The 144179-nt window shown below is 38.4% G+C and overlaps 4 protein-coding genes across 13 annotated transcripts; 1 reads left to right on the top strand and 3 right to left on the bottom strand.

The window, feature by feature from the left end:
• Positions 1-26490: 26490 nt before the first annotated feature.
• Positions 26491-68834, bottom strand: LOC132103239 (MAP7 domain-containing protein 1-like). 6 transcript variants are annotated; one of them, XM_059508182.1, is made up of 20 exons: positions 68712-68834; positions 68402-68583; positions 52591-52791; positions 43066-43134; positions 42214-42234; positions 40933-41096; positions 40550-40661; positions 39475-39579; positions 36768-36890; positions 36404-36543; positions 35979-36100; positions 35156-35394; positions 34721-35003; positions 33686-33866; positions 30977-31081; positions 29772-29822; positions 29598-29658; positions 28375-28426; positions 28002-28225; positions 26491-26659 (listed from the first exon to the last, which is right to left on the bottom strand). In XM_059508182.1, exons 2-20 carry the CDS (start codon positions 68460-68462, stop codon positions 26649-26651), a joined length of 2325 nt encoding a protein of 774 aa, XP_059364165.1. In that variant the 5' UTR covers positions 68463-68583; positions 68712-68834; the 3' UTR covers positions 26491-26648. The 6 variants fall into 6 exon arrangements, 5 of the variants coding, with proteins under 5 accessions (XP_059364165.1, XP_059364164.1, XP_059364166.1 ...); XM_059508181.1 differs by having other exon boundaries at positions 68402-68812; XM_059508183.1 differs by lacking the exon at positions 42214-42234 and having other exon boundaries at positions 68402-68810.
• Positions 68835-77031: 8197 nt separating this feature from the next.
• On the bottom strand, positions 77032-97197 carry LOC132103237 (mitogen-activated protein kinase kinase kinase 5-like). The gene is made up of 28 exons (XM_059508180.1): positions 96671-97197; positions 96442-96581; positions 95747-95934; positions 95477-95645; positions 94370-94476; positions 94098-94268; positions 90388-90500; positions 89819-89978; positions 89019-89169; positions 88761-88865; positions 88478-88527; positions 86706-86801; positions 86177-86267; positions 85332-85465; positions 84589-84716; positions 82311-82447; positions 82101-82206; positions 81855-82012; positions 81284-81479; positions 80470-80632; positions 80190-80358; positions 79868-80050; positions 79551-79656; positions 79196-79436; positions 78290-78408; positions 77746-77834; positions 77521-77597; positions 77032-77267 (listed from the first exon to the last, which is right to left on the bottom strand). Exons 1-28 carry the CDS (start codon positions 96999-97001, stop codon positions 77171-77173), a joined length of 3975 nt encoding a protein of 1324 aa, XP_059364163.1. The 5' UTR covers positions 97002-97197; the 3' UTR covers positions 77032-77170.
• A 5109-nt stretch (positions 97198-102306) lies between these two features.
• Positions 102307-114863, top strand: LOC132103236 (polycomb protein SCMH1-like). 4 transcript variants are annotated; one of them, XM_059508178.1, is made up of 16 exons: positions 102307-102414; positions 103786-103832; positions 104675-104752; positions 105646-105716; positions 105832-106066; positions 106421-106509; positions 106702-106948; positions 108952-109196; positions 110404-110574; positions 110667-110793; positions 110894-111094; positions 111502-111669; positions 111768-111899; positions 112013-112153; positions 112613-112755; positions 113729-114863. In XM_059508178.1, the coding sequence occupies exons 2-16, from the start codon at positions 103808-103810 to the stop codon at positions 113849-113851; spliced, it is 2196 nt and encodes a 731-aa protein (XP_059364161.1). In that variant the 5' UTR covers positions 102307-102414; positions 103786-103807; the 3' UTR covers positions 113852-114863. The 4 variants fall into 4 exon arrangements, with proteins under 4 accessions (XP_059364161.1, XP_059364159.1, XP_059364160.1 ...); XM_059508176.1 differs by having other exon boundaries at positions 104672-104752; XM_059508177.1 differs by lacking the exon at positions 102307-102414 and adding an exon at positions 103108-103204 and having other exon boundaries at positions 104672-104752.
• A 6100-nt stretch (positions 114864-120963) lies between these two features.
• On the bottom strand, positions 120964-123440 carry LOC132103235 (cbp/p300-interacting transactivator 3-like). 2 transcript variants are annotated; one of them, XM_059508175.1, is made up of 3 exons: positions 123256-123440; positions 121595-122375; positions 120964-121507 (listed from the first exon to the last, which is right to left on the bottom strand). In XM_059508175.1, exon 2 carries the CDS (start codon positions 122364-122366, stop codon positions 121623-121625), a length of 744 nt encoding a protein of 247 aa, XP_059364158.1. In that variant the 5' UTR covers positions 122367-122375; positions 123256-123440; the 3' UTR covers positions 120964-121507; positions 121595-121622. The 2 variants fall into 2 exon arrangements, with proteins under 2 accessions (XP_059364158.1, XP_059364157.1); XM_059508174.1 differs by having other exon boundaries at positions 120964-122375; positions 123256-123439.
• Between the last annotated feature and the right edge of the window lie 20739 nt (positions 123441-144179).

Below are 144179 nucleotides of genomic sequence, written 5' to 3'. Positions count from 1 at the left end.
TACGCGTAAGGTACGAGAGAGCATGACTGATGATAGTGTCCTGATCCAGTCATGACAACGCTATTCTCAGCCTGCGCTCCAGCTGAGCAATCAACTTTATTTTTTTAAAATAATTGATATATTTTATATTCAAACTAAAAACATGATGTGATTAACACTCAAGTCGTTCAAGTCATCATGTCTCAAGTCAAGTCAAGTCCCGAGTCTTTAACTTGCAAGTCCGAGTCAAGTCTCAAGTATTTTATTTTTTGTCAAGTCAAGTCACAAGTCATAAAAATAGCGACTCGAGTCGACTCGAGTCCAAGTCACCAAGTCACAAGTCCCCATGTCTGATTAATACCTTGTTTTTCCTGTTATTCAGACCATGTAGACTCCATCCTACTGTTCCTAGGTATACATTCCATATATGCACTCTTACATTGCTACTGTGGCTTCATTATGCTGTAGTAGATGTTAACCGCTTACAGCATGAAGCTGTTAAATTTTGCAAATTTCTGTTGGGGAAAGTTCTAATATATACTGACTAGTCAAATAGCATTTGTCTCAAAATATGTTTTTGGATCTAAGCTACTACTAAGCAAAAAAAGACAGCTTCAAGGGATCACAATGTACAAAGCAATTGCTGTACCAACAAGACAAACTACAAAGCCTCTAAGGGACATAGTAATGGAAAACATATATGAAATGGGTGGGGAAAATAAATCCTTTAATGCATTAATTAAAGTGAATAATGCATTATATTGAAATTTTATGAAGAAATGCAGAAGTTATCCAAGCAAACACAAAGTTTCTTAGGACAACGCAAAACTTCAGTGATGGAATATATTGCTTTTCTGGGGAATGCAAACTTTTTTTAGAGAGAGAACCCAAAAGCTATTGGATCATTCAATGTCAAATCAACCAAAATTACAAAACTTCCCTGTTTTTTTTTTTTTGAAGAAACACAAACATAAATAGTTATGCAAGTCAAAATATTAAATGTGATTAATATATTTACTTAGTAATTCACTATTTTGTAGAGGGGGTCAAAATGACACCTGACATTTGGAGGCAGGGGGTAAAAACTACTTTAGAAAGATGGCAGCATAATTATGTTACTTTTACGCAGAGATTGGTAGCACAACTAGTAAAATCTTTTGACTTCAGCAAGCTTCATATGCCACTGGTGACAGTTCAGAAATGTAACTGAAGAAGTAGGCTATTAAAGATATCTTAATGCTATTTTAGAATTTGTGTCTTAACAAACTTTTAATTTAAGGCCGGCCCTATTTGGTTCAGTTCTTGCACTACGGTGATCTCAATGTGGCTCTGAGAGTAAACTGTTAAATTGTACACATTTTCAGTGGTCAAAAATCAAATGTGGGTGTCATGATCCAGTCTTTGAACTGCCGTTAATTCACCACACAGACTTTTACACTACACAGTACTCCCTGGACTACATTTCCCATGCTCCATTGCACCAATCACATTCACCTGATAACAATCACACCATGCACCTGAGACAAATTATACACACACACACACACACACACACACACAGCACAATCAATCAGGCACGCTTTATAAGCATTGGACTTACTTTCACACACTGCCGAGTATTGTTCTGCACATATCACTTCCCTAGTGATAGCTGCGATATGTAAGCCTTTCTGTGTTAGTTACTAGTTTTCATAGTCTTGTTTCAGTTCCTTGTTTTCATGGTCTTGTCTCTGTTTCTAGTTTTCATAGTTTAGTCTTTTTCTTGCCTTGCCTTGTTTTGACCCTTTTGATCTGGATACTGGATTACCCCTCTTGCTTAGCTCTCTGGATATTGTTCACTCAAAGACCCACGCTTGCCCTAGGAATATTTTTTGTCTTGCCTTCTATATACCTGTTTGCCAGTGTTTGACCCATGTCTGTTACAACAACATCTCTGTGTAATAAAAGCTCGCACATGGATCTGCACGTCTTATGACTCGTCAGCCCTGTTACAGAATACTCGGCCACATGAGGATCCAGCAGCTTTTTGGAGGAACATTGGCCAGGTATGGACATGGCAAAAATTTAGTTAGCCCTTAGACAAGGTCCACGATCACTGGAGAACTATATTCGTTATAGCTGCACGAGCACAAAATGGCGGTAACAACTGAGCCAGATTGCAAAATGGCAGCCACAGCTGATCTTCCAGAGTCAAGTCAAGTCAATGTTGCTCTTCCAGAGTCGAGTCACTGTTGCTCTTCCCGAGTCGAGTCACTGTTGCTCTTCCCGAGTCGAGTCACTGTTGCTCTTCCCGAGTCGAGTCACTGTTGCTCTTCCCGAGTCTAGTCGAGTCACTGTTGCTCTTCCCGAGTCTAGTCGAGTCACTGTTGCTCTTCCCGAGTCGAGTCGAGTCACTGTTGCTCTTCCCGAGTCGAGTCGAGTCACTGTTGCTCTTCCCGAGTCGAGTCGAGTCGAGTCACTGTTGCTCTTCCCGAGTCGAGTCGAGTCACTGTTGCTCTTACAGAGTCGAGTCGATTCACTGTTGCTCTTCCAGAGTCGAGTCACCTCTCGGCTGAACTTCCAGAGTCGAGTCACCTCTCGGCTGAACTTCCAGAGTCGAGTCACCTCTCGGCTGAACTTCCAGATTCAAGTCACGTCTCGGCTGAACTTCCAGATTCAAGTCACGTCTCGACTGAACTTCCAGAGTCAAGTCACGTCTCGGCTGAACTTCCAGAGTCAAGTCACGTCTTGTCTCTTGCACCCAGAGCCTGGAGATCAGCATTTCAGTAACCCAGACTGGCATCCAGCATGGAGGATCCACCACTGCTGTCAGTAAGAGCAGCTGGTATCCCTAAACCAGCACGTTCAACACCTCCTGTTCAGGAACTAATTACCAGTCTGATGTGCTTCCCATAATGTGGATCACTTTGTTGCTTTTGCACTGCATACACCCCTACTGAAACACTAGAGGTGGTAGCGTCAACTCTGATTTCTCCAGAGATGGCAGCTAATGCTGCAGAACCTTCCGAGGTAGTGGCACTTGCTGCTGTGTCCCCAAAGGCAATGACGTACACTGCAGTTTCTCCAGAGATGGCAGCACATGCTGCTGAACCTTCCGAGGTGGTGGCACTCACTTTCACTCTGTAATGATATAATCTTCATAATCCTCGGGAAGAAGGAGGCGGGAACCGGCGGACAATCCAATAACATTTTAATAATACAAAATAAACACAAAACAGCGCACCAGCCCCTCACGGACGACTGTTGCGCTCAAATAAAAACCAAAACACAACTAAAAGCCCAGGCCTGGTCCTCTCTCGTCCTTCACTGTCGTCGCTCCAGTTTTATATCCTTCCATCTCCTACGTGGGACACGAGACCGGCGGTGGGCCGCAGGTGCCACTGATTTGCCCAATCATTGCCGGCCTCACTCCTTGTTCCCACGTCCCTCGGCCCCGCCCCACTCGCCACATACCCCCATCGCCCCTCGCAGGCCGGGGGGTACCCACGAGACTGCGCTCTACCCCCCCCCCTCCCTCCGGGGGGGACCGCTCACGGGGACCTGCGGGAACCTGGGGGTAGGACAGACGAGGCGAGAGAAAAGGAGATGGAAGGAGGAACGACAGAGACGAGAGAGAAAAAAGAAAAAAAAAATTCCAGTTCCCAGACGCACTGCTGCTCGCCCCTCCACCGGCTGGGCGATCTCCTCCGCGGTGCCTGGTGGTGGCACTGGATGGCCCTCGGCGGATGGCACGACACTCCTCCGGTTTTGGGCAGCCGGCAGGAGTCCCCCGTTCCCTGCTCCTCCCCGTTCAGGCGGACGGCAGCAGGCTCCGGCTCTCTGGCTAACGGCGCCGACTCCTCCGCTCCCTCACGGACGGCAGCCGCCCCTCCAGATAGCGGGCGGTCGGCAGCGAGCTCGCCTGTCCCCGGCAACTCGCTCCAGCCCACCGCCTTGAGCGTCCATGGCGGCATCCTCCTCGCCAGCTCTGTGGCACCGCGGATTCCCCACAGTGGCGAGGGATCTTCAGCAGCGCGTCCCTCCTTCTCCCGGGTTTCGGCACCACTGTAATGATATAAAACTTCCTATTCATCCGGAAGAAGGAGGCGGGAACCGGCGGACAATCCATTTTCAATCCAATAACATTTTAATAATACAAAATAAACACAAAACAGCGCACCAGCCCCTCACGGACGATTGGTGCGCTCAAATAAAAACCAAAACACAACTAAAAACCCAGGCCTGGTCCTCTCTCGTCCTTCACTGTCGTCGCTCCAGTTTTATATCCTTCCATCTCCTACGTGGGACTCGAGACTGGCGGTGGGCCGCAGGTGCCACTGATTTGCCCAATCATTGCCGGCCTCAATCCTTGTTCCCACGTCCCTCTGCCCCGCCCCACTCGCCACACACTCCTTGCGTGGTGGTGGCACCAGGCAACTCACTTTCAACTTGTTATGTCACAGTCGAAGGAACTATTAATGAACTCCCCTGTTTTCTATGGGTACCGCTGTAGAACTTCCAGAGGTGGCAGCATCTGCTGCGAACCGCCATAGGTGTCAGTGTTATCAACCTGTGAACTCTCTGCCTGTCACGGCTCTGGAGGCCATCTGCGAAGTCTCTTCCTTTCCTGTCACGGCTATAGAGGCCATTTATGAACTCTCTGTGTTCCCTGCCTTTATCCATAAGACCATGATTGCACTGCCTGTGTTGTCTATCTCCACGTCCTCTAGGCCCTAGTTTCTGCCATGGGTCCCGGCCCATCTGCTCCACCCTGGTGGGCTTCTGTCCCATCTGTTCCACCCTGGTGGGTTCCTGCTCTGCCATGGAAGTCTTCTGCTCCGCCCTGGTGGACTCCAGTTCCATCTGCTCCGCCCTGGTGGGCTTCTGTCCCGTCTGCTCCGCCCTGGAGGGCTTCGGTCCCGTCTGCTCCGCCCTGGTGGGCTTCTGTCCCATCTGCTCCGCCCTGGTGGGCTTCTGTCCTGTCTGCTCGGCTGTGGTGGTCCTCTGCTCTGCCCTGGTGGGCTCCAATTCTGCCTGCCCTGGTTGACTCCAGTTCCATCGGCTCCTCCCTAGTGGGATCCAGTTCCATCTGCTCCGACCTGGTGGGCTCCGGTTCCCCCTGTTTTGCCATGGTGGATTCATGTTCCATCGGCTCTGGCCTGGTGGACCCCTGTTCTGTCAGCTCCACCCTGGCTTGCTGCTCTGCCTTGGTCTCGGCCAATCCACTTCCACATGGACCTGGCCCTCCGTCCCTCCCCCTGTTCCTCCTCCACTCCAACACCCTCCTAGATTGTTTAAGAGTGTCTGGAAACACAGGACAATCAATCAGACACTCTTTATAAACATTGGACTTCCTTTCACACACTGCCGAGTATTGTAAAATCCCTCCCCTAGTGATAGCTGCGATACGTAAGCCTTTTCATGTTAGTTTTTAGTTTTTATAGTCTTGTTTCAGTTCTTTGTTTTCATAGTCTTGTCTCTGTTTCTAGTTTTCATAGTTTAGTCTTTGCCTTGCCTTGTTTTGACCCTTTTGCTCTGGATACTGGATTATCCCTCTTGCTTTGCCGTCTGGATATTGTTCGCTCAAAGACCCACGCTTGCCCTAGGAATATTATTTGTCTTGCACTCTATATACCTGTTTGCCAGTGTTTGACCCATGTCTGTTATGACCACATCTCTGTGTATTAAAAGCTTGCACATGAATCCGCACGTCTCATGACTCGTCAGCCCCTTTTTTTTTTAAGTGGAATGTCTGAATAACAAATAATGACATGTGTCTTGTTTCCCTCTATCAAAACAATTACATACCTGTCTGAGAGCCATACATTTTATTTTTCCAATGTTTGCACGCCTTTAACTCAAAGTATTAAAGATATAGGATATTAATAGGATTTTTGGATCTGGCTCTTAAGAATCTTCATTTTCAAAGCCCTGTTCAGTTTAATCTCAGATATATGGAGATTTCAATAAGGCTCCATGTCCAAAGAGATATGAAAGTAACACTGGTTTTAAGTACACAAGCAGTTTGATAAAAAGTGTTAGATAATAGTAAATATCATATGCAGGGCACCTTTCTCCAGTGTGCATAATACTGTGGTCCATTTTGGTACTTTATTGTTAGTCATGGACCAAAAGCTTAAGTCTGAAGGCTAGAACTCAGTATTTTCCATACCAGTGATATTGGCTTCAACTGGCCAAAGGTGCATGGAACAAGGTGGGGTTAAGAGCACAAGGTGTTTCTTCAAATCCCCATTCCTGAAGCAGAAAAACATGGCATGGCTCGTTCATTTCTGTACAGCAACAACTGTAAGAAGGAAAGAATCTGTATCTGTAATTTGATTAAAAATAAAAATATTTGAATTAAACTTAATTAACTGACCTTGCATATCACCTCCTCTTTAAATATGTCCTGTTTTTTTATATATATATTTTATTCACCTTCCCTTAAACACCAAAACTCAGTGATCTCATTTTCTACCCTTTGAAAATGGTGCCAGGGCAAACTATTGGTTTGAATGGATCCACTGTTCTGCTTCTGTCTCCGTTTCATCCATTCCAGATTTTCTCTTCCGGCTATTTGGTGCCTTCCATTGTTAAGCAAATGGGGTGCTAGCATTGTGTCTCTGCACATCTCGTCTTACATACATGTATCACAACCATTCACACCGGTCAGCCCCCTGCAAGCACATACATTTGTCAAACATAAACATGCAACATATTTGACAGCTCTGATTTCAAATACATTCTCCTAATTTCCATTTGACACTTGGTACCCGCTAACAGTGGGCAAGTGGGTAGAGGAAGATGGCTGTCCCAAAAATATGGAACGAAAAGCTTCCAGCTTTCCAAAGCAGCTGGGCAGACAAGTGACTCCACTGTCAAATCATGAGGCTCTTTCCAATAAAACATTGCTAAACCCTGTATGAAAGGTTTAACACTGTGTTTCCCCATAGTGTATTTACACCCTTTTTCCATTTCCTTTCTAAATGCTAACCTTTGATTTGAGCCTCTTCATATGGCAAAATTTCATATCATTCTTCCAGTATGTAAAGTATCAATGTCATTGTCCTTTAGTCAACTAATCCTTCAGTACACAAAAGAACCTGATATGGAAATTAGTGCACACTCGAATTAAAGCAAAGAAAAATGCCCTTTTGCAAAGATGGCACAGTTGCCAAACTCACGTTGATGGATAATCAGTGAACCATATTACCTAATCCTGAAGGATCCTCCAGCAGAAAACTCCCCACTGTACTGTGGGTCATAAATTATGTTTAAAGCCGTTTGTTCTTTGCTCTTTAGATCATATTAGTCATGCACAGGAATACAATGGTTTCCGTTAGCCCCCTAAATCACAATCTTGCAATGTATTTATGTGGATTTGGTTTCAGACTGTGCATATATAATTTAAATGGTCTGGTATGGTAAGCAAATTTAGTTTTGTTTTTTGATGGTGAGTCATATGAGCAAAACTATATTGTAAATATCTGCAGCAGTGACTATCTGTAATCCAGAATTGATGGGTATATCACTTTATTTGAGCAGACTGATTCAGTTCAGATATCCTCAAACTTGCAGTATCTTTCTGGATATGGGACAGGCTCACTTCTGGATTGAATGATGTACAAACTGCAGAAAAACCCTTTGCACACCATCATCTACATGTCAACTACTACTTTTACAGTACTCTGTGCCAGAAGCAGCTATTTATTGTTCTGTGAATTCTTGAACAGAAGTGGCTTAGAAACAAGCAACCTGGTTTAGAAATGTAAAAGATAAATGCAACACATTTGTTTACCAATATATTATTAATTTTTAAACATTATTAAACATTTGTATTAAAAATATATTTTTTTTCATTGTCAGCAGCAATTCCTCGTTAACTAAGAAAACATAATAAATCCTTTAATTAATCCTTAAAAATCATTTCAGTGTACAAATTTAATACTTATGAAATAGTTTTTATTAAAAGCACAGTAGAAAATTTCACTGTATACTCACAAATTTTGTTTAAAATTTTAACAAAGAAACAAATTCTCTAGAAACGCAGTACAGTAAAATATACTACAAATAAATAAAGAAATTAAATTACAAATACATAAAGTTCCTTTGTTTCTGTTTGAATGCCTTTGAATAAAATGCCACTCTCAGGTTCGACTTTGCTGGCATATCAACATTTCAGTGAAAAAGAGCTTTCTATGAATGCTGATCCATCATGTACATCTCTGACCATAATGTGTTCTGTTTACATTAACATTTGTCTAAACCATCACAATTTTGTATAGCGGTCTGGCATTCTTAAAATATGTTTTGATTACAATTATCAATTTAATGCATCTTTGATAAATAAAGGTATCAATTTATTTTATAAACATAAGTATTTGATCACAAGCATTTGAACAGTACTGTATGTTTCTCAAAAAAGCACCTGGAATGAAGCCGCAATAATTCCGCAATAACTCTAAACCTTCCTAGAGGCAAGAAACCATACATACAGGCAACAAGATGTTGGAGGGAATATGAGAACCAAGGACACTGCGTATGTTAAGTACTAGATCTGGAATAGTTGGCATCTCAATTATAAATGAAGGTTTCTCTCATCATGCCAAAGGATAATGTGGTTAGGTCAGCCTAGCAGCACTTGAAAGAAATCTGACTCATTGCTAATCTCCTTGTTGCCACGGTGGGTGTCCAGAAGAGAGTTTATTTTAATAAGATGTGGCATGCCAGTGCACTGAGTAAGGAAGAACAGAAAAGCACTCTGGGTTATATAGGAGATACATGCACAAAGCTATCTGCTATGTTTCCCCATATCAAGCATATAATCTTCTGCAAACCTTAATGACATAGGCAAAGTTTCTTTATTTCTATTTGGATGTATGTCAACTTATAGTGTTTAATAAGGTTTAACTGTGCTGGCAGATCAACATTTCCATAAAGAACTTACAAGAGGCTTCCCAAGAAGGGATGAATTTATTTAACATTACATATTTGTTCAGAGAATTACAGAATGTTTTGAACCTCACTGTCATTCAACCATCAGAAGAAGAAAAAAAATAGGGAAACAAAAAAGCACATAAAATTAAAATGAGCGTGGCAGCCAGACTGGTATGACTAAAACTAATTTAATTAAATAAATTATATATATATATATATATATATATATATGCGCTGACTGCAAGAAGAAGTTAAAAACACAAACTGTTCTAGGTCTAGGTAAGGGTTATACAGCATTGCCACTAGGGATGCACCGATACAAAAATTTTGGTCGAAACCGATAACCGATAATTCTTTATATTTTTGCAAGCTAATAACCCATACATTGGCTGATAAATCTAAATTCTAAATCCAAATTATTATATAATTTTTGAGAGCCATATTCTAAACAATTCAACATAAATCAGACACATGAAGTGATGTGTGGCCAAGTATTTATACTCAGAAATTGTGCTCCGCATTTAACCCATCCAAGTGCACACACACATTTGGAGCAGTGGGCAGCCATATTGCTGTTGCACCCGGGGAGCAGTTGGGGGTTCAAGGCCTTGCTCAAGGGTTTCATCTCACTCGTGGTACTGAGGGTGGAAGACAGCACTGGTTATTCTCTTACGGACCTGAGACTGGAGGCTGCAACCTTCGGGTTACAAGTCCGACTCTCTAACCATTAGGCCACAACTGCCCCCTGTACAGTATATGCATGTATATATACAGCAGCCTATTTGAACAAGTGTAAGTTCTAAAATTAATGCATTCCAAATGGGATATATCGCCCTCTAAAGGGCACTTCGAAGTGAAAACAATCATGGCCACCATATTGAAGAGTTGTTCCAAACTGATGTGCTCAAACTGGCCACTTCAAAGGGCCCTTCGAAATGAAGGATTTCAAAGGGTACAACCGATGGACACTTTGGCTCCCCATGATCCTCTGCACAAAGGAGTTTGGCGTCACAGAGTTCGAATTCACTTATAAATGTATGTATAGTATTTTTTCTCTACTACTGTACTATTTATATGAGTTAGATTTGGTACATTATTATGGTCAAAATGGCACTGTACTTCAACAAAAATACTTTACAGCTACCATCATCAATCCATCAGTGGCAGATCTAGAAAATTTTGCATGGGGGGGCAAAGGGGTGGCAAGAGGTCTTGGCAGGGTGGCAAGGGTACATGGAATCCCTATATATGAATTGCTTTAAAAAAAAACACAAAAACACTTTTAAACTACAGTAGTTATTGTTTAATCATGCCCTTACACCCTACAACGTTTTTTAATTCACAACACACACACCAGTTATGTTTAGACTACTTAATTCTATTGTATTTGTTATTTCCCCAGTTGTAACCTGGTTTCATTGCTGTGATATCTGAGAGGAATTGGATTTAATAGGACTGCTTAGGCTTAGCTAATCAAATGATCGATCTCCTAACTGGCACTGTATTGTGTGTTGTAACGTAACAGCCCAAACTAAAATTGGGTATTGTTATTTAAAGTAATTAATTAATTATTAAAGCGATTTAAGGGAATAAAGAAAAAGAAAGGCTTGTTGTATTAGTGAAATAATTGTAACTATTTGCAACTAATATTTTATTTTTAATTTACATAAATGAATCAAGGAAATTATAGCATATTTTCAATTCAAAAAGGCACAATTTAATAAATAAATAAAAAAAGTTTAACTTTTCTATTGTAAAACAGTCAAATATTAAATTATCTACTTACATTTTACCAGGCATTTGTTAACTTATTTAATAATTTTGACATTGATGAGCTAGACCGCTGAACTTTTAGTCTTCCTAACAACAAACAGAGCGTTGCGTAATGTAGTGCATCAGAGCAGCATCAATAATAATATCAAGTGAATCTCTTATCTGCATCTTAAGTTTATTGCCAATAATAATGACAGGTTTGCGAACGTGAACTCTGTGAGCTCGCGCAAAACACATCTTCAGCACAGCGACTCATTTAAACGCCTCTGATTGGCCGATGTGATCAACAGACATGTCTGTGATTGGCTACAATGCTCAACGTTGCAAAAGCACGTCAAAAGTACCTTTAATGCAAAAGGAAAAATATAAATAAAAATGTAATATGCACTGTTCATGATTAGTTAATCACGGTCGCTGTAATCTTATTCACATTTGTTTTTCTGATGAATTGTTTTGCTCTGTGAGAAAGACAATTTAACAAAATATTCGGGGCTTTACTAAAAACTTTCGGGGCTTAAGCCCCATTAGCCCAGCCCTAGCGCTGCCCCTCAATATTTTATATTTTTTATTAAGCTGTTCTTGTCTTTACTAAAATCAAAATCAGGCTAATCAAAGAGAAGAGTGCTCTTACAAATCACGAGGGAGCGATTTGACCGCTGATTTTGCCTAACGTAATAGACTCGCTGTTTTTGCTGATGCTGAATCGTCTTTAGCATACAATACATTCATTACAAATGTAACTTTAAGTTAAACGTGTGTTTAAACTACACCTGGGGAAACTCACTTCACCTTCAGAGGATCTGTCCGTGGCAGCTCAGTTGCAGGGCCACCGCACCGAAGCAGACTCGCTGTGTGTATGAGCCAGACTGAGCGAACGCCGCTCTGCACGTTTGAATCAGGGACGTAACTAAGTATTTGAGGGGCAGGGGGGAAGGGCGAATAATACATTTAAAATCAAAAGTTAAATTGTTCACTTTTGGTAAATGTATTGGACATAGTGGTGGGTTGTTTTTGTAAGTACAGTTTTTGGATCATTAAAGTTACATTACATACAGAAATACGTAAAAGACGATTGGGGTCAACCAGTGTACAAAATGTGCGACAAAGGCACCACCTTGATCGTTTCTTTAAGGTGACGCAGAAGTGCGTTCCAAAAAAAAACTTTTTTGACCCCTACACCCTTCATCCCTTCAAAGCTCTCACTCTCATTTTGAAGGGTAAACCCTTTGATGGGATTATGGCATAGGGATGAGCCCATTCTGAATGGAACGCAGGGCTAGTTTTCCTTAGTTGTCTGATTAGTTATCCTGTTCACCTGTTGCCTCCTTAATTAACTCATCAGTTAACTGTGTATCTAAACCCTTAGGCCCTTTCCACACGGACACGGGTATTTTTATAACCGTGACTTTTTTTACGCGGTTCGGTCTTTCGTCCACACGAAAACGCAGTTTCAGGGCACCGAAACCGAACATTTTTGAAAACTACGGCCAGGGTGAGCATTTTCAGAAACGCCGGTTGCAGTGTTGTCGTGTGGACAGTATAACCGGGGTTTTTGCCTTGCGACGTCAGAGTGTGTGCCGTTATCCGCTGTGTTTGACGTCAGATTGTGCTCTGCTGACTGCTTCTGATTGGCCAAGGTGACTTTACAATTTGGGTTATATCGCCGCCTGCTGGTGTGGCATGCCCTTGACAGCGCTTGATAGCATGTTTTGGCGTTTTCATGTGGACGGGATTTTTTTTTAAACGCAGGAGGAAAAACTCCAGTTATAAAAATACCCGTGTCCGTGTGGACTAGGCCTTAGTTCTCCTTTTGTCTCTGTCCGTTCTTGTTGATTGTCATCTTTTTGCAAGTGTTTGGTAATGTTTCTTCGATTTTGCTATTAAAGTCTATTTCCTGTTTATTCTTCTTTGTCATGCGCTTTACTGTACTCCCATTATTATGAGATTAGTTATATATTTATACATAAACATAATATTACAACTTATATATGTACAAAATGACGTAAATCCACAAGTGAACTCAAACTAAATTATGTGCTAAACAGAATGTGTAACTTCTGTTGTGGATGCACTCTTCCTGTAACAATGCGCTAAAACACGACAACTAAAATCAAAGAATGCATAACATTTTATTAGAACAGTGTTCTCTTTATAATGTTATATATAAATGACAGTCCCAATCATAATTATAGTAATAATGTTGTTCGCTGCTGTTTGAGTATATTAAATTAGAAATTATTATTAGATTTTATAGTTTTATGTTTAAAAAGTTGAAAAGTAAAGGTTCCCCAACTCTAGAAGCACAGTCATTTACTGTAGTTTCTGTCATATATTAAATAACATCTGGAATATTTTGACGACTAGTTGTATATGCAATAGATTATTTAACATTTACTATGGCTGATCAGTGTCACTCATCAAACTAATACATTAAGGACAGTACAGAATGGAAAGTACAGAAGTATTTACAGTGCAAATGGCAGGAAAAAAAAACATTTGGATCGGCTATATAGTTTTGTTACTTTTTTGTCATTACAGTGCTCATGGCTTTCTTTGTCATAAGCAAAACTTTTAGGTATATGAAGGCCAACAGAGACTTTATATAAGCCCTAATGTCCACAGATGTGCAAATGAAATCAAGGATATTGTCGTCTGAGTATGTACAAAATGTGTAATAAATATCAACATCCGTAGATCTATTCATCATGCACACAAGGTCTAAATCATCTTTTACATGTCAGAGGGAATCTAGGACAGATTTTGAATGGCTATGGTACGGAATATTAAAATTTGCAGTATGCATGACTGATGGAACAAGATTGGTTAGACAGCTGCTCAAATTTATTGGTTTAATGGTTTTATCTACTTTAATCGTTGGTTTATGGAAAAACAAATAGAAGAATAAAGGGAAAGGTATGAGTAAATCTAGCAACAGCCATACGAAGGGTATTGCAGCATACACTGGAGTTTAATAAATGAGAAAACTGTATCAGGCCTTATGTCTATATACAGGTACAGTGTTGTGCCTGTAGTTTGGTAGGTGATCCACACAAACACCCTGAACCTTTTAACACACTGCCCACAGTTCCTAAGTGTCTGTTCTCAAGTGTCTCTCGTGTGCACACATGCACATATACTTACACGGAAGTTTAACCCCTGACCGACTAGCCTCATGAAAGCTTTGCTTCATTCCTTTGATGACAGTTTTTCTTTTGAGCCATTCATTTATACAGTTTAAAATAGTGCTGTGGCACTCGTTTTATTATGAATATATTAAGCTATTAAAAATTATAATAATTTAAAACGTAATTAAAATGTCTGGGTGATGTAATTGTTTGAATTAAAAAATATATATATATATAAAAAAAAAATATATACAACTATATTATATAAATATACTACAAGTATACTATATAAATAAATACATATTCTATAACTAAAATACTACTGTATATCATAACTGTAAATATACAAGTGTAAACACCTTTGTTGTTATTTATATATACAGTACTGTGCAAATGTCTTAGGCCACTATTATGTTCACTAACAAAAAATAAATAAAATTTTGTAAGTTAATTATTTATATATTTTGCTGTAGTGTATCAGCAGTAAATATCGGTTTACATTTCCAAACATTATTTTTGCCATTAAATGTTTGCCAGTGAGATTTTTGTTTGCACATGGAGTCTGACAGCAGCCAGTGCTCCACACAGTGATCTAATCATCATCAATCTGTCTGGAATAACATGAAGAAACAGAACAAACTGAGACAGACTCAATCCAGTAGAGCTGTGGCAATGTCTCCAAAATGCTTCAAGAAACCTGCAAAGCTACAGTATATTGTGAAAAGTTTTAGGCACTTGTGTAAAAATGCTGTAAAGTGAGGATGCCATCAAAAATAATGCCATAAATAGATTTTTATTAATTAACTTTTATTAATTTTATTAAATCAATTCAACATTTGGTGTGACCACATAAATAAAAAAAAGCTTTTGTCCTAGATGCACTTGTTTTTCATGTAGCTTTGCAGGTAGGTTTCTTGAAGTGTCATGGAGACATTGCCACAGTTCTTCTGAATTTAGTCTGTCTCAGTTTGTTCTGTTTCTTCATGTTCAAACACCACGTTCTGTTTTGGACCTCCTGGACCCCCCAACACAGTGGCCTTTTATTGTGGCCAGCCTAAGGCACACCTGTGCAATAATCATGCTGTCTAATCAGCAACTTGATATGCCACACCTGTGAGGTGGATGGATTATCTCGACAAAGGAGAAGTGCTTACTAACACAGATTTAGACAGATTTGTGAATAATATTTGAAATAGGCATTTTGTGTACATAGAAAAAGTCTTCGATCTTTGAGTTCAGCTCATGGAAAATGGGGGCAATTTTCAGTGTGTGTGTATATATATATATATATATATATATATATATATATATATATAATCAATATAGCCCTGGTAAGCATAATATCTCTTTATTACACTATTTTATAAAAAGACAAAAGCCAATAAATAAAATTTGATTTGAAATATGAGTCACACAAAATGTCTTTCATGAAAAGGGCCCAATGACTTACGAAAATAAGAATGTGACTTCCAAAGGCAGAATAGGTTTGGAGAAAGCCTAAAGGAAAGCCACATTGGTGTTGATCAAAGGTGCGTGATCACACAGCCAACCAATGCCCAAATGCATGAAGAAAACAAGAGTACAGCTTATCCAGCTGCTGCCCATTTACCTCCAGCTGCTCAGTGACTACAGATTTTCCCACCCCCCATACCTGTGGCCTCCTACTATAATGGCACTTTAGCCAAACAACTTAAAGATCATGTAAATTGGAGTGAGAATACCAGAAAGTCCAAAGCTGAAGTGAAAGAGCCATCTCTCATTGGAAGAACTGCAAAACAGGCCTGTTTGGTATAAGCACCCATCACTCAAATGCCAATAACAATTTCCATTGGGCTTATTTTGAGCACCAACCATACTGCAACCTCATGTCAATATGCCATCGTACGATAACAGCTGTGAGAATGGGACTTACTGCCTGTGATATAAGACAGCTGAGAGTGAGAGTGAGTAGGGCTGGGGACAGCAGTTTGTTTGAAGTCCTTTGATGGTGTAGAATCTCATAGTGTGGAGCAATGGATGTTAACTCACCACAGAGCTTGACTGCTCGATAACCCTTATACTTCATGAAGATGGGCGGTATGGATTGCATGTTTGCCTCTCAGCAACATTTATTAGATGTTTAAGGTTAGTTCAACACTAATTTTCCCAACAAACAGCAACAAACACCAATTTCAATTGTTACTGGGTTTTCTGTATCACTGAAACTTTGTATCACTCCGAGTTTCTGTTCCAAATAGAATGTTTCAGTCTGTATTAGTGGTGAGAATTTTTCAGTGAATCTTTGTGCATGCAGGTTACATCATTTTGCCAATTAGGTGGTGACAGTTGTCTTTATGAGTGAGTCATTGGAAACATTAACACAAGAAAATCATTCATTCTGAAACAAAACTAGTGACAAGAAAAAGCATACTGGCATACTACTTTATCATATAAAAGCCACACACTCAAAAGTACCTACTTCTTCTCAAAAAGAGTACATACTTTACAGCATATTATAAGTATGTGCATAGTATAAGCCATGTTGGCAGATGAACCCAGAATATAAATGCAAAGCGCAAAGTTTAATATTAAATGTTTTCCTATAGAGAACCATTATGAAGAAAAAACTTCATATTCCGGGCTCATTTGCTTGCCTGTGTAAAGCATACATCATCAATAAGGTGAGTACTAAATTTAATATTTTAATATTACTGTTTTAAAGGCACTTTAAGTGTTTTCACATTAAATGTTCTTAGTGACTGAAATACTTGATTTTTATGGATTTCTAATTAATTGCTGATTGGATTGCTTTTTTTCTACCTTTATTTTATCTGTTAGGCTACTGCCACTTATGTGTATATAACAGTGATGCGCGGGTTGATCCAAAATGAGCGGGTGCCTGCGGTCCCGCGGTTATGAGTTATTCAAAAATATTTTTAATGATATTCGGGTCGCGGTCGGTCGAAATACATAGACCTACACTTTATTACGCACGAGCTCAGTCTGCACGTAGAGATTGAGGCAGCAAAGAAGACTGCATGGGGAGCAACGTCGCTGTTTTTGGTAAAACGTACTCGGTTACTAACGTAACCTCGGTTCTCTCTAGAAGAGGGAACGAGTACTGTGTCTTAGCTAAGACGCTACGGGAAACGTCTCTTTTCACGATACACTGAAGCAAAAAATGATCCTTAATTTTGAATTATTGTAAAGCGCATTTGCAGCAGCACACAGCCATAGGCTGCTTCGTGCCCTCCATGCCACTTCCCGCCGAAACGGGTGTGGCCTAGCCCTATAAAGGGAGCTCGAAAAGGCTGACTCACCTGATTAATTTCATCGCCGAAGCGAACCAGAGTGAATCGTACGCACGGCAGAGAACGCAGTACTCGTTCCCTCTTCTAGAGAGAACCGAGGTTACGTTAGTAAACGAGTACGTTCTCTTACGAGAGTTCTCTCGTACTGCGTCTTAGCTAAGACGCTACGGGAACCCAATGTAAAGCGCCGTGCGTGCAGGGATCACACACCAATAAACCTGGAAGCGACGCCCAGGATTTACAGTGCACAATCACCAGAGGGACTCACAGAGAGTCCTAGAACAGGAGGGGGGGGGGGGGGGACCCTCCGTCCCATATCTAGCAGCGTCCGTAGACGCGGCAATATGACATCACATAATCAAGGCAAGGCCTGACCAATGTGGTAATGTGGGTCTTACGCAATACTGCCCATATAACAGTCGGCAGCGCATAGCGCTTGCGATCTCAGAGTTCCAATCAGGACCCTGATTCAACTATACCGACAGCAGCTTTGCTTGCAGGGCGGGAACCTCCAGGTTATAGAACCTGATAAATGTAGACGGCGAGGCCCATCCTGCCGCCATACATATATCCTGTAAGGAGATCCCACTAGACCACGCCCACGACGAGGCGACGCCTCTTGTGGGGTGTGCTCTTACGCCCAGTGGGCACTGAAGGCCCCTGGAAGCGTAAGCTAACGCTATAGCATCAACTATCCATCTGGATAGGCTCTGTCTCGAAACAGCCATTCCCTTGGAACGTCCACTGAACGAGGCAAACAGCTGCTCAGTCTGTCTGAAGACAGCGGAGCGAGACACATAAGCTCTTAAAGCCCTAATGGGGCAAAGAAGACTCGAGTCTCCATCCTCTCCTGACACAGACAGGGCAGACAGGGAAATAACCCGAAACGGCGTGTTGAGGGATTTCGGCACATAACCGTGCCTAGGTTTGAGTATTACCCTTGAGTCATTAGGCCCAAACTCCAAGCACGTCGGGCTCACCGAGAGCGCGTGCAGGTCACCCACACGCTTCACTGAAGCGAGAGCCAACAAGAACACTGTCTTGAATGACAGATATTTGAGGCTAATCGTTTGGATAGGCTCGAAAGGGGAACCTTTCATGGCCTCCAAAACCGTCGAGAGGTCCCATACAGAGACTGACGGAGGTCTGGGAGGATTCAGCCTCCTAGCTCCTCTAAGGAAGCGGATGACCAAATCGTTCCTTCTTATTGACTGACCGAGCGTTGTCTCAGAAAACGCTGCGATAACCGCCACGTAAACTTTGAGCGTGGAGGGGACTCTGCCCTTATCCAACAGCTCCTGTAGGAAGGAGAGAACCTCCGTCACCTCACAACTAAGGGGTGAACTTCCCCGAGCTGTGCACCAGCTGGAGAATACTGACCACTTCGAGGCATATAGCCGTCGAGTCGACGGAGCTCTAGCCTGAGTGATAGTATTTAGCACTCCCACTGAGAGATCAGCGGGTAACCGTTGAGCGCCCACACATGGAGGGACCACAACACCGGTTGAGGGTGCCAAATCGAGCCCCTGGCCTGCGAGAGGAGGTCCCTCCTCAACGGCACTGGCAACGGGGCAGTGCCTGCTAACTGCATCAAATCTGGAAACCATGGTTGGTTCTTCCAAAGTGGTGCTACAAGCAGTACTGAGCATCTTGTTTCCCTCACCCGTTCTATCACCTGCGAAAGGAGGGAGACTGGGGGAAAAGCATAGAGCGGGAAGCGCAGCCACCTTTGTGACAGCGCGCTTTCGTTCTTGGAAAAGAACGCGGGGCAGTGAGCGTTTTCGTGGGACGCGAAGAGGTCCACTTCTGCCCTGCCAAATCTCTCCCACAGCAGCTGGACTGTCTGTGGGTGTAGAGACCATTCGCCCGTGGGAATGTTGTTTCTGGACAGTCTGTCTGGACCCAGATTCTGTAGCCCAGGCACATGAACTGCTCTCAGCGAGCGCAAGTTGCGCTGAGCCCAAACCAGGAGGCGTTCCGCCAACCTGTACAGGTTTCGGGACCTGAGACCGCCCTGGCAATTTATGTAGGACACCACAGACATATTGTCCGAACGGACTAAGACGTGGTGGCCCTTGATTCGGGGACAAAAGCGCGTCAGCGCGTTCTCTACTGCCAGCATTTCCAGACAGTTGATATGTTGGAGCTTTTCCCGTTCTGACCACAGGCCAAAGAACGGTCTGCCCTCGAGCAGCACTCCCCATCCCGAAGTGGAGGCGTCCGTCGACACCATTTTCACTTTCGAGGAAGTCCCCAGGCTTACACCTGATTGGTACCAGTCGTTCACTGTCCAGGGTTTCAAGGCTGTAACACAGCTCTGATTGACCTTGAGACGCAACTGACCGGATATCCACGCTCTGCGCGGTACTCGCGCTTTCAGCCAGAACTGCAAGGGGCGCATGCGGAGCAGGCCCAACTGAAGAACTGGTGATGAGACCATGAGACCTAGCATCTTCTGAAATTCTCTGAGCGAGAAGGTCGCGCCGCATCGGAGAGAGCTCGCTGCGCACTGAATGCCCAACGCGCGCTGTGGCGACAGCCGTGCCGTCATGGAGCGTGAGTCCAGAGCTATACCCAAGAACAGTATCGCCTGACTGTGGTTCAGCGAACTCTTCGTCCAGTTGACACTGAGACCAAGTTTCTCGAGGTGATCGAGTAAAATGGCCCTGTGTTCCACGAGCTCTGATCGTGATTGAGCCAGAATCAGCCAGTCGTCCAAATAGTTCAGCACTCGCATGCCTCTGAGTCTGAGAGGAGCGAGCACTTCGTAAATGTACGAGGAGCCATGGACAAGCCGAACGGCAGGACTGTATACTGGTATGTCTGGCCCTCAAGGGCGAATCTCAAGTATCGCCTGTGACGTGACGCTATCTGTATTTGAAAATACGTGTCCTTCAGATCTATCGACATGAACCAGTCTCCTGTGGAATATGCGCGAGGAGTCTCCTGGTTGTAAGCATTTTCAAACTGCGTTTCGCCAATGCTTTGTTCAGCTGTCTTAGATCCAGTATGGGTCTGAAACCCCCGTCTTTCTTGGGCACTAGAAAGTATCTGCTGTACAGCCCCCCTTCGCTTTGAGCTTGAGATACAGGCTCCACAGCCCCTTTGCTCAACAGTTTTGATATTTCGGCTCGAAGTAGGTGTGCTACTTCTGTTTTGACCGTAGTTTCGACGCGCGCTAAAAAGCGCGGAGGGCGTCGAAAAAACTGTAGCGAGTAGCCTCTCTTTATAATGTCTAGCACCCAATCCGAAACCCCTGGAAGCGCTGACCATGCGTCTGCATGAATGGCTAAGGGTTGGATGCGAAGCGCGCTCTGTTGGCTGGGCAACGGCAGCGCTTCGATGTGCTGTAACATGGGCGTTATGCCTGTGACATTTGAGGCGGGGAGCGCGCTGATCACAGCGGGCAGATCGCTCGTCCTCGACCCCTCCACGGTGCTTAACCGAGTGAGGGAGGGCTGAGCGGGTCCCGTGGGACTCGTGCTGTCTGTGAGTAATTGTGGGCTGTAAGCATGCACATTTACTGCTTTTGACTCGCTGTCTGTCTGGGCAGAACGAACGTGCACGGGTTTCGTTTTTACAGAAACCAAATGACGTGTGTGACATAGTGTTTGTGGGCACTGAGGAGTGGGCACGTTTACTATGTAGTGCGTGCGATCGACCTGAGTCGCTTTTATGGGCGCGAGCCCTGTGTGAAGGGCTGTGCTTATATGTGGAGATGGGCACTGAGCAGTGGGCATCGTCACTACATTTATAGCACCATCGGCCGTGGCGGGGACACCAGAAATTACACCTTTTTCGGGAAATATCTGGGTAGCCGTGATAACGGTTTTTGTGTGCAGGCAAGCGGGCAACTGTACAGGCTTGCGCATTGCATAACTCGTCCCATGGCCTGTGCAGCGGATGTAGTAGCGCGAAGAGAGAGATCCAAAGCACTCCTCAAATCCGCGAGACAGATAGCCTCAGGTCCCATCTCGTCCAGCTTACGGAGGAGATCACCCTGGAATATCTGCAGCGTGGCCATGGTGTGTAGTGCAGACGCAGCCTGCCCAGCAGCAGAAAAGATCCGCGCGAGCAGAGATGACGTCATGCGGCAGGCTTTAGATGGCAACACCGCTTTCGTCCACCGTCCAGCAAAGGGCGGGCAAAGGTGCGTCGCTATCGCCTGTTCCACCGGCGGAAGTGACTGGTAGTTTCTGTTTTTAGCATCATCCAGTGTAGAGAATGCTAGTGAGACAGACGAACGAGTTCGCGCTGAATATGGAGCGTTCCAAACCTTTGCCACCTCTTCGGGAAGCTCAGGAATAAATGGGGTGGGCTTTGAGTTCGGAGAAGTACGCTCATCCGAAAGGAAACTACCATCCAGCCGGGAACGAGAGGGGGGCGCTGGTGCAGACCACTTGAGGCTGAGGCTCGTCACGGTCAGCGTGAGCACTCGCATCAGCTCCTTCTCGATGTCAGCTCGTCTGCTGGGCTTCTGAAGCTAGCAGAGAGCACGTGTCCTCTTCCCCTGACGCGGCCCTGAGATCGACTTCCTCGGAAGACGCGGTGGCAGACAGCGGGCGCTGACCATCGGGAAGCAATGCAGGGGAGGCCGGTGAAGCAGGGCGAACCGGCGAGCTCGGTTGAGCTGGAGGCGGTTCCGTAATCCGCTGGAAGCGGCGCTTTTTACGGTGCCGCAGAGCAGCGGAGAATGCAGGCTCAGAGAAAAAAGCCAAGCGAGTCCTCAGAGTCACCATTGGCAACAGCTCGCAGTGAGGGCATCCGCCGTCAGCGAGCGCGAGCGCTGCATGATCTTCACCCAGGCAGGAGACACAGATGACGTGACGGTCTCCCTCGCTGAGTGGGGCTCTGCACGAGCCGCAAGAAGGCATTTTTAAAAAGACGCAGCTCTTACGAGTGTGTGTCGCAGGGTGAACACACACAGGATAAAAAGGAATTGAAAAGGATATGGGCGCCGGAGAGCGCAGCAGGAACGGCAGTGGAGGGCGGCGTTGGCCAGCAGCTTCAGGAATGGCTCGTCCCGCTGAGATGCTTATCAGACGACGCGTTGCTTCTTCTCGTGATCAACGATGCGTGAGCTTCGCTGAAGAGATGAAAAATCAGGTGAGTCAGCCTTTTCGAGCTCCCTTTATAGGGCTAGGCCACACCCGTTTCGGCGGGAAGTGGCATGGAGAGCAGAGCAGAGCAGCCAATGAGCGAGCGAGCCGTCTCGCCTATGGCTGTGTGCTGCTGCAAATGCGCTTTACAATAATTCAAAATTAAGGATAATTTTTTGCTTCAGTGTATCGTGAAAAGAGACTTTTCCCGTAGCGTCTTAGCTAAGACGCAGTACGAGAGAACTCTCATAAGAGAACATGATTTTGACGACTTCATTAAGTTTTGTTTTATAGAAAACTCTTTTTGAAAGATTTTCGTTTTGTATAAATTGTATCTTAATTTTGGTCAATGTTTTATCAATCAGTTGCCCGTATTTAATAAATAAGAAGCAAATATATAACCTAGCAGACAATGTAAGGCGCCGGCAGGATCACTTGCATTGCATGTGAACTATACTCAGCGTGTGCCTCACAGATTTGAGAAATATAGGCTATATATTACAGAAAGCTTGAAATGTCTTCTTTTAAACGAAAATATTCAAACCAAAATAAACGGGCTACTCTGATGATGTAGGCTAATCCATATGAAATGTGCATTTCTCTCTGGCGTTCATGGCGAGTCTGCATCGTCAACTTCATCTTTGCAGCAACACAGAAAACACCAGTTTATAACTAAACAATAAAATGACTCCTTGCATATTTTCGAACCAGCAGGCCATTCTGGGTTGAGTGAGACCCCACGGAATGAGCGAGCGGATCGGGATATTCAGAAATGCGCTCTCTGCTCACGAGCTCTGATCGGAACAAACCCGAACCTCGCTGTCTGCTGACCTTGTAGAGAAACATACAAATAGACATAGCCAGACTAGACTATTTTAGTACAAATTATGAGCTTATTGACGATTTTTTATAATTCTTGACAAAATTATAATATATTAATATTTTTTTTTTTTTTTGCCTAGTTAGTTTTGCCTGGCCCAATGACGCTACGGTGAGCATTTACTGCTTTTTAAAAATGCGGGTCGGGTATGCCTACAATATTTTATTTTTATTTTTTTGCGGTCCGAGTTGCGGGCGGGTTAGTTGAAAATGTCGGTTGGGTGCGGGTTATTAATACATTGACCCGCGCATCACTTGTATATAATGCTCTGTCCGTGTCTTTCTGTCTATGCACTGAAGTCACTCAAAAATGTCATTGTTCTCCAAGTACATATATGTCTTTTATGTCTTGTTATTCTCATTGTATGTCTGAGCCTCGTCAGAAGCATTTCAATGCCCAGTTTTGCCCAGTGTTAACTATGCAAATGACAAATAAATGCCTCTTGATTCTTAATGGACAGAAATCTTTGTTTTTCTCTTTTTAAGGGTTATTTAAATATTTTTAGATAAGAACAGATAGAAAATGTACTGGCTTGTGTGCAGTTCTATCGATATTTTACCCGCCAGGTTTCGAGCCTGTCATGTAGGCCTAACTGAAAATTAAGAATTGGTACTACATGTCTGATCACTGATTCATTCAGGAATAATTCAAATGAATGAGTCAAATCCTTCATTACAGTTAGATTGAAAAACATTGATTCATTTAGGTATGCTATTCTTGATAACTGCTTTCACAATGTTTTTTTTTTTCAGTTGGTAGAGCAAAAGTAAACAATCTTGCTGGCAGTGTTGTGTAAAATGTAAGTTAAAGAAATTTTCAATCTCACTAAACAATAAACAAAGTAGACTATAGGCTATATTACATTTTCTGAAGAAAATTTAACTGAAAATGTTTCTTTACTGAAGAATATATCAGTTGTGCCTTAGTCTTGTTCAATTTGCTTTATGCTTGTTAGTTATATTAAGTTATTTGCTTTGTTATCAGAGGAACTCCAGAAAGGCCCTGAAGAGGTAACACGCTGTAAATCAACATATCAAAAACTTTATGATGTGTTTCCCCATCTCACACCCAAGCTATTCCAGGACTGCCTTCTTGTTTCCATCACATCTACGTCAATCGTATACCTTCCACTGGTCCCCATTCTTTATTAAATTAATTCATCAACTTGGTATTCCCTCAAAGCTGAAACTCACTATCAACTGACACTGGCCTAAAAATAGCTTCTCTTATTTTCCAAAGGCAGGAAAGCACAAGCGGTACACGCAACTGGAGCAATCCCTACAGCAACAGTACAATGTTGAAACAAACCTGTCATTTGTGGGACCATCTAAACTTACAAGGAACACTAGGCCAGAAAATATAGCGAATCCCATACTTCACATTCTTCTTTGAAACAGAGGCAGCAAAGAAAAATAAATTTTGGCAACCTGTCGGAATGTCTTTGGGTGAGAGAAACCTGATCTGTGGGTCCATATATATGTGTTGATTTGCTGCCCTCTGCTGTGAATGAATATGACAGATGTGTCATAATGGACACAAATAAACCATAACCTCTGACAAACTGTGCTACAAAGGTCAGTTAAACTGTTAACAGAAGTCTCACCTTACAGATGTGAAACAGGAGAAATAATAGTAGGGGCTACTGAACCATCTTGGAACTTATTAGATTTACCCAAAAGGATATGCATTACCTCTATAATCACAAATCATCGCTATTTCAGTCAGATTTAAGAAAGAGTTTTTCCCCCATTAAATTTAAATTGCACTGGACATTGACTGTTTGCATAAATGTAGAAACAAATAAATAAATAAATAAATATTATATCACGCAGTGCATGAAAATAGTCCCCAGTGTAGCTGCTGAGATGCTGGGAACTATTTTCAGGGACTACGTAATATCACTGCACCTGCTGCGGCCATGTTACGGCAGCACAGTTGCTTGATTATTACGCCGGGATCGAAGGATAGTTCCTAAACATATTGGTCTAGAAAATCGCAACTTTTCATTTTCCACTGGTCTTAATACACGATATAACTACAGAAGAGTCAAGTCTTAAATAGGAAAAATATTGAAACTCCTTGGTCATTTTTGAATGCGATGCTACTGGTCTAATAGGATTCAATTATGTATGCTAAGCTATGCTAAAAGTGGTATCGCCAGAACCCAGAGATCAGCTGAATGGATTTGAAAACGGTAAAACTCAATTTATTAATTCTGGGGGAGTTGGAGAATGAGACTATTTAAAAAAAAAGGTGGAGTGTTCCTTTAAAGAGCGCCAGGATTTAAGGCAACAGATTACAGAATGGCAGCGCATGCTTATAATAAACAAAATGATATTGGGAGTTGGTGTGGATTCCAATATAGTTATATTGTTCTTGGTGTTACCCGGCCTTTTCAATCTTACATTATTTTGCCCATTTTATCTAACTTTAAGGACTGAATGAAATTAAAGGGAAATTTTCAGAACATAAATTTTCCCTTTAACGACATTGACACGCACCATATATTTATAAGACAGAAAAAAAGCCTTCAATATTCCTCATAATTTCTTTTTTTTTTTTTTACAAGTAATTACTCCAAAATTAATTATTACCAAAATGAATAAGGGCATAAGTAATATACACTCAGTTTCAGCTCGTCAGAATGGACCATGACAGTAAACACTACACAAAATTATTATGCCAATAACCATGGTCACTAGTTTGCACGCTTGGTCTAACAAAGTTCCAGAGTAGCTATAAATTGCCATTATAAACTTTAAATTATGAAATGTAATTATGTATTTGTATTTTAATATATTAAATATTACGGTAAGGCTCTAACATAAAACATGTCAGTTAGTGATAACAGATTCTTACAATGATAAAGCCAAGCCATCTTTAAATTTCCAATTTAAAACAAACTTTGGTATTGCAGTTACATGTGCATCTGGCTGTTGATATTTGGATATTACTGTACACATCTTTTATGCAAGTAAGCACTCGGGCAGTTGTCCATGTTTACATCTGTATGCATTAATCTGGTGCAACTCTGGCATTAAAATTGACTATGAGACAATATTAAAAACATCTCTAGCATTAAAAAACTCAGTTCAGACGGCAGTCCCTATAATTCTGTTTTATTCACATACAGTCTCCTCCCATGGTCAAATTTACATTATTCACATACAACTGTACCCAGTAGTTATAATTCTCTTCTTAACTTAAATAACTAAACATTAAAAACTAAAACACCCAAAGCACTTCTGCGTTCGACCCATAATAGCATGAATAACGACAAGGATTACTGTTTGTCACAAGCCTTTTTTAAACAAACAAACAAAAAACCTAACATTGTACTGTGGTGATCAGGAGGAGGCATGAATTGGTCTGCCATAAAGTGTGTGAGGTCAGGGTCTTGATGAATGGTGATTGTTGTGTAGATAAGAGAGGCTCTGATGGTGGGGTTGCTCTGTACAGTCTAAACAGGAGACAGTTTTTGGGTTTGGCACAGGTCTCTTGCATGCTGTGCTTCTTTCCACTGGGTTCCTCAGGCAGACGGTGTTGAAGGACTCAGATTCAAGGCTTCATTTAACAGTTTATGACCTCAGAGGACCTCTGGAGGAAGAATATGGAGATTAGAAATGTAACTGTTTAATGCATTACAAAATGTAATTAATTAATTAGATTTCTCAAAATTAGGACACACTGCTTAGATCCTCAAAGCTGATGATTATTTCAGCCTCTTACGCCATGAGCATCACGTTTTTAAGATTTCAACTGTCCTTTTTAAAAGGTTTTTTTTTAATGCTTAACAAGCACTTATGTCAAGATCACCTGGATTCACTAGTAGATATATACACTACTGTTCAAAAGCTTGAGGTCAGAAGATTTAAAAAATATATATTTTATTCAAGAAGAATGCATTTAATTAATCAAAAGTGATCATGTGAAGACTGGAGTAATGGCTGCTGACTATCACAGGAATAAATTACATTTCAAATATACTCAAATAGAAAACTGTTATTTTAAACTGTTGTTATATTTCACAATATTACTGGTTAATACTGCATTTTTAATCAAATACATTTAACCTTGGTGATCATATAAGAGTTTTTTTTTTACATTTTTAAATCTTACTAACCCCAAACCTTTTTAATGTTTCATGATCAGTAACTCATGCCCATTCCTATTTTAGCTGGTTTAAGTAGGTCATTAGTTTATCAAACTGGTATGGACCCATTTAAATTGGATTAGCATATTTGAAACAACCTGTTTGTTGTTGGTTTTTCCAGCAAAGTGAACAAAAAATTAGCACTTTTGTGCTGAGAAAAGTCACATGATACATCCGTGATTATTCTAAACTTGACATGAGATGGGACTCGTGCTCCACATATAGAAACGCAAGATCCTGAATACTACTTTGGATTAAAAATGTACAGCTCAGTTTACGGGGGCTGGCACAGTATGAGGTAAACCCCCTTGTGTTTTCTTTACAGATTATTAATGACTGGAGGGCTGTCTGCGGGAGGACAGGTGGAGGTACGTGCTGAGGGGAGCGAGACCAAGTAATGCTGACCAGGCCGTGGGGTGAAGAGCTAAGCCAAGAGCTCCTGTTTCCAGTCTTGGGTGCCAGTGAGGCCAGATCAGGTCTCCCTGACACCATTTCACGAATCCGTCTAAGTGCCAGGCTCTTCAACCCATTACCCCAGCTTCACGCACCCACAGGGCAACTTAAGGCCACTATGACACCCGCACCTGAGACAACATTAACCCTCCAAGTGCAAAAAAAGTTGACAATGGCTCTTTCCCTCCAAAAGAAACATTCATTGTTAACATACAGCAAGAACTGTTCAAATGTAATGGATTTGTCTCTGCAAATCGCCTCCAAATGATCACTGTTCCCACTGCAGTCTGAGAAGAGACCGACACTGAAACAGACACTTCTATAGATGCTCACCTGCCACATGCTGAGGCTTAATGGGGCCTGTTTTCTTAAGGAATGATTCTCCACTCTCAAAGGCCATGATTGGCTCGTCAGGTCTGTCAGTCTCTGATTTCTCCCTTCCGTTGTTGTGAGTGGACAGCTGAATGATCTCTCCGAAGTGAGAACCCTCCCCTTTTGCTGGCAGGCCATTCTCGTGTTTGGAAGGCTGAACGCCATTCACCACAAGAACAGACAGACTGCAGGAGACAATTGATGGTTTAAGTGTGCATTAAACTACTACAAATATAATCTATGCAAAAAAATCTAAAGATTGCAAAACAATTAGCGAATAAAGCAGCATTTCCATCCCATGTGTTCAAGAAAACAAAAGTGCCACATGACTTACCTTTCGTTCACACCATCTTGTTTCAATGCCGTGCTTGGCTGGTAGTCAGCAGCTGCTTGGACAAAGACAGAATGTCATGCTAATAGATTATTAAAATTGCAATCTTGTTTGTTTTAGAATTCCTTTGCCAAATCAATGTTCCTTTCCCAGATGGTTGTACAATTGACAGAATAAACATTTCAGCAGTTAATCTGGAATCGTTTCCCAGATTCCAAGAGCTCCTTGCATTTACAATAGCAAGTATAAATATATTTATTTATTTTTTTTTTTCAGAAAAAGATGCATTAAATTGTTTAAAAGTGACAGTAAACAAATGTATATTACAAAATAAAATAAAATTTATATTTAAAACCAATGCTGTCATTTAAAAATGTATCAGAGTTTCTACAAAAATATTAAGCAATAAGAAATCCTGAAATCAGCATATTAGAATGATTTCTGAAGGATCATGTGAAGACTGGTGGCAAAGCTGAATTTTCAGCAGCCATTACTCCAAAGGAATAAATTACATTTTCAAATATATTAAAAAAACAACAACAGATTTTTAAATTGTAATATTTCACAATGTAAATAATATTAATAATAATAGTTTTTAATGTATTTTTGAAAAACTACAAATTTGAACAATACTGTATATGTAATTCTAGTGGCTAATCAGAATAATACTATAGCCGATGGATGAAAACAATTTATAGCTACTGAGTGTCAAAGCCCTACGTAAATAGACTGATGGATTCATCATGCTGCTGTGCCAGTTTTTATACTCTATTACAAAAAGCACTTGTTTTTGCAACAGGGATTCGACATGACGCAAATAACAAGCCGTTAGAGTGTATACACAGTTTTGCACGCTATTCCCTCTCTGGCTGACTACACAGAGCAACAAATCCATGTCCCAACCATGAGGAAATATTACAGAAACAAGCTTAATCTTAAAAAAGGGGGGTTTAGAAAAAGAGGCGTGGATGTGGGAACTTTTATTTATGCTTTTCCTAACAAGGGAAAATGCCCAACAAAATAAAAAGGTACATGTACAATGACAGAGCCAGGGAAAACATTATGTGGTATTGACGTAAATGGGCTGTTGCTGATCCAAACAGATCTAAATAGAAGGTTCAAACAGACCTGAACAGTGCACTGAATGCCAAATTGAACTAAATTAGTGATATGAACACAACTTATACTACCATTCTTAAGCATTCATATTTTTAAACCAACGTCACCTTTATTCATCTCAGAATCTGAAGCTTTTCCATTGACTTGAGATGAAGATTTTGTATCTTTCTGCATGAAGAAAAAAATAAAACAATTAGATTGTGAGCTCGTGAACCACAAGGGGAAACTTGAGCCTTGCTAATGCCGCAGTGAGGCTATTTTAAATGAGAACGCCACTGTACCTTGTCTCCTGCATCTGTTTTGCGTGTCCTTTTCATGATTTCCTCCAGACGCTAAAAACATAACAGAAGAGACAAAAGAAAAGCATGGAAAATGTTTCAAGAGTTTCACAATCAAATTTAAACCTGGAAGTAAACTAAGTTTTAGAACTTTGAAACATTTAAAACATGATGACGTAAAATGAAGAAATATTTTGCAAACATTGTGACATTGTTATTTACACTAGATATTCTTCGGATCATTCCCAAATCATGCCGAAGGACATGGTCTTCAGGTTTCACACTGACTTGTGGAGCTCATTTAGGTGAGAAGAGAACCCTTTCATACAAATTTTTCAGTTAAACTATTCACTCATGTTTATGAGAATGTAATTAGCAATGAAAAATTAAATATTAAGTTAGAAAAATGCAAGTGGTCTCAGATTTATTTTATTTTATTCTATTCTCAATTCCAATTGTGCCGTTTACAGACAGATATGTTTCTGGTCCCCTGTATCTATTTTTGTACATATCTGTAATGAAAAATGATCTATTAAATGAGAGGAAAAAAATAAGCATTTTTACAAGTGATTTATTTATATTTTCATTTAAATTAATTTAGATTCTACATTTCTCCAAATTCCAAAATATGATTTGTACTGTTTATCAGTATATATTTTGTGTCCTTTATATATCTTTCAAAGTTTCAAAATCTGAAACTGCAGCTTAAAGCAGTCCATAAGACAGCGGTAGGTGTTTATGGCCAACACAATGTTCAGAATTTGAATAAACACTACAGTGTGTCAAGCTCTGAGGACATTGTGTCTTCCAAAAAAAATCTCACCACAAGGTGAGGACAGTTGGGTCAAAACTCTCACACAGCCGTGAATAAACTGACTGGTGGGTAACACCACTGGGAAGGCCACTGACAAGGCCATCTTCCATTAAACAGGCTCACAGAACGGGATCACGGGGTGTATGTGAAGGCATACGACTTCACTATTAACCTACATAGGCACCTTGAAAATTTATTTTATTTTGCTCTACCACATCCTGTACCTGAAAGCTACTGTGGGCACGTGTGACTAGTTAGGAGAGGAAATGAAAGGAGTTTACAGTTTGAGCAGATATGCAAACAATTCCCTGTAATATGGGTTTTAAAGCAGCATGATGATTTCAAAATGACCTTATAAAGAAAAATATAAATGTGAGGTGGAAACCCTTCTGACCTTTTTTCTCTCCAGCCTTTCCTGTTCCTCCTTCTGGAAGTGTTTCTCTCTCTCCAGTCGCTGTTTCTCAGCCTCCTCTCGGGCCTTTGCTTCAGCCTCCTCTTTCTACAGATATGATGATCACATGATCAGATTCACACTGAACATAGCTTTCTGTGCAGCCATTTATTCATCTCCAGCTGATGACCTTTTATAGTGGTTGATTTTCTTTTTAAATAATTTTAATTAAATACCATTTACTTTAGCTGATGAAACATTAACATTTACTAGAAAATGTTATGATAGCTACAGAAATTGCCATGACTTACTTAAGCTACTTAAAGGGATAGTTCATATAAAAAGGAAAAATCTGTCATCATTTACTCGCCCTCATCTCATTCCAAACCTGTATGAGTTGCTTTCTTATGTTTAACATAAAAGAAGATATTTTGAAGATTGCTGGTAATCAAACACTTGGTGGTTGCCATTATAGGGTGTTTAAATGATGACAGATTTTTCATTTTTGGGAGAACAATCCCTTTAAGATCTATTTAAATACTGTTTTGAACACCAGGTGGTGGTAAAACCTCAAAAATGGCACAGTTAAACCATTTCCTAGAATTAAAGGGTTAGTTCGCCCAATTTGCTAATTTATGTTATTAATAACTCATAAGACCTCCGTTTGTTTTTGGAACACAGTTTAAGATATTTTAGATTTAGTCCGAGAGCTCTCAGTCCCTCCATTGAAACTGTGTGTACGGTATACTGTTCATGTCCAGAAAGGTAAGAAAAACATCATCAAAGTAGTCCATGTGACATCAGAGGGTCAGTTAGAATTTTTTGAAGCATCGAAAATACATTTTGGTCCAAAAATAGCAAAAACTACGACTTTATTCAGCATTGTCTTCTCTTCCGTGTCTGTTGTGAGAGAGTTCAAAACAAAGCAGTCTGGATATCTGATTCATGAACGAATCATTCGATGTAACCGGATCTTTTTGAAACAGTTCACCAAATCGAACTGAATCGTTTTAAACGGTCCACGTCTCCAATATGCATTAATCCGCAAATGACTTAAGCTGTTAGCTTTTTTAATGTGGCTGACACTCCCTCTGAGTTCAAACAAACCAATATCCCGGAGTAATTCATGTACTCAAACAGTATACTGACTGAACTGCTGTGAAGAGAGAACTGAAGATGAACACCGAGCTGAGCCAGATTCAACTTCACGAGTCAAGAACCGTTTCTGTCAGACGTGTCCGATTCGAGAACCGAGGAGCTGATGATACTGAGCATGTGTGATACAGCGTGAAGCAAACCGACACACAGAGCGTCTGAACCGAACTGATTCTTTTGGTGATTAATTCTGAACTGATTCTGTGCTAATGTTATGAGCGCGGGTAAACCGAAGGCTTGAATCAAGGGCAGTCATCGCAAATGACGCCATTACGTCGAGCGCAAAAGAACCGGTGAACCGTTTTCTTCAACCGGTTTATTGAATCGAACTGTCAGAAAGACCTACTGGTGATCCGAAAACCGATGCAACCGGTTCTTGACTCGTGAACGAGTCATTATCTGGCTCGGCTCGGTGTTCATCTCTCTCTTCACAGCAGTTCAGTCAGTGTACTGTTTGAGTAAATGAATTACTCCGGGATATTGGTTTGTTTTAACTCAGAGGGAGTGTCAGCCATATTAAAAAAGTTAACAGCTTAAGTCTTTTGCAGATTAATGCGTATTGTTTAAAACGATTCAGTTCGATTTGGTGAACTGTTTCAAAAAGATCCGGTTACATCGAATGGTTCGTTTGCGAACCGGATATGACAAACTGCTTTGTTTTGAACTGTCTTACAACAGACACGGAAGAGAAGACAATGCTGAATAAAGTCGTAGTTTTTGCTATTTTTGGACCAAAATGTATTTTCGATGCTTCAAAAAATTCGAACTGACCCTGTAGTCCATGTCACATGGACTACTTTGATGATGTTTTTCTTACCTTTCTGGACATGGACAGTATACCGTACACACGGTTTCAATGGAGGGACTGAGAGCTCTCGGACTAAATCTATCTTAAACTCTGTTCCGAAGATTAATGGAGGTCTTACTGGTTTGGAACGACATGAGGGTGAGTTATTAATGACATAATTTTCATTTTTGGGTGAACTATCCCTTTAAGAACGGCTTTGTAAGAACTTGACAAAATTTTTTTGTTGTCATCATGCTATAAAATTGTGGTTACAAGTGCATACTCATATTTTACAGCATTTAACAGAAAACGTAGGTCATATAATAAAGATCAAACCTTAAAAAAACAACAACAACTAAAGACCAGTGATGTTACTGCTAACTAAAACTATAACTATTAAAAAATCATTTTTGGCAATTGAAATAAAGCTGAACATTTTTAAATATAAATATTAAATTAAAAATATAAAATTAAAAATATAAAAAAATACAAATACAAGCTAGGCCAGATATGAACCCATGTCTCCCATATGAGCACCACGGTTCAAAATGTCTTGACCATGTGCACAAAGTACCAGTATATATATATATATAAATATATATATATATATATATATATATATATATATATATATATATATATATATATATATATATATATATATATATATATATATAATGTGACTGTCAGTATATGTATTTTTACAGCTTTTATTTGACAGAGTGAAGTGTGTTACTTAGGAATGAGGGAAATGTGGTTGCATTTCTGACCTGTTTCTGAAGGCGTTCATTCTCTTCTTTTTCGATTTTAGCTCTTTCCTGTGCCTCCTTCTCCTCCTGCAGGCGTTGAGACTCCTCTCTTAACTTCTCCTGCTCTGCCATGAGCCGTGCCTCCTCCTCCCTGCGCCTCCTCTCTTCCACCTCCTGTGCTAGCCTCTCCTCGTGCTGAAGCCTGTGTGATGGAAGACAGTCAGTCATTGTACATATGTAAGATAAAAAAAAGCTTCTTCAGGAGGCATTAAACATTGAACTCTGTGAATTATTGAAACAAAATGGCATGGGAATGCATGTGGACTTTGGTGTCTCTTGCAAAATTGATCATTTTGCTGTGGCTGGTAACATGACATGAAACTTTAAACTGCACATATGGTCTAAGCATTGCACAGTGACAAATGCAAAGTGGATGGGGATTGTGAATCGGTGAATCTTTTCAGCCGTGACCAAAATATCCGCACCTGTAGTTACCAGAAGCACTGGAGCATAAACAGTGTGGAACTCTCATTACACAGTTGCCAAAGTCCATTATGGCTCATAAATGTGCTAAACTCATAAACTGTCACTGAGAACACCAGACGTCAACAGCTCCATACTGCCAAGGCTATTCCTGGAGCTCACCACACATGGCCTGATGGAGCAGGACATGTTTAAAAGCATACCAGAACTTGTTAACAGAGGTTGAGTTTGTCTTTGACATTAGGGATACAAAGGGTCAAAAGTTTAAAAAGTGGACATTTTATAGAGATTAAATTGTTATTCTGCCTCTTTATTAGACAGGTGTAGTGGAGAATGATAGATAGTTATTGTGGAGATAATGGAATGGAATCAGTGCATGTTGCAGGCTGGACTCAAACCTATTTTTCCCATGTGAGCACCAGTTGCAGTACAACTGCTGCAGTACAGAGTTTGCTTTAAGGAATGGGCAGACCATTTCAAATTATCAATATATATAATCAAATAATTACATAAAATTAAAAAATAAAATATATTGAAATAAAATAAAACCAATTAAATTCTAAAACAGCTAACCTTTCTCTCTCCTGCTGTTCTTTACGCTCTTGCTCTTCCTTCTCTCTGTGTTCACGGGCCTGTCGTCTCTTCTCAGCCAGGATGCGGGAGGCTTCCTCTGGGTTATTGGTGCCAGCCATGGGTTTGCCTGGAGAAGGAGCTGGAGAAGCCACCTGTGAGAGAGCAGGGACAACAGGGGACTCCACTGGGACAGAGGGTGCAGAAACGGACAACTCTGGTGCATTACCAACAGCGGGGGTGTCCAGAACAGATGACACAACAACCGAGGGGACGGGAGACGAGGCTAGAGAAAACACAGAGAAACGAAACGGGAAAAAAATTAGGACTGGAGAGACGAACAAAGTGTGAAATGACAAACTAGCATGTTTAAATGGGAAAAACTTCTGTTAAAAGACAGTCCTGTGGCAACACCACAATCATCATCACCACACTCACTCTTTGGTTCTTCAGGAGTAGCAGGCCTGCGGGTCTCTCTGACCCTCTCTGTGGCTACTGGCGAGGCGGTGCGGGTCTCCATGCGGGCAGGGGTCTTGGCCCTCTTGGGTCTGGCTTTAGGAGTGCTTGGGCTCACTCGTGCTGAGGGAGGATTTGGAGATACTGCAGGACTGGTGGGGGATGCACAGCCTTTGGGTGTCACAGGAGACGCTGATCTCAGTTTGGACACTGGACTCGGACTGGAAACATGAAGAGAAGCTCAATGTAATGGCTGAGCTGGAAAAATGTTTAATACAACACGTTCACTGCATGGCAAAAACATGAGCTCATATGTGGCCTGATATTTAATAATGTCCTAGAAATACACATAACAGATAAAATCATCTTTAAAACTAAAGCTATAATGTACATCTATTTAGCATACCTTGAAACTAAACTAAACTAGACTTCTGTCTACTACTAAAAGGAGAAATGTTTATTCAGAGAGAGCATTACATAAGACAGCTTTGGTCTAACAGATTTAGAAGATGCTTAGAGCAAAAAGGTCCAACGCAAATCTCCTGTATTTTCCTCTTGCACAAAAAAGGCAGTGCTTCCAGAATATGAGCATGTATAACTGTTAGTGATCGGAAAATTCACATAAATGTCTACATATAGTATAATATAATTTAAATATAGTATAAATGAGCATATATATATATATATATATATATATATATATATACATATATATATATATATATTCCCTTTCTATTCTAATATGATCCTTAAATTTTTTCAATTGCTTTATTTGTTATTGTTTTATTGCTAATCGTCATCTTACCTGGACTCCGTTCTAGTTTTCATTGATGGCATGGACTGTCTCTTCTTCAGCACCTTCTCTTTGATGATGGTACTCTTCTCCTTTTCATTCTCTCTCTCCTTTTCCTTCTTATCCTTCCTCATCTTTTGAGAAAAGATGGGACAAGCCTTGTTACCTCTATATTTTTATGTCTCATTATAATTTGTACAATTGAAAGTCTACCTGACAATGGACGATATTTCATTCACAGCGTCTGCTGTTTGTTTGGTTTTTAAAAATGAATTACTGTATTAATTGGCAGTTTAATAATATTAATTATAACATTAATAAGGCAACATTAACATGTTGCAGAATAAAGATGTACTTATAAATATCTAATAGATATCATAGCAAAATATAACAGGTGGGATGGATGGAAAATGAGAAAGGAGTCTTAAATAACTCACAGGTGTGGAGTCTCGTCTGCGCTGGGTGATATCGGGTGTGCTGGTGGTGACCCTCCAGCGCTCAGAGCAGCGTTGATGTGGCCGATTAACACACGCTGAGAGAGGGCTGACAGACGCCGAGCGCGGACACAACGGAGACTCTGCATGAAAGAAAACACATTCAACTCCCAATTTGCAGCATATAGAACAGAAAAAGGTCATGCTGTTATTCATGTCTTGCACAGGCCCAAAAAACTGAAGAATACTGCAAATTAGTGTTTAAAAAGTCTTTGCAAAAATGCTAAAGTTCTTCCTGAGCTACTTTAAATAATGCTAATAACAAATCTAGTTTTCTAGGGTAGTATGATTGTATCCTGTCACTCACGGCCATCTCTGGTGTTGTTTAGCACACTGGCAGCACTGCGACTGCGAGCCAAGAAGGAGAGAGTGGGCGTCATCAGCCTGTCCACAATGCTGCTCTCCCATGGACTCAGCTGCATGCTACGAGCTGCAAGAAAATACTAAAATTAGTTCCCATTAAAATATATAAGCAACAATACCTTTCCTAACTGAATACAATACACGCAATAGTGGAATTCCTTTTTTTTATAATGCTAAAAACATGGCAATGACAAACAGCTGTGCTTGTATCCATCGCTGTCAACATGGATGATGGTGAGTCCGCATGAGGATTTCACAATACTGCCACATGTTTAAAAAGCCAGTATAGGTGATCAATGAACAGGAAATAAACTTTAGTGAGAATTAACTCAAGTATGAAACGCACTGAAGTAAGAATTCATCCAAAAATAAGAATTCTGCAGTTTATTCACCCTAATGCTCCATCAAACCAGTGCAATATGGACTTTTTTAGTGGTGTTTCACTATTAACTGTGCAAAGAGTCATTAATGTATCAAATTGTGTGTTACGCAAAATACAGGTCTTTTAATTGTAAACTTAGATTTTATTTTAATATGTTCTTAAAATGTTTTAACTACACAAAAATGAGAAATGTTACCTTGACAACTAGCTGAAAAAAAAGTTGTTTCTCAATAAATAAATAAATAAATAAATACATATACAGTACAGACCAAAAGTTTGGACACACCTTCTCCTTCAAAGAGTTTTCTTTATTTTCAAGACTATGAAAATTGTAGAGTCACACTGAAGGCATCAAGGGCTATTTGACCAAGAAGGAGAGTGATGGGTGCTGCACCAGATGACCTGGCCTCCACAGTCACCGGACCTGAACCCAATCGAGATGGTTTAGGGGTGAGCTGGACCGCAGACAGAAGGCAAAACGGCCAACAAGTGCTAAGCATCTCTCGGGGAACTCCTTCAAGACTGTTGGAAGACCATTTCAGGTGACTACCTCTTGAAGCTCATCAAGAGAATGCCAAGAGTGTGCCAAGCAGTAATCAAAGCAAAAGGTGGCTACTTTGAAGAACCTAGAATATGACATATTTTCAGTTGTTTCACACTTTTTTGATATGTATATAATTCCATATATAATTCCACGTGTTAATTCATAGTTTTGATGCCTTCAGTGTGAATCTACAATTTTCATAGTCATGAAAATAAAGAAAACTCTTTGAATGAGAAGGTGTGTCCAAACTTTTGGTCTGTACTGTATATATATATATATAATTATTATTTTTATTATCACTATTTATTTATTTTTTAGTTATTTACAATAACCCTAATTCTAAACTTATGTGATTCCCAAAGGTAAAGAAAAAGAGAAAACAAGAAAGAGCCACAGGTAAATGCATGGTAAGATGCAACAATTGGGGGGTAAAGAGGCATTTTAGAAAGAGAAAGAGAGATCGAGAGACATATTGCCCGTAGCTGAACATTCATCAGCACTCTGCAGTAAAGTCTCCACTCAAGGAAAAGGCTTGATTAGCTGTGAACTCTCCTTTCTGCTCTGCTCCATCTATTGTTTTAGGAAGCACTCACAAATAGAGTGTGTCCTACTTACAATTGAGTTTGGTGACCTCAGTACATCCAAGAAAAGAAGCACCAGACATTTTTGGGTGGAAAATAAAATCAACTAGACCTCAATTCTAGCCTTTCTGAGTGGAACATAGATCCATCAACAAATTTCTATTTTTGAATATGCCAGCAGATTCAGCACATTCAGACTCCACAAACAATGTTCAGACGTTCAGCTAAAAAAAAAAACAAACAAACATCAAAGCTAGTGACAAAAACTCCAAAAAGTAACTTCAAATAAATGTAGCAAGCACACTTTAAACATTTCACAAAAAGGTCTTACAATAAGCATCAATTTGTTAACATTAGTTAATGCATTAGAGAAAATGAATTTTTATCACACTAATTCATGTCCTTTAATGTTAATTTATACAGTTTGACATTAAATTAAAATATTGAATCAAATGCAATTAAAATCTTATCAAATTAAATTAAACCTAGATTGATAAAATTATGTAAAATTAAGTTCATGATATCTTATGCTTTAACTAGCATTAACAAATCGTACTGTAAGCTGTTAACCAATAAAAAGATACATATATTGGTCAAATTGATAAGTATTTGCACACTTGTATGTTGGATTAAAAATATTGTTCTAAGAAATGTTCTAGCATCAATTTCTGATATTTCATTTTTTTTTTATTCTCTAAAATTCAGACTTTTTAAGTGTGGCTTAAGTGTCCAAATACTTTCTGGGGCCACTGTATCATCATGCATCATATGCATACAGTATGTGAAGGTATGGAGAAGTATTCAAGTATTCAGCTTTAGAGACGGTTACATCAAGAAAAAGGAATAAGCAACAGAAAAAGCCACCACCAAAGATAAACAAACAAAAAAGAGCACCACTAAGAACAGTTGATGGTGAAAGATGATGACGATTTCAAAAAAGTCTAATCAATCAATCAAACTGAAGCTGCTGACGAGGAGACGGTTTGGAAGGAGGGAATGATTGAATGATCATGAAACACGAGCAGGTGATTGGTCTCAAGGGAGAAATCAAAGGTGGGGGAGTAAAATGAAAACTTGTAATTATGTGAAGGGAGGAGCCTGTGAAGATGTGGAGGCGGGGCTAGATCCAGAGGAGTGTCCTTACTTCTGCTAGGGGACGTCCAGAGAGTGGCAGAGGATTTGGATAGTCGTTTGTTTATGACTGAATCCACATGTTTGGGCAGATTGACTGCTGATATTGAGCATCTACCTGTAAAATCCAGAGAACACCACATACATGTACACAATGCTGAGGGGACCAAGGCGGAACGACGGGAAGCAGTCAAACCTCAAACAGAAACTAAGTAAATATATGGGTCAAAATATACCTTAAAACTACTGTTTGAGCAGCTAAAGATAGTTATCTATGTCCATTGGTATGTTTGCAGTATCTCAATATTAACTCAACTGCTTTTTTTATTGAGTTGCGCTGCTTAAAGTTCATTATAGCAGAGTCTACAGTCTTTATAATGGGGTCACTGCCTCCACTTCTCCTCTCAGGGCACCAACAGAGACTGCAATGACTGTGCACAACTTTTTGGAGAGGAAAAACTAAATTAAGTCAGTTAGAAAATAAGATCCTTGCATTGGTTAGCCTATAAATTGACAGAAATTATTAAATTATTGACAGAAAATGAAAATAAGGCATACGCGCACCTTCTGTGTGTTTAGTGAGATTCACAAATCTCAGTGAAGCTACTGCTATGACAGGATACTGCAGTAAAAATGGAAAAGCGTTTGCAGATCTCAGTTAGTATTTGCATTTGCCTAGTTGCACGCTAAAGTCCCTATGATCTCCAGAAGCAAAGTAATTGATCTCTTGTTAATTTTCACATTAGTAAAGAGCATTAAGCCTGCATTGAGCAGAAGGTTGTGAGGCTGTTTTATGCAAGACATAACAAACCATCTCATGAGGAAAGTCAGGGAAATGTATACATTTATAGTTTTGTTAATTGTGTATTCTTAAACAATTTATAGAAATATAATGTGCAAAAATGACACAAAGAGAGAGAATTATTTGAAATGCATCAGTCTCAGCAAATTCATCAAACATCGCAATCACCTCCAATCCAGCTTATTCCTAACACCGATGACGAAGGCAGTTAATATGCAAAGGAACCAGAAGCAACACCTACAGGTACAGTTTTTGTTTTTATGTAGGTGCATTTTATGTAACTCACTCTGGCTTTTGCTGGAGTTGCCGCTCAAGCCTCCGGCCCAGGACCATCTCTGCTGCCGAATCTCTGCCCAAGTCTTCTTACCAGACTTATGGATGGCAGCCTCATACCGCTCCTGAACAATTCACATTTGAATATAATGAGCACTGGGAATAACAGAGACGACTGTATTGATCTTTCAAAGAGATAATCTAAGAGCTCTGGTACAATGTGGTCCACTTTCACTGAAAAACAACTCATCATCTAGCATTACTCAGAGAGCTGAAAGGGAAAACAATGCTTGGCAAGTTGACAGAAACCTCACGGACTCTGATCGTCAGGGTGTGTAAAATTAGAGGAACAGGTTGTGTCATGTGGGTTTGCACTGACCCCCTCTACTCTCTCACCTTGTTCTTCTCAAGTTTCTGTCTCTGTCTCTCCTCCAGCTCTGTGCGCCGTCTCTCTGCTTTCAGCCGCTGCTCCTCCAGCTTTCTCCTCCGTTCCTCCAGCTGCTGTTCCCGCAGTTGCCGTGCCCGTTCCTCCTTCTCCAGCCACTGAGACTTTTTAGCAGCTACATTAGAGAGAGGAAGAGTTTGAGCCCTATCAAAACCCGGCCAGCTTCATGACCTTTAGTCATCAGTGTCTGAATAGAATTCACACACCAATCATTCAAATTTGGACACATTCCCAATTCCTAATGCATGATCATTTATTAGATATTCGATCACGTTTTTGACTATCAATAAGAGTGAAGCCCCATTAGGTCCATTTTACCATGCTCCACTCTGCACAAAATATAGGAACCGTCTAGAAAGAAAATGAAAACATTATTTTAAAATAGTGATGGCCTAAGAGTGCCCCGGTGACGCTCTTCATCAAACTTCCAGAATCCTGCTGGCAGATAGATGAGTTGGAAGACATCCCACGGTCTCAGAGAGTATACTACATGTCCTACTATAAGCATTTGACTCACTCAGAGCAGCCCACACAAATATTAAATATTAATGTGGAGGTCCATGGTAATGGCAGAAGAGATTTTATTGACTACAGTCTGAATTGTTAGGTGTAAATGACAAACTTCACACTCATGTGGCCGGAATGTAACATGATGTGTGAATATAATCATGATAAACATCAATCACGATTTATTCTCAGTTCAGTCACGTCAAGACAGCAGCAGATGTTATTTCTGGGCCTAAATGAATCCTGCAGTTTGTAATTATGGGAAACTTGTAAAAACCTGCTATGAAAACAAGGTTTCTGAAAAACACACCAATGTGAAGGGAGGTTTAGAGGTCAAAAGGTCAAAAAAGACCATAAAATGCCACCTTTGACCAGTTATGTAGAATTGGCTCAGTGGTAGAGCATTGCATTATCAGCGCAAAAGGTTGTGGGTTCGATTCCCAGGGAACATGTTTGGTAAAAAAATTTAGCCTGAATGCACTTTAATTCGCTTAGGATAAAAGCGTCTGCTAAATGCATAAATTAAATAAATTTTCCAGCAGGGGAATGTGATATTGGCTGGCTGCTTTTGACTCAAAATTAAGGCACACAAAAACCTGTCACTAATTATGATTATCAGACTCGATGGAAATGGAAAGCAGCTCTACAAGAGGATAAGCATTTGATAGAGAAAGGGATGAAGCGCATCAGTCACCAACACCACCAGAGACCGGGGAGTGGCTTACCTTGAGTCTGGCCACGCTGTTCTGGGGAGGGAAGGTGAGAAAGAAGACAAAAACATTGTGTCAATCATGCAAAGCAGAGCAGCACAGCAGTCTCAGCCATGACAAGCACAGTGACATGACGGACAAGCAAAACATTGAGCATGTGAGATATTCATTCTCTGTAGAAGACAAAAAATCTCACAGGGCTGGTTTAGTAAAGACACAGAAGCAGTTATTTCAGTCAAAACTGTTAAAACTAGGGGAAAAGTTTATAATATTACTCATTAGGAGCCTAGAAAACAGTAAAAAGAGATTGTATGCAACCAGGCCAGAGGTCATTTTAATAGTGTTTCTGTATTTGAATACATTTTAAAATATAAATTAGTTTTAATATAATAATATAAAATTATTATTGTATATAAATATAAAAAAGAAATGCAAATAATATACCGTAAATACATTTAGAATATACAGTAAATACTTTAATATATAAACATTTAGTATTTTAATATTGTTATATAAATATCCATACATCCATTTTCAAAACTGCTTTTACTTAAAAACTGCTTGTAGTAAAAGCAAGTTAATTACAAAAATTTAAAAATTAAAAACAAGTAGGCAAAAATGTAAACTGCATGCACATGCTTGTTAGACTGAAAAATGTGACATGTCAAATGTCACAATGACAGATTTTACACCTCTTAACCAATTAAAATATATAAAAGCCATCGAATTTCTGCATGTATTTCTTTACAGCCTTCCTGTGCTTTTGCACAAGCTTCAGGACTTCGAGCATGAATGACGTGAAGTGTTTTTTGTCCAAACACATCTAGACCCCAGACAGTAGAGGGTGCTGTCTCACTGTTGTCTTACCGAGATATTTGGCCCTCTCCTCCCTCCTCTCCTTTGCCTGTTTCTGCCGCTCATCTGATTTGATTCCATCTGAGAAAAGATACAGAATCAAATGTTTAGTTTTGGTGAAACATTCAGAAATTGCCGCACTGTTGCTTTGTGGGATTGTGAGATTGTCTTTCTACCCACTAAAGCTCTCCTGGATGGAGATAGAGAGAGATAGAGACAGTCAGACAGCGGGGTGCGAGGACTGAGAGAGATTATTGTGTGGCACAGGCCGCGTTCACATCTGCAGCAGTAGAAAGCACTGGAAGCTGGCAGCAGCAGAGACTGGCAGCATTCACACACTCAGACTGTCAGCAGAAAACACTGAGGACTCACAATAAAGATACAATCAATTCAACACCACACAATTAACATTTATTAATGTAAACCTTTACCTGGACTGAAAGACAGACTACTAGTTAGGTAATTACCGTATTTTTCGGACTATAAGTCGCACCTGAGTATAAGTCGCATCAGTCCAAAAATATGTCATGATGATGAAAAAACATATATAAGTCGCACTGGACTATAAGTCGCATTTATTTAGAACAAAGAACCAAGAGAAAACATTACCGTCTCCATCCGCGAGAGGGCGCTCTATGCTTTCAGTGTATGCTACAGGAGCACTGAGCAGCACAGAGCGCCCTCTGGCGGTTGTAGACGGTAATGTTTTCTCTTGGTGCATTTCTTTTGGTTCATGTCAATTTAATTTTGATAAATAAGTCGCGCCTGACTATAAGTCACAGGTCCAGCCAAACTATGAAAAGAAGCGTGACTTATAGTCCAGAAAATACGATAGTTTTACTGTATAATTAGTCGAGCTTGCTCAAATGCTTTAACACCTTAGCAACCACTTTGTAATGCCCTAGTAACAACTTAAAACATAACAGCATCCTGCTAGTATTCTAGTGTGTATATATAATAATAATAATAATAATAGTAATAATAATAATAATGTCTTAAATTCACCAAGGCTGCATTTCTTTGATCAAAAATTATTTATATTCCTGTTTTCTATTTTAATATATTTAAAAACGTAATTAATTCATTCATTTTCAGCAGCCATTACTCCGGTTCCTTCAAAATTCATCATGATCCTTCAGAATTCATCATTTGTGTATATATGCATTACTTTATTATTAATATATGATATATTGAGGTTGAACAACATTGATCCATGACAAATATTCAAGGCAATTAGAGTTATATTTTAATGAACCAGTATTTAATCAAATATGTTAATCACTCGCTAAATTATGTCATCATAAATTCACCATAACAATTTATTAAGCAGCAGTGCCCAACAATATTTGCCATTTGTCACACAGTGGCTTCACTGGTATTTGTCCATACACGTTCCTATCCCTGTGCACCTGATTTGTTCCACAACACATTAAAACACCTCTCACAGCACGTGTAATGCAGAACACCACTAAGAAACCTGTTTTATACTAATTACACATTCAAACAAGTTCACTCAGAGTTCAGCACTTTCAACTGCACCCCAATGAATTAGTCCCAAGAAGTCTTTGAGTTGGCGTCTCACAATCCACAAAGTCTAGTACAACTTTTATCTGATGACTCGGACTCATTAATAATGATCATAAGACTCCAGCAGTGTTCCTCTTCATAACCTGTGCTCCACTTTGAACAATATTTATAGAGCACAGGAAGCTGAAGCGCAGAGTCTTGTGGGCCCTGACAAGCGGCCCATGCTTCCATTGATGAGTCACTGGCCAGAGACAGAAAAAGCAGCAGACTGACCCAGAAAGGGCTTCCCTACGGTCTGAGGCAGCAGAGAGATTGCATAAACACTGACCTTACCATCTCCAGAAGTGCTTAAAAACCCAATCTGCTGGATTTTCCATGGCTGGAAAAGCATTTAACACCAGATATATCCATTTGAAATGACATAAAATCAATATCAAAAGCAAAGTACAAACAACAATTCCAAAGGTGTTTTCCTCTCTCAGTAAAACCACTGAAGCAAAATTACAACATTCTTTCTGCTCTCTTCAAATGGTGATGAAGCCTAATGGTTACGGATCCTACCATCATACCCTAGAGTAAGAAATAGATATGTAAATAAATACTATGCAAATTCTGAAAGGCAAGTGGCACTCATCACAAAGTGTTTTAGAATTTGCAAATATGTCAGTGATGAAAATGATATAATAAACACAAAAAGAGAACATAACATTTTTATTAAAAGTATATGTATATATATGTATATGTATATGTGTATGTATATATATATATATATATATATATATATAATATATATATATATATATATATATATACACAGAACAGACCAAAAGTTTGGACACACCTTCTCATTCAAAGTGTTTTCTTTATTTTCATGACTATGAAAATTGTAGAGTCACACTGAAGGCATCAAAACTATGAATTAACACATGTGGAATTATATATGGAATTATATACATAACAAAAAAGTGTGAAACAACTGAAAATGTCATATTCTAGGTTCTTCAAAGTAGCCACCTTTTGCTTTGATTACTGCTTTGCACACTCTTGGCATTCTCTTGATGAGCTTCAAGAGGTAGTCACCTGAAATGGTTTTCACTTCACAGGTGTGCCCTGTCAGGTTTAATAAGTGTGATTTCTTGCCTTATAAATGGGGTTGGGACCATCAGTTGTGTTGTGCAGAAGTCAGGTGGATACACAGCTGATAGTCCAACTGAATAGACTGTTAGAATTTGTATTATGGCAAGAAAAAAGCAGCTAAGTACAGGAAAACAAGTGGCCATCATTACTTTAAGAAATTAAGTTCAGTCAGTCTGAAAAATTGGGAAAACGTTGAAAGTGTCCCCAAGTGCAGTCACAAAAACCATCAAGCGCTACAAAGAAACTGGCTCACATGCGGACCGCTCCAGGAAAGGAAGACCAAGAGTCACCTCTGCTCCGGAGGACAAGTTCATCCGAGTCACCAGCCTCAGAAATCGCAGGTTAACAGCAGCTCAGATTAGAGACCAGGTCAATGGCACACGGAGTTCTAGCAGCAGACACTTCTCTAGAACAACTGTTAAGAGGAGACTGTGTGAATCAGGCCTTCATGGTAGAATGTCTGCTAGGAAACCACTGCTAAAGAAAGGCAACAAGCAGAAGAGACTTGTTTGGGCTAAAGAACACAAGGAATGGACACTAGACCAGTGGAAATCTGTGCTTTGGTCTGATGAGTCCAAATTTGAGATCTTTGGTTCCAACCACCGTGTCTTTGTGCGATGCAGAAAAGGTGAACGGATGGACTCTACATGCCTGGTTCCCACCGTGAAGCATGGAGGAGGAGGTGTGATGGTGTGGGGGTGCTTTGCTGGTGACACTGTTGGGGATTTCTTCAAAATTGAAGGCATACTGAACCAGCATGGCTACCACAGCATCTTGCAGCGGCATGCTATTCCATCCGGTTTGCGTTTAGTTGGACCATCATTTATTTTTCAACAGGACAATGACCCCAAACACACCTCCAGGCTGTGTAAGGGCTATTTGACCAAGAAGGAGAGTGATGGGGTGCTGCGCCAGATGACCTGGCCTCCACAGTCACCGGACCTGAACCCAATCGAGATGGTTTGGGGTGAGCTGGACCGCAGACAGAAGGCAAAAGGGCCAACAAGTGCTAAGCATCTCTCGGGGAACTCCTTCAAGACTGTTGGAAGACCATTTTAGGTGACTACCTCTTGAAGCTCATCAAGAGAATGCCAAGAGTGTGCAAAGCAGTAATCAAAGCAAAAGGTGGCTACTTTGAAGAACCTAGAATATGACATATTTTCAGTTGTTTCACACTTTTTTTCACATATAGCAAGAGATATAAAGTATAAAGCAAGAGAATAATTACTTATGCGCTGATTCATTATCTTAATTACTTAAATTACTAAATACAAGGGGTGTGAGAAGGTTTTGTAACCTTTCAAAAACCAATCATAAATGGAAGGGAACAGTGCATAATACTTTCTTTTGTTATTGTAAATTATGTATTATTTTGCAAGCTACCAGCTGTATTTCAAAATCCTTCCCAAACGTTTGCAATGTGAATTTAAGTCATGCAGACAACCAGTTTAAAGGTGAACTGCAACAGGCTAGGTGAGAAAAAAGAAGAAAACATGATTCAACTTTGAAACAGCAAGCAGTGTGAGTAATGTCTGAACTTCAGCTCTTCCCTTCCTTCAGGTCTCCTGATGTTCTTTCTCATAGCTAATAAACACAGCGTTCAGTTTTACAAGATGTTAAGGAGCTTGACAGATGAGCTGAGATAAGCGGAATTATGCACCACCTGTCGGATGAAAAAATGTAATAACAAAACCATCTGAGACTGAATGATGACATAAAGCAGAACTAAAGATAACCCAAAAATATACATTGTCAATTAAAGGTAAAATCAGAAAAATCATTAATTTTTGTCTGGTTTAACGTGTCAAAATATTTAATGCAATTAACGCAGAATCCGTATTTTCTGCCATCCGTTGGCTAGCTTTACATTATATGATCACGCTCTTATTCATTTAAATGCTTTTAAACATTTCAAGCGCGACAAAAGAGAATGCGCTGTCTAGGGCTGCATGATGTGTCGTTTAAGCATCGATATCGCGATGTACGAATCCACGATAGTCACATCGCAGGATGTGCGATGTAGGCTGTCATAGTTGATCCGTTATTCATTAACTGTACGGGCCAGCTACTCCCCTGCCCTTGACGAATGTGATTCGCGGATTAATTGCACAGCTTAACCATCATAGAGTGAAAGTTTATAATTGACAGGACTGAAAACCACATGCAAGTTTAACAAGGCAGAGAGAGAGGGAGCGCGAGAGAGACAGAGAGAGCGCGCGAGAGATACAGAGAGAGCGCGAGAGAGACAGAGAGAGAGAGAGCGTGCGAGAGAGACAGAGAGAGAGAGAGAGCGCGCGAGATAGACGGAGAGAGAGAGAGAGCGCGCGCGAGAGAGAGACAGAGAGAGAGAGAGAGCGCGCGAGAGAGACAGAGAGAGAGAGAGAGAGCGCGCGAGAGAGACAGACAGAGAGAGAGAGAGAGAGAGCGTGCGCGAGAGACAGGGAGAGAGAGCGCGCGCGAGAGAGACAGGGAGAGAGAGAGCGCGCGCGAGAGAGACAGGGAGAGAGAGAGCGCGCGCGAGAGAGACAGGGAGAGAGAGAGCGCGCGCGAGAGAGACAGGGAGAGAGAGCGCGCGCGAGAGAGACAGACAGAGAGTACATTAGAAGTACCATCAATGTTTATAGAAATGTATATGGATTTATTTTGCATGTGTTTTTTTTTTTCTTATGAATATATATGTATTTTTGTTTTGTTTGTTTCTATTCTGCTATGTACAATGCTTTGGCAATATGTACCTTTGTATGTCATGCCAATAAAGTAATATGAATTGAACTGAGAGAGATAGAGACCGAGAGAGAGCGAGCCGTTTTCAAACAACACGAGCGCTGTCTTGCTCTCTCCCTCCCGCAGATGAATCAATTAACACGATGGTGTCGATGTTTACATCATTTAAAATGAGAATATAAGTGTGCTCACCCCATTTTTGTTTGTAAGAAAAAATATCGCAGAAAAATAAAATATCGCAATGTCATTTTTTCCCCAATATCGTGCAGCCCTAGCGCTGTCTGTGAATGCCCTTATGTGACACATACACACGTACACACACACACACACACACACACACACACATAGGTGCCGATTTATGTTTTTCTCCGTGGGTGCTCAAGGGCACACGCCATTTAAAAAATAAAAAAAAATAGACTAGGCTATTCAAAAAATATTGCATTTCAGAACCTTAGGCTAATGGACAGCGGCCGATACAAACAAACACAACAGCGTCACTTCTCAAAAATACAAACAGGATTGGAGATGAAAAGTTTAACTGACACGTAACCGCTAATGCGTTCAGCTTCTTGGGAAATTAATGTTTTGTAAATATTGATTAAAAAACTATTGCGAAAGGAAGGCGTTTCCATTAACCGATTGTTGCGACTAAAATAATGAGTTTCTGGGAATGTCTACCTCATTTATGTTTCGAGGTTTCTTTTGATAGTGGCATGGCTTTTCTTTGAGGTTTCGAATCCATTATTCATATAGGCTAAAAAAATATTTTTTTATTTTATGTATTTAACAAAGAACTCGTATTCTGTCCAAAAGTAGGCTACTTTTGTGTCCATTAGTTTTTCCTCTTTTAAACCGTGTATATAGGCCTATACTTGAGCAGAAAAATGTTCCCATTTAAACCCTGTTACGAACTTTAAGGAGTCTAGGGAATGTACCGTAACATTTACATATTAACGTACTGCTGGGTATGAAATGAGGTGGAAGAACATGACAGACAAAACTTTGAAAGAGAAAAAATACTGGACGTTTATTCACAAAAAGCCAAAGCCACTAGATCCAGTAAAATAACAATAATAATGTGCGCTATGTACAAGGTGAAAATGTAAACAAACAAACAATAAAATGGGAAAAGAACGAAAGCGGCGCCAAAGGAAAGAACAAAATATAAGAAAACAATCCTTAATCTAAACCTAATCTAACCAAAGCAAAATAAAAATAATTTTTTATTTTCGGTTTAGAAAATAAACCGAAATCTTCAGTGCAGTTTTTTTATAACAAATCTGTCCATTTTAGTCTGATTAATGATTAGTGATTACGGAAAGCAGTAAATGATTACATACTCGCACGGCACTGTATAGTGGGGGATGGGACGTTTTCAGAAACGCTGTGATTGGTGGATAGGATATGGAACATGCATGCGACTGGTTATGTCACTGTCACTGACAACAACATAACCAATCACAGTGTGGCAGACGCTTCATAGCGCCAACTGCAATGTTTAATTTTAAATAAATGTAGCCTACTGGCAGTCTGGCACTGGCACACGTGGGTGCTCATTTTCCGTGGGTGCTCGGTATTTTCCGTGGGTGCTCGAGCCCCGGAGCACCCACGGTATCGGCGCCTATGCACACACACACACACAATGCATAGACAGGGCGCCAGAATCCAGTTCTCTTAAGCGCTTGAACTAACAATAAACATCCCAAAGTGCTAGTTTTGTCGATTATCCTCATAAGAGCAATCTTAAATGATTTATATAAAGTCTAAAATGAACAAAAAGAGTTGTGAGAGAATGAGGCGAGATCCATAGACAGTATATAAACGGTGAGATCCGTGTGTCTGTCTGCTCTTAAAGGGACAGCAGCCAATAAAGCTTCCTGTCAGTAAAGTTAAAGAACAAAGGGAACAGAGAAAATGACTCGCTGCTCTTGACTAAATAACTTTTGTAGCTTTAATAAGGATTAACTATTTAATTTATAGTTTATGCAGTGCAGACTGCATATAACTTTGATAACTTTATTAAATTTCTGTATATTTCCTAACTGTTAAGACAGGAAGGGCAGGAGTAAACATGACATTTATTATGGGTTTGTTAGCATTGTTTTAAGTTTACTTAAATTAAAAACTGTTATATTTTTGAAGCCTAATAATAAATGTAAAAAATAAAAGAAAATCAGTAGCTGTATTAATATCAGTAATACTGGCCTTCATTCATAAAAAGATGCCATTTAAACAAGTATTTAAAATATACTGTCTTTGTTGTTTCTACATTAATTTGATTAACTGTGAAATTATTACATAAAAAATATATTAAAAACGTACAAAAACATTTCTTTTTTATTGCGATTAATTGCGATTAATCACAGAAAAAATGTGTGATTAATCTAGTTAAAGTTTTTAATCGATTGACAGCACTAATATATATATATATATATATATATATATATATATATATATATATATATATATATATATATATAGTTAACTTTATTTTAATGCATCTAGATTAGTATGGATTTAAAATGCATTAATGTTTACAGAAAAAATGCATGAGTCATTTGAGTCATTCATTTTTATTTGTTTGAGACAGAACTGTTCCCAGAAGTCCCAGCATGTAATATGTTCGCTTCTGCATTAAAATAAATGTCTAGCTAAACACCGCTTCATTAATTTATGGTCAATTTTGTTTACTTTATGGTTAAAGTGATTCCAACATGACACCTCATCAAACATTGGATTTCCTCCCAAACTCTTTACAGTTGAGTGATTCACAAATGCTGTGCAAATCAGTAGGAACGGATCATTAAAAGGAACCAAATCAAAACATCATAACAACATAACAATAAATTACAACTGCATACACACAGTATCAAGCACAGTAACAAAATATAAACAGCTAGGAAGACACAGTTGAACCAACTTTTCCCAAAAAATTAACAACCGCCAAGTGCTCTACAACCACATCCTCAGTAGTATAAAGAGACAACAATGAAGTAGGCAAAAAAAGCTGCTTACATTCTCAAACCCAAACAACCCTCCCATTAACATTTATCTGCATGTGCTCGTACAAGTGAAGGCTTTATACTATGAATGTGACAAAACCAGAAAGGAGGGTTTAATCCCTCCAGTTGGCACAGCACTGTGAATTTGATGCCCAGTCAGGTTTCATTGCTTCACCTCAGCTGATGACCAGAGGCGATTAGGAACTGCCTGTCGCCAGCCTCCACGAATCAGCATAAGCACCAACATTTTCCACACTAAACGGATCCATTTCTACATTAATGTAATACAGCCGAAATAACTTAATTCTGTGAGCATTTACAGAGGCATGACCATGGAAATTCTTTGTTGGTCAATATACAAATGCCTCAAAAGCTTTCAAAACTTTGGTCAGGGGTAAATCCTCAATGACTGGCTTCTTTCTCAGGAGATTTCCTGAATACTTCTCATGGAAGGGACAACTTTTTTTAATGAATTTGAGTTGAGTGAATTTAAAGCACTTAAATTATTTATCGCCATCATTGTTATGTTGGAAAAAGCCATTCTGGGTTATAGAGATCACGCAGGTTAACAAGTTTTGTGTAAGAACACCTTAAGCACCTCAAAATGGTCCACCAACCCAAACTAGCTTGACCAGAATGGTTTGTCAAGCCAATCTGGGAACCATGGTGCTGTTGATCAACCTCATAAATCGACTAAAAGGCCATAAATTCAGCTTAACCAACTAGAAACCATGTAAACCCTACTTTCAATCTGATCTTCAGTTTTGGGGTAAAAGGGTAATTAAGAGGACAAAAGAAGCCATTTCTTTGTTTCCACCTGGAAACAAAGATACCGCGGCGCAAAGCCCCCTCACAGAAGAAGAAAGCTGTCATGTTTACAACTGTGACGAGCACTTATCAGGATCAACTAAACACTGGATTTTCAAAAGTATGTGAAATATTTAAAGTTCACAGCATAGAATCTTTAATATATGTCAGAGTTTTACACAGCGGTCTGTCATTGTGGTGACATTTCCACACCTCGAAAAGTGACTATGAACGAAACAAACTGTGATTGTTTTTTTGACATGTCAATCAAACCGCCTTACGGGCGGGCCTTGGCCAATGAAAGCTGCCATTTATTCCAGACCTTCAGACCTTCACCCACCTTTCTTGTGTTGAGGGCTACCACTTGACCGAGGAGTGGGTGTCGCAGGGGATTTTGGAATGACGTCTGGCTGTTTCGTGGTAGTTGACTTCCTTGTGGTGTCCATCTCTGTAGGCGTGCTGGCTTCAAGGCCTGATTCGGTTTTGGAAGGGGTGTTGACTTCCTCAGAGCTGGGATAGGCCTCTGGAACAGCTGGGGAATCTAAGAAAAAAAAAAGTGACAAATGTCAACCGAGAAATGAAGACCACTCGAAATTCATTCCAAAGCTACAGCAAACACTCAAGTGTTTTGTCTACTAGATATGTGATCACAAAGAAGGGTCATTCACAGTTACATTCCGCAGAGATTAGATCCAGTTTAATTTGTTCGATTTGCACACATGATCCATAACAGAATGTTTTGGTAGAGCAAAGACTAAATGAGTAAGGGTCATGCCTCAAGACAGCTCGATATGAACCTCAACTGCCCTCCAAACAATTGATTATTGGAAGTTTGAAGGATTGCTCTGTAGACACAAGAAAATAATGGTGATCTTGCCACCTTCCAGTTCCCTCAAGAAAATCGATTTAGTGGCTAGGAGAAACACTTTCTTACTGATGATCAGACACTCCAGACTAGTCCATATGATTTACTTTCTGCAAGTGGAAAACATTCCAACGTCTCCCAACTCATAGACATTAGATGACCACACAAATGACAAAAGTGCCATCTCCATGCCCTGGAGTCGCATTATTTATTTATTTTTTTAATATTGAATAAATAATTAATACTACTGTAGGTGCCATGCAGTGTGCAACACTGTAAAATTATGTTTAAGGGGGCACATATAAAAAAATTAAAAAAAAGGTGCAACCAACATTCTGCATTATTAATAATATTTAAAAGAAATACAATCACAATATATTAACCACAATGATGGCACTTAATGAGTTATGAGTTGAGCAATAGATCACGACTTCCTGAATCGAAATCCACCTGAAGTGAATCGCGAGGAGCCAATGATTTGCACCCCCACTGACAAGCGTGTTGCTTACCTGGATCATTGAACAATAAAACTCTAAATCGAAAATTTCATCCAAGAAAACAAGTTCTGCATGTCTGAGATCTTAAAGCCATGATGTCATGTCGAGACAGTCAAAACAAAGGGAGGAGGTTCAACAGATCACCAGATTTCCACTGATAAGAGTGTGACCTGGGTTAGAGTCCGATTTGATGTTGGCCAACATTACAGACTCAGTAAAGCGTCTATGCATAAACACACACAGAAAGAAAGACAGATGTCAGAGTATGTTGAGGTAATATAGTTTACAAAAAAAGAATACTCAATATTTTTCAGCCTTTTTGATGATATCAAATACATATTAGTCTTTTTTTTATTAATAATTTTTGGTCTCAATTAAATGTAAAGTTTGAAGCAAAAACTGAAGCACAGTAAAAATATAGAAATGATTAAGGCAAATTGTCCACTCTGCTATACAAACAGAAGGACGAATCACAATCATTTTTATGCATATTATGCACCAATATAACAAAACATAGCAAACGTAGAAGTGCATAACTACTGTAGTTTATGACTAAAACATGTTAACACATGACGAATATGCTCTAGCTACTTTCAAGTAAACAAAACAAATGAATCACAATGAATACAATGAAACAGACATTGATTTGATTGACTTACCAACTGAGGTTAAAATCAGAGACATCTAATGTCTTTAGAAAACTTAAAGGTCAAACTTAAAAAGATGTAATTTTGTTGTTATTCTACAAAATAAAAGCATACAAATATATCATGGATTTTCAATATCATCTAGCCCTATACATATACTACACTCTATAGAGTAGAAATTAGCTTGTCTAGTAAATATGAAAACATCCTGATTTCACTCAGAGGGACGGCTGTGTTTTCTCCACCACAACGTGTCTATTCAGCTTCTGTGAGGCAGAAGAGTTATTCTGACCAAAAGAAAAAAAAAAAACCTTCAGTGGTGGCCTGTTTTGTCCCTGGGAGAATGAGATTGGACAGTATGGCAATGACTTAATGGAGGTTTGATAATTTTACAGAGACTAAAATTTGGAGATTTCAGCTTAAGGTCTGCTTTAGCCTTCAGGTGTGCTTAAGGCGATAATCGACTTGTTCAGACAACCCCCCCCCCCCCCGAATCCCTTTTCATCTCGACACTGGCATTGCACGCTGTCATGCGACAGACCAAGTAAATGCCACCATGCACTGCATTATTCATGCTGAGCTAAAAATACCATTACCACCAAACACGAAATGATAATAAAGACATTAAGAATAAGAAAAGATCTGGTTTGCATGCATAAAATGTTGGGATTTAAAATAATAGAGTACAGCTACGTAGGGAAAATTCTATAATGTGACTGCTTATTTCTGTTGCATTATGCATCTGCTCAATATCATTTCTGGAAATAGAGTGATACCATAGTAATGTACAATGCTGTCAATCAAACAAGTAAATGACAAATACGAAGTATAAGAAATATTACAACCCGAATTCCGGAAAAGTTGGGACGTTTTTTAAATTTGAATAAAATGAAAACTAAAAGACTTTCAAAATCACATGAGCCAATATTTTATTCACAATAGAACATAGATAACATAGCAAATGTTTAAACTGAGAAAGTTTACAATTTTATGCACAAAATGAGCTCATTTCAATTTTGATTTCTGCTACAGGTCTCAAAATAGTTGGGACGGGGCATGTTTACCATGGTGTAGCATCTCCTTTTCTTTTCAAAACAGTTTGAAGACGTCTGGGCATTGAGGCTATGAGTTGCTGGAGTTTTGCTGTTGGAATTTGGTCCCATTCTTGCCTTTTAAAGATTTCCAGCTGCTGAAGAGTTCGTGGTCGTCTTTGACGTATTTTTCGTTTAATGATGCGCCAAATGTTCTCTATAGGTGAAAGATCTGGACTGCAGGCAGGCCAGGTTAGCACACGGACTCTTCTACGACGAAGCCATGCTGTTGTTATAGCTGCAGTATGTGGTTTTGCATTGTCCTGCTGAAATAAACAAGGCCTTCCCTGAAATAGACGTTGTTTGGAGGGAAGCATATGTTCCTCTAAAACCTTTATATACCTTTCAGCATTCACAGAGCCTTCCAAAACATGCAAGCTGCCCATACCGTATGCACTTATGCACCCCCATACCATCAGAGATGCTGGCTTTTGAACTGAACGCTGATAACATGCTGGAAGGTCTCCCTCCTCTTTAGCCCGGAGGACACGGCGTCCGTGATTTCCAACAAGAATGTCAAATTTGGACTCGTCTGACCATAAAACACTATTCCACTTTGAAATAGTCCATTTTAAATGAGCCTTGGCCCACAGGACACGACGGCGCTTCTGGACCATGTTCACATATGGCTTCCTTTTTGCATGATAGAGCTTTAGTTGGCATCTGCTGATGGCACGGCGGATTGTGTTTACCGACAGTGGTTTCTGAAAGTATTCCTGGGCCCATTTAGTAATGTCATTGACACAATCATGCCGATGAGTGATGCAGTGTCGTCTGAGAGCCCGAAGACCACGGGCATCCAATAAAGGTCTCCGGCCTTGTCCCTTACGCACAGAGATTTCTCCAGTTTCTCTGAATCTTTTGATGATGTTATGCACTGTAGATGATGAGATTTGCAAAGCCTTTGCAATTTGACGTTGAGGAACATTGTTTTTAAAGTTTTCCACAATATTTTTACGCAGTCTTTCACAGATTGGAGAGCCTCTGCCCATCTTTACTTCTGAGAGACTCTGCTTCTCTAAGACAAAGCTTTTATAGCTAATCATGTTACAGACCTGATATCAATTAACTTAATTAATCACTAGATGTTCTCCCAGCTGAATCTTTTCAAAACTGCTTGCTTTTTTAGCCATTTGTTGCCCCCGTGCCAACTTTTTTGAGACCTGTAGCAGGCATAAAATTTTAAATGAGCTAATTAAGTGGATAAAAGTGTACAATTTCTCAGTTTAAACATTTGCTACGTTATCTATGTTCTATTGTGAATAAAATATTGGCTCATGTGATTTGAAATTCCTTTAGTTTTTATTTTATTAAAATTTAAAAAACGTCCCAACTTTTCCGGAATTCGGGTTGTAGAAGCAATATATCCAGTTATCAATGTAGAGGTAAAGTCTACTTAATAATTAAATCAAACATATTTGAATTGTCTAAAAACATTTACATTGCATAAAGCAGTTTTTAAAAATCTACTTTTTAATGATATAATTATGTTTCTACTACATTTCATTGTTGAAATTATCTTTTAAACAATGGCTGTTTTCATGACAGATTTATTCAAGCATACATTAAATAATGAGGACAACAGTTTATATATAATGAATATGTAAAATAGTGCATACAGCAAAATGCCCCCCCCCCCCCACAAAAAAAATGTTGGTGCACCACTATGAAACAGGCAAACATATTTTCATATCATGACAAAATCTTCCATTTTCAACAGCATACTGACATTAAAAGCTAAAAAAAGTATATAATACACATAATATTCAATTGAGTATAAAATAGTCTTTATCTATTAAAAATGAAAATAAATGAATAAAAACAAACTAGAATTTCTAGTTTAAAGTACCTCTGTCACTCTTTTTCAAGGACATCATGCCATTAACTTGCCCTAAAACCACAGAAAACCAGTTAAATGAAGAGCGCAGAGCAGTCTCACCAAAAATGGCCCATTGATCCTGGAGGATATAGAGCTTGAGCAATGCTCTTTTTCAAATATGGAAATGAGACAAACAGGGAGCTGGAAGTGGAAGCAAGCAGCGATCGGAAAAGGTGAGTGGAGGGGGGTTGCGGGGGTGAACAGAAGAATTGGGAGGCCGACTGAGAAAGGATCTGCATAATGAATTACCTCATCCTCAACCCCTCGGCCCCTCGCCCCTCACCCCGGATGGATGATGTAAGCAGGCAGGGCGCCTCTTCTGGGGGAAGTGTGAGGGAAAGGAGCAGACTCACTGGAAGCCCAGAGTAAACACCAGCTGCTGGGCAAAGCCAAAGAGACAGAGAGCAAGACTGTGAACTGTAATGGTGCTCCAAAGTTCTGACTGTCTGGATTTGCTAAAATGTGATGTGGCAAAACAAATTGACCTAAGCCCCTCAGATTCATGCTTGAGGTGCGATCCAGTGCACTGTACCAGTGAACGGCTTGGTCGCTGCTTGCTCAATGAACGTACTTAGGATTTTCTCGAAAGTATCTGAAACTCAAATTTGTTTCTCTGTGAGTTTGTGTGTGAGGGAGTGTCTGAGAGAGGAAAAGAAGATATGGGCAAGTTAGCAGTAGCTCAGGATTACATTTAGTTTTTCAGCTTCACGTGTTTCGGTCATGTTATAGGGAAATAACAAATATACATGCTTTTTAAATATATGAAATATCACATCATTTGACACTAAATTTGTGTGTGTGTGTACATGCATGTTTATATTCTTTAAATTAAAAAAAAATGTTAGGTATGTATATTCATTTACATACATACCGTATTTTTCGGACTATAAGTCGCACCTGAGTATAAGTCGCATCAGTCCAAAAATACTTCATGACGAGGAAAAAAACATATATAAGTCGCACTGGACTATAAGTCGCATTTATTTAGAGCCAAGAACTAAGAGAAAGCATTACCATCAAGCGGCTGTAGATGGTAATGTTTTCTCTTGGTTCATTTCTCTCGGTTCATGTCAAATTAATTTTGATAAATAAGTCGCATCTGACTATAAGTCGCAGGACCAGCCAAACTATGAAAAAAAGTGTGACTGTTAGTCCGGAAAATACGGTACACATATATTTACATATATACATGCATGCAAATTGTGTGTACATATAATTTCCCTGTAATATAACAGAAATGCTAAATAATGCCACGGAACAGAAAAAAAATTCGATTAAAGTATTTTATATAATAAATAATGAATAACCACGTGGAAATGTCTGCTTTTGGACAATCAAGTGAATCAAACACATTAGACAAGAAAAGTTTCTCATCTCGATTTTAATTTCTTAAATTGGAATTTGGGGAGCAAACCAAAAAGAAAAGATGCAAAAGTCTGGCATCAATGAAAAAACCGATGTTACATTTGAGTTAAAAACAAAACAGTTGAAAAATAGTTCGGAGTGAGGATTCTGATGGAAGCCACTGAAAAATATCCAATATTTGCACATCTGTTAAACTAAAGTAATTCTATATCAATGTGAGAAGTTGATGTTGCTCGACAACCGTGAACAATTAAGAGTTGTGCAATGACAATGATATTTACCATTCATTGCTAAATAGCAGTATCCCTCTTCAAACCACAGACACAAGGAAATAAGATGGCTGCATGTGGTCTGAACCCAGCAGTTCTCTTGGGTCTGTAACCACAAGGCTCAAGCATGTTTTCCTCCAAAGTACGATCCTTGGAGGAAGTGACCAGGCTTGAAACGGATGAAGGATATAGCTGACATGCAGCGATACTTCCTTCTCCGTCATGATGCAAGGTCATCCTTGGTGACTAGTGCAGAGATAAACCAATTTCAGTACAAAGCTCTCATATATCCTCATACACTATCATTTAATTAATTGAATGCATCATGCTGAATACTTAAAGTATTCATTTCTTTAAACAGCAAAAAAATTCACTGACCCCAAACCAGCCCCTACAAACTAAGAGCAGTGCTTCGGTTGAGGTCCACCTTGAGAACCAGCAATAGTTTCGGTGGGGAAAAAAGTCAGAAACCTTCAACCAGTTAATTTGAAACCACCTAAACATCAATTTAAAACAGTCTGGAGATTCTGCTAAAATCAGGGTTTGGCTTTCCAGCTCCACCCAACAACCCAACCAATTATGGGATCCACATACGCTCTAACCTCAGCACTAAAGAGCTTACATGTAGGCTACTGTAAACATGAGCAGGATGAAACCAGAGCCAAGAGCAAGATCTGCAAACTGTGAGCTAAACTATCATGTTGAAAATTAAAAACAAGAGGCCTTAGACAAACATTTAGAAATGTGATAAAATTATTAAATAGTCGAAATTCATCCTCTACATGTGAATGCTATTTTGGTTTGGCCAACAAAATGGTCATATGATTTGAATGGATTGGTAAATTTATGTACTGCTAGCATCTCTATCTAGCTAATGTATGCAGTGTGCTGCTGAATTGATGGCCAAAACAAAATATAACAGCTATTAAATATCGATGAAGTTGGCGTCATCATGAAAGCTTGACAGCACCATAAGTGGTTTCTAATAATTCCACCACATTAAGATTTGAGGTTGAATGCATCTTTTGTCTGTAGTTCTTAATCACATCACCTTTATAACTTGTTAGCATTTTTGCTTTTTGCCTTATCAAGACTTTTCAAACTGCACCCGCTGGTTTCATATCCCTGCTTTCTTCTAAAAAAAAAAAAATTAAGAATGTTTTGGAGGCAAATAATATCGGCATATCGGTTGTTTGGCACATATTAAATATTTTAGTTTATTGCTGCCAGTCAATGGATATATGCCGGCTGATATTGGAAATTTAACTATACATGCTCATTCCCCTATTTTTACATTTAATATCCCTTTGCTACCATCTACCACTTTCAAGTTAATTTAATAAAAAACGTTAAATGTAATATTTTAGTAAATCTTTAACTGATACAAAGTCATTGTATATTATATATATATATATATATATATATATATATATATATATATATATATATATATACATATATATATATATATATATATATATATATATATATATAGATATATGCAAAATATATTTTAGAATTTATTTGTAGCATTTAATTTGACTAGATTTTTTAGCTAATTATTAAAACTTTTCTGGACGAAAATAGTAATCCTAAATATTCACAAAAAATAATACTGACCATAAAATCTAAATAACTACTGGCTTATTGGTAATGTACAGAATTAAAAAATGTGTATCCCTAAATAAATTACAATGTAAAAGTCAGCATTTGAGAAAACAAAACTTCTATGATCTTCACATGTCCAGTCCTCTCAGAAGAAATGGACTGTAAATCCAGCCTTTGACAACATACAACAGGGCTCAAAGTGCAGTACGGGCAGCTGTTATTTACTAAACGTAGGACACATTCAGACATCAAAACATGAGATTTCCACACAGGAAGAGTAAGAGTGACACACAGGAAATGACCTCACTGAATTCCAAGGATTCCCGTGATTTGAGCTTTGAACTTTACACAACCTATGTGACGAAAAAAATGTGGCTTAGGTTTTTAAAAGGAACTTAAAGATTCGTCAGAGTGACTTTAAAGTCAGCATGAAAAGAACATTTGAAATGCATGTCACTGATCTTAGTGAACAATTCTGCATTTCCAGAGGTGTCAAGTAACGAAGTACAAATACTTCGTTACATTACTTAAGTATAAATTTTGGGTATCTATACTTTACTTGAGTAATTATTTTTCAGCCGACTTATTACTTCTACTCCTTACATTTTCACGCAAGTATCTGTACGGTCTACTCCTTACATTTTAAAAATAGGATCATTACTGCTTGTTCATTTCGGCTTATTTTCATATTTAAAAAAACAACTATCCAGATAAATCGCACAATCCAGATGGAGTGAATTTGATTGTGGTTGGATGAGAAGTATAAACATATACCACTCCGACACCCTATTGGTTTGTACGCGATCCATCGCACCTGCACATGACAAATCACATCACACTCCAGCCAGGACATAGACAGTTTTGGGTTCTATATTTCTTAAAAAAGTAGGGTTGGGTATGGAACCGGTATCCGATCACCTCAGAGTCAGTCCCCTTAAATTTCATATGAGACCGGCATCAGATCGGTCTCCTCTCCGTCTTTCAGCGCACTCTTCAATCTGCAGACCGCGAGCGGAGCAGCGCATGCGCACTTAAACACAAACAGAGGACACAAGGTATGTGTTTTTCGATAGATTGTTAGAATATCCGTATCTGTGCAGTTCTTTGTCATAAATACAGTTTACAAAAGGTCACGAGGGAGCAGTCGGTTTCTCATCTTCTGTAAAGTTTTCACTCATCACACCACAGCTGTTTCCTCCAGCGAAAATCTAGCCCTTAACACATATGAACGAACACATACTTTAATTACACTTATTTAAATATACTTAATTTAATCATACGTAATTTATACATACACTACTGTGCAAAAGTCTAAGGCACGTTAGTATTTTCACTTAAAAGAATGGTGTTCGGCCAGTTATTTATATATTTTGCTGTAGTGTGTCAGTATAAAATATCAGTTTACATTTCCAAACATTCATTTTGCCGTTGTCAGACTGCTTGTGCATTCAAAATCGCACTAGATTATTATTAAAATTAATGGCAAACTAATTCCTACTGACACACTACAGCAAAATATATAAATAACTGTCTTAAAACCCTTTTTTGGGGTGAAAATACTAATGTGCTTAAGACTTTTGCACAGTACTGTATTTTAAAAACGACATTGTAGCTACTTTATAAAGAATGACCATACAGTCATTCACAGAACTGATTAAAGACAGTGATAGACACCACTCATCTTAACTAAATATCAGAGTGAGTAACAGAGATACAGTAGAAACATTATGTGTGGTTTTGTATTAAATAATGACCCAGATTGTGAAATACATTTATTAGCCTTAGATTAAGGGAAGCACAACTTGGGAAATGAGAGCATCCAAGGTGAAAGCTATGGATTTATTTTACGCCGATACCGTTTTAAAAGTATCGAAAAGGCACTGGACCCTACTTAAAAGTTATTATTTCTCACTGGCTTATTTACCAAATGGGTGCTTTCTCTTTGTCCTCCACAAATTAAGCTACTGTAGGTAGTTCGGTAGCGAGACGTTTTAATAAATTATCGTTTGCGATTGATGACGTGATTGACAATGTTGTGATAAGTAGGCTATGCCAACTTTGTAACTCGTTACCAATTTTAAAACACATTTTTTTATAGTTCCAGTCGTTCCCAGTTCCTCACATCCTCCCATTTCCTAATTCCTTGCATAATCAGTAACAACATTTTTACCACCTTAAAGCTACTCTATGCAATTTCAGTAATGTTAGGGAAGATGGGAACGCACTGTCCTGCAAGCGCTTCATGTCTGAGGACTGTGATTTACACCATCTGTGTGCTACACGGGAAAGGAGACCTGATGAGATTCCATCTGTATGCAGGCATGAGCTCTGGAATCCTGTCACACCGTTCCTTGCCCGTCTGCTCCCTCTTCCTTCATTACTCTCTCGCTCCTCAGCTGAACAGAAGACACACATTCAGTGAGGAATGTTTAACATTCCTAGCACTCAGTGGCCACACCAGAAAACACAGTGCCTGCTGTAAATGACAAATATGAATGTTGTCTCTGTATTCAGATCGCTCGATGTCTGTCCATATTACAAGACCAACATCAAAAATTACATATCTGCAGTCTTAAAGGTATAGCTCACTCAAAAAAGTTGTTGTTCCAAACTTAACTTTTTGGTGAATAGAATTATACAATAAAATTAATATGGTGGAATACTGTTTTTGACCCCAATGACAAATCAATAGTCATTCTTGAAAATATCTTCTTTTATGTTTTGCAGAAGACAGAATGTCACTAAGGTCCTTAAAGGGGAAAAAAGGTTTTATGAGCCAATGCAAAGTTTCTCTCGGAATGCAATACCTTTGCAAGAGAACACAGGTTTTACAATTTCTTACTGCTAAATTCTGAAAAAACAGGTGTTAATTATAGGACCTAAAAACTCTGCTTGTAATAACCTAGAACACTGTCTAAGACTTGATGGTTGCTCTGTCAATTCTTCGTCATCAGTTAGGAACCTAGGTGTGCTATTTGATCACAATCTTTCCTTAGAAAGCCACGTTTCTAGCATTTGTAAAACTGCATTTTTTCATCTCAAAAATATATCTTAATTATGGCCTATGCTCTCAATGTCAAGTGCAGAAATGTTAATCCGTGTATTTATGACCTCAAGGTTAGATTGTTTTTATATCTTTATTGGGTGGTTGTTCTGCACGCTTAGTAAACAAACTACAGCTAGTCCAAAATGCAGCAGAAAGAGTTCTTACTGGTCCTGTCAACACTGCACTGGCTCCCTATCAAACATCGTATAGATTTTAAAATATTGCTTATTACTTATAAAGCCCTGAATGGTTTTGCACCTCAGTATTTGAACGAGATCCTTTTACATTATAATCCTCTACGTCCGCTACGTTCTCAAAACTCAGGCAATTTGATAATACCTAGAATATCAAAATCAACTGCGGGCGGAAGATCCTTTTCCTATTTGGCGCCTAAACTCTGGAATAGCCTACCTAACATTGTTCAGGAGGCAGACACACTCTTGCAGTTTAAATCTAGATTAAAGACCTATCACTTTAACTTGGCTTACACATAACATACTAATATGCTTTTAATATCCAAATCCGTTAAAGGATTTTTAGGCTGCATTAATTAGGTTAACCGGAACCGGAAACACTTCCCATAACACCCTACGTACTTGCTACATCATTAGAAGAATGGCATCTACGCTCATATTTGTCTGTTTCTCTCTTATTCCGAGGTCACCGTAGCCACCAGATCCAGTCTGTATCCAGATCACAGGGTCACTGCAGTCACCCGGATCCAGTACGTATCCAGACCAGATGCTGGATCAGCACCTAGAAAGGACCTCTACTGCCCTGAAAGACAGCCGAGACCAGGACAACTAGAGCCCCAGATACAGATCCCCTGTAAAGACCTTGTCTCAGAGGACCACCAGGACAAGACCACAGGAAACAGATGATTCTTCTGCACAATCTGACTTTGCTGCAGCCTGGAATTGAACTACTGGTTTTGTCTGGTCAGAGGAGAACTGGTCCCCCAACTGAGCCTGGTTTCTCCCAAGGTTTTTTTCTCCATTCTGTCACCGATGGAGTTTCGGTTCCTTGCCGCTGTCGCCTCTGGCTTGCTTAGTTGGGGTCACTTCATCTACAGCGATATCATTGACTTGATTGCAAATAAATGCACAGACACTATTTAACTGAACAGAGATGACATAACTGAATCCAATGATGAACTGCCTTTAACTATCATTTTGCATTATTGACACACTGTTTTCCTAATGAATGTTGTTCAGTTGGTTTGACGCAATGTATTTTGTTTAAAGCGCTATATAAATAAAGGTGACTTGACTTGACAAGCATTGAATTTATTTCTCCTCCATTTTTCCTTTTTTTTCCGTCTTTTCATCGCCATGTTCCCCAAGCATCTCCATAGGTTTGGAATGACATGAAGGTCAGTATATGCTTATTTTTGGGTGAACTCTCCCTTTTCCCAACAACTGGAAACTGCAGCATATTTGTTATGTAGTGGCAAAATATTACCACAGCAGAGGATTTACCAGATCCTTTATTCAGTGCAAACTTTTGTATGCGCTGTAAAAAGCAAACTGGATGAACACATTAATTCATATGTGGCGTGCAATATTTCTGAGGTCGTTCAAATTGAGTCAAGAGTCAAGCCTTCCTATTATGAATGCAAAGAACAAAATATATATTAAGAAAGAATCTGGAGTACAGTGTGTGGCCCATTTTATGGGTTTGACAATATTCAAATCTTCCAAGAGGATTAATTACTCCAGAGACACATTTTCTAGGCCAGATTTGATGCATTAAGGAAGCGCATCTATTCCTCAGGCTGAATGTGCTTCAGTTATCACTGGTTCATATGTGTATGTTTGTCAGTATTAAAAGCTTGTGGTTGGGATTGTTATTTTTTAAATTATCAACTGATTGTTATGCCAACTAAACACAGTCCCCTGTAGGCTGTCAGCACTCATTTAATAACATCTGCATGAAGCCAAGGTAAAATTTCCCACAACTATAAAGGAACTAAATAATGAGCCAATTACCTACCTAACCAAGAGAACCGAACTTCAAGTGTGAACGCACCCTAGCGCACACTATTTTTTTCAAAGTTGTGGTTTCTTCCTCCTGTTACAAAATCATTAATATTCTCATCCCAAAAAAGCGGTAATTTTCTGCTCATTACATAAGAGCCTCTTGGTTCAGGGTTTGAAACGGAATGATATTGTTTCACGGGCGTGACAGAGAGGGGTGTGTGTATAAGAATGTGTGTTGGGGGTTGTTACTGTTACACAACAGAAACTGGCCCCTGTCAGTCTGACAAACTCTTTGGCCTCCACAGAGCTGACATGGACATAACGATTGAAACGGTTTTCTAGCAACACCAAATATTTCACCTAAAACAATGCATAATATATATATATATATATATATATATATATATATATATATATATATATATATATATATATATATATATATATATATATGATCACAGAAATGCTGAATGAAATATATGGACAAATATACTATTTCAAATGGATATCCATTTACTAACAGCAACCATGTATTGATCACAATAAACACTGGCACATTCTCCACAACAAGAACTAACAGACCTTGACAAACATGTTTAATGTTCTGTTGAAACCTGAACACCATGGTGCTTTGGGATTATCATGAATAAAAGTCAACATAGCTTTCACAAGTAATAAAACATTGCTGAAACCAGTCCTTTTTGCACTAAAGTAAACTGTCCTGGAATAACAATAGGCCAATACATGGGCTTGGCTCATTAATCAGACAATATTTGAGAAATGTTCTTATTATTATTATATTTAATATATATTTGGGCAAATAAAAAAAATAATCAAAATTTTTAGCAACTTTTATTCAAAATAAGTATTTATTTAAATTCACCATTTTTATTTCATATATTTCATTAATTTCAATTCTCAGTTGTTACCTTTCAATCTATAAAATAAACCAACTTAAACAGGTTCAGTGAAGTGTTTTTTTTTTTTAATGCAATGAATCTTAATGATTCAAGCACACAACAGACCGATTCAGGTTAGCAAAGAGAGAACAGAGAATATAACGAAAGATAACCAAACAGTGCTGATAGTTGGGGGTGTGAAACGAAAGGAGGGGGGAAACGAGCAGCACTCGTTCCTGAATGCAGATTTAAAGAAAAGAGAGATTAGAAGGTGCTCTTCAAAAGTCCTGACAGGGCAAAACTCAACAGAGCAGACCTGATCAGACTGAAAACATCTCAGCTCCCATTCAGGGCTTGCTATAAACATTGACAACTTAAATTTCCTTGGTGTTTTCTATCAAACAATTTAATAATGGGCTCCTAAATGTGCACTAGCATGCAATGTGTCTTGTTTTGTCTTTGGTATTAAATGAAAGGACAATGAAAGGCAATTATTCAGTCAAAAGGCACAAACCGAGCACTTCTATGAAGGATAAAAAGAAAGTTAATGACTAACAGTGAGTCGACAGTGAATGAAGTCCTCAATGTAAAGGACTTGAACACAAAAGCGCATCTTCAGGTTCTGAGAAAGAAAGAAACACAAGTCCATTTTATATCAAAATGTTTTCCATTAGGAAGTTTTGCAAGTGACAATAGTCATCAAGTGTTTCAACCTAGTCTCAAGGATATTTACCTCACTCATAGGCATGATACTCATACATAGACTAAACATTAAGACAAGAAATGACACATCTGAAACGAATGGATGATGAAGTACAATTACTTCTAAATTGCTTTTGGTAAACGCATCGATTAACAACCCCACCCCCAAGATTTGAAGAACAGACCAATGCTCAGTTATAAGGATGATCAGGATCAGGACTGATCCCCTTCAGCAAGAAGCCAGAAGAAAGCACAAAAAGGAAGCAACATCTAGTGATGCTGCAGGAGGGCTCCATGTTACATAACAAATCTTCCCATTCAGAGGCAACAGCCAAACCCCAAGACCTAGAGATCCACTCCGTCTTCTCAGCAGACCCATTAAATGACTGTAATTTCAGTTGAGAAATAAATCGATTGTCATGTATATTAATACTTATCAGGACATGCACAATTACAGGGTGTATCCTAACTCAATGACTTTCTGCACAGACTAGCTGTTACCAGGGAGTGTTTCATCCAGATCACTTTGAAGATCATATGCTTCTATTTATTGGGTCACTATGGTGTCACTGCCAAGATGATGTAGTCAACAGATTGATTAGAAACCACCTGCACGTGACCAGAAGTGATGATAATGAATCAATCATAGGGATCAACTGAAATTCGTCTTTAATCATTTAGTATTCTGACGTTATAGACTACAAGAGTGTTGTCAGAGAAATGGGTGGTGCATTGAAATCAAGTGCCACAATAATCCATGACATCCGCAGATAATGACGAGAAAACATCATGTTAGTAGGAAGATCATCGCTGGATTAGTAATTAATAGCGAGTACTGTGAAACATTAAGAATACGTCATATAGCTCATTCGTTGTCCATTCAGCCTGGACGGATTGTGAAATTCCAGTGTGAATATCTCATGAATAAGGTTAATTCACTGTAACACGTCACCTATGCCCCCATGAACACATCATGCCGTGGATAAAAAGATGCTGCAGGAACCTGGACAGTTTGACATAGTAGGCTACACAAAACTCAAAACCCTTATTGTAAATACGTGTTTATCTGTCCATTTTTAAATTAACATATATAAAAATACAAAGTAACAATGTAAAAACACATTAAATAAATTAATAAAGATTTTATGCAAAATAAATTAATACAACTCTAGAATATAGCATATATTTTATTTATTATTATTATTATTTCATACCTTACCTTAAATAACAGCAAATCGTTGCTATGATACTATCATAATGAACGGATATTCATTCATATAATCAAAACATGAACGCCGACTTACGTGCTTCTGCTGGTGTCAACTGATTTATCCCCGGCTGCGTGTCAGGATGGTTGAATTCCATGTTTGTCGTTAAATCACGCGGATTTTCCTATTTAAAATGTATTCACTCCTTCCATGAGACAGGGAGAAACTTTCTTCGATCGCTCCGGATTTCCACAGGCAGACGAAACCGATCCCTGTTTCTGATCAGCGCACAAAAATCCCCAAAACAATCAACCTGAAGGGTCTTGGCAAAATATTAAGGATTAGGATTGACGCATGAAAAGCCCGTGATTAAAGTACAATCATAAAACTGTAAATTTGTCCCGGCCTGATTGAGCGGTGAGACTGAATAAACTTTCTGGCACACAGCGGACACGGCTTCTGTGTGCTCACTCAGCCGCTCTGAAGGTGACGGCATGCGGCTCAGTGTAAGCTGAACACCGTCCCAACTCGGCCTCCAGTGTGGAATGTACCACGTTTTACGTAGGGGTGGATTTAGAAATAAAGGAATCCCTAATTACCAACGATGGTTTGTTAAAACTGTTTAGAAATTACAAATATAGTCAGAACAAGTTACAAAATATGTACTTTGTCCTTTTTTATATTTAAAAGCTGGCATATTTTAAATAAATACTGTCACCTATTTTACCTGTCCAACCTGCTTTACATTAGAAGGTTCCGTCTTCCTGCTTCTCCAAAATGAATCAAACTGCAGTTTTGAGCCTTTTTTGTCCACATGTGTTAGCATAGAGGTCATTTATATGCTAGTGTATGTTGACAAAATTCACATTTACCTATTTTCTTGTTATATATGCTTTCTCACCCAGGCTACAGACCAAAAGTATTGATGACTCCATCAGCAAATAGTCATTTACACCTTCAAAATCACATCCAAACTCCACATTTCAATAGGAAATGTGTAAATACAGAAACTATAGGTGTTTTTGTTGATATCATGGTGTAGATTAGCTAACATATAGTGAAATTTCACAACATAAGGTTTCATATTCTTCATATTTCAGAAGAAATCAGTTTCTGAAACAAACTGTCTAATTTTCAGTTCAGTATGACCTAATATAACCTGAACTGCAAAATAATAAAAATGGGGAAAAAAGATGGTTTGCTGAATCTTGTGAATTACAAAGCTCCTTGCCACCTGAAGAGCACAGCTGGCATCTGCTCAAGAGAGGATAAAAGTGGACGCTATGGGGAAGGGAGGAAGGGGGTGTCATGTAGGAATGAAATCAGAGTGTGCAAATGGCACGCTTGAGAGGGGACATCCCGTCCCCCGAATAGACCAGTCAGGATCCTTTGTGCAGATGCTGGCCTGTATTATCACAAACCCCCTAAGAGACACCTGTCACTGCAACTGTCTTTCTGTATAGGACCCTATAAAGTTCTAAATGTCAAAGTTTTTAAAACTTTTTTGTTTGTATTATGTTTGTATCTCCATTCGGCTGCAGGAATTGAATTGGAATTTAAACAGCATTCTCAATTCAATGTAAAATGGCATACAACCCTGTTCTAGTTATATGGGAAGCATATATAATCATCTCTAAATCTACACATGATACTATTGCCACTCATTACAGTGTGAACAGACCTCATTCTGAAGCTGATTCATCCTGCAAAGCTTCAGATGTAAATTTCAAGATACAAAAATTAACCACAAATCTCCTAATGCATTCACAAATCCTGCTATTCACTGACCTCATGTTCTTCACTTGCACTGTTTAAGCATGACGCTAATGTAAAAAAGAAAAAAAGACTTACTCAAAAGCTTCATGAGTTGAAAATGAAGAATGAACATAAAATAGTGCAGATTTGCTTTAACGAGGACAGTTTTGTGATTACATTTAAACAGCATTTAATTATGGATAATAAGGACAAAACAACCATGTGCCATTCACAAAAAAGGCACAGTAAACTAAAAATGTGAACACACACAGAGACACAGAATATTTATGTCTCTGTGGGCGTACACAAACTTTAACACATTCTGGGCAATATTTTCTGATGGCTTTGTTGAATTTGATAGCTGAATAGAGGCTGAACCGAGAGACATCCAACCATGGAGTAAACAAGACAAAATAGAGCTCTAATATAATCAAATTCTAAATTAGAAATTAGACGGAGTGAGAAGCAACTATTTTCATTGTCAAGAGAAAAGAAAAAAAAGTTAAGTTTGTATACCCATTCTGGACACTGGCCTTAAAACGTCAGTAGTTTTATATGCTTGGTGAGGCTCAGGTTCAATAGAGTAAGTCTCAAGCAGCCTGTGTATTGTCCTGCAGAACCCAAGGGTCAACATCTCGGCGTGATCAGGGTCATCAGTGGCCCCTTAATGAAATCACAATAACAGGAATTCCCAGAATGCACCCAGATAGACCTTAAGTCTTTCATAAGTGTGTTTCTATGTGAGGAATGTGGAATTAGCCAACAGTGTTAGTGAGAGAATTATGCATTGAGAAGAAGCCTGGGCAGTCTCATCTGATCATGTTTGAAACATTTCTGCCAATGTCTGTCCTGCCTTGTATAGTTCAAATGGGAAGCAACAGGATGGGGTTGACAGATCATAAATCAAACAATGTTGTGCCATATAAATCAGGCTACTTTGTTAATTAGAGATAATAATGTGAAGCAGAACGAGAAACCAGTTAGTCAGCATACTATGTCATTTGTCTGAAATAAATGTCCCCAGTCAGACACAGTTCTGGTGTAATCTTGCATGACATTAGATATTATAAGTGAAGTAATGAAAACCAAAATTAAACAGTGTCTCAATGTGAATGTGTGTTGCAAATTTAAATAATGTTGGGAAATGTTATTTGTAAAATATGGGCAAAGACAACCACAAAGTTGTTTCTATTAACCTTATTTAAACATTACAGAGTAACAATTATCACAAAGAGTTTTTATATTAAGTATAATGATAATAAGGTAAATAATCATAAATGTGCCTCACAAAATGAGGTCACAGTTAAATCTTAAGTCTTTAATTTGTTGGGTGAAATGTCACGATGAGGAAAAAAATATTTCAAGAGTTTTTTTGAACCAATACTTGGTTGGGGCTGCTTCTGCACGAATGACTGCAATCAGCCTGTGGCACTGCTGAGGCATTATTGAAGTCCAGGTTGCTTTGATAGCGGCCTTCAGCTCCTCTGTATTGTTTGTCAGATGTTACTTATCTTCCACTTCACAATAGCCCATAGATTCTCTGTGAGGTTCAGGTCAGGTGAGTTGCAAAAAAGTTGCAATTTCAGGAAAGGCAATCAAGCACAGTAATATAATGGTCAGCAAACCACTTGGAAGTGGTTTTGGTACTGTGGGCAGGTGCTAAAGTACTACTGCAAAATGAAATCAGCATCTCCATAAAGCTTGAAAGCAGATGAAAGCATAAAGTGCTCCAAAATCTCCTGGTAGATGGCTGCAATGACTTTGGACTTGATAAAACACAATGGAGCAACACCAGCAGATGTCACGGCACCCCAAATAATCACTGACTTCAGAAACTTCACACTGTACTTTGGATTCTGTGCCTCTCTAGTATTCTTCCAGACTCCAAATCATGATTTCCAAATGAAATGCTAAATTTACATTCATCTTAAAAGAGGACTGTGGTCCACTGAGCAACAGTCGAGTTCTTTTTCTCCTCACCCCAGGTGAAATGCTTCTGACGGTTTTTACTGGTTCAGGAGTGGCTTGGTTCTCGGAATGTGACAGCTGTAGCCCTTTTCCTGAAGACATCTGAGCTTGGTGACTTTATGCGCTGACTCTGGCTTCAATCCACTCCTTGTGAAGCTCTCACAAGTTCTTGAATCGGCTTTTCCTGACAGTCTTCCCAAGGCTGTGGTCATCCCTGTTGCTTGTGCACCCTTTCCTACCACACTTTTTCCTTCCAGTCAACTTTCTATGAATATATTTTGATACAGCACTCTGTGAACAGCCAGCCCTTTCAGCAATGACCTTCTGTGGCTTACCCTCTTTGTAGAAGGTGTTGATGATTGTGTTCTGGACAACTGTCAAGTCAGTAGTCTTTCCCATAATTGTGGTTGCATGTTCTAAACTAGCCCAAGAGGTACCCAGTATTTACTCAAAAAAAAAAACTGAAGAAAGCTCAAAATGGAATATTAAAATTATTTGTGATACTGAATTTTTTATTTTCCTAAGCTGCAAGTCATAACCATCAGAAACAAAACTCTTGAAATATTTCAGTTTGTGTGCAATGAATCTAGAATATAAGAAAGTTAGCTTTTTTAAATTAAATTAAAAAAAAAATAAAGACCTATTCCATGATATTCAATTTTTTTTAGATGCACCTGTATTGTATTTTGAAATAAGGCAATGCAATATGTTTTGATATGTTTTATAATTGAAAGAAAAATCCGTAAGCTTAATTGGGGGGAAAAGTACTGTTAATTTTCTGCAAAGACATTATCTCTCTTTTTTTCCTTTCTTTTTTTTCAAACAGTATAGGAGTTCATTTTACCTGATTCTTGAACTTAAACTTTCTGCAAAAGCAGCTTAATTAGCCAAAAACTAAACTAAACTAAATAGATATGTTATAATTGCACATTGTTCTTATCCATATGGTAGCATAGCCATGAACTTTAACTTTCTGCAATAGCAACTAAACACACCTCACCTCATCTCCAGACCCTTTTCTAAAGCCATGAATTGAACCCTACACTGCAGAAACTACAGCTCCCCTTTTTGCCCTTCTACACCTTCATGTGGCCTCCACCCCCTACACTCCACCATCCAAAGATCCGCCCAAAGACCCTTTCATTACCATGACAAACATTGTGCTTACCGGGAAGATAAAGACTTGAGTGGGTGAATGACCCACTTTGACCCTATTGGAAGAGTTTAAAAGCTGTTGAAATATAGCCTATTGGTGTTTTGAATGACAGTGTTTATAATAGAATATAAATGTATCTGGCTTAAGAGAAGCCGTTATGCAGTGAGCATCTTCCATCCACTATAGGTGCAGTTAAATAAGCCAAGCTAAGACTGTACTATAATGATGGTACTTATTTACAATTCTTGAGCTGCAAACACATCAAAACTTCTCTGGATCTGATCGGGATGTGAACTTAACAAAATTCAAAAAGTTCCAAACTGAGAATTTTGCAGTGATGCTGTAGAACCATTTTTGGGTTCCTTAACAACACTGAACAGCTTTTAAAAGGAACAATTTTTTTTTCTTAAATAAAATTGTAATAATCAGTAGACACTTTTGTGTGGTGGAAAAGTTCTTTGGATGTTAAAGGTTATTCACGGAACCAAATGCCAAAAGAACCTTTATTTTTTAAGAATGTGGCCTATATGATCTGTCATATTGTAGGGGTGGTGATTATCTTTTCTTTTTCTTTTTTTCCCTTATCTATATTCTTTAGGTTGTATATCACTGTAGTATAAGTTATGTTCACCAGAGGTTAGTACAAGCAGTGTATGAAATGAGTGACTGTCAGACATCCAAAAAGGAAAATGCAAATCATGGGAGCTCGTTCAGCAGGAGCGTCTGTCGCCTTAGACTGATTAAGTGTTTTAAGAACATGTCTTTGTGATTATGACTTCGTACACAAAGCATGACACAACTTCATGAGCGAAGCTTTTAAAACCCTGAAGGTGAATGATGGGACTGACAAGCAACACAAAAACACTGCAGCAAAAGTGAGAGCAAACCTTAACATTCACTTTGAAGTTTCTATTTCCACAAGAACCAGCCAACATAAACCTTCACATAGCCAACATTCATCAAAGAGCTGCAACTGCTAAAAAAAATTAATTACAGACACCAATGCTAAAATGATGGTGTCACGATCATAAAACTTGGACAGATGGAGCACCAAGATTAACTTCAAAATCTGCACTTGCCTTCTCAAATCACCCAACTTAAATTATTGTTAAACCACTGTGGTCAGTTTTGCAGATTGAGACAGTTTTCTCCTCCAACAAGCATTTGGCAGATGTTCATTCCACTGGAAACTCTTCTAAAATAGTATAAATCTATTCTAAGAAGTTTGGATGCTGTATTAAACGTATAAACGATTGTACAACACCTTAATAAATTGTCTATTTTTATTTTCTCCAAACCCCTGTAACTCTCTTCTCTCCCTCTGTAAAAAATCTCCCTGGACCCTTTTTTTTCCTTTCCAGAATTCATTGCATAGTTTCATGTTTTTTGAGCATCTAACAGTTATCATAAGTTCAAATGTCAATGTCATCTCTCCTTGTAATGGGGACCACAGGGCAGTTTCAGGAAACTTGAGTCCGTAGTGCAGATATGAGAAAGCTTTATTTGATGGTAGAAAATCTAATTGACTAAAAAGAACAACCTCCCGCTAACAGAATGAAGTTGGTCTGAAAACCATAATCCCTGTACAGTATTGCCTATTTAATTAATCACATGCACCACCAGCCTTCACAAGGAGACAGATAAAGAAGTCTCGACAGAAAAAGAAGTACAGAATGAGCTCAAAAACATAGCCAGAAAAAAAGAACCGAAAAAGGAAGAAGAAATATATGGCTATGAAAAGCAAATCCTGTTCAGTTAACCTTAAAATCCAGCAGAGTGACATCTGCTCCACCTGGTGAAAAGCACCACTAGCCATGGAGAGACCTGGACTACAACCAGATTTCAAGGGCAAGCTATACTCTACTAGTTATTACTCTTGCCAAGTCATTAAAAAGCAATTGATGTATAAATCAATACATTGGACTAGCATTGTTAACTGCAATGGGATTAAAAGTAAAATGACAGACAAAAACAACAAAAGTTTTAAATTGGGTTCAAAATTATTTCAAACTCTGTACAATTTCCAGTTAAGGCTGGACTACACAACTTTTGCACAGATTTTTGCTCTGATTTGCAGTTTTAAAAGTTGAGTAGTTTATTCCAGCCTATTACTGAAAATGCAAGGTATGGCTGATTGAATGACTAGAGAAGCCCATCCCACTGATTAGCTCATATCCTTTATGATGAATTGGGTGATTAAGCCCTTCATGTTCTTGCTTGATCATCGAAGTGGTTGACTGCACCAAAAAAAATGGATCAAAGCCACACAAACAAAAATTTTCATGTGGCAAATGGATCCTCAACCTGGAGGCAGAGGTCAGAGGATGATGTAATGGCTGTTGCCAAGGCAACATCAACAGTTCAGAAACATAAGTTGGCTGGAACTCTTAGATCAGCTTCAGTGCATGGCATCACTTCTTCCAAACAGGACTGTGAAACGCCCATCTTCCAAACACACTCAACACTCACGCTTTGTATTGCCGGTTAAGGACTGAATGTGTTTCATAGCTCTCTGAGGAATGTGAATAACATCAGTGAGATTTTTCATTGGAAAATAAAGAATATAGAACATGTTTTATATGCATTCAAATAATGCACCTCTGCAGTAGCTTCTACATATACAATTAAAACAACATACCCTGAGAAGTAAAACTCACACATTGGTCCGGATGTTTAAGGTGGATGCAAACAAGCTTGTCGACATAGAAAGCTTTTCAAAATCTGGCTTATTAAAAATGCATCAAGAATAACGTGAATACGGTGACTCGTGTGTTTAGCAGGAGTTATCAGTCTTTCACTGTGTGGCTGGGTTTGCATACTGTATTTTCATTACTACTCATTACTAATATTTTTCCTCAGGCTTAAAAAATACAATAGCTGACATCAAATACATTTTTGGAAAGCTGACATGTCTGGTGCAACATACTATACTCCATGTAAAACTATTTTAAACAACATTTACTACTTATTTTCTTGTAACTTGTATTATCTCACATGAATCGAACAAAGCATTACTTGGAATATTTGTGCGTTCAAAAAATGAATTTGTTATAGTATAGGACCATTTAAAATGAACAAGAAAGAAATGTAACAGTTTCTTTTCACTTTTACATTACGATTAAAAGAAGCTTTATTTCAAAAATAAATTAGTAAATTGCAGTTTTAGTTTTAAATGTAGTTTACTTTTTTCTAGTTTTGCTGTCAGTATTGCTTTCATCTGTAAAGGTAGTTTATATTTAGTATTTAGTAAGAATGCACGATTCATAAATACAAATACAGTGTTTTGGTACCCTAACATATGTACAGTATACAACTCAATGCCCTGCACAATAACACATAATTTTCAGATGATGTTAGCATAAATACTTCACACATTAACTTTATATTCATAAAAAACATTGAATCTCTTTCTAACAGGTTACATCTGAGATACTGAATGTTCATTCAAATCTTTGGGGTTATTACGTTTTTTTTTCTTTTTTAAGAACTTAATAGATTTATTCAGCAAGCACACAGGAAATTGATAAAGTGACCGTAGAGACATTTAGAAAATGTTACAAAATATTTCTATTTCAAATCAATTCTGTACTCTTATAATTTTCCCACAAAAATCTTAAGCATCATAACTTATAAGAATTTTCCGCATTGATAATTATAATAAATGCCACTTGAGCATCAAATCCGCATATTAGAATGATTTCTGAAGGATCATGTGACACTGAAGTATGGAGTAATGACTACTTAAATAAATGCAGTCTAGAAGAGCATAGGAGGCTTCTTTCAAAAACATTAAAAGATAATGCCAACCCCAAACTTTTAAACAGTGGTGTTTTTGTGTGGCGTGTGTGTGTGTGTGTGTGTGTGTGTGTGTGTGTGTGTGTCAAGCATGTGCATAAAATAATAGTGCCAAAAAAGGCACAGACTCTATTAACAGCAAACTCACTGAGCTCATAGAATCTAAAAACAGGTCAAGAGATTCATGTCTGTTAGAGAATGGTATTTGCCCTGTCCTCATTGACTGGACTGAGAAGAGACTCCCTCTGTTTGGAGATGGCAGCCCACAAACGACACAGTATCCCGCCTCTGAGTGACAAATGCATAAACACAGATTTACTTCACCTTATACAACAGCATTCTTTGCTCAGAATTTTTTTTCCTTACACTTTAAAACATATTACAATAGAAAAGTTATTTTAAATTGTAACAATATTTAACAATATAATTTTTTTTACTGTGTTTTTGATAATTAAATAGTGCATGTTAGCTATATTTATAATGTCTCTCCTACACCTTGGCATATTCTTCCTGTTCGGTATGGATCGACTGAAGGACTTACTTGATGCCACAGTATTGCAGATCATCTCTGCAAGCGAGATGGAGGAGACTATCCAAGGTGAACTCATGAAAAACAAGCTGAAAGAAATCAAAGAACAGGCATCACCATCAACTTCAACATTTTAGATTTTGAAGCTGACTTTCACTACATGAAGTCTATAAATATGAATGAGCAAATCAAAGCTTGTGGTCAAAACTAATTTCTTTTTTCCATATTTCCACTTACTATTTCTATGGTTTTCTTATCCACTGGAACACCTTTTAACCAGTGCACCATAGCAGCATTGTAAGCATTGTGGGGTGAAGGTTTACTATCTGTGGGAAACAATAAGCATATCATAAACTGTTACTATAGATGCATAATTAGCACATTTACAGCAATGTCACTGTCATATGCTATTACTACTCATTACAAAAAGTTTTATTTCTAAAACACTTCCAGAACAGGGATTATATCTATATGTTGTAGTGAAAACGCAAGTCCCGAGGGTAAGGCATAAACTTGGGTTGGTTGAAATTGGGTAACATTTCTAAGCGATTAAAGGGTGTGTTCTTCATGAGTCTCAAAAACTCCTCCCAGATCTAAAGACAAGCAGTGGCATGTGGAAGTGGATGTGAATAAATGTGACACATATCGCTCCATGGCCACGCCCTTTGACTCCCTCGGGCGAGAACTTTCTCTCGTACTGAGGAAGAAGTTTGCAAACAATTGTTCAGTGGTAAATACAGTGCTCATTTCAGAAGTTAAGAGTTAAAAAAGCATGAGCAACCTGTAGCTGTAGACGCAGCTCTGACCTCCAGGGCGGTGATGTGCCTTTGTTTGGTCTTAAGTGTGTTCATGAGAAGCTCCTGGAATTCTTTCTCCTTTTCATTCAGCTGAATTAGCAACCTGGAACACAATGGAACAATTCCCAACCACATGAAATTAGTGTGGTTTTTATTCATCGTCCTCTTGTGGCTATTTAAAAAAAAACACACATACATATATAGTGTGTGTGTGTGTGTATGTATATATATATATATATATATATACACACATACATATACATATATACACATATACATACATATACACACAATATACATATATATATATATATACACACACACACACACACTACCTATCAAAAGTTTTTTTTTTTTTATAGACGTATCTTTTATGCTGGCTGCATATATTTAATTGAAAATTCAGTAACAACAATAATTTTGGCAAATATTATTACAAATTAAAAGAACTCTTAAATTTTAATATATTTTAAAACAATACACATTTCAGCAGTTATTAATCCTTCCTGTCTAGAGTGTCACATAATCATTCAGAAATCATTTTAATTACTTATTCTGTTCACTTATTATCAATGTTGAAAAAAGCTGCTTAATATTTTTGTGAAAACCCAATACATTCAGGATTCTGTGATGATTAGAAAGTTAAAAAGATTGCATTTATTTTAAAATACATATTTTTCATCATAAATGTCTTTCATTTTTGATGAATTTAATCATTTCATGTTTTTATAATTTGCATCCTTGCTGAATAAAAGTATAATTTTATATAACCAAACAAATTAAAATACTGACCAAAAATGTTGAATGGTAGTGTACATTATGTAAGTTTTCTATGCATTAAACACTTCAAAAGGTTTGAACACAACAGAGAGAGGAAAGGTTTTCAATACCTCCTGGACTCGAGTCGAAGTTCTGATAACTCTTTTGCAAGTGAAGAATGGTTAGAGATGAGGTCACTGGACAGACTGTTGCATTTGGTGTGACCCTCTTCAGAATTCTGACTGATTCCCAGTTCCTCTTTGTTCTTTGTGATGGGGGTGACGGCTGATTGAGAATCTGCCTCCATGGGCTGCTCGGTTCCTGGAGAACTCTCCTCGTTTTCAAACGACGACTGTAGCTGAAGCTTGAGCTCTGAAAAGGGATTTTTAGGGATGGCAATGAAGATATGCAAGTAACAGAAGATTCAGTGAAGCAATAAAAGCATATGGAATCACTGTTTAAATTGAAACGTTGTCCTTTATGCACCTGGGAGCAGAACCGTGATAGCATCTTGTACAGCCTGCCTCAGCAAGTTGTCCAAAGCAAACATCCAATGAGGTTTTATTTGCCGTTTCCTCAGGACTTTTTTGACCTACAAACACAAGAGTCATGTATACATTCAATATTATGAAATATGATTCATGACTAAATAAATGCACAAATATACGTATACTTTATTTAAAAAAATTTTTTAACAAAATTATAAATGTATAGAAAGAAGTAAAATGCTGATAATTAGCCCTTAGTTTTAGTTTGATTTAGGCTTGACTGAAATGAATGCAAACTGAAACCAAATCACATACTGCATCCTGGAAGCTAAAGAGCACCGCCTGCAGGCTGCTGAGAGGCACAGAGGAGTTCAGCAGGCTGGAGCGCAAAGTCAGGAGGCTGTTAGTCAGGTTCCTTCGGTCTGGAGAGCGGATGTTCTCCCGGAGACAGCCAATCAGTTTGCTAATATCATCTGAGGTGATGTATGGCTCCTTTGCCTGCGAGATGGAATCAAAAGCAAATCTTCACACACACCTTAATTCAGAATCATTGAAGAATTTAAGAAAAGGGCACTGGTGGTTTGACAGCATTTCACATCAGACATCTCAGGTGACACACTATAGTATGAGAATGTACCTGTGGCAGCGTTTCCTGAATGTTCTGAACTACAAGACTGATGTACTCCGTAAGGATCCTATGGAGCGTATCCCTCCGTTCACTGTCCTTTCTCAGCATGAACAGACCTAGATTCTCTCCAGTACCTGATGGGCTTGTGGTCATGTCTGCTTGAGGGTCATCTGGCACTCTGTCAACAGAAAATACATACACCATGAAGGCAAATAAAAGATTTCAGGTGCTGGAAGTATGTTTCACAATACATAATTCCAATCATCTGGGATCTGATGCATTGTCTCACGTCAAAAAGCCACTGGAGCTGGGTGGACTTTCAGCCATGTCATTTCCTTTGAAGGCAGGGGTGATCCTTCTCAGATCAAAAGATGAGAACAATTCATTTTGTTCACCATCTGTGTTCTCCACATACAATGCAATGGGTACAGACATGCTCCTCTGAAAGTCTCCTACAACAGGATGCCAAAATAAAGTCAAAATCAAATATCATATTTCTAATAATTAATTAAATGTCAAATTACTTGAATGTACAACTCATTATTCATAAGTGGGTGTTTCTTCAACGTCAGCATTTTCATGTCCTGGGGTTATTATTGAGATTTGAATCTTTTTTGTTGTTGGTGCTATTTAAGATCATACAAAAATCTGCAAATATCCATATAAAATGCCTTATATTGGTGATCAGTGGTGGACAAAAATATACAAATAATTAAATTGAAAAATACATAATTTCAAAATATTTAATTAGAAATTAATTAAATAAATACAAATAACTGAAAATAAATACAAATAAAAAAATAAAAATACAATTGTTTAAAATAAAATCATGTAATGATAAAATAATGAAGTAACTTATTACTTATTATTATAAAAATAAGTAATAAAACTATTAATAAGTAAATTAATAAATTAATTAATTAGTAAATAATAATGATGATTTCACCTGTAATATTTATATTGCATTGCTTTTTTTTTTTAAGTAAAAAAATGAAAAACAAAAAGCCAAAAGTGGCCAAAGCTGAAGTAACACCCAATTAAAGCTGTTGGTTTTAAATTGTAAGAGTTTTTAAGGATTTCTGGATGTGGTTCTACAAGCTCACCTGCAGGTTCTTTCAGAGTGTTGTCAGACTGAGGCTTTGCCCTCTTCCTGGGAATGCCCTTCAGAAAGCTGTTCTTTAGGAGCTCTAAGGCTGTGGCTCTTTTGTCTGGGCTGGGTTCAAAGCAGTAGATGATGAATCCTTTAGCTTCCTCTGACATGCACTCTGGCACTGTGGGGTGGATCTTAAACATGCCCACCTGCAGGAGGACAGTTCATCAATAAACCTGATGGCATTCTTTGAAAGAGATATTCACATTTAGGCCTGAAACATAAGCAAGCATGCTAACACAAAAACTTTAGCTTCAAAAACATACCAGAAAGCAATTTATAACATCAGCAGTTTTGCAGCACCAGTCCAATTGGCACTAAAGCAGACATTAGTGTAAACTGTCTGGCTCTTGCATTCTAGTATTTTCTTGCATAAATTGGACTCTAATAAATATTCAATGAGCATGAAGTCAACTGGGATTGTGAAAATGGAATGTAAATCAACTTCACAGTTTATTTAACATTGTTTTATAACCATCAACTTAAAATAACACTCAGAATTCTGCTTCAAAAACCTGCAGCACCTTAAACATGGCCGCTTGAGGACTTCCCAGCTCATGAAAGGGTGGCTTCCCTGTAGCCATTTCTATGATGGTGCAACCCAAAGACCAGATATCAGCCGGTTTGCCATAGCCACGAGGACCTTGGTCAATAATCTCTGGAGCCATATACTGCAGAGTGCCTGTGGATGAATGAATCAGGAAGAGTCTGAAAAGCAAACATGCAAGTGTACATAATGTAATGTGAGAAGTATGTGCTAGAAGACTGACCTGTGAACGTCTCTGTACATGGATTGATTCCTGCTAGTCTCTTAGAAGTGCCAAAATCAGAGATCTTAAGCAATCCGCTGTATGTATTTATCAAAACATTATCACCCTGGTGAAATGAAAAGTAATGGCATGTGATGAAAAAAAAAGTTGCAGCTGAAATTTTTTGACAGAGAGTCTGAAAGTAACGATGGCACTGCATTGTTTTCATACCTTAATATCTCTATGGACAATCTGATTATCGTGGAGATATTTCAGCCCTTCCAGAATCTGCTTGGTATAGAAGACAATGGTGGCCTCGTTGTCTTTAAGAGGTCCCCACTTTGATCGTAAGAGAGAGGACAAACTTCCTGTGAAGGAATAAAAAGACAAGTGAATACACCGTGTATCCATATGCACATACATAACTATAAAATATCAGTAAAATAACTTAAGAATGACCATAATGATTAGAATAAATAGATAACAGAAGAGATCATGATTTTTTTTTTTTAAAAACCCATCTAAAACACATTTTTAAAACATAATATTCATGTTGATTTATTACAATGCTTATGCTAAGGTTAAATTACTTAAAATATTTAATTGTGTAAAAAATCTAATGTAAAAACTGCCATTCTAAAAATTGAGGGCAAGATTTTTTTTCTTTGAAAGATACTTTATTCAACAAGAACACATTTAACTAATCAAAAAAGGCCAGCAAAAACATTTATAACTGTTCAAAAATTCAAATAAATGTTGTTCTTTTGATTTTTCTACTCATAAAATCCTGAGGAAAAAAAATGCATCACAAAAATGTTTAAAAAGCACAATTGCTTTTAACTTAATTTTTTTTTTAACATTGAAAAAAATAAATTTCATTAGCAGAAATTCAAAATATTGGAATCATTTCTGAAGGATCACGTGACACTGAAGACTGAAAAATGGCTGCTGAAAATTAAGTTTTCCGATCACAGGAATACATTACGGTACATAAAATACACACACACACACACACACACACGTGTATATATATATATATATATATACACACACACACACACACACACCATATGGACTATAAGTCACTTTTTTTCCTAGTTTGGCTGGTCCTGCGACGAATCAGGTGAGACTTATTTATCAAAATTAATTTGACATGAACCAAGAGAAATCATTACCGTCTACAGCCGCGAGAGGGCGCTCTATGCTGCCAGAGATGCTGCTCAGTGCTCCGGTAGTCTACCACTGAGCAGCATAGAGCGCCCTCTCGCGGCTGTAGACGGAAATGTTTTCTCTTGGTTCTTGGTTCTAAATAAATGCGATTTAGGCTGCATTTACACTGCAGGTCTTGATGCCCAAATCCGATTTTCTGACTTTATCAGTTTTTTTGGACGACCCGCTTACATCATCATTTAAAAGTGACCCGTATTCGATTTTTGCATTTACACTAAACACTGCTGAAACTACCAAACGTAGACATTCTGTCCCAGAAAAGGAAGTAAAACAGCACGAAATACAATGGATGCAGATGCAAATAAAATTATACAGTGTTTTGCTTTGTATTTGTTTTTTAAGCTTTTTATCTTTGGCACTGTAGCCACGAGCGCTTAAGACCATGCCTCCCCATATCTCGTGAAATGTCTTCAAACACGGATTTATTTCTGTAATAACCCTGCATTTTTGCCTAAAGACTTAAAAGACATGAAACCTCCGCATTGCTCAACTGTGTGTATCCTTCGTCCTCAATCACGCCTATAAGAAGTCATGTGATCTCAGTTGGTGTTGTCCACCTGAGTTGACGTCACTTTTTTAATGACGTACGACTCGCATTTACTGGGGAACATCCGATTTGTCTGCTTACATGGCACACTCAAATGCACGTATCCGATTCATATCCGATTTATTACCATATATGAATGAGGCCTGAAACGGATCTGAGAAAATCGGAATCCATGCGGTTTTTTCCTGCTTACACGTTCACCAGTCATATCTGATCTGTGCCACATGAGAGGAAAAAAATCGGAATTGGGTTACTTGAACCATGCAGTGTAAATGGGGCCTTATAGTCCAGTGCGACTTATGTTTGTTTTTTTTCCTCGTCATGACGTATTTTTGGACTGATGTGACTTATACTTAGGTGCGACTTTTAGTCTGAAAAATACGGTATGTATATATATACATATATATATATATATATATATATATATAAATAAAAACAGAACTTTTTTTCATGACTCAGGTTATTCTATGTTCAGTCATCATATATGAAGTGTAGGACCAAATACATCAATGAGTGTTACGTCACTGACCCATAAATAACTGGTTTGTGCTGTTCAGTGTACCACATTTCAATTACGCTCACAGCTGGAAATCATCCCACAAATGAACATTACACACAAACACATCCTTCTTTAGAACCAAGCATTTCTCAATACTTTGCGAAAATCAACATTTCCCCATGTCAACAAAATGGAAAAGTTGATGACAGAACAATAAGCAAAGCAAGCCACACCTCCAGGAACTTCCTCCATGAAGATCTTGATGAAGCGATCCTCACTGACGGATCCCAAATACTGAACAATATTCCTGTGCTTCAGCCTCTTGTGTAAGGCAATCTCCTCATGAAGCGGCTGAGAGTAGCTAAAACCCAGAACAAGAAAAAGAGACCAAGATGGAAGATGAAAAGTAAATATGTTCATCTAAGCTATGCAGTTCTGACCACAATCATAAGGGTTTTCTGAGCATATTTGGTTAGAACAGTTAAGCACAGGATTTGGATCACATGGCGAGGTTTACATCTGCTAGCTGTCCATGTGGGGACAGTTTAAACAACTATCAGTCCTGCGGACAAACATCAATGGGCTGTGGTGACCTTTGAGCACGGTCAGAAATCCAAACGCTGGATTTCTACTGAAGCAGATCAACAATGAACACAGGTCATAAATGACCTAAAACTTCTAAGATTAAATACAAAGTTTTTATTAAATCTATCAATGTATATTAATAGTATTAATATATATTCACTGTTTTATATATTAATACTGTATATGAAATCATTAATATATTTTATTTAAAAAAATTCATTATCATATAGTAATTTTGTTTGGCAAAACTGTGCATTGTAACAAATTATAAAGTTCTTTTATTTGATTCTTCATAATAGAACTCCATGAAATTAAACAAACTTGCAGCTAAACACATTCTAAAGTATGACGTCCACTGGAAAAATTAAAGCAATGGCAAACAAGTTCATACGTGCAGTCCTTCTCTGGGATCTCTTTGATTGCGATGCGCACTTGATTGCTGAGGTCCCGTCCCGCGTACACCACTCCATAGGTTCCTTTCCCCAGCACCACCTTGTCTCCATTCTCATTCCTCTCATAAATGTACTGAAACATTGTTTTTAAAGAAACTGTTATTTTTAATCAAGCTCGCATTAAATTAATCAGAAGTGATAGGAAAGACATTTATGATGCAGCGAAAGATTTCTGTTTTCCATCAATCAAATTTAGCCATGGCGATTGTACAAGAACTCTTTAAAAATCATACCAACCACAAGCTTCTGAGCAGTAATGTATGTTTCATGAAATATTTTAAGCAAGCAATGATTAAAGATGAAGCAATAATTAAAGTTAAAAGAACACTGTATGCCCATGCTAGTCAAAAAAATGTGATAGCAGGAAGTAGGTTTGAATGTGCAACAATGGCAAACCTAAGATAGTAAAAGAGCCAGACATCACAGTTGCATAATGGTACTTCCTGTCACATAGTAGTATCATATTTACAGTATTCAATGGAAAACTTCATTTGGAATGATTCCCATTGAAGGGAACTATTTGGCAATAAAATGTCAAGTCACCATTATTTCTATAGCAGTTACAGATACAGTATAGACTGTGTCAAATTCAGGTTTATGCAACTCAATAATATCATTCAATTCTACCATGAGTCTACACCAGGAGAAGTAATTTTTAAGGGTTGTATATCAAGCAAAGATTGAAATAGCTGCTTAATCAAGCAAGTACACATTTTCACTAATGCTGAACAGGGATACTAGCCTGAACAAACAAGGAGACGATATTCACGGAGACTTCTCTCACCTCTAAATCTCCTTCACCTCCCCTGACTGGACTGGAATCTTCCACAGGACTTTCTGAGTGATGCAATAGAGAGTTCACCAAATCACAGAACCTGACAAACAACAAACAAACGACAGGGTTTGAGAATACGTCCAATGGAAAAATCTCTTTCATTGTGACATGATATTTAATTAAGGCATTTTCTATTGATTTCTATATGATGTTCAAATGCACTTACACTTAACCATTTTGCCATTTCACAAGAGCTTATTTTCATTGGAAGAATGACAAGTTCATAAAATGAGGTCAAATGTGACTTCCTGAACCTGATACAACAGAACAGAATGTAATATGGCTTGTGTTTTAAAGGCTCAGTGAACAGCCTAGAGCACCTCTGAACTGAACACTATTAAAATATCAGATTATTCTTAAAACGAATTCAAAGAGCATAATCTTTTACAAGTTCATTCTCTGTCAAAACAATTATGACATTGGAGCTCTTCCCTCATGTTGTCCTTGTTTAAGCAATGTGTCAATGGGAGGAGCTCACCCTTTGCAATGAAAATCGCTGGGAAAGTACAACTGGAAATCATCTGAATTGTACAGTACGTACAAGAAGCAGCTCCGCTCGTCAAACTTGGAGATGCTGCAAGAGTGGAATAACAGGGATTCTCAATCACAAGCCAAAAAATTAAACATCAAAGATAATAAGCCTTTTACACTTTTTGAAACTGATCCAAATAGAGCAATTCAGTTTGTAGTCGTAAAACTCCGAAGATCTGTAAGCTGTTTTTAAATTTGTATGTAAAATTAAGTTTTTGGTGCACATTACACAGTACATATCACATAAGATATACTCATTTAATACTTTTTTTTAAACACAAATATTATACTAAATAAAACATAAATAAATAAGGAATACTAAGTCTACCAGGGGCCCGTTCTTCGTACGTCGCTTATTACATCCGAGATCAAATGACACATCTAAGATGATATCATCGTGCTAATCATGATCCGGCTAATTGGGTTCTTCGAACACACCTGTTGTGTATGATTAGTATCGCTGGATTGAGTTATCTGAGATAATTGCGCGTTCATGTGTTGGTTTAAAAGGGGATATGTATCGATACTCAAACCATGAACAGCAGTGCAGCGATTGGCTGGTGGCAAGACGGCAATGTAATGACGTCATATAATTTAAAATGACACCCGACGAAAAACTTGACAAATTTCTGGACTTTTATAAAGAAACAGCCAAGCAAACAAAACTACATAAATGTTATAATAGATACATGAAACAGGTAATAGATGCATGTTTTTATTTTATTAGAATTTTTTTCATGATTCCCAATTATTTATATTCGCAATTTATAATAGTTGTACAGTCTTTACATTTTTATTTCAATGTAGAAATTATCTATTCATTTCATTTTATATTTGGACAGATTTGTTACGTGACAGCATTAATGAACGTTTCTTAAGGGTCAATATCATGTTATCTGCATCTCCTGCACTCCATCAAGCCACTCTTATAATAGCAGTCATCACTCAAAATAATGCACGACTCTATTATCTGTCTAGCATGTGTGTAAGACTCTAATACAATTATGAAGTATTAATTTTATGACAAATAAATATTTCATTGAGTAAAACTGTCTATAGTCTATTATGGACTACACAGCATTTTTATATTATTTTTTAATAATTTTTTAAATGATTATTTTAAATTATTGTCCCTGGATCAGTACGATACACTTGTAATAAAGTAGCTGTGGTAGCAGACATATTTTGAGTATCAGTTCTGGTTGAAAAGAAGCGATCTAATCCTGTTTACATGAAATAAGCCTGCTCCCGAGCAGGTTTAAGCTTACGGACCTGTTGCTATGACAGCAGCTCCGGGATGAGCTTCGAAGAACCAAACGATCCAAGATCACGCCAAATCGTCAACATTCAAATCCAGCTAACTGAGTTAGCGACGTACGAAGAACGGGCCCCAGGAATACAAATCCCTCTAGGAGACTTTTTATTCAAGGGGTCAATCTGTCCTTAAATATTAACATCTAGTGTCATTCGTTTTGCAACATTAACTCTAAATGAACAGAAAGAGACACTGACCTATACAGCAGCTTAAAAGCTGGAAAGAGGATAACAGGTGTCAACTAGGCCAAGCAACAAGTGAAGAAGTAAAAAAAAAAAAAAAAAAAAGACCTATTAAGAGAAAATCGCTGGGCTGTGGCCAAAACAGAGCAGCCCTAGTGGGACTATAAACTGCTGCAAGCTTAGAAATGTCGAAATGGTTATATTCCCATAATCACACAGTACCTTACTCCACGAATTGCAGATGCTGGGAATGTCCACTCATGAAGACCTTTCTGGGAAAACCAAATATAGCACATTACACTCCCACAGATATGTACTTGAATTTTACAGCATAAAGCTTCGGGTCACTCATACTGCCCTCCGTCTTGTTAAATGATGCCTGCCTGCCTGCCTGCCTGCCTGCCACTGTGGTGAAACTCCACTGTGAAACTCCACTGTGACAACACACTGCAGCCTACACAATTAGTCCTGAAAGCCGTGTGCAAAAAGCATCAAGGGTGTTTACCTCCAGTGGAGTGACGTGTCTCAACTGCACCGTACAGCTGTCATCTTCCTCACTTATGCTTATTATACTAGGTTGGAAGACTTTAGTGGGCTCCAGGATCAGAACCTAAAAAAAAAAAAGGAGATACTTTGGGTTGGTTTATTTTTCCACCTTTTTGGCCTTTCCTTTAATAGTTGCTTAAGCAAAGTGCAATAAGCGTTTTTTTCTCTAGTAGGGTAAGGCTGTGCTGGCGAGAAAGGAGAAAAGAATCAGTCTTACCGGGCAGCGTGCTGTGGAAACGGTAGGCTTGCATGCCTGCACCATTAACTCCATCCAAAAGTCCACAGTTTCCTGTTTAGGATGACTGACATCTGGAGGTTTGGCAAACTGCTTGTACAGTATATAGGTCTCCATGATGGATGCAACATACCTATTTTGACAGAGAAATCACTTTGCAGTAAATACTACATGTGTTATTTAGGGTTGTCAGTTAGTGCGTTTTAATCACTTAAAATAAAGTCTCTTAAAATTAATATAGCAATCATTCATGACCAATTTAAACGTGAAGTACCACCTTAATGTTTGCTACTACAGTTAATGTGCCTTAATGTGTTCATCTGTCAGTTATCTGATTCCGTTTCAATTATATTTAATTTCTTATTTATATTATATTTATATTCAATTATATTACATTTGTCGAGCAATTTATTGATTATTTATTCTGCATATTGAGTAATTAACCAAATAAAAAATTAATGACTTGAGAGGCGCTTCTTTTCTTGAACGTGGGTATTATGGTTTTGAAAATGAAACTTAGGGCTTTATAAGTTATTAATAAATTTAGAAACTCACTCAGTTTACACTGAGTAAACATGTATTTTTATTTAATTTTAAATATTGAACAAAAAATATTGCTTTTTTTATTAATGATGATGATGATATTGATTATTATTATTATTATTATTTTAATAATTTTCATTAAAGGAAATAACTTAAATTTAAACATTAAACAGTTTTAACTTCATACTACATAAACAAATCAAAATAAACATGAATAATTATTCACTTTCTTTACTCACCACATTGGCGCTTTGAGCCTGTAAAGTTTCTCTGAAGCTTCTATGACTTTCTTTTGCTCATTGGCCAAGATTCCAGCCCCCAGATAAAAACCCACATCCCAGTAGTCCTGCATCTTTTCTAGACTGCCTTTTCTGCCCAGCAGGCTACTGAGTGTGACACCTGCACAACGCAAAAATAACACCATAACTCAATAATGAATTAAAACTCTAGCTGCCTCAGTACAGACATCAGTTTCATATGAAATGCATGAAAAGCAGGAGACATGCATGTAAAGAGTGAAAGCAAGGTAACACCTCAAACAAGGTTTAACTACCTCAAACTGTTACTTTCTCACATTCTTTATACTCAGACTTTGTGTCATCACACATTCATGTTCAATGCTCAAAGCATCTGGATCATACAGGTAGGCCACTAAATATCAGTTTCTATACAGCAGCCTGCTATACAGAAAAATCCATGCAATGGCCAAAAAAACACTACTGTACATGATATATATACCAAACCATGACCCTATCTCACTGTGCTCACAACTAGAGCAGTGAATCTAAAGGAGGACACAAAAACACACCGATTTTCCGCAGTTCAATAGAGGTGTTGAATTCATGCCCAGCAGCTATCAGGAGCACAACGTAATTGATTCCGGAGTGCAAAGTTGGTTCAGTCTTGAAGGCCTTGCCATACCTGCAGAACAAACATGAGGGTAGAAAAACAAAACATTACATTACTGTAAAAGAATATTAAAGAATCACCTAAACAAAACATGATTGAATCTCTGCTTCAACCAAAATAATCCAATATGCAAAAAGTTATAAAAATGTTATTCATAATAATTTTGTCTCATTTTTAGAAAAATATAATATTTACACAATTTAAACCAGACAAATTCACCTGAGAGGCAAAACTGTATTTAATTTGTTTTTGTTTTGTTTTTCGTCTCGGGGAATATATTAGGGAATTAATTTATTTTTCTTAGCCCATTGCCCATTTTTTGTTTGTTTGTCTGTTGAAAGCATAAATCTATGAAAATTTAGTAAGGTTTATATAAAAAAAGTTTTTTTTTTCTTTTATTATTAACATTCAATTGTTGTACCCCATTGTGGAAATGTTTTTTTTTCTTGTTTAAAGCATAAATCTACAAAATTCAGTGTATTTTCTCACCCCATTGTAGAAATGTTTGTTTGTTTTGAAGCATACATCTACAAAATTTAATAAGGTTTATATATATAAAAAGTTTTTTTTCTTTTATTATTAACATTCAATTTTTTTACCCCATTGTAGAATTTTTTCTTGTTTAAAGCATAAATCTACAAAATTTAGTTATGTCTATGCATAAAACAACTAATTTATTATTTGATAGGAAAAATATATATTATCTGACAACAAGTCTTAGAGAGGTCATGAACTACCTTTAATTATTTTGTACTATTCTTTGAGGTATACTTATAATTTTATTTAAAAAAAAATGTACATTAAAAAAACATCATGATTTAGAAGTAACAGGCTATTTTCTGTCCTGTTTTGACCCTCCTCATTGGAACATTGTTTGAATAGGTGTGGCGGATTGTAGAATCTGAAGTAAACACCCACTGCTTTGATTGGCTAATAGTTGGGTATGTTTGACAGGCTACATCCTTGATAGATGGACACTGCAGTGATTTAGGTTAAAAACACAAATACTCCAGGCAGATCAGTGGTTGGGCCTAAACAGGCAATGATGTAGAAGTAGGCGTTGATCTTCTCCTGCGGAGGCGGGGTTCAGCCACACGATTACATCATGAAGTGCCACATTCCACAACCTGTCATTCTGGCAGATTGGCTCCAATATAAACCTGTTTTAGACTAGTCTCAGCCTCAGACGTCACAGCCACGGACTGTTGGCTAAACGTCTGATGCATATGGGACACAAAAGTGGAAACACTTCAGGAGTGTTGAAATCGTCATCGGATTGGTTGAATTCTACAGGATTTCCGCAAGGTGTGTGTCACGTTCTTTAACATTCCGCCTGGAAACAAAGATACTGCGGCGCCAAGCCCCCTCACGAAAGAAGAAAGCCGCCGTGTTTACAACTGTGATGACGAGCACTTATCAGGATCAACTAAACGCAGGATTTTCAAAAGTATGTAAACTATTTAAAGTTCGCAGCATAGAATCTTTACAATATGTCAGAGAGTTTTAAACACTGGTCTATTATTGCGGCGACATTTCTATGCCTCGAAATGTGACAATGAACGAAACTAAATGTGATTGGTTGTTTGACATGTCGGTCAAACGGCATAATGGGTGGGCCTTGGCCAATGAAATCTGCCATGAATTCTTGACCTTCAGTTTGAAGGTCTGGCTACGTGAGACTACAGTCGTGGCCAAAAGTTTTGACAATTACATAAATATTAGTTTTCAAAAAGTTTGCTGCTAAACTGCTTTTAGATCTTTGTTTCAGTTGTTTCTGTGATGTACTGAAATATAATTACAAGCACTTCATACGTTTCAAAGGCTTTTATCGACAATTACATGACATTTATGCAAAGAATCAGTATTTGCAGTGTTGGCCCTTCTTTTTCAGGACCTCTGCAATTCGACTGGGCATGCTCTCAATCAACTTCTGGGCCAAATCCTGACTGATTGCAATCCATTCTTTCATAATCACTTCTTGGAGTTTGTCAGAATTAGTGTTTTTTTTTTTGTCCACCGCCTCTTGGGGATTGACCACAAGTTCTCTATGGGATTAAGATCTGGTGAGTTTCCAGGCCATGGACCCAAAATTTCAACATTCTGGTCCCCGAGCCACTTAGTTATCACTTTTGCCTTATGGCACGGTGCTCCATCGTGCTGGAAAATGCATTGTTCTTCACCAAACTGTTGTTGGATTGTTGGAAGAAGTTGCTGTTGGAGGGCGTTTTGGTACCATTCTTTATTCATGGCTGTGTTTTGGGCAGAATTGGGAGTGAACCCACTCCCTTGGATGAGAAGCAACCCCACACATGAATGGTGTCAGGATGCTTTACTGTTGGCATGACACAGGACTGATGGTAGCGCTCACCTTTTCTTCTCCGGACAAGCCTTTTTCCAGATGCCCCAAACAATCGGAAAGGGGCTTCATCGGAGAATATGACTTTGCCCGAGTCCTCAGCAGTCCATTCACTATACTTTCTGCAGAAGATCAATCTGTCGCTGAGGTTTTTTTTGGAGAGAAGTGGCTTCTTTGCTGCCCTTCTTGACACCAGGCCATCTTCCAAAAGTCTTCGCCTCACTGTGCGTGCAGATGCGCTCACACCTGCCTGCTGCCATTCCTGAGCAAGCTCTACACTGGTGGCACTCCGATCCCGCAGCTGAATCCTCTTTAGGAGACGATCCTGGCGCTTGCTGGACTTTCTTGGACGCACTGAAGCCTTCTTTACAAGAATTGAACCTCTTTCCTTGAAGTTCTTGATGATCCTATAAATTGTTGATTTAGGTGCAATCTTAGTAGCCACAATATCCTTGCCTGTGAAGCCATTTTTATGCAACGCAATGATGGCTGCACGCGTTTCTTTGCAGGTCACCATGGTTAACAATGGAAGAACAATGATTTCAAGCATCACCCTCCTTTTAACATGTCAAGTCTGCCATTCTAACCCAATCAGCCTGACATAATGATCTCCAGCCTTGTGCTCGTCAACATTCTCACCGGAGTTAACAAGACGATTACTGAAATGATCTCAGCAGGTCCTTTAATGACAGCAATGAAATGCAGTGGAAAGGTTTTTTTGGGATTAAGTTAATTTTGATGGCAAAGAAGGACTTTTGCAATTCATCTGATCACTCTTCATAACATTCTGGAGTATATGCAAATTGCTATTATAAAAACGTAAGCAGCAACTTTTCCAATTTCCAATATTTATGTAATTCTCAAAACTTTTGGCCACGACTGTAGTTTTAGACTAACAAGAAAGTTTTGAATTTTAGTTTTTAATAGTACAATGACTATAGTTATAGTTCAACTCTTATCTGTCAAAGGATCAAGGGAATTTTGATTTCTCAGTTCTTGACCCCTTTAATATCTTAACAGTTTTATTTAAGTTAAATGTAAGTTATTTGCATATTTTTACTGGAAAGCAAGACAAAAATACTGACCAGTTTTTGGAAGTTATTAACTATTATTTACATTATTTCAGATCAGATGCTATCCTACCATAGCACTATACAGTGAATTTGGATGTTTATAAATGTCTGCAATAGACATAAAGATTAACGGTCTTGTGGCGGCTCTGTCGATCGAGAGGGTAATTTGTAATGACTCACCAGTAACTTGCTTGATCTCTGCTGTTTGTGTCTTTGAAGCCTGAACTCAGGAACATGTCCTTGTAGATGCGCCCGCACAGGCAGTACACATCTGAGGCCACAGTGCCCCTCGATTCCACGATGGGTAAAATGAGCTTTAAAGCTTTGGCACGATCCCCAGGGTGATTCCTCCTTTAAACATTTCAAAAATGTTTTGTAGGGAAAAATATTAATGTTTCCTCAAAAAATATTTGTTTTTGTGTATTTTATTATTTTAAAAAAACTAGGTTTACCTGTTCAGTGCAAATATATATTGAAACTTGATGTTCTGATGTGATGTCACCATGCACATGGGTAAATTATTCAAGGTCTCCACCAGATTAATTATGGCGTCGTAGTCCTTGATTCACATTGAGAAAGAGAGTTCAATTTCAATTATTTATTCACACATTTGGCTGGCACCTCTAACATTTCAGAACCACAGTCAAATATTCTTGCCTATTCCTCTGGGTAGACAAAGGATTTTCATAAAATCTAATTATCACAGCAAGAATATCTAGAAGAACAGCAATCAATGACTTAATGTTTACTATATGATATGTTGGTGCAATTATTCGGAAATGGAAGAAATGCACAACAACCATCAATCGGCCTTGGTCCGTGCAGGATCTCGCCTCATGGCATAAAGATCATCATGAGAAAGGTCAGGGATCAGCCCTGAACTACACAGGACGAGCTTGTTCAAATTGAGTTCTTTGGAATTAACTCGACTCGTCATATTTGGAGGGAGAGAAATGCTAAATATGACCCCAAGAACACCATCCCTACAGTCAAGCACGGAGCTGGAAACATTATGCATTGGGGCTGTTTTTCTGTTAAGGGTACAGGACGACTTCACCGCATTAATCCTATAGAAAATCTGTGGAGCGAGCTGAGACTTCGAGTTCCCAAACGACAGCCAAAAAATCTTAAGAATTTAGAGAGGATCTGTAAAGAGGAGTAAATCAAAATTCCTCCTGAGATGTGTGCAAACCTGGTGACCAACAACAAAAAACGTCTTACCTCTGCGCTTGCCAACAAGGGTTTCTGCACCAAGTACGAAGTCATGTTTTGCTTGGGGATCAAATACTTAATACACTCACTGCAATGTAATTCAATTTCTAACCTTTATATAATGTGTTTTTTCTGGATTTTTGTTTGTTATTCTGTTTCCAGGGATGTCCTTAGGGGGGTGAAACTGGTGCAGTTGCACCGGGCCCCACACTTGAGGGTGTTTTATCGAAGAATAATACTGATAATACTGATAACTGTAACTACACCTATGCTATCATTCACATTGTGTGTGTAACTGAATACGGTGTTTGTAACTGAAAGTTTAGCGTTGTGCATATGTAACTCACTGGGATGTCCCTGTAAGACAGCAGGAGGCTCATAACAATGTCTGGACTCAGAAGCTCGACCGAGTCCAGACGCTTCTGAATCCGGCCCAGTTCCTGACTCAGGGCCTGTCCGATGAAGTGCTCTCGAGCCAGACGGATATCCCTGCGGACAGCCTCATGCAGGTATTCACTTTGAGGCAAGAGTGTGTTAAACGTTAATTCAGACAAATAAGCAAGCAACATTTAGCAAATGACTTACAGGAAAAGTACAAAAATATATCATATTCCTACCTTGAATGAATGTGAACACTTTCCAGTAACTTGACCAGTCGATCCACCAGAGGGGTCAGCAGAGATTCGATTTTAAAGCTGGAATGAAGAAAATCTGTAATGCCCCTCATCATTGTGGCATCAGAGACAAATACTTTACCTTGTGGTGACACCATGTAGGGGATAAAAGTGTAGCTCCCACATTGCTCCTAGAATGAAGAATAGAGAAGACCAAACAAACGCATATGACATAGGACCGGGCAGGTTGTCACAAAGACAGTAATACATAATGCGTTTTTTTATAGAATTTTATACAATTAACACCTTGCGTTGGCCAAATAATGGTATGATTTTTGTGTATATCTCAACCATTTATGTTGTTTTATTTGTTATTTAAAAATAGTTTTACTGATGACAGAATGCCCCACTGTGATAATTTACCTCGCATAATATATAAATAATATTGTCAAAAAGTCGATGTATGATCAAATAAAAGTTTTTTTTTTCTTAGACAAAACTGTGTTAATGTTCAAAAGGTTCTTTTTTCTTTCTAGTTGCCAAGGTTTTAAGGTTTGTCTATACAGATACTGATTTTCAAAAATACACCAACACACAAAGTGTGACAACTAGCCCCGGTGTACTTTATGGTGGGTTATAAAAACAGCCTTGCAATTTACTAATCTGAAGTATGCTATTTTGTGTGCAGTGTTTCTCACCTTTACAACTTGAAGATCGTCTTCTCGTTTGTTACAGTATAGGATGACATTATTGGTCATACTGAAACTTTCTCTAACACCCAGGTGATAAAAAAGAGAAGGCTGGCAGACAGTGTTGTTCATCCCCACCACAACAACATCTAAACACAAGAGTTAAAATTACAACCGCTTACAAATGCACTTTGGAAATATTCCTGAAAATCCCAGATATTTACGTGCCACAACTTGCCTGCGTTGTAGAAAGTGTCCAGAATTTCAGTAGTGCCCAACGCAAGGCACTCAAAAGAAATGCTCTTGAGCACCGCATGCGCGTCTTCGCAGGCTTCTGTAAGACAAGTCAGTGAAAGATTCGCCTCAATTTGAGGCACAGACCTGTCCTCAACGGCGATATACATCACGGATAAAGCCCTGGTCCGACTCCGCGGTGATGTTACGCCTTTACTCCCGCCGCCGATTTCAAGAGCCAAAGGATCCTGCCATAAACTTCCAGCTTTAACTCGTACGGGATCCTTTCTCTTGATCTCGTGCAGGCTCATGCGCCTGCGCTCAGTCGTATACATGGTGTAGGTCGAAAATAGTTGCTAGTTAATTAAAAAAATCATCCCGTGACCGCGTCCTCGACATTCCTTCACCGTGGCGCAGAAGTATTCCCGTAGTTTTTTCAGGTAAGACTCTGAGGAGGATCCTTTTAGACGCGCCCTCCTCCGGTTCCCCGCCTCCTCTTGTCACGCTCCACAGCTGTGCGACCTCTGCCTGCTACACGCCTCCCACTACAACCGCTGTGTGCCCGTCTTTGTTTTGAAACGGGTTCATTCTTTGCAGTAGCTATATCTAATGTTCTCAGTAACAAAAAACAAAACAAAAAAAACCTTCAGTGATAGCATTTTTTTGTCTTTTTCTTATTTTATTTTAATTTTTTACACAAAACAAACAAAAATATGTAAAAAGATGTAAATGGCTCACAATAAAAAAGCATTAACATCAATTATTAAAGTAGCTTTATTTTTCTGTTCTATGACTCATATTTCATATCACACTTTTGTCTCCTTGGTAATCTTTGGGAAAAAAAGAACAACAATTCAAGGTAATTTTTTGTTGTTGTTGTCTAGATTTTATAATTTTAATTGTCATGTTTTCATGTTTGCTCCACTCCTTTTTATATTTTAAAATTAAACACCATGGTCTGAAAAAAATAAAAGTAGCCTAAAATAGCATAAAATAATTATAAAATGTTTATTTTAATATGACCTTCAAAACAAATGAAAATATTCGAAATACCATACGTCTGAGGGTCGTCCCCCCTAAAAATATGATTAAAAACACTGTGTATAGTAAATATCAAAGTTTTATACTTTAACTTTGTGAGTAGTAAAACAATGCAAACGGGGTAAATTTTCATTTTTTATTTTTTAGAATCATTTTGAGTCTCCTCCCCCTCCCTAGCCTCACAATGCTTTGATCCAAATGCCTGCTTTCCTCTTTTCCATCACCTCAGCTGTCCAGTCTGTGGTTTTCCCGCGAAACTGGGCTACTGTTGCCGCAGATTGAAGAGACCCCAAGTGATTTAAAGGCGAATTTTACCTGAAGAACCCCACCGATACACGTGTATTTTACCCCCTAGACCGATTTGCACGTGGAATCCCCCTCAAAACGGGACCGGCCTTGTTTCGGGTCAGTTTTGAGTGCTGCGGGGTTTGTTGTGAAAACCCAGTGTCAAGAAATTTTCGGTTTCAGTGGGCGGGGCATACATGAATATTCATGATCTTAGCGGACGTGCCCGTGAAATGGAGAATTTCAGCTCACCCTTGTGTCCTTGTGTCCCAACAGGTTTAATGGAATATATATATATATATATATATATATATATATATATATATATATATATATATATATATATATATATATATATATATATATATAATTTACAGCGTTGCACAAACCTATAAGCATAAACTACATTTGTTCATCATTTTGTAACAGTCTATAATGTTTTTATTAGTCTGCACGTTTTGTGCAGTTGTCAAACTGAAGCTAGTTGTATAACTTGTATAACTGAAACGAATTTCAGTTCGTTGTGCTGTAGCAGTGTTTAAAACTGTGTCTGTTGTTAGTTGTTATCATTTGAGTACAACAGCTGAAATAAACTTGTATTTGTGGACCAGTCGTTTATAATCTACCCTGGTGTGAACTGTTAGATTTAGGCTATAATCCAGTGGTTTTCAAACCGGTCCTGCGAGCACCCCAGGCCCTGGACATTTTCTGTCTCCCTAATCTATCACACCTGATTCAGCTCATCAGCTCATTAGTATAGATGGCAAGACCTGAAATGGGTGTGTCAGATATAGATAAAATGTGAGAATGCTGGGGGTGCTTGCAGGACTTTTTTGAAAACCACTGGGCTATATTTACAAATTGAATGGGAATCTAAAACCACACACACAAGCATGAAAGTGTTCTTTTAATAAGTCAAAATGATTTAAATTGTATGGATAAAAGTTTAAAAAGCAGCCTACATTTGGTACACTGTAAATGAGAAAACATACTTCACTGCGTTTTATGGAATGAAATAAGCAACATATTTCATGTTAAAAATTATTTTATTAACAAATATATACTTTACTGTTGTAAGAATTTGTATTCATAAGTTTCTTCGTTTGTGTTCACCAACTACATTTAGGCAGTAAAAACATGGTTGTACTGCTTAATGGAGTGTGGAAACCATTTTATTATACAGCGACAGGATTCCTTGATGTATAAAAAGTTTAGAAGAACAGCATTTATTTGAAATAGAAATCTTTTTTTTTTACATTATAAATGTCTTTATTGTCATTTTTATTAATTTAATGCATCCTTGAAGAACAAAATTATATCCCAAACTTTTGAATGGTAATGTAATGTATCAAATGCCAGAATCAGGTTAAGAAATGTCTCTTTTTTTTTAAGCTTTATTATGTCATATTTTTATACAGATTCTACAAGGATGTTAACATCACACTCCCTTGTCTATCTTTTTAGTTTGTAACATGGATTCAATAGTAGTTCCTGCTCAAAATTTTGGAAAACTTTACTTTATTAATATTATTAATGATGAAGATGGCTAAGGACACGGCTGCTCGAATTGAGTTGGGCACGTCATTCCACCAGGAGGGAACAGTTTATGCAAAAAAAAAAAATTCCTAATAAGATTATAGGCTATGTTTATGAAACTTTATGACTTAGCTTATAAATAAAGTCGAGAGAGTTTGTTGTGCATCAAAATAGACCATGCATTTTTATCAATGATCATCATTGTGTTTCATCTGGGTATAGTGCAACACATGGTCTAAGAACAGATGACATAGAAAAACATCAGTGTAGTTTGCAAAATGTTTATTAGGCCACTGGTATGATGGTGAATATTATTTCATTCATTGCCAGAAGATGACAGTTTTAAAACTTAAAAGGTAACAGAAAAGCATAAAAATAAATAATTGAAATGGTAGTTGGATCTGTGCTACTATTGGAAACCTGTGTAGTTCTCAGATACGTTTATATGGGTTTATTTTATTTGTTGCAGGCGATGTATTCAATAAATAATAACCATTAATAACAGACAGCTTTTATCAAGTTACAAATAAAGAGCACAGAGAACTGAAATAAATGTATACAACTAGCTGAAGTTTGCTGTTACATTACACAAAAAAATGCCTGCAATCATACGTGCACTGTAAACAAATAAAATAAAAACATTATAAACTGTTACGGAATGATAAACAAATGTAGTTTGTGCAACAATTGAAATATATTTAGCTTTAAGAAATAATCCATTAAATATAGGGAGCTGAAACTGAAATTCTCTGTTCCACGGCATGTCCGGGAAACTCATAAATATTAATGTAAGCTCCACCCACTGAAACCAAAAATCTCGTAACACCGGTAACCCTGCATTACCCACACACACACACACACACACACACACACACACACACACACACACACACACACACACACACACACACACACAAAGTCAATAGTTGTGGAACTTGACTGTCAAGGATATTTCATTCACTTCACCCTAAGAAGGGCAAACCAATAAAGAGACATCAGAAAAATATTTTTATGTTATTTTCCATCTTATTGGGACTCAGCTAATAAAATTTCATGATTTCGTTTTTCAAAACTTGACTCTTTTATTTGATTTTAATGTTTGTATCCCCCATGATACGCCGCCACTTTGGGGGTATAAATTCACTGGAAACTTTTGTTTTTCTCTTTTTCAAGAAGACACATAGCAGATTATTGCTAAAGAAAACGCATTTCAAAGTATAAAAAAGTTATAAAAGTTTACAGTAAAGATAATGTAGTATACTAATTGTTTTAAAATATGTTGCACTCCAAAATCACTATGAAATCAAAGCCATATGTCTAACCAATTTATGTTCCAAATTTGAAGTTGATTTCACAAAAATTGTGGTTCCCGTGAGATTTTGTTTGGGCGCCATACCAAAAACAACCACTGGGTTACACCCAAACTCTGTTATGCAGTTTACTGTCACAAATCAATAATTTTCTTTCACAGTATGACTTATATTACAAAACAGTTACCAAATATGGAATCTTCACTGTCAGACCTTTCCAACGATGTGTTTTTTCAAGATTACAAAAAGAGGCGGGGCAGTTGCGCACAAAGCACCGACCGGTCCTCTCGTCACAGGAAGCGTTTTATATCTTGATTTGCTACGTATCCCCTGAGATACAAACATTTAGAGACATATTACATAAAATATAAGCATTTAATTGATAAAATTTGAATGTAAACCTAATAAGCTAATGCTGAGCAACAACTTTTTAAACAGGTAAGTCCCCTCCAACGTGTGTAAAAATGTGAACTAGACCAACTTTTATCGAAGGCTGCAGGTTTAAATTCTGCCTGTGAGCTAAAATAAGAATGGAAAAACAAAAGTCACCTCATCTAAATATTCACAAAAAACACCCTTTCAAGATGAAACCATGAAATGAGACACTTTCACTGCTTCTCACCACAGCTACTCAAATGTGGGATACATGTTGCCCCTTTTAGGGTTAAACATCGGATGAAGTGATTGATTTCTCTTTAATACAGATGATGCCAGTGTATTTTTCGATGAGTCCACTATGTTAGCAATAATAACGTTACCTGCTTGACAGATATAATGTCTACAACAGTAATAGTGTTAATAGTGACTAAAATAGTGATAAAAATAAAAATAAATGTTCATTTTTTATTTCACGCCAAAATATTTTTTTGTATCACAATGGCACTCTTTTTCACTCTTTTTTTTAAGTAAATATTAATTACATAATAGAAAGTTGCAGTAAAAACAGAAGTGCAATGGATGAAATGTAAGCATAAATAAATGAATAAGGATGTGAAATAACACGTTAAATACAAGTAAACCTTAAAATTGAAAACAAACTGAAATACATGCCTTGAAAATAAAGAATGAAACTAAATGGAATGTTGCAATCAACACAAGCATAATAAAAGTGAGTACAAAATATGAAAGTTTCTTTTTTAATGTAAAATGAAAAGTGACCTGATATACATGATATAGGCCACACTTCACTGTATTTTTTTATTTATTGAAAAATTTCATGAGGTATTTAATAATTTTATGATAAATTATATTTATTGAATGTATTCTGCAAGTACTGGCCAGGATTTTTGCATGCTTTTTTAGTTATCGTTAAGCCGTTCAGATAAATAAAAGAAACGAAACATCTCGTTCATAGTTTATTTTAAACATTGTGGTGAACAATCTTACACTTTAAGAACAGATAACTAGCAGTAGCCTTCTTGGCCCATTTGATAAGAGTCTTAAAATCGTCCCGTGCAGTCGCGTGCAGCCCCTCCCCTCTCCTCACACAAACACAAGACTACACGCGCACTAAAACATGGCGGATAAACACTAACCCTCACACTTGAGCAATCACACAAAAACCTTTCTCTGCAAGGTAAACAGTCCCCTTCCTTCCGTCCGTAATAATCGCCTAGCAAATATTACATCACTTTAAAACTTGAGTTTTGTTAAATGTAGAGGGAAAAACACAAAAAGTGAGTGGCTAGAGGTTAGCCTTTAGCTAATGCTTGTTGTATAAGCATTGAAAGTGAATTGGTGTCTAATAATAAGAGACCCAAAGACGTACGTTATGTTTCTTATGATCAAGGTCAGTATATCGTAAAGAAATATGATGTTGTGAAATGCGATACGAAACATGGCATGATGCTACGTAGCATAACGTTAGCAGCATATTTTTATTGTGGGTTTGAGATAGAGTGGTGTTTTCTATTCTGTGTTCGTCAAAGTTTATTGTTTTATATCGAAATCATTCCTGGAAAGTTTGACATGATTTTACATGCACATAAGAATAAATAATACGCTTTTACTAGAGTTTTTCGAGTCGGAAGACTGTAACGTTAGCGTCCCAGTGAAATGAGGTTGTAGTAGTGGTGGTGTTAGGCTTGTAAATTAATCTTTTAAGTGAATGAATTGTCCATTTCCATGTAACCGACTCAGATTACCCTTTTCAAGAGCGTAGCTGCTTTCCTGCCTTTCTGTAGTACGAATGAATCTTTTCTGATGAACTGATTCAAAAGATTCGAAGCAGCGGGATGAATCAGATCCACGCCACTATTGCGCTGTCATTTATGGAGAGGGAGGGACTGTGTGTTTGGCGCTCAAAGGCGCGCTCTGCTTTTGAACAGACAACTGGAAAACTGGGAGACAGGGAGCCATCTTTTGAGGTATCTGTACCCATACAGTTAGTTTTCTTTCATTTATTCTGCATTTAGTCATAAGAGATGGCTTTGTTGAAACATAAATGATCAGATGCTCGCGAGGAGAATAACTTGTATTTAAATGTTGTTGACTGCTGGAAAACGTTGCGCGTGGTTTAACGAGATGTTTGTGTTTGTATTTTTTTTTTTTAATGTTCTTCAGTTAAATATGGTAATATGTCTAACAGCAGCCCAATCGTGTTGTGTAACGTTACCACTTCACATTGACCTTTTGAGTCATTGCTGCTTGTTAAGCGTCTGACCCAACGACCCTTTGGGTCATTCTAAACAGGAAAATGGTAAACTATTCAATTTGTGTGAGAAGAATTACCTTCTGGCCAGCTGTGTTATCGATGTCCATGCTAATTTCCTTTGGGGAATATAGCTGGCAGGGGTTCGTGGTTAACGGTTCAGCATGTAAAGAATGAGAGAGCCGTGACAGCTGAGCAGTACACGATTCACTGAGACACACAGGGCAGACGCATCTAAAACAGACACTGATTTAAGAAACTGCTTTGAAATCTCAGTTTTGTTTTTGTCTTTTGCAGAGAGGTTGGAATAAGCTGGATCATGAAAAAACCTATACCACAGAAAGGTGAGACTCTTATTTGTTCAGTATTTTAATATCTATTTACTTAAATGTTATGGGTTCTTTAAACAAATGTAAATAATAATGAACGTATAATGTCAAATTATGTTACTATAATTATGTTAGATTGTCACATATATACAGTTTTTAAATAAAATAAAAGTCTATAATTGTTGTAATATTAAAAAAAAAGAAAATATTGTTTCTATGGTTCTTGATCATGTATTCTAATATATAGTTGTTAGAGTAATAAACCAACTTTATTAACTACTTTTATTTTATCTGCTTTTTATTAACTTTATTAGCAAGTAAATGTTGAATTCTCTGTGCAAATTATCACAGCAAAAAATACTAGCTTAAGTAATAAACTACGGTAATCACAAGCAATAGCAATGAATACAATACAACAAAGATAAAAACAAAATAAACAGATTTTTCTTCAGGTCTAAGGTAGTATTCAGGGAAGAAATTCTTCAGAAATTGCGTAATCACATGCACAGATTTTACAGTATGAATTAAGTTACAAAATGTATCCAATCAAAATTAGTGAGAGTTTTTTTTTCATTTTCTTTTGTTATTTAATTAACATGAAGCAGACAGACAGTAGAAGGTATATTAGGCTAACCTAATGCACTCATCTAATATATTGACACACATCTGATTTTCTTCTGACTGTTCACTTAAGACATAACCGACTGTTTATGAGGATTCTCACCAAGACAAGTATTTTGACAGAATTTTGATAATGAACGTTATCAGGGGATATATTCTGACTTGTGATTCAGGTTTTATAATAAATGTAAAGATATTTTTGTGTTTTGAAGCGAAGTGTTTTTCTCTTCCAGTAGCTATTGAGTGGAAAGATGGAAAACGGATCAAGCATGCTCGCAGTGGTCGCCCTTCTCGTGTCCCATCACAGTACCAAGGTATCAAACTCACTACACTTAAGGCCCCGGTATACTTCAAACGAAGTTCATTTTCGTTCTTCGTTTGGGGGCAAAAAGAAGTTTAAAAAGGCTGCGGGACGGTGTACCGTTTTCAAACGTTCCGACATCCCCGCACTGCTGGAGGCTTCCGCGTACCCCCTAAACACAACAATGATTAAATGATGAAGTGTAAGCAATCTAGATGTGAGACGGGCCCCAATGGTCAGAATATTATAGATAAAAGAATAATGTTTGCAATACAAAAGAATCATAATCAGTCCTTTATGGGAAGTGTGAATGTGAATGTTCGTTTGGCATTTCATTTATTGTTTAACTTTTAAATTCACTTATTGAAAGAACAACAGCAGCAGCAGCAGTATGGTGTACCGTTTATTTGAAACATGTATTTTGTACTTGCTACCTTTTATCTTTACTCTTTCCTTTCATTCTTTTCATTGCTTTGGAATTGCATAACCGCCTCGGACCAATAGAAACTCAGGGGTGTTTAGGAGCCAAATGAACTCCCCCAGAAAGTTAGCTTTGGTGAGATGTTTCGAACTGCCGAAACGATTTTCGTTGATGCCTGATTTTGTTTGAAATAACGCCATATAAGTTCGTTCTTCGATTTCGTTTGAAGTATATCGGGGCCTTTAAATAACTACTTTAGTCAGATACCTCGACAGGGACACCTTCAGCATTATTCTAATGTACATCTGAAAGTAGTCAGGGAAGAGTTAGTTATCTCCTAGACGTTTCAGTAGTCATTTTTAATTATTATTCCAGTTTAGATTATATCTCATTGTTAACCATCATGTTGTTAGACAGGCTTGCTAATTCTCGATGAGGACAGAGTCCAGAATATTGATGCTGACATGTTTACCTTTATTTTTAAGGACATTTTAGTTGGGAGAAGTATCTAAAAGAGACAGGAGCAGTTGCTGCTCCTCCTCACTGCTTCAGACAGGTAAGTATTTCCATGCACACATGCAAATGAGGAACACGCCATCATTCCGGAGCATTTATAAACGTCATACCTGATTCCACTTCCACGTTAAGAAAAAAAAGATCCTTATTCTCAGAGCACGTCTCCTCCAGTGAATGAGTTTAAGGCTGGCATGAAACTGGAAGCTCAAGATCCTAGAAACACTACATCCACCTGCATCGCTACTGTCGTGGCCCTGACGGGCTCCCGCCTCCGCCTGCGACTGGATGGTAGCGACAACAAGAATGATTTCTGGCGCCTGGTTGACTCCTCAGAAATCCAGCCTATTGGGAATTGCGAGAAGAACGGAGGCATGCTGCAGCCACCACTAGGTGAGAAATACAACACATTACTCAACTGTAGACCATTAATTTGTCTTGTATTTTTTTTATTTGCATTTTTATTTATTTCACAATTCAAAAACTTGATTCTATTTACAATGAAACATTTTTTAGCTTTTACCGCAATAGCTTGTGTGCACAATATAGTGTTTTCATGACACGATCTTCTGAAAATTAGCTACTTTACATGTTTTTAATGAGTCCAAAGAGAAAATTATACAAAAACATTTTTAGTCAAAACACTCTCATCTTTCAGGTAGTAGGCAACATTCTTGACATTATAAAAATGTGCTTTGATAAAAATGGAGTGATAGTTGACTGTGAACGTTCTGTGTTCTTCTCTAGGCTTTCGTCTGAACGCATCATCATGGCCCATGTTCTTATTAAAAACACTCAACGGAGCAGAAATGGCCCCAGCCCGAATCTTTCACAAGGTATCTGTCACAAACAGCAATAAACAAACATGCACAATAATTTAAAGTTCAACATTTTTGTTCAATGATTATTTTAGCATGTTCTGGTCATTTGATGGGAAAAGAAGCAAAGTGTATACGTTTTCCTTTTATCTCTTTACTCTTTGTCTGATATGTTTCATTTACTTTTCCCTCATCTCCCTTGCCCTTAAGCAAGAACCACCAGCCCCAGAACAAAACAGTTTTCAAGTGGGGATGAAGCTGGAGGCAGTGGACAGGAAGAATCCTCACTTCATCTGTCCTGCCACAGTGGGCTCACTTCGGGGAGTGGAGGTTCTGATCACCTTCGATGGCTGGCGGGGCGCTTTTGATTACTACTGCCGCTACGATTCCAGAGACATCTTCCCTGTCGGCTGGTGCGCACTTACTGGAGACAACCTGCAGCCGCCAGGCACTAAAGGTGCGGATAACTCTGTATAAAATCTGATTTTCTCATTCTGACAAGTTTACGTTTGCATTGATATACAGGGAAGGATAAAGGGAAGATTTACAAGAACAGAGAACATGAAATACAGGGGCCCATGCTAATACACTACTGTTCAAATGTTTGGGGTCAATAAATTCATGAAAGTATGCTGATCAAAATGTATCACACAAAAATACAGCACACCTGTTTTAAACATTGCTAATAATAAATAATAATTTTGAGCAGTGGATCAGCATATTAGAATGATTTCTGAAGGATCACGTGGCACTAAGGATCAAAGACTTGAGACCTGCTGCTGAACATTCAGCTTTGCCATTACAGGAATAAATTACATTTTCCAGTAGGTTTAGTAGAATACAAGTTTTTGTTACCTTTATATTTTATAAAATTACTGTTTTTACTGTTTGGTCAAATAAATGCAGCCTTGGGGAAAAATATATAAATAAAAATCTTACACGAAACTTGAGAGAGTTTAACGAGATTAATGAGAGGGGTGTTATTAAGCTGAATCTGTGACATAATGGAAAAGGACTTTATGCAATTTGCATTTATTTAAATTGCATGAAGCTTATACATTATTTATGCACAATAGATGTATGTTTATAGTGCATCTATTTATACTGAAGCAACTTATGAGTACCTTTCGAAACTTACAATAGCCAGGTAAGTTTAATTCAGTGGGCAATAGAAGATTTTACTTTAACAATGCAAATGTGACACCACAGAAGTAGAGAAAGAATAAACAAAACTAAGAAGAGACAAAAATAGTCTGGGTAGAGAAATGGAAAATATATAGGTGAAATAAACAGTTTTTAAAGGGATAATTCACTCAAAGAATGAAGGTGAGCAAATGATGACTGAATTTTCATTTTTGTGTGAACTATTTCTTTAAACAATAAAGGCATTTGATCAGAGAGAACATGGGAGTTTTGGTTTACAAGGGGTTGGCATCCACCCAGCTGGCACTGCTGCAAACCCTGTGCCCAACAGTAGGCCTCACATTAAAGAGGTGGTGTGACTGTTTGAGTGGGGTGTGAGAAGAGGGTTAAAGAGACAACACAAGACCAGTGCGTTTGGCAGAGGAAGACAAATCTTGTCAGGCCTCTAAACACACTAAACGTCACAGCTAGTCGGGGTAAGTTTTTATAATGTTTCATTTGTGAGTGTCTCTATTTTTGACAGAAACTAGGAAAATTTGTAAACATGTCAGTCTGGGAAAGAGCCGAAGCAAACTACCATATTTGTGCATGAAAGACTTTCAGGGTTAACAGTACTAGAAAGACGGTCGTTGTGTCACTATTTGCAGACTTTAAGGCTTTAGAGAGCAGAACGAAACTAAAGGGGCAGGAAGGAAGTGAACTGACTCAGAGAATAAGATGCCACAAATTAACATGCACTGCAAGATCAGGAGCAGACCCTTGTTCAGTGATCGTACAGTCTTCATTTCTCTGAGTTGGATGAGTACAAACTGCAATCCTGGCCTCACTAACAGGTCTGTAAAGTTCTGAAGTGTGTTTGTTTGTGATTGCTATCTTTAACTTGAATTTGATCATTTAATTCTTCTGATGTTTTGTTTTTGTTGTTGTTGAAAATGAATTTTGAAAAAATGTTCAATGCAGTTAAAGTTTGCAAACTTTTCATTTACTCTAGTTTTTTTGTTCTCTAGAATCTCAGTGTCAGATTTGTGGATTTCTTACTCTCTCCGTATTTCATTCTTTCTCTTCTCTTTCTCTTTTTTTTGTGCACTCTCACATTTTCTTTTCATCAGTGTAGCACTTCAGAGGCCAGTTGCACCAAAAATGTATAACACAGCTAATTTCTTTGTTAAGATGGCTCAAAGAAAAATAGGTCAACTCTGCACACAAAGCCTACCTTTCTCGCCTTCTGCTACTAAGTTTGTTGCTGCACACTGTGGCATATTGCCCTATTTAAGCTGTATTTTCTTTCTTTCTTTCCTTCTTTTTTTTTTTTTGCAGTTGGGTTACCAAAGACAATAGGTGCACTTAGTGCCCAACCAGAGGGTGGCATAGAAGGGACAGGCATGCCACCTACGCCAGGCAGACCCCCACCCCAGAAGAAACGTAAGCCTGGCCGCAAAAAAAACAAACTATCCGGGCCCTGGGGTCAGAAAGGAACACTTGGTTCCCAGACAATCCAACCTGGAAAGGAACTGGAACGTATTAACATCCCGAAGAAACGAGGCCCCAAACCAGGAAGCAAGGTATAAAAAGTCATCATAATAAAGTTTCAGCAGTCAATAGGATGGGCACCATTAGGGTCTAAATTTTAGTGAGAAATCCCTGTTGCACAATGGAGATAAAATATACCGACCCGAGGAAAATGCTATTCGATCATCTCAAACATTACAATTATTTTAAAACACAAAGGCTAACAGTCTTCTGATTTGCTCAGAAATAATTTTCTAGCTAGGTTGCATCAGGTATGTCCTATTGTGCTGTTCCTAGGGATTTGATACCTGGGCTTCCGCCATGCAAAGAAAGGGGCTGATCAAACAAAACACGTTTTTGCATTTCACGGCACTGCTTTTTCATGTAAACATGCGCTACACGGATGCATTTAACTGTTTCGCTCACATATCACACATGATATGCATTCTAAAAGCCCAGCATTGAAGTTGAAAGAACTAGATAAAAATTAAAAAATGTTTTTTTCTCTAGACCTTTTGAGGTTTTTTCATTCCACTAAACTGTATTTCATGTTTTTCAACATCATATGAGCTAGCTGTGGTTATATCCACCAGTAACAGCACGCCGGGGTAAATACAATGTTTGATGTAAGTGAAGGAGGCCAAAGTTTGTTAAATGTGCTTTGCATGAATGAGATATAAAGACAATGGGTAGAAGGGGTGGAGCGGTTCAACTATTTCATGGTTTGGTTTGTTTCACACTTTATGGAAAAACGATACTTAAAAAAAAAAAAAAAAGATATCTAACTACAAGCAACAGCACAAACAAATACAATAGAGTAAAGATACAAATATGGCATTCACATTGAACAAAAGTGATTCGTTTGTCCACGTTTCTTTTTTTCATTGCTGTTGTTGTAATGTCTGGGAAGCCAGAATACGCTCCCATCAACAAAATCAAATATTAGCTTAACCCTGTTTCTTTTACGTGTTATTTATAGTAAACCATATTACAGACGCTTTGTCAGATTTAAGTTGAACCGCAGTCCCAGAGCGTGCCGAAACGTGTGTGGAGAACTTAATGGTTCAATTTATTTTTTTTCAGTGAACCGTCCCACCCCTAATGGGTAAAGGTAACCTATCCATTTAGTTTTCATCAGTTTTGCTGGGTAAATGATAGGGTGGATGTTAGCTTGTAAAAAATGTTTAAGGTAAATCAGATTTTAATGTATTAACTGGGGTTTGAAATGTGTCGTATATTTATATTTATGTCATCTTCTAGCTAAGCTGGGCCAAGAGGACAGCTTGGCTTGAAGGAACAATTGGAGGTCCTGGTAGACCTATCAGCAAACCCAGAGGCAAACTGCCAGCCAGTTGGTCCCAGAAGGTGCAGCAGAACCCAACAGATCCCATTAAGATCCCAAAAAAGAGAGGCCCTAAACCTGGAAGCAAGGTGTGATTCTTCAGCAGACTAATGTTAGAAACTAATATTAGAAATCAAAGTAATGGCTATTATTTATACAGACCATGTTTATTTTTATACAGAGAAAACCCCGATTGGGACCCAACCCTATGCCCACCTCGCCAAGCAGCAGCACTCCAGAGCCAGACACCAGCTCAGTTCCACTGGACAATGCCACCATTCCCAGTGCTGCCCTACAGGCCCCTACAGGTACTATAAGTGTCTCAGATCTTTTCCCAAATAAATATTTCAGTCCATGTCATGTCGTAACTTTGCTAACATCTTCCCTGCAATTATTTGCGTGTCTTAGTATGTGTGTATCTGAATAAGTATGGGAAAGTGGGTCCGCATCTGGATGCACGCCGTGTCCAGTCACTGCCAGATCACTTTGGGCCGGGCCGAGCTTCCTCTGTGCTGCAGCAGTGTGTTCAGGCCTGTGTTGACTGTGCACATAACCAGGGCTCAGTCTTTTCCTGCCTCAAACCAGGCCATGGAGGAGAGCTCATATCTGGTCAGCATGCACAGACCCACACAAAGCTAATACACATTTACTGAGAGCCTCAAAAATGTATTGACTACTTGTTAGTGATGCACAATTTGGGTAAAATATCTAATTGCAATTATAATAATAATGTTATTACAAATGAAAAATTTTAAACAAAACAAGAAACTTCCCTATTGAAATATTTCACTGTAAGAAACCTATTTAAGAAAAAAATCATTTTATTCTACAGTACTTCTATTCGTTTGTATGGCATACAGTGTTGCACTTCACTCTGAAACGCATTGCACATATATACTTTTTCAGCCTTTGCAATTTTAAACCATATTGCAAATTTGGTATAATTTCAAATTACCTTAGTTTAGTGATCGTAGACAACAGTGACCACTGAATTAATGGCCATTTGACTTTTACAGCCTACTTTGAGCAGCAGCACCACACTCTAACACTGCCGGCAGTGAACAGTGTGACGTACGTGCTGCGCTTCCTCGAGAAACTCTGTCACAACCTGCACTGTGACCCATTGTTCGGCAGTCAGCCCGTCCTTGTGGGAGGAGTTCACTATGACAGTCGGACGTACACAGGTCAGCGCTAATGTGTACAAAGACTCATTACTATATTTTGTGCATCTTTGATGTTACCATTGTATAGATATTAAAAGAGAGCCTTGTGTGTGCTGTAGAGAGGAGAAACTTTACTGAAAGTCTAAGTTCTGGACCTGTTCGGGGCACTAAGAGATTCCTCCAACATGATGCTTACAACAGCAATTCTGCACCGCACAAAATAGCTAAAAACCACCGTCTCTCCTCAGAAGGTATTTCACACTGTTCGACTGCTAAAACAGCATTCAGTTAGTGAACTCTAATGTCTTTTGGCTCTCTTCGCACATGTTAAATGGGGTGTTTTTGTATCATTGTGTTTGATCAGATCCCTTCTTGATGGAGAATGGGGTTGGCAGCTCGGAGGTGTTGGAAAAAACCCACCTGTCTCCTGGACATGGCATAGCAATGCGTTCCCTTTCTCAAAGTAGCAACTCATCTGGGAAATTACATCGTCTGGGCTCAACAGGTATGCAAACTAGCCCATGGTTGAGGATAATTTGCACTCAACGTCAAGTCCACAAAACCACAGTGAACATCTTGTATTTTCAGTCTAATTTAAACCTTAAAATTGTAGGATTATTTCAAGGTGACTAATCAATCCCAAGCAGATTTTTGACATTGACTCCTTTGTTCAAAAGGTCAGATGTTCTGGATGTTTTACACAGACTTGTAGAGTTCATACAGCTTGAGTGCTGCTGTTAAAGCGAAAGCAATTCAGTGTTTTTCAATTAAAAACCAAAATGGCTATGCTGTTAATATAATTCGTAATGAACAAATTACTTACAAAAAAATATGTAAAATAAAAAAAATTAATTTGCCGTTTTAGACTTTTGGGACCCCACTGTAAATCCTGAACACAATTATATGAACAATTTATGAACCTCGGAAACTTTTTTCCCTGACATGTCTTATGAATGCCGTTCAGGTTCAGAGCGTTTTCTGAACCCGAGAGAAAGCCCGCGACCCAGTGGACAAGACCCCAACCTGTGGACAGTGGAGGACGTTATGCAGTTCATCAGAGACATTGATCCACAACTCGGACCCCATGCAGACCTCTTCCGCAAACATGTAAGTGAGGAATACAGACTCCTCGCGGGTCCCTAAAAAGTCTCTCTTTTTTTTTTTGTTGTTGTTTTTTTTTTTGTAGGATTTAATTAAAATGAATGCTGCATATTCAAAGTTGCTTCCAAAATACTCCTAATGAATTATCATTGTTTATGCTTTTTATTTTGTAATTTGTTGCATGCTTGTTTATTATTAAAAACCTCACGTCATGGATAATTTTTTTTTTTCTTTCTGGCTATTATTGGTATTTTGATTTCATAAAAAACTCTTGGGCCTTGAATTTATGGCCGCCCCCTCACAGGAAGGAAAGGCTAAGAACATTAACACATTCATTATATAGATTTTGGTATTATCAGCATCACAATCCATTTATTGTCTTTCTTTAAACACATTATTGTACGAATTGAGTGAAATCTATTATCAGTTGACCTCTAATAATATTAATTAATAAGATGGCTTGAGTATTTTAGTGTTTTGGTGATAATAAAACAACTCAGATATCAATTGTTTATTCTGAGTTTTTGTTATTGTTTATTGTTTTTTTTGAGGGGGGGGGGGGTACCTGGAATAGAGAGAGAGAGAGATTGAATTTTTGTGATAATGAATTATTATTATTATTATAATTATTATTATTGTCTCGTGTTTGATTCATAAGAGCCATTCACATTATATGATTCCCTTTTTAGACAGCTGGAGACATGAGCTTGGAGCACACTTACATTTTTGCCATCCAAGAAATATCAGAGATTGTTAAATATGTAATCTATTGAAGAGATGCAGTCTTGTGTTGTTTAATGTACTCTGCTTATCAATGGTGGATTCATTAATTTAAAGATGAAATAGTGTCACGAGAAAACATTTTGGGACATAGATTTTGTGTCCAGTATCCTCCTACACGTGAAAGATGTTCTGTCTTATTGTTTGTGCAATAAAACGCTAAACATTGTCTTGTTTGCATGATACTCTTCTGTTGCAGGAAATTGACGGCAAAGCTCTTCTCCTGCTCCGCAGTGACGTCATGATGAAATATATGGGGCTGAAGTTGGGTCCAGCCCTTAAACTCACCTTTCACATAGACAGACTGAAACAGGGCCGTTGAACTTTCTTTATGGCACTTGAATGGTTTCAGCCTTTACCCCTTCCAAGCACATTTCAAGATGCATGGCATGCTGGGATCTTTGTGTCCCCCAGTACTGTAGCAGGTGTCGGAAAGCTTTCAAGCTCCGCCCATATCTTTTACCTTCCTTTTGTTCAGTAGTCCGTTTCTCCAGGTTTTAATGCATTCTGTTATTAATTATAGCACTGTTACGATCTGTTTTTATGACTGATATCCTTGCGGTTGTTCTCACATTACACTTACGGTTCCAGTACCGTATCAGAACATTTCACATGTTCAGACTTTACTGAAGCAGTGAAGTGGACAGTATAAAGGCCGTTTTGAGGCCTTGTTTTTATGACATACATTTAATTATATATTTTTCACCCTACATCAAGTAAGGGTGCTTTGTATGGCTTTTTTATACAAGACTGATTTTCTTCAATAAACTCCAGATAAACACTAGATTTCCCCCATCATGCCAGGAATCACTCCTGACTGACACCTCAGAGACCATTACTCATCCTCCATACTTTATACACATAACGTGTTTAGGAATTAAGATGCGGTCACACCAGACTTAGTGCATGCAAAATTACCTGAGAACAAATTAGGCCAACAGGATATGATGTCACTCTCTGTACCATCTGTTTGAATCTATTGTAACTGACAAATATATATATATATATATAATTTTTTGCATTGCACTTGGCCAAAAGATCAATCTTTGACATTTAGATCCTCTGTTTGTCAAATGTCTTGTCATACCAATAAGCAGTTCAAAACAAAGCACACAACTTTTTAGTTAACTTGCATTCATGTGTTCAGATGCATATGACAGGAAGTCTAGTATGACCGCACCTACTGCTACGTACTGCTATTATACACTCTGCCTGTATTTTATATTGTGTTGTTTACACTGTCTTTGTTGTTTGTACTTTTTACACAATCTTGTAGAGTGCATACGTTGACAGCGTTATACTCTCAAGCTTCAATTAAAAAATATGGAGCTTTTCTTCTGTTGTTGTTTTTTTGTTCATCTGTCTTTGCCTCAGATCTTAGTTAAATCATGTCCGTTTCATTTCTATAGAATGCATTATATATTTTATTGCAAAAAATGGCTTTATTAGAAACTTAAACTTAATTTATTACTATAAAGTAAAATTACAAAAATTTGGATTTTAAACCAATTCAATCTCAAATTTAGCAATTAAGGCTTTACATTACCTGAATTTGCTTATACCTTCAGGCATTCAGCTGGTTTCTACTGTGTTTATGTAAAGTGCTGGTTCACTACTTTTATCAGCCACTTAGGGGCAGCACAACCTTTATCGGATTCTTTTGTTCTATTCTTCTTAAGCTTGCTGGCTTAAAAAGCATACAGACCGGCACAGGTCAGACTTTATAAAAAATATGAAAATATGATGTTCTTTGGTCTTAAAGTTATTTTAAACAAAATATATAATGTTTTGTTTGAACAATTTAAAAGTTGTTTGATCAGTAAATTAATGTAATAAAAAAAACAAGTAAGATATAACATAGTAAATCAAAACAAAATGATTATGAACACAAACGTCCAGAATTATTTTGTTTTTTAAGTACCACAGCCATAGTGAAAGTGAACTTGTGGCGGTTTTCACTGACTGACATGGGTACACGTATAGAGCTGGTGGAGGGGATGTAACATACTGTAAATCTTACCACATTCTCAAAAAACAGGAAGGTGTCTTTCAGGGTGCAGCACATTGACCAAATAGTAAACGTGTGCACACTATGGTACACGAATACAGTGAGAATAACATAGTCATGTGACTTACAAATCCCTCTGTAGTTTGTAGTGTGGAAAACCCCTCTCCATCATACTAGCTGAACCAACATGCTATAGAAATATTTTGGAGTTTCATTGTGCTCTCTGCGTGATTACAACAGGTCCAGATTTTAGTCAGACTGAGTCTATTGCATCGGATCTTCAATTCTGCCTACTTTGATCAAATTTGCTGAAGTGTTCTGTACCCTTCCAAAAAACAGTGGTTTTACAAAGGCTGTGCTATTTAGATGTCATCAAGATTTTGCTTAAAATGAAGCTATTATGAAGAAATGGAGTCTGACTGTCAGCAAGCAAACCTCTTACATTGTTGAAATAGTTTAGTTTTACTTTCAAAACTATTTTTTTTATATCATTAATATCTTCCATGTTCATAGCGCACCATTTAGTTTAGCATGTTGCTAAACTAAGAGTACTCTAATATACAACTCAAACTGCACAAGTATTGGGTAAAATAACCCATTTTATTTAGAATGAACTATGTGTTATCAGTCCTTATCCACCATCTTGGATTTGCACGACCTTATATGATTGCTTTCTCTGTAAATGATCCATGCAAGATATCTTGGGAATCGGCAATATTGGCTTTCCCATTTAGGAGTCTGTCAAATGCAGCTCACAACGTTTTGGAACAGGTCAATGTTTAAAAGTGAAAAGAGTGTTATTTCTATGCCATTAGCGCCCTGTAACAGAATTATAAATGAAGGTCTGTTTTCAAACAGGTTTTCTGAGCCCTCTCCATCTGTCATTGGTCAGACAAAACAGATTGCCCCGCCCCAGGCTCACACCATTAGTTGAGCCACTGTTGCTATGTTGGGCTGGTCGAAAATAATCAAATACTGTTGTTTTGTTAGTGCCATGGTTTTTACCTCTTTCAAGGGAAAAACCTATGGTAGGCAGTCATTTATAAGAAAGGGGCAGATTCAGGTTGTGTTTACATGGCAACGGCTTTGTGTTTTTAAAAAGAATTATGTATGCATTAGGCATGCCAGTCCAGTTGGCAATGTCAACTTGTAAAGAAACTCAAATTTACGATTTTGCAATTTACACAGAGACAGTAATTGCCAATTAAAAAAACATGCATTTTCAGGCCCTCAAAAACCCGCTGTTGCGTAAATAAACGGCCAAAACTGTTCTGTTCTGTTTTTAGGTGAAAACATTTGCGTAAACGCCACCTCAATAATACAACACCTAAAAGTCATTTTACTAGACATTTTGATAAAAAAAAAAAGAATCTGATGAATCATAGGTCAACAACCCAAAAATGTAAATAAATAGTGTTGATTTTAATGTTTATCATAGACTTCCAGTGTAAGGGCATTATAATTGAAAACGTGATTTTTTACAAACCAACTGACAAGTCAATTTTTTTTCTGTGGTGACTTAATTTGTATTGAATCCCGAACATTCCTTAAACACCTCACATTTGTTCCACATGACCATCAAGATGTATCAAGAGACAGAATCCCAACTGTGATTTGCAGTCTTTGTGATCACAGCGAGTATATTTAGAATTCAAGAGCATCCAGCAAACCCAGGGGCATCCAATCGGAAGAGCAGACAGGTGCTCTCTTAGCCAGACATGCTAAAAAATAAAAAGTGTCTGTCTGGCTCCTAGAATATTCTGAATGCTTAGAGCACCAACACACTTGTGTGCCAGAGGGTGCTGGGTTGGTTTCTAATATCTGTGATACTGGTTTTGACCACTTCCAGCTCCCACTCAGTGTTTTTACAGCTTTATAGTTCACCTGGTACTGTTTCAGATCTCATCTCAGAAACCATGTTGCTCGCTGATGTTTGGGAAATGTTGCACAGTCGCACGTCATTTGCCAGCGGGATAGTAATCTCTAGCAGGCGATATCAAAACCCACATGGCTTTCTCAATCTGCTCTGTTTTAACCTGCCAGAATATTCTGCCACGGCACTCTGGAGACATTCGGAGCACACACTTGGATGACCTCACCTGGATGGCTCATGTTCAGTGGACTCCATCTGCCCGTAGGTTGCTTATGCTAAAGACTGGTGTTCTCAGAGCTGAGGGATATCGGTAGTTGAGTGCTTGGCGATGAGATTAACACACAAGAGCTTAAAACCGCCCCCACATACACACACACACACTAATGCACAACACTGAACAAACAACAAACAGTGCCGCTCCTACCTCAGCTTGTTGAAGCTGGCCTGGCTGAGAGGTAAGCTTCACACAAGAAGATGAATAATTTACACAGTGCCCTTAACTTCAAAAGCCAATAAATAGTGGAAGGGGAGGGGAATGATGGGAGCAGAGTGAAGAGAACCTTCAGCGATTTTAGCTGTCAAACACTGGTGCCACGGCCTGCTTAAACATTTGCACCTATATAATGAAGATATTAATATGTGTGAAGACCTGTGATGGATCAGAACATGAATTGCTGACTGGCAGTCAGGCGAAACACGAGCAGGAAGTGTGGTCCATCACAATTTTTTCACGCATGAATGGTCAGTGAGAGGGCAAAACCAACTGAAGTCCGAAAAAACATGTTTTTATTTGAAAGACAGTCGGTTGGCGGAAGGGAAAACAAGTTGATGTACGCTCCACCCATCTCTCTTCCTGTATTTTTCTCTCTGATGTGATGATCTGAAGCTGATATAAGCTTATTAGATCACATGCTTTGTGATCTAATGAATCTTTGGTGTTTGCAGCCTGAAAGGTGTTTGCAGCCTGTTGCCATAAGAAAACCATTTAAAGTTCAGTGGTTCTTCAGTAAGCTTCACTTTTTCTTGTAAACATATGATAACTTGCATTAATATGATGAATTATTATTTTTATTATTATTATTATTTTTTTTTTTAGATCACATTTGTTCCAAACATGATAGACTTACTTTCTTGTGTGGGAAAATATTTTGAGAAATGTTTCTGCATTTTATTTTATTTTTAGTCGGTACAATTAGAAGACAATAGTCACCAAATCTGTTGGGTTATCAACATTCTTTTAAAATTACCACAAAAGAAAGAAAGCCATGCAGGTTTGGAATGACATAAAGGATGACAGCATTTTCAGTGACAGTGTGTTCGTGTGTGTGCTTAGAGATTATTGTGGGTGGCCTTAGAGAGAGACAGCAAAAAACTGTCAACAGTAAATGTCTCCATGGCACACCCTGCTTAGCGTATGTCTAGTCTGGTTCTTCAGAAGTGGATTTACAACAACAGTTTGACAAAGTGAATATGTATGAAGGTGTAATACTAAAAGGCTTTAGTACTCCCAACTATATTCATAGAAAATATTTCTAAGAACTTAATTATGATAAATTGTTGTTCCATTGCATTCTTTTCTGTGGAGAACAATAGCTAAGAGCAGAAAGTAATAATCGGTCACACCCAATTCCTATCTAACAGACGGATCATTGGTGTTATCTTAGGCCTGGCTGAGGACGCCCAGGGATGTTACACACTATAATGTTCTATTTTACACAATAGTAGCATGTTCCAAAAAATTAGCCACGCACACCTTCCCTCTCCCTGTTGTGCACACACACCTATATTTATCTGTTTAAAAATGGCAAAGTTCACAAACACAGCTGAATTCCCCAGAGAAGATGTGAGATTACTGATACATCTTTGAACTGAAAACCCCCACTGTTCAATTCAAAGGCGTGTAGTCGAAATTCTTTTGAGCTGTATCTATCTATAAATGTTGGATTAAATGTCAGTTGGCACATGCGTATTTTTTCAACTTGTTTACAGTGTACTCATGTACAATCCTAGCATCAAAACATTCAGGGCATTCTGGGAAACAGGTGCATTTTCTTAACAGTTTCAAAAAGCTTTTAAACATTGTCATATATATAATGTTTTAAAGTGTTAATAAAATAATAAATATAATATTTTTATGCTACCAAATGTTTGGTATAAATGAATATTCGGCAGCCTTTTGATGTCATTCTAATGGGAGTTCTTTGCTGAATAAAAGTATTAATTAAAAACCTTCAAGTTTTTAAATGGGAGTATAAGTATATTAATTAAACTAAACATAACAATTAAAAATTGTTATCACATTTACACAGGACACTTAAGGTATCTTTTATATTCAATGACCCATCTCATTTAAAAAAACATATTTTATTGCTCAAAATAAATAGGATCTCTAAGATCTAGAAGACTAAAGAACAAGCCAGAGACTAACAAATAGTATAGTTTTTGAACATAAACAGGCTGGAGCCAACACTGAAACACTCTGATGGTGTCTGTTAGTTCATTCCTGGTATTCACCATCCACATGCATTAATTTTTTGCATTTTTATTATTAAGGCATGTTCTGATACTAGAGCGATATGAGGAATCCAATGCAAGTGCTATTACCAAGTAACCTCAACTGACTTTCTTCAAACCCTTCCTCCTCTGAGGAGGAACAGGAAGCGTCAGTGGAGCGTTAACGGCTTGTCACTGCAATCTTCACCCTTCCCCCCACCTGAACCCCCTCACCACAGCGTGTCCGTAAATGGACAACACTTTCCCCTCCACTCCCAGGACAAAAAACACAGGCCCAGGGTTCACATAAAGCCTCGTAATGTCAAGGTAAGCACAAATGAACCTGGAGACTTTCCACTACCTCCCCCATACACGCCTTCATTACATCTGAAAGTAGGCAAAAGATTCTTACTTTATAACCAAGCTTTTATATAAGAACTAATAAGTGCACACAAATGGAGAAAGTAGCACATCGGAGCACATTTCAACCACTTTGCACGAAGCATGAAACTAGTTTGTTGTTTTAAACCAAGAAAGATTAGGCAGTGGAAGCTGTGGTGCACCAATGATTCTCAGAAGTGTTGCGATCTTAGCAACAGCTTTTAACAGGAGTAAAAGTCATTGTTTTCAGTTTAACATCATGTAAAGTGATTAACCCTCTCAAAATTAAATTAATGTCTTTTCTTGAACCTTTATGACGTCTACAGATCACAAAAGATTATACTATGAAGAAGATTTTTGTCCATTCATTGAGGTCCGTAAACCTACTGGACCCAAATGATTTTCAAGAAAAAAGAAAGAAATGCATATAATGGTTTGGAACAACAGAAGAGTGAATTTCCATTTTGTGAATGAACCATCCCTTTTATGCTAATTGTTAGACTGAGCTATAGCGAAGAAACTGCTTTAACCATGGAAGATCACAATTAGAAAAATATCTGAACTATTTCAAGAAGTAAGCTTACAAAATTCTAACTTTTCTGCTTGCTTTTGACAGATATAAAAAAATTTGGATTAACACTCACCCCTTTTCAAGTCCACAAAGAAGAGTAGAGACAGATTAAAAATTAGGCCAGAGTTAAAACATGGCCATTTTTATTACAAGTCACACATAGGTTTGAGCCCTCCTGGACTGTTGGGGTTGGGGGGAATAAATAAAAGCAACTTGATTTAAGGCAATTCTAAAGCTTCAACCAGTTGTATCGAGACAGGCATTAAATCACTATTGGAAGCAAGCAGCGTTTTGGGTTTGCTGAAGCTTTACCATCTAACAAAACATCAGACTTACAGTTTGGGTTGCATAAACAAAGTTCTTGGTCTAAATTATAAAAAACAACAATTCAGCAACAGCATTCTGGGAGTTTCCCCATACACCACAGGTTCCTAATGTCATTGCTTTTTTGTTCTATGTTAATACATCTGATAAGCAATAAATAAATAAATTTTTAAATGCAAAACTGCATTGAAGACAAGTAAGGTTTGAGTGTCTATAGATTGCACCAATTCACAGTTCTGAAGCGTTGTTACATTCATCCATGGAACACTGTTCGGCGTTCCAGACAGAATCAGAACTGTAGTCCTGACAGGAGCTTGACCACCCATTTCTGTGGAGAAAGAGGAATCTGATCACCTGTTGTTGATGGCGATCACAAAAAAATAGATAGAAAAAGAGCAACTTTTGCTGCCCATACCGCCTTCAAGCATCCATGTGTTCCAGTCTCAGCAGCTAACAGTGCTCGGCTGCTGTTTGCTCACAAAGTCTGAGATAAAGTCAAATTCATTCTGTCCCAGAAAGAGTTCAGGGAGTTCCTGCACCCTGTCCAGTCCTAGTTCCATGACCAGCGAAGTCAAAACCTCTTCATCGATCAAATCAGCGTCCATGCCATTGAGAATAAGAGCTGGGCCGGCCATATGCTGCATGTTGCTCAGCTGGGCCTGACCCATGCGGAACTGCGCCCCGTTCCCCATGTGATTGCCATTCATGTGTCCCAGCGGTTGTCCATTGTACTGCGTGTTGAGTTTCTGAAGGTGCATGCTGGCCATGAGCTGTTGGGAAGTGAGACCCCCGCTCATGTACTGTTGTTGTTGTTGCTGCTGCTGCTGCGGAGGCTGTTGCTGCTGTGCTTGGTGCAAGTGGTGGTGCTGCTGGTGCTGCTGAACGTGATGTTGTTGCAGCTGGCCCTGGTTGTTGAACATCATGTTAGTTGACTGCATTTGGTGGTGACCCATCTGTCCATTCATAGGCCCCACCATGTTGGCTCTCTGGCGCATGGCGGCCTCCATGTTTCCCTGAGAGCCCGCTCCATAGTGGATCATCTGTCCATTGGGCATTGCTCTCAGGCCAGGCTGGGGCACATGCTGCTGGGGGCCCGCCTGCAGGCCTCCATTCATGCCCATTCGGTAGCCATGCAGAGCCCCATTACCCTGTCCGTGGTTCATGGGCATCATCATGTGCTCTGCCATAGAGTCTTCCTTCAATGAAACAGATGATATCAGAATTAGAATTAGACTATTGACAACAGAGGTGAGTTGTTTTACTCTCAGCCAAGATTAAATTGCCCACAAATTCTATAAATGCACAAAGAAATCGATTTTTTCCTTCATCATTTAGCAAAGATTAAAATTAATTTCCACTCTCATTGGACAGATGAGAGAGAGATGTGTTTTTTTTAGCACCTTCCAGCCCACCTGACTGCCCACTCAACATACTACAACCTCTTAAGTCCTAATGATGCGCATTCCAAACAACACTTTTGAAATTGAGTGGAGTATTATCCTCAATTCTAAACCTTTCACAACGCCTTGCTTAATTTCCATCTAAATAAATGCAAAGTATTTTTTAAACACTAGATCTAAACAAAAAGGAGAACTGAAAATACATCTTAATTAAAACCTTTAATTTGTATAAGAATTATTAATATATATATATATATATATATATATATATATATATATATATATATATATATATATATATATATATATATATATATATATATATATATATATATATATATATATATATATATATATATATATATATATATATAATTCTTAAACAAATCTCTCTCATAACCTTGTACTTCAAACACAAAAAAATTCAAGCATGCACAACATCATTCCAAAGAGAGTCACCGTGCAGTGAAGCAAACAATGGATCTGCCACTCTGAACCCTATAACACTGGCGCTGTCTCAAAACCTAGTGTAGCCTACATAGACAGCAATTTGGCCATCAAGGCGCGAGCAAGAGCGTAAAATGCCGCACGCGGTTTTGATGCTAAATGCTGTCAAACCCAGCACACCGTTTTAAAACACAGTCCGTGAGCTTCTGAAGCGTTTTGAATTGCTTACCCCCTGTCCTGTGCTCAATGACTTCGCAGCGGCAGGACAAATGAGCTTTATCTGTTCAAATTATTCTGAAGAATTATTCTTTATATTCCACAAGGTGAAGCTTCATACTCCAGCGGTCCGACGCACAAAAGAGCGCTGCTCAGTATCTTCCAACGAGTGTCTGTGTGTTTTTTCTGGGTCAACTCCACTAGCTTTTATACATGAGAAAAGATACGGAGAGGTGGAGCTATCGTTCACTCTCTATTCTTTGTTGCCATTGGCCCTGCTGCTTAATATCAGTGTGCATTAAAAACCCTAGCGGTTTCTGTCAAACACTAGCCAGTTTCTGTCCACAGTTTTTTTTTTTCTGTTTCTGATTTAAAGTTAAGAATAAAACCCTTCTGATCTGTTTGATGTTAAGAAGAACTTACGAGATAGATAGATAGATAGATAGGCCTAGACAGATGGACAGACAGACAGATGGACGGACGGACGGACGGATGGATGGACGGATAGATAGATAGATAGATAGATAGATAGATAGATAGATAGATAGATAGATAGATAGATAGATAGATAGATAGATAGATAGATAGGCCTAGACAGATGGACAGACAGATGGACGGACAGATAGATAGATTCAATGTGTTACTTGTTTGTAGTTAATTTTAAAATTTACTAGAAATGTCTGAGAGAAAATAGTTTCTTTTCCCCCACTTTTTTTTTCAGTATTGATATATAAGCATGTAGCCCTAGATAACAAACATATCCACTCTGGTTGAAGACAAAACATTGTTATATTAATAATCCTAATGTTTATCTGTCTATTTAAATATATGTCCTTATGGGTTGTTTTCCAGAGCTGTTTTGTTTTGGATGGTGTGAGTGCTTATACATTAGTGTGAGAGCGTGTGATCTGGCAGCTTTGTGTCAGTCCATGTGACCCAGAGCTCACTATGCTGTGCTGTGCCTCTGCTGGGTGAGAGAGAGGGAAGGGGAAAGGAATGCTGGTGCTATTCTGGGTTACCGGCTGGAGTGGTGGTGGTGCATGCCTGGGCTGCATGTGGAAGTCACAGAGCACAAGGTAAATAGTTGGGCAGCTTCCTATTAGTTTGGTTCCCATGATCTTGATGAATATGGTGTACCATACCCAACTGGACCCTGATCACTTGCTCTAAACAAAACACTGGACTTTGTCTGTTTGAAAGAACAGGAAATCAACATTCTCTGTTTTGTCAAAATAGCTCTCTGTTTACTCAGAGGTCAACACTGGTCAGAGGAGAACCTCACACCTCTAAACTGCATGATCTCTTGGCAAATTAACAACTCAATTCCAATGTCTTTGTTTTGTGTTATTACCAAGACCTTGGGTGTAATTTGTATGATGATCTTTTCGCACCTTCAATAGCTTGCTGCACTTCGAAAGGGTTAAAGACAAATTTTGTGGTGTTTGGAAATATGTGACAGAAGTCACATTACAACAGTAGGTCAAAGATAAGTTATAAAGATAAGTACACTGGCAGTCCACACTAAACCAACTAAAAAGTTCAGTTTATAAAAAACTGAGCAAAACAGCAAGACCAGCTAGTTCTTCATCGTTCTTTCCATGTCATTGTTTATCTGGATACCAAAGGTCATCTGGAAGCATAGTTAAAACTGTGCATGTATGTTGGGTTTGCTCATGATTTTAATACTAGTCAAGTTATCATGGATCATCTGGCATTTCCTTCTGCTACATGAAACATAAAACAGTTTTTATGTATTAGTTGACATGTAACACAAGTTGACATGTCCATACTCTTTATTTTCTTTAGTTCTATTTTAAATCCAGCCTAAAAATTTTAGGTTAACATTTTAAAGAACATATAAAAGAAAATGCGTATTTTATGTGCTGGTCACCATGTATTTTAATCTTTTTTTTTTTTTTTTGGTACCATTTTCACATTTGCATTTCCTTCCCTAGTTCATTTAAATGGTTCAGCAGTGCGACAAAATAATTTTAAAATACATTTATATTTAATCATTTAGCAGATGCTTATATCCAAAGCGAACAATGAGAACAATAGAAGCAATCAGACCAACAAGAGAACAACAACAGTACTCTATACTAGTGCCATGACAAGTCTCAGTTAGTCTTGCTAAGTACACATAGCTATGTTTTTTTTAAAGAATAGAATAGAATAGAATCGAATAGAATAGAAAAGGAAAGTGCCAGTATTTGTTGGTCAAGTGCTGGAGAAAAAGTTGTATCTTTAGATGTTTTTTGAAAATGAGTAAAGACTCATTCCACCAGCTGGGCACAGTCCAGGAAAAGGTCCATGAGAGTAATTTTGAACCTCTTTGGGATGGTGTCAGGGTGCGTACTAGACAGAGGAATCAGAAGCAGAGTAGAGAAAAAGGAGAATCTTTATTCTCGCCACAAAACACAAAATAACATAAACAATAATAAAATGCTCTGGCGCACACAGAGATCTCCGAGCTGGCCGGCACCCTGCGGACCACTCGCGCTACTGGATCTCCGAACTACGGATCCTTAGACAGGAAAACAGAAGGTGAGATTGAGACTTGGAACTCTACAAAACATGGGCAAAGACAAAACAATCTACTCACGACGACAGACAGAAAAGCAGAGACATATAAGGGAGTGGGGGAACAAGCGACAGGTGGGGAAGAATCAGCTCGTGATCTGCACAACCCCGCCCCGATCAGCGCTGATTGCCCTGACCACGAGCTACCGAACAGACAGGACAACACAGACTGCAGGGGAAGCTGAGACGGCACCCTGCACCGTGACAGATGGCACCACAAGGCGCCGTTCACTTGCAGAATGCAAGCTTCTCTTGAATTTGATGCGAGTGGCTACTTGTAGCCAGTGTAACCTGAAGAGGAGAGGAGTAATGTGAGCTTTTTTTGGCTCATTGAAGACAATTCTCGCTGCTGCATTCTGGATCAGTTGCAGAGGCTTGATAGAACATGCAGGAAGGCCCGCCAAGAGAGCATTACAATAGTCCAGTCTGGAGAGAACAAGAGCTTGGACAAGAAGTTGTGTGGCTTGCTCTGACAGGAAGGGTCTAATCTTCCTAATGTTGTATAAGGCAAATCTGCAGCACTGGGTGGTTGTAGAAATATGGTCTGTGAAGCTTAACTTATGACTAATCACAACTCATAGGTTTCTGGCTGTCCTGGAAGGAGTTATGGTTGACGAACCCAGCTGTATAGAGTAGTTGTGATGAAATGATGGGTTAGCTGGAACCACAAGCAGTTCTGTCTTAGTAAGGTTGAGCTGAAGGTGATGGTCATTCATCCAGCTAGAAATGTCTCTCAGACAGGCTGCAATGCGAGCAGCTATCGTCGGATCATCTGGTTGGAATGAGAAATGGAGTTGAGTGTCATTAGCATAGCAGTGATAAGAAAAGCCATGCTTCTGAATGACAGATCCTAATGAAGTCATGTAGATGAAGAAGAGAAGTAGTCCAAGCACTGAGCCTTGAGGAACCCCAGTAGCAAGAAGTTGTGACCTAGAAACCTCACCCCTCCAAGACATCCTGAAGGACTTACCTGAGAGGTTGGACTTAAACCACAGGAGTGCGGTTCCAGAGATGCCCATCTTTCTGAGGGTGGATAGGATAATCTGGTGGTTAACTGTGTCAAAAGCAGCAGACAGATCCAGCAAGATGAGTACTGAGGATTTGGAAGCTTCTCTTGCTAGTCGCAGGTCTTCAGTAACCGAGAGCAGGATAGTCTCAGTTGAGTGGCCGTATTTGAAGCCAGATTGGTTTCTGTCCAGGAGGTTGTTCTTTTACAAGAAACATAGAGAGCTGGTTGAACACAACTCGCTCAAGTGTCTTTGCAATGGAAGAAGGGATATCGGTCTGTAGTTTTCATAAAGTGCTGGATTTAGAAATGGTTTCTTAAGCAGTGGGCTTACCCGAGCCTGCTTAAATGCTGTCGGAAATGTACCAGAGTGAAGAGAGGTGTTGATAATGTGAGTAAGTGAAGACTGAAGAAGAAATGGCCTGAAGGATAGTGGATAGGATCGGATAGTGGATAGGATCGGATAGTGGATAGGATAGTGGATATGAGTGGGGATAGGATCAAGTGGACAAGTAGTAGGATGATTGGAAAGGATAAGTTTGGAAATGATCGTCTTCGAGTGTGGAGAGAAGTAGGAGAGAGAGTATGTATTAGTCGCTATTAAAGGGTAACTAAACCCCTGGTCAAAGCCTGACTCCACCCTCTGGCAATATTTGAAAAATGCTGAAAAGTGGGCAAAGCACAGCGGAGATAGAGGGGACGTACTGAGGGCGGGGCTGAGCCGGTGGGGCGTGAACCTGAGACCAGCGGTGACGGATTGATTGACAGCTGTTGTCAGAGTCGCTAAAATGGAGAGTGACTGTAGTGACACAAGTAGCTTTGCAACAGAGCGTCCATTTGAAGTAGAGGACTTTTCTCCCCCACCTTCACCTGAAGTGGAGGATGTCAAGGTGTCTGTGGACATAGGGTCAGGGCCTGAGCCATATCAATTCGAGCCGCTGGTGGGGCGTGAACCTGAGACCAGCGGTGACGGATTGATTGACAGCTGTTGTCAGAGTCGTAAAATGGAGAGTGACTGTAGTGACACAAGTAGCTTTGCAACAGAGCGTTCATTTGAAGTAGAGGACTTTTCTCCCCCACCTTCACCTGAAGTGGAGGATGTCGATGTGTCTGTGGACACAGGGCCAGGGCCTGAGCCATATCAATTCAAGCCGCTGGCTCAAACTGCGGTCTTAACTCCTGCAGTGCGATAGGCATCTGACGATACTAGCGAAGCAGCCGCGCAAGAAACAATGGGGCCAGTCTCTGAAGGCACTGCATCTCTTTTCTGTGTGAGCTGTGTGGAGAAGCCCATTTCCACCTCCATTGCGTTGGAGAAGCAATTCCGCGTAAAATGCAGTTTGCACACTCCAGCTCTAGGCAGGAATTCGCGGTCTTCCAGGCCAAGTGCATGCAACCACTGGTGCCTAATTTTCAAGTCTGCTGGAAAACTATGCAGTCCAGCAGTGCTGTTGCAACCAGCAACACTACACCTACGTACCATCCTGACCACTGTAAATAAATCTATGCTTACTTGAAGCCATCGTAACTAATGCAATACTATGCTACTAACTAACTATGCTTCTAACAATACTAACGTTACACTAACAACTATGCCAATTAACTACATAGGCTACGCTAAATAATCTAAATAACTATATAAATGCTATGCTAAATAGATGCTAAAATACTCTATCCTGATCGTTTTCAATACTCGCAATTCCAACTCCTGTCTCACTAAAATGATTTTGATGGAACAAGATGGTTTTATATTGCCAAGGCGTGGTGAGCTGAAAACTGCTTACGTCACCTGTCACCGCTTACATCACGTACCACTGCAAACATCCAATAGGAAAAATCAACTTCAGTAGCTACCGTTCAACCTGAAGAGGGCAGCACTCATACGTTTTTACACCATATATCGTAGAATTAAAACACTTTATACTCAACTGTCAAGAAAGTTACTCGAATCAATGAACAGCACTAATAAAGCCCCATTCTTACAGATCATTAACTAAAATAAGTTGGTGTAGGGTTTAATTACTCTTTAAGTTATCATCAGTCTGCGGTGTTAACAAATAATTAATAAAAGGGGTAATTTTACCTTTTTTAAGATCATTATTTTGTGTATTTGGTGTAACAGAATATGTTGACATGCTTTAATGTTCAAAAAACACATTATTTTTTAAATACAGTACATGACTGTAGGTCCTCTATGCCACGCCTCTCTCAAATGCATTGTTTTCTACAAAGTCCCGCCTTCCGACAAACGCAGTCTGCTCTGATTGACCAACTGACCCAGTGCATTGTGATTGGCCAAACACTGCAAGAACTCATTGGAAATGTAATGCCCCTTTCCATCATCTTTCAAAATAAATGTAAAGACAGTTAATGTCCTTAGTTTTACCATCAGTTCAAGCCAGAAAGAGGAACAGAGTCATGTGACAGACACAGTGATGAAGCTCGTATGTGTTTGCAGTACACACGCCTTGGACGGGTAAGACATCTGATTCCACTGTGTGACCCTCTCTCTCTTTCTCTCTCACACACATACACAAACGCAAAACTCTGCATTTGAATATTCAATAGCAAATACTTAAGCTATTAACAAATCATACTTGCAGTAGCTGATTAAGAAGCGCCAGATTGTCTTAGCAAAGTCAGAATTACCTCCTCTCCTAGGTTCACGAAACGGTCATCCATAAAATGCGTTGCTGTTTTCTTGTAAGTAATCTTAAAAATTCCTAAATGCATCTACTTTAGGAAGGCTAAATAAAGTGCTTTTGCCTTTGCCTAGATACACACAGCATCTCCCTGACATTGCTGCTTCAACACTACTGCGGTAACTGAAACCACACCTTCTTTCTTTGCATGAACATTTAGGAAGCATTAGCCAAATATTTCCACATAGTGACGTAGACATTTGGGGGAGTGTTTGAATGAGCCGCTTTTTTTTTGGGGGGGGGGGGGGGGGGCAGAGTCTTAACTTTGATAAAGAATATCTCTTTGGATTTGAGACTTTGAGACTAGTCTTTGCAACTTTACAGATCTTCTTCGTGCACCAAGAGCTTGTAATACTCCAAAGAGAAAGAAAAAAATGTAATTGCATCATATAAGACATGAAGTCAGCATGCATCATTACTGTCACACCACATAACACGTTAGCTTTTCTGAACTCTTTAACATAAATTATCCACCAATAATAAGGTTCACTACAGATAGAAATGTAAACCATCTTATTTTTTGTTGTTAATTTTATATAATGTATTCTGAGTTGGACCCCAATCAGAGTAGTGGCCACTTTGCTAATGGAGATCCAAATAAAGAATAGAATACAAAGACTTTCACAAAGCCGTTTTTACATTCAGAGTGTAATATCCAGAAGATCTCAGTTTTTAATAATCATTTATCTAGAGTCAGGTGTTGTGATTCCCTAATAATAAAGCAGCTGTGGTTAAATCAATATTTCAGTGAGAATAATCACAGCGCATATTCACAATTACCTGTGCATTAGACCTCATTCACTCCTTGAGGCAGATGCACGATCCATTGAGAACTCAGCTGTGGGAGCTGCTTATTTACCTACAATACCACAGCTTTTTCATAGGTGTGCATGTAGACATGGAGGATTCATGTCTATTGACACAAACAATTCAAACATGAGATTAAGCCTAAATAACTAGACATGCCCGTGGATATCAGCGCGACAGACCTGAACACTTGCTCTACAGTGAATGGTTTCGTTTCCAGACACCTAGTTTGCCGGGCTTGTTTGTACAATTCACGTCTGGTCGGCCGCGGGCTCATCCTCCCCCACGCCTGATTAGCAAAGAGGTAAGAAACTGGAGGAGGGGCCAGCCAACTGCCACCAAGAGCTGCCTGCTAGAGGACTCAAGAGAGGCTCAATACCATTGATAACAAATGTCGATTCTGTGTAAAACTCACAGCATTTTCAGGCTGGTTTCACTCCCATTTAAACTTTCACCAAAGAATTGCTGTTTGATGTGGAGATGCCTCTGTAGGCTTCTTATTGACATTTTTATGTCTTAATTCACGTTCTTGGTCTTATTCTAATTTAGTCATTAGTGCACACTATATCAAATGCATAGCAAAGTTTATCATCACAACTTTTTATCAATTATTAAGAACTTGCTCTTCATATGAAATGGTTTTGCCTTTGTAGGCTACTGAAATCACTGAGGCCTTAAGGCCTACTGGACAAAGAATAGCGGTAGCTAAATAGTTTTGTAGCTTGTTCTGGCTCCACTGTGATATGCAACACTCACTTTTCAACATCCAGCAATAATAAACAAATTTAAAAACACACTATCATTCAATAGTTTGAGGTCAGTAAGATTTGTTTTATTTTTATAAACATTCTTTATTCAAGGATTAATTTAATTGATCAAATGTGACAGTAAAGACATTCATAATGTTACAAAATACTGCTCTTTTAAACTTTAAATTCATCAAAGAATCCTGAAAATGTGCACCATGCTTTTTAGAAAATATTAGGCAGCACAACTGTTTTCAGCGTTGATAATAAAAAGAAATGTTTCTTGCATTTCAAAATGATTCAAATCAGCAAATTAAAATGATTTCTGAAGGTTTATGTGACATTGAAGTAATGGCTGCTAAAACTGGAGCTTTGCCATTATAGGAATAAATTACTTTTTAAAATATAGGAAATATGTACTGTTATTCTTAATTGCAATAATATTTCACAATATTAAACAACATTTAATCTGTTTTTGTTTACATAAAAGCAGCTTTCAGTGAGCATTCTTTAAAGAAATAATTTCCAACACCAACCTTTTAACAGTAGTGTACTTCACATTGTGGAAGTAAAAAGAGAAGCTATTTTCTATTAAATAAATTTCCTAGAAATCGTAGATGTTACAACATGCTACAGTGTTTTTGTCACTGCCAGACACTCTGCTTTGCTATTAGGAGATCAGTCTCTTTCCCAGCCACCCCAACCCCCTCCAACCCAGTTACAAAAACACTTTACTATCTACCTTGTTTATTTAGCTCCAAAGTGACCCCTCGCTCTCACTCTGTCAAGAATTGAACAGCTGGATATTTCAGCAAAGCTGTTGTTTTCATCCAGGTTTTTTTTTTTTAATATAGATTTCTTAGTTATGGCTATACCTAATTTTCATCAATATTCTGGCATGAATTGTCTACAAATTAAAAGTAATTTTTGTCACAGGGTTAGGTCAGGCTTTGGGTGCAGGCTGCCTTACAAATGCATGACACAATTATGAATTGCAACAGTTCAGATATGATTTAGTTGTGTAATTTGTTGTTGACTTCTATGGAATGTTAAAAACAAGTAATTTTACTTGGGTCTTGCACAAGAGCATATCATACAACATGACGACTGTAATATAACAAAACCAGCACTTTATCTTGTGACTGGTCCTGTTACTTGCAACGCCACAATTACAGGGCATAATTCGGATTTTCCCCAGACTGCATGTATGACAGCAGGAGAGGGACCTTCTACTTTTTCACCAGAACAGAAACACACCTACTGAGATTCAGGGAATCTTCTCTCCACCCCCACTCATCCAACCCTTCCCCCAAGACCTTGCATATCCATAATGCTTTGTCTTATTCTGCAGATCAACTTCTCCAGAAGCACCAAGCCTTAACACACACTTAACAAAATAAAGATCATCACCACCCACTCCATACACGCCCAATTGAAGGTGTTCATCACAGTGCTCTAGAACCAACACAGGCGTTTCCTTAAGCTTAACGGTTGACCCATAATCACCAAGCTGCCTGTTGGAGCATTCACAAATAATTAAGGAAAAGATGTTCTCAGAAGATCAGGATGGCAGCACCATCTGCTATTGTGTTGAGTGCTTAAACAGTGATGTTGGTTAGCTAACTTGACATTTGGCTACATGCAGACTTTTTGCATTCGTGAACTACAGTTCTGGTGGTTTCAGCACCTGCAGACCCAGTTTTGTTCACGCAAAACAATCTGTTTCAGTTGTGATCTGTGCATCATTTTTGCATGATCTTGCCCTCTCACGGAGCAGCTGACTTGTACAGCTGTGGGACCTGTAAGAATCCACGTCCTGCGTAGAGCTTGTGTTGTTGTTGTGAAGGTTTTGAGAGAAGGCCTTGAATGTAAAAAAAAAAACAGATGGTCCCTGAAACTAAACAATGTATTTTTTCTTTGTGGTGTCTAATCTGCTGTTTGTTGTATTATTAAATAGACATTTACATTTAAGAGAATATGAATGAATAAAAAAAATGTTATAACCTTTAAATTAAGTTAATAAAAAGTTAATAAATAAAAAAAATCTGCTTAAAAATGTTTTGAATATTACTTGAATAGCAATTCAAAATATTGTCAAGGAGGTCAAGACCCCTAAGATGTCACAACACAGAATCTGGGAGGATACAGATATTTAATGCATTTAAAACTAGCTTCTTTTCATGCAAGGCTAATTTTATGTTAGACAGCCATTCTCAAAATGGATAATAATTTGGGCCTATAATCCTTTTGCACCATATTCACAAAAAGTGCTTAACAAGTGAACAAGTATCAATTCTTAATATTCTCCAGAGACCATATAAGCTAAGATCAACTGAGCTGCAAGAACACATGAACCAAAACGACATTGTAACCCACATTTTCCCCTGATTACTGTCACATTGAAATCACCCAATTCTATGTTAGCTGTCAAAACCACCTTGTAAACTGTAACTATAGTGCAATGCTCTCAGTTTTATTTTCCTGTCATCATCGAACAGTGAAACTAAAGTTTGATTCTATCTGCGCTCCTCCCCTTATTTTGTGTTGTGGTGGTGATGTGGCTGTGGGGGTGGGGGTTTGTTATTGTTCAGACTTCTCATACGAGAAATGTCTATAAATACATGCAGAGCTTCCTCTTGGTGAACAGAACGCCCCATCGCTAGGAAGTGGAGGCTGCTGGACATGGTGAGTCAGGGCCATGGGAGAGGACAGTGGGTGGATACACAGCCAATGAGGAAGAGTCTTTGGGTTTTGCACGATAGGGTCTTGTTTCAGGGAGCAAGAGCAGCATTCGACTTTTCTAAACCCCCTTTTTGAGTGCCACATCCTGTTGAAAGCAGTCCTGCAAATGAAATTAGAATCAATAGCCCTGCAGATAAAAACAGTAAAATATTATATTAATTAGCAAGAATTGTATTGGAATTACCCAATACTGCACATAGTCTAGTCTATCTGTTCAGAAATAAACCTCAAAGAACTCTTAAATGGTACTGAGATTCCCTTTCCACTGTTAGTAAATCACTGTTTACTCCACTCTTGCCCAGACTGAAAGTCTTGATTATTAATGGATTATGGAGACAGAGCTATCCATCAGCTCTCGTTCTGTGGATACAGGGCAGAAGTCAGAACTGGAGATCAATGACACTGTGTTTGTTTTTATTAGGCTACAAAATATCCAAAAGCTCTGCAGCAAGCCATAAATGCTCTCCAATTAAAGTAACTGCATATTACACATCCTGTATTAGTATTGTAATATAATTTATTGTAGGCAAAAACATAAATATTGACTCAAGGGATGTTTGAGGGAAAAAATGAAATAAGAGTATTTAATACATTTTAAATATAGTTTGAGAATGGATTTGGAGTGTGTCATATTAGCTACCAATTCCAAACTGAAACTAGGATGGCAATTTGTGATAAAAGAGAGCCGCAATTACAAGAAATAGAAAGTAAATGAGTGACGTTTTGCCTTAAGAGGAACTAGGCAGAGATTCCTTGACGTGGAAATTCCTAAAGCATTCAGCAACGCAGCAGTCTCTGTTTGAATGTCATGTTTATTCAAAAGATGACACAAGAAATTGTCTTATCAGTAACTGCTGTATGTGATCTTTGAATGTTTGTAAATTGTTTGTGTCATTCAGGGATTATTAGACACATTTTCCACAGGAATTTCATCACTGGGGGTTTGAGCTGTAAAAGAGGATTTGCATATGGAATGTATTGGAGCACAATGGTGACATTTTACTTCAGCCATTGTTTGTTGACATTTGAAAATGGCCATGTCTACCCACTGTGTTATCGCTAGTGAAAACTACTTTATTTGAAACAAGTTATTAACAATTAAATAGATTAGTTATTTCTCAGTGCCTGTGATTTCAATCTCACATTATTAATTGAGTGACAGGAGATATATTAGATATGAAACAAGATATTTTAATGCATTTTTTACTTTTGCTTTTCACAATAGTAAATCATTTTAATTCACAACCTTTCCTCCAATCTCCAATCTGAAGGCACTTGGCAAGCAGCCATGACGCAAGATGGCTGGCAGCCTGAAAAAACTGAGAGAGTCAGAGGGACCTGTATGGATAACAGATAAGTATCTTGCGTGAGAATCCTATGAAGATGAGACGAGGTGGGAGAGAGCAAGAGAGGAGCTGTGCGTGCAGCGACGCTAAGAATGCTGCATGAATCTTTTATTATCCCCTAGCCCAGTTAATGAGATGGTGCTTCTTTAATAATTAGCAGGGAGACTGAAGCGTATTTCCATAGTAGAGCCTAAGGATGCAGAGGGCATTGGGGACGATAAAGAATGTGGGACGCATCAGAGGAGAGTTGGAAACCACATGCTGAGCTGCAAGATAAAGATACACATGTGTTTTCAGATGTGTGTGTGTGTGTGTGTGTAGATGTTTGCTTGTATGTGTACTTGGAAAACTGGAGGATCTGAGAGGGTGTTTACATTTGGTCTAGCTATCCGACAGGGAAAAGACACAGTGTAAAAGCAAACCCAAATGCCTCTGATGTGATGGTTTGCGAGACAACCAGATACATTTACATTTGTGACTCAGTTATCTGGTCAGGCCACATATGTCAAATCTACTCCTCCCAAATGGAAATATGTCAACATAAGGACATTACAAAAACATTAACAAATCTAAAACATTAATTGAAGCTAAGAGAGCATTCAACAGAAAAGTTCATAACCGGCATTAGCAGCATCCACGAAGTGAGCCCCATTCAGTCTAATGCAATGACATATTCTCTTAAAACAAGTGGAACTTTGAAAAGTATTAAATTCTGTTCATTAAATTAATTTAGTACAGTTCAATATTAAATAAGTAAATAACATCCCGGTCTCCCTTCACTGGTTCTTGATTAAAAATAATAATAATAATAATTTGAATAGCAATTATGTTAGAAGGAAAACATCTCTGCAGTTTTACTGAGTCACCTTTAATGGTTTTTACTTACTAGACATTGTCTTTATTTTAAAAGACAAAGACAGCATATGGACAGTGGAATATAACAATGGAAACTGCTGGCAATAAAGACATCTTGCCTACCTCAGCTCTATCAAAGTGGATAATGTTTCATTAGCATTCAGTCCCATGTGCACAATGATGACATTATCATCAAAATGAGCTGGAGCTTTGTTGACATGCTGGTACTGCTGGGGTTTCCTGGAGCTTTTGGGAACAGGATGTAGCTGGTAGCTCACTTAACCTCTGGTCAGGCTGTAAAATTGACACAGCTAAACGAAGACTTTGTTTTGGTTTTGTTGTTTCATTTGTAAGTCCTTTATTGTTCTGACAGTTATTATTTCCTGCGATGTTTCATAATTACTCATTCTAGCACAGGGAAGAAATGCAGAATGTTTAAATTCTGAACAACGTGTCACAGGGGTGAGCTGAAACATTGAGGTTTCGATTTTCATAAACACACACACACACACAAAACAGGATTTGGAAACAAACAGCAGGCGGTTACTTCCTCTCATACATAGAGACAGAGAGAAACTTCCTTAAAGGGATGTTCTTGTCTGATAAAAAATTTATGAATTGTTGAATTGTTGAGTGACACTACATTCCACATGTGCTTCTTATGTAAGTGATATAATAACCTATAATTCAGGGGGGAAAATCAATCAGGGAAACATCCAAGAATATTTGCTAAAATTGATTGCTGGATATGCAGTACCAAAAGTTAGAACACAGATGTTAATGGCGTCAATGATCTTAAGCTGTTCACTGTCAATGTGTTCAAGTCAGTCTCCTTCTAAGGAATACTGGACAGCCAGATCAATACACTAAGTGTCACATGATTTCCTCAGATGACCTTCACAGAGTTTGGATGAATGGTGTGGAGAATCAGTAATGTGTAGGCCGCGGCCCATGTGATACCTCCCGACTGCAGAACAAACAAATGTTTGTCAACCTTCACAAACGCTCCACTATTTGTTTGTATGCTGTAAAGGTCTCCCTCAGACGATATGAGTGTGTCTTTGAATACTCAATAAACTACAATACACCTTACAACAGAAACCATACATGGGAAATTACTACACTAAACTACACTGCATTCTATCACAGTCAGCTATCAATTGTATTGCATTAAGGCTTATTGAAAAGCTATAAAAACATTTAATAAAATATAATAAAATATACAAAATATTATTGTGAGATATACACATAAAAGGGGGATTCATTTTGTTTTTCTACTAGGTACAATAAGAGCAGTCTAATAGCTATTTTAGAATAACGATTCACTGACAAGAAATTTACTGTTCAGAAAGTCATATGTTGATTCAGAAGCCAATCAGAGGTGCGTTTCTCAAAAACAACTATGGTCGCAAGTTCTGTAATAAAGTTCAATGGAACTGACAACCATAGTTAGCTGACCATGCTTTTGGGAAACATGTAACGTCATTTAACCTTCTTGTTAGTGCGTCAATCTCCCATGCCAGAGACCTGGGTTCGAGGCCCACTCGAAGCAAGGACGAGGTGTGGCGATGAGGACCCGAGAGAGAGGGATTACATTGGTGCCGTGACCCGGATGGCAGTTAGGTTTAGGGGGTGAATGGACTTGGAGAGTTCATTCAGTAAAGAATTCTTCAAAAGGATTCGTGAAACTGATTCAAACGGGTCAGTTCTTGTGTCGTTTTGAATCAGTAATTTAAAGAGTCGATTCATAATAGTCATTTGTTGCGCTGTTTCTCCTGTGCTGTGCGTAAAGAACAAAAAATGTCGTACAGGTAAAACTGCTGTTATCTGCAAAACACTTGAGGTAAGTCATCTGTGAAATATGTAAAAACAAGAATTTACACCAAAATCATTTGTCTGACATGGAAAGAACAGGCCACCATTTTCACACTTTTGCACGACCCACTTATTTTAACTCTGAGACCAATTTCACTCACGTTTGTTTGGCATTGTTCCCATACAGGATATGAAAATCGAGTGATGCAGATTAAGAGCTTCAGGTATGCAGCAGTGACATAATAGCATATATTCTGGATAATATATATATACAGGTGCTGGTCATACAATTAGAATATCATCAAAAAGTTGATTTATTTCACTAATTCCATTCAAAAAGTGAAACTTGTATATTATATTCATTCATTACACAAGGACTGATATATTTCAAATGTTTATTTCTTTTAATTTTGATGATTATAACTCACAACTAAGGAAAATCCCAAATTCAGTATCTCAGAAAATTAGAATATTACTTAAAACCAATACAAAGAAAGGATTTTTAGAAATCTTGGCCAACTGAAAAGTATGAACATGAAAAGTATGAGCATGTACAGCACTTAATACTTAGTTGTGGCTATTTTTGCCGGAATTACTGCAGCAATGTGGCGTGGCATGGAGTCGGTCAGTCTGTGGCAAGGCTCAGGTGTTATGAGAGCCCAGGTTGCTCTGATAATGGCCTTCAGCTCTTCTGCCATGTTGGGTCTGGGTCTTCACAATACCCCATAGATTTTCCATGGGGTAAAGGTCAGGCGAGTTTGCTAGCCAATTAGGAACAGGGATACCATGGTCCTTAAACCAGGTACTGGTAGCTTTGGCACTGTGTGCAGGTGCCAATTCCTGTTGGAAAATGAAATCTGCATCTCCATAAAGTTGGTCAGCAGCAGGAAGCATGAAGTGCTCTAAAACTTCCTGGTATACGGCTGCGTTGACCTTGGACCTCAGAAAACACAGTGGACCAACACCAGCAGATGACATGGCACCCCAAACCATCACTGACTGTGGAAACTTTACACTGGACCTCAAGCAACGTGGATTGTGTGTCTCTCCTCTCTTCCTCCAGACTCTGGGACCGTGATTTCCGAAGGGAATGCAAAATTTACTTTCATCAGAGAACATAACTTTGGACCACTCAGCAGCAGTCCAGTCCTTTTTGTCTTTAGACACTTCTGATGCTGTCTGTTGTTCAAGAGTGGCTTGACACAAGGAATGCGACAGCTGAAACCCATGTCTTGCATATGTCTGTTCGTAGTGGTTCTTGAAGCACTGACTCCAGCTGCAGTCCACTCTTTGTGAGTCTCCCCCACATTTTTGAATGGGTTTTGTTTCACAATCCTCTCCAGGGTGCGGTTATCCTTATTGCTTGTACACTTATTTCTACCACATCTTTTCCTTCCCTTCACCTCTCTATTAATGTGCTTGGACACAGAGCTATGTGAACAGCCAGACTCTTTTGCAATGACATTTTGTGTCTTTCCCTCCTTCTGCAAGATGTCAATGGTCGTCTTTTGGACAACTGTCAAGTCAGCAATATTCCCCATGATTGTGTAGCCTACAGAATTAGACTGAGAGACCATTTAAAGGCCTTTGCAGTTGTTTTGAGTTAATTGGCTGATTAGAGTGTGGCACCAGGTGTCTTCAGTATTGAACCTTTTCACAATATCCACATTTTTTTGAGATACTGAATTTAGGATTTTCCTTACTTGTCAGTTATAATTATCAAAATTAAAAGAAATAAACATTAGAAATATATCAGTCTGTGTGTAATGAATGAGTATAATATACAAGTTTCACTTTTTGAATGGAATTAGTAAAATAAATCAACTTTTTGATGATATTCTAATTATATGACCAGCACCTGTATATTTAGGCCCATATATATAGCATGGATATGAAATGTGTCTTCTTAAGTGCCCCCCCCCCACACACACACACATACACAAACAGCATGTAAGAGATTAAGTTCTGAATTCAAAGAATTCATAAAACAGTGTAAGGAAAAAAGGACATGCTTGAACTACTGTGTGCATCAAATGGAAATAAGTGTGCATCACATGTACATCTTACTATCCACTAAAGGCATGGGAGAAAATGCAGTGAAGTAACATAAATGACAATTACAGAACGTTCAAATAAACTACACAAATTCATTAATTTAATTAATTTAATTTAATTTTAATTAATTTAACCAGGTTAATAAACTCGTTGTGATTAAACTCTCTTTTACAAGAGTGACCTGGGCAAGAGGGCAGCCTTAGATTATTTTATATATTATTCCAAGCAGCAGAAATATTACTCGGAGAGTATACAATTTTGGACACAGCCACGGTCATTATAATTAACCATTGCATTTTACTATTACACTTCAGTAATACTGACGTTGTATGCAATGACTAGTGTTTGAAATTGATGTACCTTTGTTCCCTTTGCTGTATTCAGTGTTCTTGGAATGTCATAACACTACAGTACATTAAACTATGCTGTACCTTATACAACCCGAATTCCGGAAAAGTTGAGGCTCTCCAATCTGTGAAAGACTGCGTAAAAAAATTGTGGAAAACTTTAAAAACAATGTTCCTCAACGTCAAATTGCAAAGGCTTTGCAAAGCTCATCATCTACAGTGCATAACATCATCAAAAGATTCAGAGAAACTGGAGAAATCTCTGTGCCTAAGGGACAAGGCCGGAGACCTTTATTGGATGCCCGTGGTCTTTGGGCTCTCAGACGACACTGCATCACTCATCGGCATGATTGTGTCAATGACATTACTAAATGGGCCCAGGAATACTTTCAGAAACCACTGTCGGTAAACACAATCCGCCGTGCCATCAGCAGATGCCAACTAAAGCTCTATCATGCAAAAAGGAAGCCATATGTGAACATGGTCCAGAAGCGCCGTCGTGTCCTGTGGGCCAAGGCTCATTTAAAATGGACTATTTCAAAGTGGAATAGTGTTTTATGGTCAGACGAGTCCAAATTTGACATTCTTGTTGGAAATCACGGACGCCGTGTCCTCCGGGCTAAAGAGGAGGGAGACCTTCCAGCATGTTATCAGCGTTCAGTTCAAAAGCCAGCATCTCTGATGGTATGGGGGTGCATAAGTGCATACGGTATGGGCAGCTTGCATGTTTTGGAAGGCTCTGTGAATGCTGAAAGGTATATAAAGGTTTTAGAGCAACATATGCTTCCCTCCAAACAACGTCTATTTCAGGGAAGGCCTTGTTTATTTCAGCAGGACAATGCAAAACCACATACTGCAGCTATAACAACAGCATGGCTTCGTCGTAGAAGAGTCCGGGTGCTAACCTGGCCTGCCTGCAGTCCAGATCTTTCACCTATAGAGAACATTTGGCGCATCATTAAACGAAAAATACGTCAAAGATGACCACGAACTCTTCAGCAGCTGGAAATCTATATAAGGCAAGAATGGGACCAAATTCCAACAGCAAAACTCCAGCAACTCATAGCCTCAATGCCCAGACGTCTTCAAACTGTTTTGAAAAGAAAAGGAGATGCTACACCATGGTAAACATGCCCCGTCCCAACTATTTTGAGACCTGTAGCAGAAATCAAAATTGAAATGAGCTCATTTTGTGCATAAAATTGTAAACTTTCTCAGTTTAAACATTTGCTATGTTATCTATGTTCTATTGTGAATAAAATATTGGCTCATGTGATTTGAAAGTCTTTTAGTTTTCATTTTATTAAAATTTAAAAAACGTCCCAACTTTTCCGGAATTCGGGTTGTAACAATCAACTACAAACTGTTGTACTAAAACCTTTTCTCCTCTGTTTGTAGATGCATTGCTTTGTTAAACCAACATTGTGCTCTGCTCTAATAGGATTGGTGTAGAAAATTGAGGCGCATGTGTTCTCAAGTGCTTTTCAGGTGTACTGAAAATAGATTGAAAATGATTAATGTTATAATTTTAGCGATTGTATAATCCTCTTTGACTGTAATGCAGAGCATAAACGTATTAAATGAACAGTGTTTGAGCTGCATGAATAAAATGCAAGGCAGCGTTGCCAGATGAGAAAGAGACAGTCAATGGGAACAAGCTCTGTCTATATGTGGGCCGTCACTTGTGTAAATGGTGATTTCCATATCAATATTCGAGAGCTGGTGAATAATTTATGGACTCACTGATACAAAGAATGCTGAACTGAAAGATACTTGCCCCCCTAGCCTGTGTGCAGCCCTCAAGGGTGTATATGTGAGAGACACACACACAAACCCAGTGGTTGTAATAGTCAGCATTCATTGATGAGGGGTCAGTGCTTTCGGTCCACTTTCTTCAATTCCTATCCTTGTCATTGTATAATCTATGGGTTGCTGCTTCTTTCAGACAATGTGTAGTCCAAAAAAAGACATCTGCTCTGTAAGAGAATGCCCTAATTATTCATGACCATTTAAGCTTTGAGGACTTAGTTTGTGTAGCATATGTGTCCTTCTCATAAGCACATTGTTCAGACCTCACTAAAGACTCGTTCATAGTATTTTTCTCTTTGCCCGACAATGCTGTTAAGTATTCATGCTAAGGAGCACTGGATTCTGCCCAGAAACCTATTTTTGGATTCTCTCTTGGTTTCACAGATTCACGTTTTTCTTCCTCCTCTTGTCACTGCCCTACATCTTTCAGCATCTCTTTGAATTACTTCTACCTTTTCGATATTTGTAACACATTTCCTGCATATTGATCGGTAAATTCTTTGAAATTTGCATGTCTTGAATTTTGTAAAACGGATTCTTGCGGCCACCATTACACCTTCAGTATAATCCTGCAGAACTCGACAGGCAGCAATAACAACAGAAGTCACACACACACACAGCTATAATTTGCACCTGGGACATCACCTTGGCTCTTAACAAAGGAGTCTGCTTCTTTGTGTGAATGTGTGTGTGAGTGTGTGCTATTGTTGCGGCGTCAACGCCTGTTATTAACAGTCCTCATACACAATCAGCCCATGAGAACAACAAATCGTTGGTCAGTGTCAGAGGTCATATAAAGACCCATGTTAATGTCATGCTAATGACTTGATTCACTAGCTTACATATCTACAAACACATGCAACTATGTTTGTTATGTTTTAGCTTTGGAAACCCCCTCCCCATGACATGATGAACATGTGTAACATTGCCTCTCATCGTTATTACATGTGTCATTGTGAGCGGCCTTTAAAGACCTTAGCCTAGTTAATATGAGATAATCTAACCAGGGGATCTGTTCTCTGTGTTCTCTTGTCAGCACTTTGCATGTCATTATTTAACATTCTGAAGAATGTGTGAGAAATGTGCCACCAAACTTGCCACCATGATGTTGTTTTGAGAGGTTGCTAGGGTGGTGTTAGTTGATTGCTAGGGTACTGTGGGTGATTATATGACGTTCTGGTCCCTAGGTATGGCTCAGATTGCTCTGAGAATATAAGTCTATAGGAATGTTTTTGTCCAGAAAAATAACAGCACACCTATCCTTGTTAACCTATCCGTGGTAACTAGGATTTACACAAGCTCCAGTCTGGATCCAGAACACCTGAGAAAAGATGATGCCAACCCCTCAGATGACCCCAGATGATGCTAACCCTGAAACAACATACAGAACTAATAAATATTGCTACAAGTGTGATTGCATCATATAATTATTGCTTTTAATAGTGTTCATCTTCTACATCTTGTATTAATTTTTCTGAAAATTTTTGTCATATGCACATAAACTGACAGTCACCACTGATAAGCTATAGTACTAAATATTGTAGAAAACTTAATTTTCTCTAAAGCTGCTTTGCAATGATTTTTATAGTAAAAGGCGCTATACAAATAAACTTGAATTGAATTAATCTGTGCAATTTTAAGCATCATTCATTTGCAAAGCACAAACAGTGCCAAGTTACAAGCCAAATTTTTACAACTGAAGATTATAGAGTCAAAATACGCAGTAGTTTCACACAAATTTAATCATCACCAGGGTGCTCAGTTTTTGCATGTTGTATTCACATGTGCTTGATTTTGAATGCACTAATTTATGTGTCCTTTAGGTGTCAGTAATCACAGTTGGGCCATGGTCACAAGAAGCATCAAAAGAAGATGGAAAATCAACAAAATACAATGGTGGAAACCACAGCAATGAATGTGCATTTGTTTGAGCACTTGTGCGAGGAGGTGGAGAACAGGTTGTTTTACAAAGTAATGTGCATGTATACAGTCTGTGTAATTGTAGTGCGCATGTGTACATGGAGAGTGCTGGATTCACAGTATTCATAAAGTAGAAGGCAAAAAGTACATGGATTACCTGCTATTTCTGACAAGATTCTGTAGTGCGCATCAAACGGACACTTAGCA

Source organism: Carassius carassius, chromosome 24 (genome assembly GCF_963082965.1).
Source record: "Carassius carassius chromosome 24, fCarCar2.1, whole genome shotgun sequence".
Classification (NCBI taxonomy): Eukaryota; Metazoa; Chordata; class Actinopteri; order Cypriniformes; family Cyprinidae; genus Carassius; species Carassius carassius.
Note: the sequence above shows the minus strand (reverse complement) of the source record. Positions and strands in the feature narration are given on the sequence as shown.

What these genes read in the sequence shown, in the direction of transcription:
- LOC132103239 (XM_059508182.1), bottom strand. Translation starts at nt 68,462, where the DNA reads ATGGAATTCAACCATCCTGACACGCAGCCGGGGATAAATCAGTTGACA. An exon ending in GTTGACACCAGCAGAAGCAC is followed by an intron (nt 52,792 to 68,401) that starts GTAAGTCGGCGT and finishes TTTTTTTCTTAG; the next exon opens with ATTCCCCAGCTGTTCCAGAG. An exon ending in AGAAACTTGAGAAGAACAAG is followed by an intron (nt 40,662 to 40,932) that starts GTGAGAGAGTAG and finishes TGAATTGTTCAG; the next exon opens with GAGCGGTATGAGGCTGCCAT.
- LOC132103237 (XM_059508180.1), bottom strand. Translation starts at nt 97,001, where the DNA reads ATGTATACGACTGAGCGCAGGCGCATGAGCCTGCACGAGATCAAGAGA. An exon ending in AGAGATCAAGCAAGTTACTG is followed by an intron (nt 90,501 to 94,097) that starts GTGAGTCATTAC and finishes TTTGTTCTGCAG; the next exon opens with GTATGGCAAGGCCTTCAAGA. An exon ending in AGCTGCGTCTACAGCTACAG is followed by an intron (nt 77,835 to 78,289) that starts GTTGCTCATGCT and finishes TGTTTCCCACAG; the next exon opens with ATAGTAAACCTTCACCCCAC.
- LOC132103236 (XM_059508176.1), top strand. Translation starts at nt 103,808, where the DNA reads ATGAAAAAACCTATACCACAGAAAG. An exon ending in AAAACCTATACCACAGAAAG is followed by an intron (nt 103,833 to 104,671) that starts GTGAGACTCTTA and finishes TTTCTCTTCCAG; the next exon opens with TAGCTATTGAGTGGAAAGAT. An exon ending in ACATCGTCTGGGCTCAACAG is followed by an intron (nt 112,154 to 112,612) that starts GTATGCAAACTA and finishes AATGCCGTTCAG; the next exon opens with GTTCAGAGCGTTTTCTGAAC.
- LOC132103235 (XM_059508175.1), bottom strand. Translation starts at nt 122,366, where the DNA reads ATGGCAGAGCACATGATGATGCCCATGAACCACGGACAGGGTAATGGG.